This window comes from Ornithorhynchus anatinus, chromosome X2 (assembly GCF_004115215.2).
Source record: "Ornithorhynchus anatinus isolate Pmale09 chromosome X2, mOrnAna1.pri.v4, whole genome shotgun sequence".
In the NCBI taxonomy this organism is placed as follows: Eukaryota; Metazoa; Chordata; class Mammalia; order Monotremata; family Ornithorhynchidae; genus Ornithorhynchus; species Ornithorhynchus anatinus.
This window is the reverse complement of record NC_041750.1, coordinates 4,005,538-4,145,365: the sequence shown is the minus strand read 5'-3', so window position 1 is coordinate 4,145,365 and position 139,828 is coordinate 4,005,538. Positions and strand designations below refer to the sequence as shown.

Here is a 139,828-nt window from a genome sequence, read left to right as displayed (position 1 = left end):
AACAGCTGGTAGACTCTAAGCACCCTTTGAATTCTAAGCTCACCGGGGGCAGGGAATGTGTCTGTTAAAGTGTTACGTCATACTCTCTCGGGCGCTTAGTACAATGCTGTGCACCCAGTAAGCCCTCAATACATACAATTAACGGAAGGACCGGCTGTGAGAGAATCCTTCTCCTTCACATCATCATCGGATCGCTCCCAGGTCTCCGCCTCCCGGGACCGAAGGATCTTCCATCGCAGGTATTATTTCCCGGTCTCTTAATCGACCTTGTGGCTCCTCCCGGTTATCCCCCCCGGTTGTTTGAACTGGCCTTGGGATAAACCCCTCTTTTCCTGGACATTTTATTTCTTTTCCGAGTGGCCAAGCTGGGAGCCTTCAACTCCTTAACCCGCGCGCCCTCTGCTGGCCCCGTCGGGCCAAGGCACCCCACACCATTAGGACCTTCCCCCAAAAAACCCAATTTTATTTAATAATAATAATAACGTTGGTATTTGTTAAGCGCTTATTATGTGCAGAGCACTGTTTAAGCGCTGGGGTAGATACAGAGTCATCAGGTTGTCCCCCGTGAGGCTCACAGTCTTCATCCCCATTTTCCAGAGGAGGTCACTGAGGCCCAGAGAAGTGAAGTGACTCGCCCGCGGTCACACAGCTGACAAGTGGCAGTGCCGGGATGATAATAATAATGTTGGTATTTGTTAAGCGCTTACTATGTGCAGAGCACTGTTCTAAGCGCTGGGGGAGATACAGAGTCATCAGGTTGTCCCCCGTGAGGCTCACAGTCTTCATCCCCATTTTACAGATGAGGTCACTGAGGCAAAGAGAAGTGAAGTGACTCGCCCAAAGTCACACAGCTGACAAGTGGTAGAGCTGGGATGAGAACCCTTGGGCTCTGACTTCCAAGCCCGGGCTCTTTCCACTGAGCCACGCTGCTACTCTGTGGTGGGAAGGCATTTCTGGTTTATTGCTCCTGTGGAGCAGTTGAGTTTCACCTCAGAATTGTGCTTGGCCGAATTACCAGATCTGAGCCTCGCATGTAGCGATAGAAGAATTAAGGATGATGAGCACACAGTCTTATGATATTTAAGCGCCTACTATGGGGGGAGGTGGTGGTTGTGTTTGTTAAGCCCTTTACCATGGGCCAGGCACTCCACTGAACGCTGGGAGCAGCGTGGCTTAGTAGCATGAGTCCTTAGTGGCTTGGGAGTCCAAGGTCGTGGGTTCTAATCCCCACTCCGCCACTTGTCTGCTGTGTGACCGTGGGCAGGCCACTTCACTTCTCTGGGCTTGCCTCATCTGTCAAATGGGGACTGATACTGTGAGCCCTACGTGGGACAACCTGATTACCTTGTATCCCCTCCCAGTGCTTAGAACAGTGCTTGGCACATAGTAAGCGCTTAACAAATACCATTATTATTATTAGTACTGGTAGTAATCGCTTAACAGATACCATCATTAATATTTTCTCTGCCTCAGTGACCTCATCTGTAAAATGGGGATGAAGACTGTGAGCCCCATGTGAGACAACCTGATGACCCTGTATCCACCCCAGCGCTTAGAACAGTGCTTGGCACATAGTAAGCGCTCAACAAATACCATCATTATTATTATACAAGATAATCAGGTTGGACACAGTCCCTTTATCAGTCTCAATTCCCCAGTTACAGATGAGGAAACTCAGGCACAGAGAAGTAACTTGCCCAAGGCCACGCAGCAGACACGTGGCAGAGTCGGGATTAGAACCCAGGTCCTTTGGACGCCCAGGCCCATACTCTATCCACTAGGCTACACTGCAATCACTGTACTGAGCCCTGGGGTAGGTACAAGGTAATTAGGCTGGACATAGTCACTGTCTCACAGGAGAGGCTCCCAGGCTAAGCGGGAGGGCAAACAGGCACTGAATCCCCATTTTACAGATGAGGCCCAGAGAAATGAAGTGACTTGTCCAAGGTCACACGGCAGGGAAGTGGAGGAGCCGGGATCAGAACCCAGGTCCTCTGACTTCTGGGCCCGGGTTCTTTCCACCAGCCCACGTGGCGGCTTTTCAGAAATGGCGGGCTGGGGTTTTTTTGATCCCGGTATCCAGTTGTCTCGTGTTTTCAGAGACGATGGTTAATAAATCGGTCCATCTGTGTGCAGAGCACCTGAGCGAGTACAATACCATGCAGTTGGTGCTGGAATCCCAGGGTTGGTGGCAAAAATCTTGTCCATCGTCGTGTAGATCAGTAGCTCACCAACTGAGCCTCTGAAACAGGAAAGAAAATCTGGCCTCTAGAAAAAAAGATATGACTTCCAGTGCACTTCTCCGTGTTTGCTCGTATTTGAGAAAGAGCGGCTTGTTGTCATTTTTCTAATACTGTTTATAAATCCCTTACTATGCGCTAAGCACTGGGGTGGATCCAAGATAGTACATGTTTTCAAATCACCCATTATAAATTACTTATTGAAATTAATGTCTGCCTCCCCCTCTAGGCCGTAAGGTCGCTCTAGGCAGGGAAGGTGTCTGTTGACTGTTGGGTTGTCCCTTCCAAAGCGCTTAGTACAGTGCTCTACGCATAGTAAGCATTCGATAAATTCCATCTATCGATCGATTGATAATCCAATCATAGCTTGTGGCTCTGATTCGCTCTTCTCCCTGGAATTCCTTCCCTCTTCACATAGTGAATTGTGGTCTTTGTTTAGCCTCGTAAAGCGCTTGCTAGGTACCAAACGCTTTGCTAAGCACTAGAGCGGGTGCAATCCAATCCGATCAGAGGTGGTCCCTGTCCTACATGGAGCTCTCAGTCAAACGGGGAAGGAAGAACAGAAATCTCCATTTTGCAGATGAGAAAAACTGGGGGTCCAGAGAAGTTGAGTGATTTGACTTGCCCAAGGTCACACAGCAGATAAGTGGTGAGATCGGGATGAGAACTCAGGTCCCCTGACTCCCAGCCCTAAGCTCTTTCCACTAGCCCGTATTGCTTCTCCCCCAGGAAACCACTGTTCTCCCCATCTTCAAACCCCTTCTGAAATCCCATCTCCTCCAGGGGTACCTTACCTAATTCACCTCTCACCTCCTTTTATTTTATGGTATTTGTTCAGCATTTATGATGTGACAGGCATTGTAATAATAATAATAACAGTAGCATTTGTTAAGTGCTTACTATGCGCCAGGCACAGTTCTAAGGGGGCCCTGTCCCACATTGGACTCCCAATCTTAATCCCTAGTTTACAGTTGAGGGAACTGAGGCCCAGAGAAGTGAAGTGACTTGTCCAAAGTCACACAGCAGACAAGCGGCAGAGCCGGGATTAGAACCCATGCCCTTCCGTCTCCCAGGCCCATGCTCTTATCCACTTGGCCATGTTGCTTCTCTGTTCTAAGCACTGGCTTAGACACAAGCTAATGGGGTTGGACACCATCCCTGTCCTACAAGGGGCTCACGGTCTTAATCCTCATTTTACCAACGAGGTCACTGAGGGCCAGAGAATTGAGGCGACTTGCCCAAAGTCGCACGGCAGAGAAGCGGTGGAGTCAGAATTAGAACCCAGGTCCTTCTGACTCCACCCAATATCACTGCCCCTAACAGCCTCGGTACCGGAAACTCATTTTGGGCCCAGAATGTGTCTATTTATTGTTGCATTGTACTCTCCTAAGTGCTTAGTACAGTGCTGAGCCCACAGCAAGTGCTCAGTAAATACGACCGACAATGACCGCAATGAACACAATTATTATTGGAAGTTCTGTACCAGCTGCCAGTGACGGATCCATCTGTCAACCTGTTCTCTTGGCTCTAGCCTCCCACCCCTCCCCTCTCCCGCCCCACCCCATTATAGCAGCACTTCGCCATGGCGACTAGATCAGCCATCTTCCACCCACTCCCCGGTCCCTTCTTTACCCTCCTCCATTCCTTGGGTATCCTCGCCACCTCTTCGACCACCTCCGCCGCCTGCCCTCCCAGACTCCTCCTCCCGATTCCACTCGCTGTTGAGCCCCTGGGGACACCTTTTCTTCTCCAGGACAATCTATCGATCCATCGATCGATTGTATTTTTTTTTTATGGTGTTTGTTAAGCACTTACTATGTACCAGGCACTGGTCTAAACGTGGGGTGGATACAGGGTAACCAGTCCCTGTCCCAAGTGGGGCTCACAGTCTTAATCCCCAATTTACAGATGAGGTTACTGGATCCCAAAGAAGAGAAATGACTTGCCCAAGGTCACCCAGCAGACAAGTGGCAGAGCCAGGATTAGAACCCAGGTCCTTCTGACTCCCAGGCCCTCTCCACTAATGTTTCTTTTTATTGTTGTACTGCACTCTTCCAAGCGCTTAGTACAGTGCTCTGCACACAGTAAGTGCTCAATAAATATGACTGACTGGCTGCTTCTCTATTTATTGCATGCTTACTGTGTGCAGAGCACTGTACTAGCACTTGGGAGAGTCCACTATTCATTCAGTCGTATTTATTGAGTGCTTACTGTGTACAGAGTACTGTATTAAGCGCTTGAAAAGTACAATTCAGCAACAGAGACAATCCCTGCCCACAACGGACTCACAGTCTAGAAGGGGGGAGACAGGCATCAAAACAAATAAACAAGCATCAATATAAATAGAATTATAAATATATACACATCATTAATATAAATCAATAGAATTATGAATATGTACACATATATACACACAAGTGCTGTGGGTAGTGGGGGTAGAGGAAAGGGAGCGAGTCGGGGTGATTGGGAGGGAAGGGGGGAGCAGAGGAAAAGGGGGGCTTAGTTTGGGAATAACAGAGTGGGTAGACCCGTTCCCTTTAGTTCTGCTATAATTATACATTCCAGGTGCTTAGTACAGTGCTCTGCACATAGTAAGTGCTCAATAAATATGATTGAATGAATGCTGTAACATGCGATTTCATTACACCATTTGGCCATAACAAGATGGAGGAACCAGGGAACCTTCTTCCTAAATGAGCGTGTTCTGGGTAGAGCACCAGCCATAATTTCTGCTAATTAATTAATTATGCTATTTGCTAAGCTCTTACTATGCACCAAGCTCTGTTCAGAGCCCTGGGGTAGGTAGGATTTAATCGGGCCAGACACAGTCGCAGGGGCTCACTATGTAGGAAACTTCTAGTCGATTTCTTAGTCATAATAATAACTGCGGTACTTGTAAAACGCTTACTCTGTGCTAAACATTGGGGTAGAAGAAAGAGAATCAGATCAGGCACAGTCTAAGGAGGAAACTGAGGCCCAGAGAGGGTGGGTGACTTGCCTGAGGTCACACAGCAGGGAGGTGGCGGAGCTGGGATCAGAATGCAGGTCTCCCGACGCCCAGGCCTGGGCTGATGGAGGAAGGGATGGCTAAGCTCAAGCACGTGGGTTCGGCCAAAGTTTGAGTCCCCACCTCCAACCCACCTTTTTGGCAGGTTGGAGTACATACTGCAATAACATCACCGGGACCACTTACTGAATGCCTTCAGTGTGTGGAGCACTGTCCTAAACACTTGAGAGAGTAGAGTCAGTAGACACAATCCCTGCCCTCAAGGAGCTTCCAGTGTATTGTGTGCACAGCACCAACCTTAATGCTTGAGAGACTTAGTAGACATGTTCCCTTCTTTGCAGTCAGGGTACTGTACTAAGCACTTAATGATGATGATGATGATAATGGTAATTTAATCAGTGCTGACTATAGGTCAGCGTACTAAGCACTATGATAGATACACAATCATCAAGTTCCACATGGGGCTCACAGTCTACATAGAAGGGAGAACAGATATTGAATCCCCATTTTGCAGATGAGGGCCTGGGAATCAGCAGACCTGGGTTCTAATCCCGGATCCTCCGCTTTCCTACTGTGTGTCCTTGGCTAAGTCACTTCACTTCCCTGGGCCTCAATTAACCCATCTGTAAAATGGGGATTTAATCCTACTCCCTCCTACTTAGACTATGAGCCCCATGTGAGACAGGGACTGTGTCCAACCTAACTTCTATCTACGGCGGTGCTTAGAACAGTGCTTGGCTCACAGAAAGTGCTTATCAACTACCAGAATTATAATAATCATTATTGTTGTATATTTTTGTCCTCTGTAACCCGTGCCCATTGAATCAGAGGTTGCTATGACATAATTTTGCCAAAGCAGAAAATTCTGCAAGAATACAACTACTACATTCCACCAGAAAGACGCATTAATAATAACTATGGCATGTGTTAAGTTCTTACTCTGTGCCGAGCACTCCGGTAGATACAAGATAATCAGACGAGACACACTCCCTGCCTCACATGGGGACTAAGGGAGACCGAATATTGAATCCCCATTTTACAGATGAAATGAATGAGGCTCAGAGAGGTTAAGTGATCTGCCCAAGGCCACGGGGCCAGGAAATGGGGGGCCTGAATTGGAATCCAGGGCACGGGTCACCCCACCCTGTGCTCCTTCTAATAGGCCACAATGCTCCTTTGCAGCATTGGGCTTCGCTGCATCAGGGGAGCCAGTCAATCGGATTTATTGAGCGTTTACTGTGTGCAGAACACTGTACTAAGTGCTTGGGAAAGGACAATATAATAAAAGACACATTCCCTGCCCACACTGGCTTACAGTCTATTCCTCCTTCCCATCTTCCCCCACTCCCTCCTTCTGCTCTACTCCCTTCCCCACAGCACTTGTGTATATTTGTACATATTATTCTATATATTTTATTAATGATGTGTATATATCTAGAATTCTTTTTATCTATTTTGATGCTATTGTTGCCTGTCTCCCCCTTCTGGACTGTGAGCCCGGTACTGGGTAAGGATCGTCTCTATCTATAGTTGCCGAATTGTACTTTCCAAGCACTTAATACAGTGCTCTGCACACAGTTAGAGCTCAATAATTATGACTGAATGAATGGAGGGGGAGACAGACATTAATATAAATAAGCAAAATGATGGATAGGAACATAAGTGGTGGGGGGCTGGGGGGGTGGTGAAAAAAGGGAGCTAATCAGGACTATGCAGACTGGAGTGGGAGAAGAGAAAAGGAGGGCTTAGGAAGGCCTCTTCAATAAGACTTTGAAGGTGGGGGCGGAGTAATTGTCTGTCGGCTATCAGAAAGAGGGTATTCCAGGCCAGAGGTGAGAGGTGTTGTTGCCCGCGAAGGCTGAGGCTGCCATACTCACCCAGAACTGGAAGTCCAGTTGAGAAGCAGCACGGCCTAGTGGAAAGAGGACATGGGTTCTAGTCCTGGCTCTGCCACTCGCCTCCTGCGTGCCTGTGGGCAGGTCACTTCACCTCTCTGGGCCTCAGTTCCCTCATCTGTAAAATAAGGATGAAGACTGTGAACCCCTTGTGGGACTGTCTCCAGCCTGATTAGCTTGTATCCATCCCGGCGCTTAGAAAAGAGCCTGGCACATAGTAAGCGCTGAATAGATACCGTAAAAAAGGAAAAAGTCCAGTCCGAGACACCGGAACATTCAATCGCGGATCGGGGGAATGAGAGATGGGGAGACGGAGAGGGGGGAGACACAGAGGGTCAGTGGGGCTGAGGCAGGGTGAGAGAGAGGGCAAGAAGGGGCACAGAGGGTGAGGGGGCACAGGAGGCAAAAGGGGCTGCTGAGGCACGGTGAGAGAGAGAAAGGGCAAGTAGGGACAAAGAGGGTGAGAGGGTCACAGAAGGCAAGAGAGCAACAAAGCTTAGTGGCAAGAGCCCGGGCTTGGGAGTCACAGGACGTGGGTTCTAATCCCGGCTCCGCCACTCGTCTGCTGGTGACCTTGGGCAAGCCACTTCACTTCTCTGTGCCTCAGTTCCCTCAAATGTAAAATGGGGGTGAAGCCTGGGAGCCCCACGTGGGACAACCTGAGTACCTTGTAATAATAATAATGTTGGTATTTGTTAAGCGCTTACTATGGGCAGAGCACTGTTCTAAGTGCTGGGGTAGATAATAATAATAATGTTGGTATTTGTTAAGCGCTTACTATGGGCAGAGCACTGTTCTAAGCTGCTGGGGTAAATAGAGGGTAATCAGGTTGTCCCACGTGAGGCTCCCGGTCTTAATCCCCATTTTGCAGATGAGGTAACTGAGGCCCAGAGAAGTGAAGTGACTCGCCCACAGTCACCCAGCTGCCATGATCCAACCCATGATCTCTGCCAAGCCTGGGCTCTTTTCATCGAGCCACGCTGCTTCCCAGCGCTTAGAACAGTGCTCGGCACATAGTAAGCGTTTATCAGATACTATAATTATGATTACTGGGGGGAGGGGGCTGAGGCGGGGGGAGAGAAAGGTTGGGCAGAGAGGGTCCATGAGGGGCTTGGGCTGGTCCGGCCTGCCCCTTCCCAGACGCCCTCGCGCGCGGCCCGAGGCCACGTGCCCTGCCCGGCCGGGGGCCCCTGGGGGGGGGCGCGGGCCGGCGGGAGGCTCCCGCCCGGGACCCCCGGGACCCCCGGGACCCCCGGGACCCCCGGGCCGGGCAGGGCAGGGCAGGGCAGGGCCACCAGCGGGGCTACTCACGTGGCGACGGGCGGCGCCCCCGGGGAGCCCCACGGCTCCTCCTCGCAGGACCGGCCGCGGGGGCGCCGGGAAGCCACGGCGCCTGCGCGGGGCAGGGGCACGCTTGGCTTGCCCGTCGCCCTGGCAACCGCCGCCGCTGACGTCACGCGCCCTGGAGGGAGGGCGGGAGCCGGCCCCGCCCCCCCTGCGGCCCGCAAAATGGCCGCCCGCCCTGCTCCCTTCGCGGTGGGACTAGTCATCATTATCGTGATGATGGCATTTGTTAAGCGCTTATTATGTGCCAAGCACTGCGCTAAGCGCCGGGGAAGTACAAAGTCATCCGTATGTTCCACAGGGGGCTCCCAGTCTTCATCCCCATTTCCCAGAGGAGGGAACTGAGGCCCAGACAAGTGACTCGCCCACAGTCACCCAGCTGATAATAAGAATGATGGCATTTGTTAAGCACTATGTGCCAAGCACTGCTCTAAGCACTGGAGAGGGTAGTCTCACATGGGGCTCCCAGTCTTCATCCCCATTTCCCAGAGGAGGGAACTGAGGCCCAGACAAGTGACTCGCCCACAGTCGCCCAGCTGATAATAAGAATGATGGCATTTGTTAAGCACTATGTGTCAAGCACTGCTCTAAGCACTGGAGAGGGTAGACCCACATGGGGCTCCCAGTCTTCATCACCATTTCCCAGAGGAGGGAACAGAGGCCCAGAGAAGTAACTCGCCCACAGTCGCACAGCTGATAATAAAGATGGCATTTGTTAAGTGCTTACTATGTGCCAAGCACTGTTCTAAGCACTGGAGCATACGAGGTGATCAGGTGGTCCCACGTGGGGCTCAGAGTCTTCATCCACATTTTACAGGTGAGGGACCTGAGGCCCCTCATCACTTCTCTGTGCCTCATCTGTAAAATGGAGATTAACACTGTGAGGCCCAGGTAGGACATGCATTATGTCCAACCTGATTAGCTTGTATCTATCCCAGAGCTTAGTACAGAGCCTGGTACATAGTAAGCACTTGACAAATAGCATTAAAAAAAAAAAGGACATCAAATAATCAAAATTCCTCCAACTACAAATCATTACTTCCTAACACACAGGGGACCCTATTGGAAAGTACATGAGACTCTGATCTCCCTTCCTCCTGTCTCTCCTTAATCCAGTCTATTCTTCATTCCGCTGCCCGGATCATCTTCCTGCAGAAACGCTCTGGGCATGTCACTTCCCTCCTCAAAAACCTCCAGTGGTTACCTATCGACCTCCGCACAAAACAAAAACTCCTCACTTCAAAGTTCTTCATCACCTTGCTCCCTCCTACCTCACCTCCCTTCTCTCTTTCTACTGCCCACCCCGTACACTCCACTCCTCTGCCGTTCACCTCCTCACGGTCCGCCATTTGTGCCTGTCCCGCCGTCGACCCCTGGCCCATGTCCTACCGCTGTCCTGAAATGCTTTCCCTCCTCACACCCGCCACACTAACTCTCTTCCCCTCCTCAAAGCCCTACTGACAGCTCACCACCTCCAGGAGGCCTTCCCAGTCTTGAGCCCCCCTTTCCCTCTGCTTCTTCTCCCCACCCCTTCCCCCTGCTCCTGCCCTCTGCTCTTCCCCCTTCCCCTCAGCACTGTGCTCGTTTGTATATATTAATTACCCTATTTATTTTGTTAATGAGGTGTATATCTCCATGATTCTATTTATCTTGATGATATTGTTTTGTTCTGTTTTGCTTTGCTGTCTCCCCCGTTTAGACTGTGAGCCCGTCATAGGGCAGGGATTGTCTCTGTTGCCTAATTGTACATTCCAAGCGCTTAGTACAGTGCTCTGCATATAGTATGCGCTCAATAAATACGAATGAATGAATGAATGAATGAATATAAGCTAGTCAGGTTGGACACGGTCCATGTCCCACATGGGGCTCACAGTCCATTTTACAGATGAGGTAAGTGGGGCACAGAAAAGTGAAGTGACTTGCCCAAGATCACACATTAGGTAAATGGCAGAGCATTAGAACACAGGTCCTTCTGCCTCCCAGGCCTGGGCTTTATCCACTAGGCCGTACTACTTCTCTAATGCCCATTCCAAGCAAGGAGAGGTGGGAACCCCGCCCCTTGGTCAGGGCATCAGAGGGCTGAGAGAACGACGGCCTGGGCAGCGGAGAGGGGCGAACCTCACCGGTCACTGACCCCTGGCCGGATGCCCCCGTCGGCCCTACCAGGCCACAGAGAGTTACCGCTGGCCGCCCCTGGCCCCTGACCCGGCTCCGGGCCCGGTCTCCGGCCTGGTCTGCCCTCTGCTTCCGCTTGGGTTGTTCGGGGTTTTGACTTTTGACCTTTTAAGTCAACAGCCGGCAAAGCCATCGATCACTGATTTCCCCATCCTAGGGGAGGGCGGGGACTTGGGTTCCAATCGAAGGGAGGGGAAGGGGGAAGGGGGAGAGAGAACAGGGGTGCCCCTTTCCCACACCCCTCCTTCCCCACATGGACCATTGCTTTCTCCCTTGGGATATAGGGGGTGCAGGGGAGGGAAGTAGCAACGGTTGGGTTGGACTCCAGTATTCTAGACCCTAAGCTCATCGTGGGCAAGGAATGTCTGTTAATTGCTGCGTCATTCTCCCCAAAGCCCCAGACTGAGCTTCCCTTTTTCCCTCTGCTCCCTCTGCTCCCTCTCTGCCCCCCCTTCACCTCCCCTCAGCTAAGCCCCCTTTCCCTCTGCTCCTCCCCCTCTCCCTTCCCCTCCCCTCAATACTGTGCTCATTTGTATATATTTTGATTACCCTATTTATTTTGTTAATGAGGTGTACATCCCCTCGATTCTATTTATCGTGATGATGTTGTCTTGTTTTTGTCCGTCTCCCCCAATTAGACTGTGAGCCCGTCATTGGGCAGGGATTGTCTCTATCTGTTGCCAAATTGTACATTCCAAGCGCTTACTACAGTGCTCTGCACAGAGTAAGTGCTCAATAAATACTATTTAATAGTACAGTGCTCTGCACAGGAAGCGCTCAATAAATATGACGGAAAGAATGAATGAGTAGCAACGGAGTGCACATAGGCTGCTGCTGGCCCCGGAGAGGTTCCGCCCCCTGGGCCGGCCTCAGACTTCTTGCAGCCGGGTGGGCGAGGGGACCCCCTCACAGAGAAGCAGCATGGCTCTGTGGAAGGAGCCCGGGTTTGGGAGTCAGAGGTCATGGGTTCGAATCCCAGCTCTGCAACTTGTCAGCTGTGTGACTGTGGGCAAGTCACTTCACTTCTCTGGGCCTCAGTTACCTCATCTGTAAAATGGGGATCAACTGTGAGCCTCACGTGGGACAACCTGATTACCCTGTATCTACCCCAGCGCTTAGAACAGTGGTGGTATTTGTTAAGCACTCACTATGTGCAAAGCACTGTTCTAAGCACTGGGGGGGATACAAGGTGGTCAGGTTGTCTCACGTGGGGCTCACAGTCTTAATCCCCATTTTACAGATGAGGTAACTGAAGCACTGAGAAGTTAAGTGACATGATGATGATGATGATCATGATGATGATGATGATGTTGGTATTTGTTAAGCGCTTACTATGTGCCGAGCACTGTTCTAAATGCTGGGGTAGATACAGGGTAATCAGGTTGTCCCACATGAGGCTCACAGTTAATCCCCATTTTACAGATGAGGTAACTGAGGCACAGAGAAGTGAAGTGACATGCCCACAGTCACACAGCTGACAAGTGGCAGAGCAGGGATTCGAACTCATGACCTCTGACTCCCAAGCCCGGGCTCTTTCCACTGAGCCACGCTGCATCATCATCATCATCATCATCATCATCATCATTATTATTATTGTTATTATTGTTATTATTATTATTATTATTATTATTACCCCGGTGCCCCCAAAACCTGCAGTGGTCCGCAACCGGACTCTGCACCTTGCCGTTCCGCGAGACATCAGCAGGTGGCGCCACCGCACCGCGGCCCTTCTCCTGGACGCATCAGCTGCGGCTTGGAGAAGCCGGGAGCAAAGAATAATGACGATATTTGTTATTCGTTAAGCGCTTACTATGTGCCCACCGCTCTTCTCCGCGCTGGGATCGATACAGGCTTATCAGGTTGCCTTATATTAACAGTAATTCATAATTATGGTACTTGTTAAGTGCTTATTATGCGCCAAGTACTGTTCTAAGCGCGGAGGTAGATCCAAATTAATCCCTGTTCCACTCGGGGCTCACAGTCTTTGTCCCCATTTTACAGATGACGTAACTGAGGCTCAGAGAAGTGAAGCGAGTGGCTCAAGGTCAAACCCAGCAGACATGCGGTGGGGCCGGGATTAGAACCCAGGTCCTTCTGATTCCCAGGCTTATGCTCTGTCCATTAAACCACACCACGCTGCTTTGCTAATAATTTATCTAGTCTGGAACTACCTCCCTCCTCAAATCTGACAGACAGTTCATCTCCCCCTCTTCAAAGCCTTATGGAAGGCCCATCTCCTCCAAGAGGCCTTCCCAGACCAAGCCTCACTTTTCCTCATCTCTCACTCCCTTCTGCGTCGCCCTGACTTGCTCCATTTGCCTTTCCCCCTCACAGCCCCACAGCACCTATGTCCATATCTGTCATTTTATTTATTTGTATTGATGTCTGTCCCCCCCCACCATGCCTCCCACTCTAAACTGTAAACTCACTGTGGGCAGGGAATGTCACTGGTTTTTGTTGTATGCTTTCAGTATCGTGCTCTGCACACAGTAAGCACTAAATAAATACAAGCGAATGAATGAATAATCTAATAATTATCTAATAGCTTGTTCCCTCCCCAGGAATAAGAGGGGGCTGGGATCTAGGGGACGAGGGGGAGGGGGGTCCGTTGGGCCTGGACCCAGGGATTAGGCCACAGCTCCTGCTCCCAGGCAGGGCAATTTCAGGCGGTTGCTCCAGCTGCATCCCGAGTTTGAATTTCGGCATGGAGAAATTAAAGATAGATCTCTTCGAATGAGCTCCTCCCCCACACCTGCGAAAGTTCACAACTGCTGACCTCTCCCCCTACACACACATACACAAACATAAACACACACACCCCTACACCTGCACTGCACACCCAAACCCAAATGCACGTATGCATTACACCCGCACACACCCGCACACACCCGCACACACTCCAAATAAAGCAGCATGGTCTAGTGGCTAGAAGGACCCGGTTCTCATCCCGGCTCCGCAGCTTGTCAACTGTGTGACAGTTTGCTTGTGTTCGTTCATTCATTGAATCATATTTATTGAGCACTTACTGTGTGCAGAGCACTGTACTAAGCACTTGGAAAATGCAATTCGGCAACAGAGACAATCCCTTCCCAACAACGGGCTCACAGACCTAGACTCCACGTCAGTACAATGCCTGGCAAATAGTTAAGAACTTAACAAATACTATAATTATTATTATTATCTGGGCCTCAATTCCCTCATCTTTAAAATGGGGATGAAGACTGTGAGCCCCAAGAGGGCCAGGGACTGCATCCAACCTGGTTAGCTTATAACTACCCCAGCACTTAAAACAGTGCCTGGCACATACTAAGCACTTAACAAATACCATTTACAAAAAAATAGAAATACCTAAGGTACACCAGCTGCAAGCAGATGCCAGCTGTTAGCTTCTGCCACCCTGGGCAGCCCCTTCCTCCGACTCGCCCTGGGGAAGAAGATGAACAAGGGAACCAGAGGCTGGAGCTGCTGTGTCCAGGAGAAGATTGGGTTAGGGACGGGACACCTTAAACAGACACACAAACATGCACACACACATGTACACACTCACACACATCCCTCAGCAAATTCTTGAGGATTAATTTTAATTCCAGTCCAGTGGATGGATCGTACCCTGCCTCCTTTCTCCAGGTGAAGGATCTGGGGGGAGCTCTTAAGGGAGGGCGGGGCTGGGTGTGCCCAAGTGCAGAGTTCATATTTGATCGGGTATGTGTATCTGTGAGAGATTTCCATGTGTAGTCAATCAGTCATATTCATTGAGCACTTACTTTGTGCGGAGCACTGAGTAAGTGCTCTGGAGAGGACAATAGAACAATAGGACAGATATATTCATTCAATCGTATTTATTGAGCACTGTACTAAGTGCTTGGGAAAATACAAGACAACAATAAACAGTGACATTCCCTGTCCACAATGAGCTTAGTCTAGAGGGGGAGACAGACAGTAATAGAAAGAAATAAATGAGAGATATGTTCATAAGCGCTGTGGGGCTGGGAGTGGGAATGAATAAAGGGAGCAAGTCAGGGTGATGCAGAAGGGAGCGGGAGAAGAGAGGGGGGCTTAGTCAGGGAAGGCCTCTTGGAGGAGATGGGCCTTCGATAAGGCTTTGAAGCCAGTTGGGGGAAAGTCAATGTCTGTCGGATATGAGGAGAGAGGGTGTTCCAGGCCGGAGGCAGGATTTGAGCATGAGATCAGCTTCTGTGTGTCTGTACGGGCCAGAGCCTGTATATGTAAGTGGCTTTCTTCTTGGGCATATCTGAAATCAGGGTGGGACTCATAGGAGCCTGTGGGTGTGTATGTTTGTGTATCTGGGCAAGAGTGTAAGTGCGTCTGAGTGTCTGAATATGCGTGTGTGTATATGTGCTGTGAGAATGCTGCAGAGAGAGACAAAGAAACACCGAGAAAAAGAGAGACAGACACCGAAAAAGGCAGAGAGAGCAGCAGGGAAGGGAGATAGAGAGAGAGAGAGAGAGCAGGCCAGGGAGCGAGACAGGGAGACAAAGAGAGACAGAGAGTACCAGTCCAATCCCAACCCAGCTCGCACCCTATTCAGTAGTATTTATTGAGCGCTTACTATGTGCAGAGCACTGTACTAAGGGTTTGGAATGTACAATTCGGCAACAGATAGAGACAATTCCTGCCCAACGACGGGCTCACAGTGTAATTGGGGGATCTCTACTCTCGGGGATCCCAGGTCCCTGCCCAAACCCTGCTCAGCTTGCACCCCAAGCCACGACCCTTACCCCCCAGAGCCCAAGGACCCTTCCCAACTGCCAGTGGCCAGAAAATCCCTCCCAGGTGCCCTGGCCCTTCTGCCCTCTCTCCCCTCTGCTCTGATTGCTATCTAAATCTACTCTCTGGCCTCCCGCCCATGTAGCCAGCCCATTTTTTGTCTGCTTCCTCCCTGCCTAAACTCCCTCACTAGACCAGAGATGACTAGAGCCGGGCCTAGGAGTCAAAAGGACCTGGGTTCCAGTCCCGGTTCCACCACTCATCTGCTGTGTGACCTTGGGGAAGTCACTTCACGTCTCTGGGACTCAGTTCCCTCTCCTGTCAAGTGGGGATGAAGGCCGGGAGCCCCACGTGGGACAGGGACTGGATCCACCCTGATTAGCTTGTATAATAATAATGATGATGGTATTTGTTAAGCGCTTACTATGTGCCAAGCACTGTTCTAAGCACTGGGGTAGATACAGGGGTATCAGGTTGTCCCACGTGGGGCTCATAGTCTTAATCCCCATTTTACAGTTGAGGTAACTGAGGCACAGAAAAGTTAAGTGACTTGTCTGTAGTCATACAGCTGACAAGTAGCAGAGTTGGGTTTAGAACCCGCGACCTCTGACTCTGTATCTACCCCAGCGCTTTGTACAGAGCCTAGCACAGAGTAAGTCCTTAACAAATATCATTAAAAAAAAAAAGGAGGCAGATTGGGTTCAGCCAGGACAGCCTGGGGGATTAAGTCCGATCGGTTCAGGGTTGACTGCCGACGTCGGGAATGTGGAACTGTGGAATTAAGAGTGTGAGCCTCATGTGGGACAGGGACTGTGTCCAACCCGATTTACTTGAATCCACCCCAGCACCTACTACAGAGCCTGGCACATAGTAAGCCAGTCAGTCAAGCATATTTTTTGAACGCTTACTACGTGCAGAACACTGGACTGAGTGCTTGGGACAGTACAATAGAACAATAAACAGAACACTGCCCACAACGAGATTACAGTCTAGAGAGGGAGTCAGATGTGAATAGAAATAAATAAATGACAGATATGGACGTGAGTGCTGTGGGGCTGGGAGGGGGGATGAAGAAAGGGAGCAAGTCAGAAGGGAGAGGAAGAAGAGGAAAGGAGGGCTTAGTCAGGGAAGGCCTCTTGGAGGAGATGGGCCTTCAATAAGGCTTTGAAGTGGGGGAGAATAATTGTCTGTCAGATACGAGGAGGGAGGGTGTTCCAGGACAGAGGCAGGAGTTGGGATCACCCACCCAGGTTAAGTAAGTGCTTAACAAATACAATTATTATTATTATTAATTCTCCAGCCACATCTCCCTGGCTTCTGTAAGGAAGCTGGAGGGAGGGGGGGTGCAGAAGGCTTTGTGGGGGAGTGGGCGTGGGAGGGACTGAGAGAAGCCCCACCACCACCCTGAGGGTAGGGCAAATTCCCTGGGCACCTCATTATCATTATAATTATCATTGCAGATTGCAAGCCCCCTGAAGGCAGGGCGTCAGTCCTTTTCTGACTCTGTAAATTCTCTCCGCCCCTTCTTCAGCCCTAGTAAAGACTAAGTAAACACTGTTTGAGGACATCAACGCTTTGAATGCCTATAGCCCCTTTATTGCCCACTCCGCTTTCCCATCAGGGATCTTGTTTGCCCTTCCCGTACTGCCGGGGAAATAAGAAGGGCCCGAGATTATCACCCCCAATTTCCAGATGAGGAAAATGAGGCATGGTCAGAGCGAGGAATTTTGTCACCCCTCAAAGCTGGTCAAGGGTCGCCCGGGTCACGGGGTCTAGGACTCATGGGCTTACCAGCCCTGGGCTCTCTCCCCTCGGCCATTCTGACTTCCTTGGGGCAGTGGTAATAGTAATAATACTAATAATAATAACCATTAAGTACTTACTTTGTGCCAGGCACTGTACTAAGCGCTGGGATAGATACAAGCAAATCAGGTTGGACACAGTCCCTGTCCCACATGGGGCTCACGGTCTTACAGATGAGGTGACCGAGACACAGAGGTGTAAAGTGACTTGCCCAAGGTCCCACAGCAGACAAGTGGCAGAGCCAGGACGAGAACCCAGGTCCTTCTGATTACCAGGCCCAGGCTCTATCCACTAGGCCATGCTGCTTCTCAGTGAGGAAGAACACAACAACTGTCTGAATATTTCTGGAGATTTAACGTTTTCTAGCCACAGGGGCCAGTGCGTCACCCCGGATGGGGTTAAGAGGAATTGGCCGGACCCTAAGGACATTCTTACAGGGTGGGCGGGTCAGAGGATCTGGTTCTAATCCTGGCTTCACCACTTGCCTGCCGTGTGACCTTGGGCAAGTCGTTTCAAGTCTCTGGGACTTGGTTTACTCAATTGTAAAATGGGGATTCCATACATATTCTCCATCCTACTTAGACTGAGCTCCTCTTTAGACTTGAAATCAATCCCGGCACTCAGTATAGTATTAATTAATTAATTAATGTTGGTATTTGTTAAGCGCTTACTATGGGCGGAGCACTGTTCACGTGGCTCAGTGGAAAGAGCACGGGCTTTGGAGTCAGAGGTCATGAGTTCGGATCCCAGCTCTGCCACTTGTCAGCTGTGTGACTGTGGGCAAGTCACTTCACTTCTCTGTGCCTCAGTTACCTCATCTGTAAAATGGGGATTAAGACTGTGAGCCCCACGTGAGACACCCTGATTCCACTGTGTCTACCCCAGCGCTTAGAACAGTGCTCGGCACATAGTAAGCGCTTAACAAATACCAACACTGTTCTAAGTTCTGGGTAGGCACAAGGGAATCAGGTTGTCCCACGTGGGGCTCACAGTCTTAATCCCCATTTTACAGATGAGGTAACTGAGGCACAGAGAAGTGAAGTGACTTGCCCATAGCCACACAGCTGACAAGTGGCGGAGCCGGGATTCAAATCCATGACCTCTGGCTCCAAAGCCCGGGCTCTTTCCACTGAGCCACGCTGTAGTATTAGGCACATAGTAAGCGCTTAACCAATTCCCCATCTGCGAAATGGAGATTAAATCCTACTCCCTCCTACCTGCCCACAGTCCACGTCCCACACGGGGGTCACAGTCTTAATACCTGTTTTACAGATGAGGGAACTGAGGCACAGAGAAGTGACTTCCCCAAGGTCACAACAGAATGATTGATTAATCAATTGATTGACACCCCCCCACCCCACAGCCTGACCCCTTTAGCTGCCTCTAGACTGTAAACTCGTTGTGGGCAGGGAATGCCCCTGTTTATTGTTATATTGTACTCTCCCGAACGCTTAGTACAGTGCTCTGCTGGCACTAATCGCTCAAAAAATACGACTGCCTCTTTGGACCTCCCTGTGCTGGGCAGGAGGAGAAAGTTGGCTTCTGAGCCACCCTGCAGCTCACAGGCTGGGCTTCCACAAACCACATCCTTCCTCTCCCCGTCCCCCACCCCCTGGAGCCAGCGGGGCCCAGAGAGGTGCGGGCACAGGGGAAGCCTGGGTTTGGGGTTGTTGGCTGGGAAGATGGAGGCCTGGAGCCGGAGAGGCTGGAGTCGTGTAGGGGGAAAGTGGGACAAGACAAGAAGAAAAATTAAGAAAGTGCCCTCTCTCTGTCACTGTCCACCCCGTATTGTTGAATGAATGAGTATGGAGTCAACTGCAATCATAATAATATTGTGGTATCTGATGTAAGCACTGGCACTGTGCTAAGCACTGGGGTTAATATGCAATACTTTTGGACGGGACCCAGTCCTTGTCATTCATTCATTCATTGTCAGTCATATGTATTAAGCGCTTACTGTGTTCAGAGCCCTGTACTAAGCGCTTCGGAGAGTACAATACAGCAATAAAGAGAGACAATCCCTAACCAAAAGGAGCTCACAGTCTAGAGGGGAGGAGAGAGACATCAAAACAAATAAACAGACATCAATATAAATCAATAAAATGACAGATATATACATAAATTCTGTGGGGCAGGGAGAGAGGGAAAGAGCAAAGGGAGCAAGACAGGGTGAGGCAGAAAGGAGTAGTGGAGAAGCAGCATGGAGTAGTGGATAGAACCCGGGCCTGGGAGTCAAAAAGTCATGAGTTTTAATCCCGGCTCTGCCACTTGTCAGCTGTGTGACTTTGGGCAAGTCACCTTACTTCTCGGTGCCTCACTTCCCTCATCTGTAAATTGGGGATTGAAACTGTGAGCCCCAAGTGGGACAGGGACTGTGTCCAACCCGATTTGGTTGTATCCACCCCAGCGCTTAGTTCAGTGCCTGGCACCCAAATACCACAATTATTATTAAGGGAGAGGGAGATGAGGAAAATAGGGCTTAGAATGGGAAGGCCTCTTTGAGGAGATGGGCCTTCTGTAAGGCTTTGAAGGCTTTGAGGGCGGGCCTGAGTGGGGGAGGTGGGGAGGGGGCTAAGGAGGGAATGAAGCCGGCCTCGAGGGGGGCACTGGATGGGCCCCTGTTGGCTGGCTGACTGACCGGCTGACAGGGCTGCAGAATCCTCTGGGCTTTGCTCTCAATGCATTCATTCAGGGCCGTGCTGAATGCATTGGTTCTGATGCGTTAGAGACAGCTGGTCCCCCTCCTCACCCGCCCCTCACCCCAGCCCCTGCCCAGCCCCTGCCCCTGGGAGCGGGAGGGCCGGGAGGGGAGGCCTTCCTCTTGGGAGGAAGAATTGGGTGGGGGAAGGGCCGCAGGGCTAGGGAGGGAAGGGAGACAATAGCTCGGATCCCCCTCCTCTATCCCGCCAAGATGGGCTGCCTTCCCCTCCCCCCCTCCTGTCCCCACTCAGGCTCAGGCTCCACGACCCGAATAATAATAATTATGAGAAGCAGCAAGGCCTAGAGGAAAGAGCATGGGCTTGGGAGTCAGATGGTCTGGGTTCGAATTCCGCCTCTGCCACTTGTCTGCTGTGTGACCTTGGGCAAGTCGCTTCATAATAATAATTATGGTGTTTGTTAAGCACTTACTATATGCCAGGCACTGTATTAAGTGCCGTAGTGGCTACAAGGAAATCGGATCGAACACAGTCCCTGTGCCGCATGAGGCTCACAGTCTTATTCCCCATTTTACAGATGAGGGAACTGAGGCACGGAGAAGTAAAGTGACTTGCCTAAGGTCACAAAGCAGACACGTGGTGGAGCTGGGACTAGAACCCATGACCTTCTGATTCCCAGGCCCGTGCTCTAGCCATAATCCTAACCCCCCATTTTAGAGATGAAGGAACTGAGGCCCAAAGTGAAGTAATTTGCCTGAGGTCACACAGCAGACAAATGGCAAAACTGGGACTAGAACCCAGGTTCTTCTGACTCCCAGGCCTGTGCTCCATCCACTAGGCCACACTGATTCCCCAAGCACTCAGTACAGAGCTCTGCACATAGTAGACTGAAAGCTCCTTGAGGGTAGGGATGATGTCTACTAACCCTACAGTGTTCTCCCATGCGCTTAGTTCAGTGCTGGGCACACAGCAGACTGTCAGCTGGTCACCTCTCCGCACTTCTCCTCTATACTCCCAGGAGAGGCTTGAAGAAAACACTCCTGTCTTCAGGGTCTGGGTAGCCCCTCGACCTCTTCTCCCCCTCCCCTCTCAACCTTCCCACCCACCTGGATTGACCGCACAACCGGTCAAACTTTGAAAAAATGCGACCGTGTGCTGCTTTTCGCTGAGCTCGGATCCGGCCACCACACTATGCACTCCCGGGTGGTCAAACCCCAACACTCCATCGCCTGCCAGTTTCAGGCATAGCCGTTCTGGGCAGCCTCCCCATCCTCGCCACCCCTCACCCCCACCCCCAGCAGGACACTTGGAGGAACTGGGTGCCGTTGCTCTTCTGGACACCCGCCTTCATGGTTAGGGATGGACCAGACCACATCCCCAGTCCATCCCTCACTCTCCCCCAGTGGCCCAGCACAGACCATCCATACCCCCCCCCTCCCCTCTTCACTGCCATTCCCTCAGTGACCTAAGATGGACCATCCCACACCCCTGACTCTCCCCTCTCCACCCCTGACTTTTCCTCAGTGACCCAGCACTGACCATCCCACACTCCTGACTCTCCCCTCTCCACCCGACTCTCCCTCCAGTGACCCAGCAGGGACCACCCAACACCACTAACCCTCTCCTTTCCATTCCTGACTCTCCAACTGGTGACCCAGCAGGGACTGGCCACCTCTTGATTGCCCAGTGCCCCAGGGAACCTGCCTTTAAGACTTCCCACAGGGCAGTACCCAGCTCAGCAATGAACCAAGCTCCTGCGCAGTCCAGCAAGCCTCAGCCCACTCTGGGGGCAGAGTGGTTCATTATCCTTCCCGCCAGCAGTGTGGCTTAGTGGCTAGATTAATAATGTTGGTATTTGTTGAGCGCTTACTATGTGCAGAGCACTGTTCTAAGCACTGGGGTAGATACAGGGTAATCAGGTTGTCCCACATGAGGCTCCCAGTTAATCCCCATTTTACAGATGAGGTAACTGAGGCACAGAGAAGTGAAGTGACTTGCCCACAGTCACACAGCTGAGAAGTGGCAGAGCAGGGATTTGAACCCATTACCTCTGACTCCCAAACCCGGGCTCTCTCCACTGAGCCACGCTGCTTCTGATTGTGTTCCAATCCCAGCTCCGCCACTTGTCTGCTGTGACCTTGGGCAAAGTCACTTAACTTCTCTGTGCCTCAGTTCCCTCATCTGTAAAATGGAGATTGTCCTAAGTGGGACAACCTGATTACCTTGTATCTACCCCAGCACTTAGAACAGTGCTTGGCACATAGTAAGCGTTTAACAAATAGCATAAAAAAAAAGATCCCAGGCTCTCAGGGGCTCCTCCTTGGGGCTCGGCCCCCCAAGTCTGTCTGTGGTTTGCTCCTCTTTCCCTCTGTGACAACGCAGCAGCCCTCCCCAACTCCTGCCAGGGCAGCTGCGGGTGAATCCGGTGGCTGAGTCTTATGCCAGGGAGGAAAGCGTGCTCCCCCCAGCACCAGCCGGATCCCGCCTTTCCCCAGTTTGGCATCGCTCAGGGCCGGAAGCCGGGGGGAGCAGGGGGCTCCGGCTGGACGCTTCCCCCACCGCCCCCCGACCACCCCCGCCAGCTGTGGGGGAGGCCGAGGCAGCAGCTGGAAGGGGCTGGGAATGGAGCGGATCCTTAGGGATCAGAGTTGGGCGAAACCCAATCCCGCTTCTGAGCAGGGAGACGTGACGCCCCAGCCCCTCCAGAGGCTCTCGTGAAACCGAAGCCCACGGTTCCGGGACGGGGCAGAAACAGCTGCAGGCCCTTCCCTCACTCCCCACCCACCCTGGGGCCGGGGGGCAGAGGGGGCACCCGCCCAGAGGACTCGGCTCCGAAGAGCAGCATCCAGAAAAGCCCGCCTCCGACCCTCCCGTCCAAGAACGGCAGTGCCACGCTCTCGGTGGGGCCTCGGGAGAGGGCGGCCTGGTGGGCAGGGCGAGGGCCAGCAGCCTAGACCGGATCAGCTTCGAATCGGGGCTGGGAGGGGGAGAGGCAGCAGATGGGGTGCAGGCTGGGTGACCCCTGAGGCTCCCGGGGGACCACTAAACTGTGAGCTCCTTGTGGGCAGGGAATGTGCCTGTTTATTGTTCTCTCCCAAGTGCTTAGTACAGTGCTTGGCACATCATGAGAGCTTCCACAACTCAGCTCTCTCTCCTATTTACTGAATGCTTACTGTGTGCAAAGCAATAAATACTAAGCCGGGGAGCCTCTCCCAGGCTGGGATAAGGACAGGATAAGTGGAAGCAGCATGGCCTAGTGGATAGAGCGTAGGCCTAGGAGTCAGAACACTGCCACTTCCCTGCTGGGTGTCCTTGGGCAAGTCACTGAATTTCCCTGTGCCTCAGTTCCTTCATCTGTAAAATGGGGATGATGACTGTGAGCCCCATGTGGAACATGGACAGTGTCCAATCTAATTAGCTTGTATCTACCCCAGCACTTAGTACAGAGCTTGGCACATAATTAGAGCTTATACTAAACTATACTTAAAAAGAAGTATAATAGAAAGGTCAAGGCTAATGGGCCCAAAGTCTTCCCTAAATTCCCTGTCCTGGGCCCCCCAAGACCAGGCCTGCCCTTTCCTCCCCAGCTCCTGCTGATCCAGGAAAAACTTAGCCATGCAATGGTATATTCCAAAAAATAATTTATAAAAGGCCATTTTTATATGCATTAGAAACACTATGTACATAAATATTTATATCTCTAGCTATGTACAGGCAGGTGGGCCTTGGGGCCGGCAGTCTGGAGGGGTCGGGATGGAAGTCAGTCTCTCCGTGGGGCAGGAGACCCCAGAATTGGGTTGTCCCCCTGGCCCTTAGGGAGGGTCCCCATCTCCCTCTTGGGCTGAGGTGTGACTGGACAATAGGAATCGAAGGAAATCAAAGCTGGGGCCCCTGTGGCTTCCAGAGGGTGGAGGGGGGGTGGGGGATGGGGGCGGGCGGGGACAAGGGAGGCCAGGCCAGGCCAACGCCCCCCGCTACCCCCCCACCCCCAGGCTGACCTGTGGGGCGGGGGGGGCCCAACCGTCTCTCCTCCTACCCCTCCCCCCAAGTCAAGTCCGCACGTTGTGATAAGCAAAGGGGCAGGGGGCCGAGGTCTCATGAGTGAAGACGGAGTCGTTGGAGGAACAGGTGCTGCTGGTATCTTCGCCAGACGGGGAGTACTGCTCAAAGGGCGTCGAGAGGTCCAGGTACTGTGGGGGCGAGGCACCGGTCAGCCATCCAGGAACCAGAGGCGCCTCGGCTCCCAGCCCCGCCCAGCCCAGGGGCTCTTTGGGTCACCTGGATCCGCCTTGGTCCGTCCCACGTCTGCCCCGATCCACCCCGGATCCTGCCCGTGATCTGCCCTGGTCCGCCCCAGATCTGCCTTCTATCCCACCTGGGATCCACCCCAATAGTGGGGGCTTGGGGAGAGTGGAATGCGGACAGAGAGAGGGAGGGAGGGAGAAGAAAGATGGCCAGGGGAGGGTGTTGGGGGGTCAGGGGACAGGAATGCGCACCTCCTCGGCGACGGCCATCAGGATCTTGTCCAGGGCTTCCACCAGCTGCTTGAAGGTGGGTCTCTGGGACGGGGCGGCATGCCAGCATTCTCGCATCAGCAGGTACCTGGGTGGGCGGGCGGGGAACAGAGGTGACCACGGAGGGAGTGTGTGGGGGGGAATGGATGTCATAGGAACAGATGCTGGGCAAGGGGGAGGTGGGGACGGCGTTGGCTTACAGCTCATGGGTGCAGTTGGATGGCCGGTCCATGCGGTGCCCTTCCTTCAGCAGCTTGAAGAGCTCCTCCACCGGGATGCCGGGGTACGGGGACCCCCCCAGGGTGAAGATCTCCCACATCAGGATCCCAAAGGACCACCTGGGAAGGGCGGGACCCGGGGGGTCAGCTCCGAGGGGCCGTCCCCCCAGAAGGCCACCACATCGACCTGGGGCCTCAGAGGGGTGCTCACCTGGGGTTCCCTTGCCCAGCCCCCAGTCTCAACTCTGTCCCTTTCTGAGAGACAGAGGGGTCCCCGGAGCAGGAGGGCTTAGCTGACGGGGCCCCACCCTGAGTAGAGGAACGTACCCCCCACTCTCCTGCCCTGACTTACACATCACTCTGGTGGGTGTAGACGCGGTCAAACAGAGCCTCTGGGGCCATCCACTTCACTGGTAGGCGGCCCTGAGGTTAAAGGTTGGGGGTCACGGAGGAGAGGGGACCCTCCAGGACCAGGATACCTGAGCCCCCGATCCCTTTATCAGCAGAGACCCGAATCCCTGTCCCCAGATCTTCCGTGACCAAGCTCTGCTGTGAATGGCGTTGGTGGAAGCATGGACCCCGGCCCACCTCCAGCCTCCAAAAGCCCCTGCTCTGGGTTCCGGTCCACCTTCTCCAACACCCTCCTCAGCACCCCTGCCTCCCGGGGACTGGTCTATATCCCTCCCACCCCCCCACTCAGCTCCCACCAGCCTCATCCCCAGTGCCCTCACGTTGCTGGTTTTCTTGTAGTAGTCAATGTCGTGGACGCCCCTGGCCAGGCCAAAGTCTGCAATCTTCATCACGTTGTCCTCGGTGACCAGCACGTTGCGAGCGGCCAGGTCACGGTGGATACACTGGATCCGGGGCGGGAGTGGGCTCAGGCCGACGGAGGGGGTGCCGCCCTCTCCCCTCTGGCTCCCGCCCCCGCCAGGGCCCCCGCCCTGCCAGCTGCGGCAATCGGACACCGCAGGACGGGGCTTGTGACTTCCTTACTCTCTTCTCCAAGGTCGCCACTTTCCCACGCCCTGATCGACCAGTCTCCCACGACCCGGTCTCCCCTGATTTCACCCTCCTCGATCCAGTCTCCCCTGATTTGGGCTTCCCCGATCCGGTTTCCTCTGATCCAGTCTCCCTTGATTTGGTGCCTCCGGATCTGGTCTCCCCTGATTTGGCCTTCCCCCATCCAGTGATCTCCTCTGATCTGGTCTCCTCTGATTTTAGCCTTCCATATTCCAGTCTCCCCTGATCTGGTCACCCCAATCTGACCACCCATGAGGTACATCTCCTCCTGCAAGAGGCCTTCCCAACTAAGCCCTCCTTTCCCCTTCTCCCACTCCCTTCTGCATCACCCTGACTTCCTCTCTTTATTCATCTCCCCTCCCAGGCCCACAGCACTCATATCCATATCTATCATTTATTTACTTCTATTCATGTCTGCCTCCCCTTCTAGACTGTAAGGTCGCTGTGGGGGGAGTTATCTGCTAATTCTGTTGTACTCTCCCAGGTGCTTATTACAATGCTCTGCACACAGTAAATACGGTTGATTGAAAGACTGACCGACTGACTTGGTGTCCCTCCCCAGGGTCTCATCCTCTCCCCGCCGGCCCCTGTGGACATGCCCGGCTAGGAGTTCCCAGCCCCCCGCCCTCACCTTCTTGGACTCGAGGTACTCCATGCCGCGGGCCACCTGGTAGGCACAGGAGACCAGGTCCTGGAAGGACAGCTGCTCCTCGGGTACCCTGGCAGCGACGGCAGCGAAGGGGGAGTCTGGGCCAGGGGGCCGGCGGGCCCGCAGGTATTCCCGCAGGCTGCCCTTGGCGGCACACTCCACGATCACGTACAATGGTCCTGGGGGCGGGACGGGCGGGGTGAGGGCCGGCCCAGATCGGGGGAGGGGGCGGGAGTGGGACCAGTGAAGGAAGGGTGGGATGTGGAGAAGTGTGACCTAGAGGGTAGAGCCCGGGCCTGGGAGTCAAAAGGACCTAGATTCTAATTCCGGCTCTGCCACTTGTCTGCTTCGTGACTCTGGGCAAATCATTTCACTTCTCTGGGCCTCAGTTACCTCATCTGTACAATGGGGATTAAGACTGTGAGCCCCATATGTGACAGGGACTATGTCCAACCCAATTATGTTGTATCCAACCCAATTCTTAAAACAGCGCCTGGCACATAGTAAGCACTTAACTAATAACACAAGTTGGGGGGGGTGTGAGTATGGGGGCAAGGAGGGGCTGGACGCCTCTCCAGATGTTGCAGTGCAGCGGCTCTCTGCCATATTGCCTGTCCACTGCCCATTCCCCGGGCATCTCCCAGTGCCCGGCATGTCCCCCGACCCACCTCTCCGGGTGCAGCCCCCCGACCCCGCTCACCTTCCTGGGTGCAGACCCCCAGCAAGTTGATGATGTTTTTGTGCTGATCCATCAGCTTCATCATCTCCATCTCAGAGATGAGGTCGGCCAGGTCCTTGTCCGAGGCATTGTCTGTAGGGGCGGGGGCAGGGGCAGGCTGGGTCAGCGCGGGGGCCGAGCTCGGGGGGAGGGTCTGTCTGGGCTCCCCTCCACTACCCCCAGATCTCCCACCCCACACCAGGGCGCTCCTCCCTCTCACCTTTCAGCATCTTCACGGCCACAGTTTCCACCTTGTCCGGCCGATCCCGGTCGATGCCGTAGGCCTCGGCCCGCACCACCTGCCCGAAGCAGCCCTCGCCCAGGGGCTTCCCCAGAGCCAGCCTGTGGTGGGGGAGGGAGGGGAGAAGGGTTGGCCGGTAACCGGACGCTTGGATGCCCCTCCCCGGTTCTGGCCTGGAGCAGTAGGGGGCCCTTTGTGGCTGCTCGGAAGAGGACCCCAGAGAGCCGTTTCAACTTCCGGCTCTCTTCCTCACCATCCCTGGGGCCCGAGGAGGATGCTCGGTAGGCAGGGAGTGATGGGTGCGACACTGACCTGTCCCTGGGGAACTCCCATTTGGCATCCAGGGGCAGGTCCAGCTCCACGAGGCCGGCCAGCATGGGGGTGCAGCTGGAGGACAGGCGGGGGACCCGCATCAAGGAGGTGCTGGACATCCCCGAGGAGCTGGACTCCAGAGAGAACTGCCGGGGGGGAGCGAGCCGGGGGTCAAGGGTTGGAGGGCGAGGCCGGCCAGGGCCCCGGGCTGGGGGATAACTGGGGTCAGAGGGTCACCGACGTCTTCGGCCCCAGCTGGGCTCAGGGCTGCGGACCGTGGGTGGGGGGCCGAGGGCAGCGGCGGGGGTTGGGGGGAATTTGGGGAAGTGGGCCCGGGGCCGCGTACCTGTCTGATGAGAGGGAACCGGGAGAGCTTGTGTACAGCCAGAGGCTCACGGGACGGCTTGCCGGCCTGTGACTGCATGCGGCACAGGGCCACGATGACCACCACCATGGCCACGGCCAGCGAGCCAGACGTGTAGATGATGATGTCCGTGTACTTGACCTCTGGGCCCGCCGCATCCCTCAGCAGCTCCTCCTCTGCCCCGGCACGGACAGCCAGGTTAGACACTGTCAGACCCCCGTGGGCCCCGGTCCCTTTCCCCGCTCCCCGGCCCTCCCCGACCCTTACCTGGGATCACAGTTAGCCAAGCGGACTGATACGAAAGGCCGATGGAGTTGCCCGCCAGACAGGTGTATTCGCCAGCGTCCTCAGCCGAGACATTGCGCAGGTACAAAACCTCTACCTCTGAGCTGTTGATGTCGGCCGTCTGTGAGTGTGGGGGGGAGGAAGCTGGGTGAGAGGGTCCCGGGGAGGCGGGGGGAGGCAGCTGGGTGAGAGGGTCCCGGGGAGGCAGGGGGAGGCCACCCCCTTCACCACCCGTAGACCCAAGCCGCATGGGAGCAAGCTGCCGAACCCCCAGATGCCAGCAGCCGTCCTGACTCTCACTTCTCCAATCATGGACCATGGAGATCGCATCGCTACCCCGGGAACAGGGAGATTTGGCCAATCAGCGCTCAAGACCAGGAAGAAACTCAGATGCCGGCCGCGTTAAGGTAAGGAGTCAGTTATTTTGAAGGAAAATTCTATCTTACAGGATGGCTTTGTGTCCAAAGGCAGGCAGGTCTGTTCTTACAGTAACAGTCACGAGGCCAGAACAGTGACCATTTTGAGTAAGAAAAAGGTCCACCAAATTGTAGTCCACAGCCCCCAGCAGGATTAATCCAATCCCAGGTGGGTGGGAAGCCCCAGGAATCGCATCATCACGGTGTTCATTTGTGGAATTTTTTTAAATGGTACTTATTAAGTGCTTACTATGGGCCAGGCACTGAGGTAGATCCAAGCTGATCAGGTTGGACACAGTCCTTGTCCCACATGGGGCTCACAGTCTTAATCCCCATTTTCTCTGAGGTCTGGAGAAGTGAAGGGGATTGCCCAAGGTCACACGGCAGACAAGTGGCAGAGCCGGGATTAGAACCCTTGACCTCCCGACTCCCAGGCCCGGGTTCGATCCACTAGGCCGCGCAACTTCTCGTACCTTGAGGACCTGCACGTAGGGGACCCCGTCTGCCGCGAAGCTGCTGCCGTTCACCTCTATGTGCTTCAGCCACTGTATGTGGGGCTGGGCATCGCTGTACACCTTGCAGAAGAACTCGACGTCGCTGCCCACCACCGCCGTGGTGTTTGCGGGGAGACCGGCCTGCAGGATGGGCCGGTGCGGGGACCTCTCTGCGGGCACGGGCGGCTCAGGTCAGAGAGGCCCGGGGGCCCGGACCAGCCCGGGGGGGCGGAGGGGGATCTGCCCACTGAACACTCTAGGGAGCGTACGATCAACCGATCATCGCCAGTATGGGTGGAGTGCTTACTGGGTGCTGAGCAGTTAATAATAATAATGCACCAAGAGCAATTAATAATAGTAATTATGGTATTTGTTAAGCTCTTACTATGTGCCGGGCACTGTACTGAGCGCTGGGGTGGATATGAGCAAATCGGGTTGGACACAGTCCCCATCCCAGGTGGGGCTCACAGACTTAATCCTTATTTTACAGATGAGGGAACTGAGGCACGGAGAAGTGAAGTGACTTGCCCAAGGTCCCAAAGGGGACATGTGGCTCTCTGGGCCTCAGTTCTCTCATCTGTAAAATGGGGATTAAGATTGTGAGCCCCATGTGGGACAGGGACTTCTGTCCAACCCAATTAGGTTGAATCTACTCCAGAACATTGCTTAACACATGGTAAGCACTTAACAAATACCATCATTATGTGGCGGGGCCGGAATTAGAATCCAGGTCCTTCTGACTCCCAGGCCAGTGCTCTATCCACTACCTGAACCCCTCCCTTGGTGGGATCTTTGGTGGCAACTTGGGGGGCAGGGGCCTCCTGGGGTTTAGCCTGCAATGGGCCCCAGGACTGAGCTCCTCTTCTCCCTCTACTCCCTCTGCCACCCCCCCTTTACCTCTCCGCAGCTAAACCCTCTTTTTCCCCTTTTCCCTCTGCTCCTCCACCTCTCCCTTCCCATCCCCTCAGCACTGTACTCGTCCGCTCAACTGTATATATTTTCGTTACCCTATTTATTTTGTTAATGAATTGTACATCGCCTTGATTCTATTTAGTTGCCATTGTTTTCACGAGATGTTCTTCCCCTTGACTCTATTTATTGCCATTGTTCTTGTCTGTCCATCTCCCCCGATTAGACCGTAAGCCCGTCAAATGGCAGGGACTGTCTCTATCTGTTGCCGACTTGTTCATCCCAAGCGCTTAGTACAGTGCTCTGCACATAGTAAGCGCTCAATAAATACTATTGAATGAATGAAAGGACCCTCGGGGTGCGGGGTCCGAGATTCAGGGCACGGGGGAGTCGAGGGGCGGGGGGGCTCACCCAATACGTCCAGCAGGTAGCTGTAGTGGATCCTGCCAAAGGTGTTCTCCACCAGGCAGGTGTAGTTGCCTCGGTCGGAGGGCACAACGCTCTCCATGACCAGGCTCCAGTGCTGGTGGCGGAGCTGGGGAGACGGGATGGGGTCAGGGGGAGGGGCCCTGGAATGGGGGGGTGCTCCCCACAGGTTCCCACCTCCCCCCAGCAGACCTCCTGCAGATACCTGCAGGGCTGGGGTCCACACCCAGTGGCGTAGGGGTAGGAGGTGTTAGACTGAGCGTCCAGCTGGACTCCGGGACGGACCAGACTCCACCTCGGCCTCCCCTGCCTCCCCATCTCCTTTCCCCACTGCTCTCCCCCGGGACCCTCGTGCTCAGCACGGCGGAGCGGCCCAGGGGCTTCCGGGGGCCTGCGGAGGTGCTTGGGACTCACCCGGATGCCCCCGATGCGATGTTCGCCCCTGAAATCCCGCCCGTTCTTCAGCCAGCGGATGGTGGGCAGGGGCTTCCCGGAGGCTGGACAGCGGAACTTGACGGTGTTGCCGGCGGGGACGGCATAGAGCCTCTTGTCCATGCGCTGGGGGTGCGTCCAGTAAGGGCCTGTGGGAACCGGCAGCGAGGGGCCGTCTGAGCGGCAGGGGAGGGGGACCCGCTTATCCCCTCTAGACTGAGCTCGTTGTGGACACGGAATGTGTCTGCTTGTTATTGTACTAACTCTCCCAAGCTCTTAGTACAGTGCTCTGCACACAGTAAGTGCTCAATAAATACGATTGAATGAATGAATGAATCCAGTCTCCCGCGATCTAGTCTCCCCTGATTTGGGTTTCCGTGATCCAGTCTCCCCTATCTGGTCTCCCCAATTCTCACCTCCCATGATCTGGTCTCCCTCCCTGGGGTCTCGTGCTCTCCCTGTCGGCCCCTGTGACCACCCCCCATTCTCCCACCCGTCTCCCCTCCTCCTACACTGCTGCCCCACCCCGCTTCCATCCCACCCCTCTAAGCCCCAAGGGGTGGTTCCCCTGCACGCCTGACCCCGCTCCACCACCTAGGGGAAGGTAGGGAGCTCCAGGGGAGGAAACTGAAGCCCGGGCAGGTGAAGGGAGCTGTCGGGGACCTACCGGGGTCAGAGTGGGTGTTGGTTGGGGAAATTTTTTTCTTTGGTATTTAAGCACTTACTATGTGCCAGGCTCTGAGCTAAGCAAAGGGACAGGTACAAGTAAATGAGGTTGGACATCGTCCCTGTCCCACATGGGGTTCACAGTCTTCATCCCCATTTTACAGATGAGGTCACTGAGGCAGAGAGAAGTGAAGTCTCTTGCCCAAGGTCACACAGCAGACAAGTGGCAGAGCCAGGATTAGAAGGCAAGTCCTCCTGACTCTGAGACCCATCTCTAACCATTAGGCCTCGCTGCTTTGTTTCTCCAGGAAAGAGGAGGAGAGGACACTGACCTTGATGAAGTCTGGCCCGGCCTCTTGGGAGCGCCCCTTGGGGGCCGTCGCTGTCCTCGTCGTCATCCCCCGAGCCCAGGGAATCTGCCAATTACACAGAGGCCACGTGATTAGGGGAAAGCAGGCGGGACTGCCGGACCCCAACCCCCGAGCCCAGGCAGGCCAAGCAGGGCCCCCAGCTCCCGTCGACCCGCTCTTACCAACCACGGAGATGGTGATGTTGTAGAGCACCAGCCTGGTGCCCCGCGCCAGGCACAGGTAGGACCCCGCGTCCTCGTCGCTCAGGGCCGCGATCTCCAGCCAGCCGCGCCAGGCCCGCACCCGGCCTCTGGCGGCAAGGCGGCTGCCCGCCCTGTACCAGTGCCCGCTGCGGTTGCCCTGGGCACAGCAGAGCCGCAGAGCCCGGCCCGGGTCTAGCTGGAGGTGCTGATCCTTGTCCTGCTCCCCCTGACCCTGGCAGGGCTCTGTGGGCACGGACGGGGAGAGGGTCAGTGGGGCCGGGAGGGGCAAGGTAACAACGCTCTGCCAGCTGCTCGAGCCCAATCCGCTCTTCAGGATGGGACTGCTCTTGGCTGGTCCTGGCCGTCAACTGATCCATCAGTTGTCTGTTTGTTGTTGTAGTTTACTCTCCCAAGAGCTTAGTACAGTATTTGGCACACAGTAGGTGCCCAATAAATACGCCTGAGTGAATCAGTCAATCAGTAATATTGACTAAGCATCTACTGGGTACACGGCACTGAACTGAGCACTAGGGGAGGCCATTCAATTGTACTTATTGAGCACTTATTGTGTGCAGAGCACTGTACTAAGTGCTTGGAAAGTACAATTGGGCAACAGATAGAGACAATCCCTACCCAACAATGGGCTCACAGTCTAGAAGGAGGAGACAGGCAACAAAACAAGTAGACAGGCATCGAGGGCATCAAAATAGATAGAATTATAGATATATACACATCCAGTCTAACAGAGTTGGCAGACACAATGCCTGACCTCAAGGATCTGACTGTATGCACAGCATTCATTCGATCATTTGACCATATTTATTGAGCACTTACTGTGTGCAAAGTACTATACTAAGTACTTGGGAGAGTATGCTATAACAATAGACACATGCCCTGCCCACAATGAGCTCACAGTCTAGAACACTGTACTGAGCACTTGGGAGAGTCCAGTAGAGTTAGTAGACAGCGTCCCTGCCCTTGAGGAGGCTTTCAGTCCACTACATGGACAGCACTGGACTAAATGCTTGGGAGGAGACAAAAGAGCAAATAGAATCTAACTCTGCCCTTGAGGAACTGACAATCTACTATGTGCAAAGCACTGTACTGAGTGCTCGAGTGGATCCTATGGAGTTAGTAGTCAGTCAGTTGAGCGTTTACTGTGTGCGGAGCACTGTGCTAAGCTCTTGAGAGAGTACAACAATAAACTGACATATTCCCCGGCCACCAAGAGCTTAAGGTCTAGAGTCCCTGCCTGTGTTTAATTCCCATTGTGTATTCTTTCTCAGCGCACAGTAAGGGGTTCAAAAATACTACTCCTCCAACTACACTACGGGGGGAGGGGGAGCTTAGGATGGCAAAAATGGGGACCCCTGGGAAATGGCATACTCTCTGCCCTCCCTCCTCAAGTAATGCCTGTTTTCCCGCCTGTCCCAATAGACCCTTCCTCACATCCTTCCTCTGTTCCCTCCACCCCCCACGATTCTCTGAGCTTTTCCAACTGGGGAGCGGAGGAAAAGGGCGGAGCTGGGGGTAGGCGGGGGTGGCTTCCCCCTGGGTGACTGACAGCTTGACAGGCGGCAAAATGAACATGTCAGAGAGCCGGTGACCCCTGTCCCCTCTCCCTCCCCGCCCTGCCGCTCCCTCCCCAGACCCGGGTCAGGACCCCTTCCATGCCGGTCTCCCCATGGCCCCCCAGGCTCCGCCCCTCCGCTCCGCACACCAGCTTTTCCTTTTCAGCCCCTCCTGGCCCCCGGCCCGCCGCCGGGATCTCCCTGACCCAGAGATAAAGTCCAGGGATGGGCAGGAGTCTCGGTGGACAAGTGGGGGGTGGGGGGACCTTCTCCGCTCCCCCTCCCCCAACCCTGACTCCTCATTCTCCCCTCCCCTCAGCCCAACCTGGGCCTCTCCCGCTTGACCCTCAGAAGGCCGATGGCCAAAGCTTCGGGCTGCCCAGCCTAAAGAGGGAGGTCTAGAGGAGGGGGATTAGTGAGTTTGTGCACCAGTGGCTCCCTACGCTGTCCGACACATCCACACCTGGGCTTATGCTCCCACCCATCCCCAGTCATCGAGTCACAACTCCCACCGGGCTTGGCTTGCCTCTAGGCACCCAGACTTCCAGGCCCATGTGCCTCGCCCCCGTAGACTCCCACTGCCCACCCAGCCCTGGATGCCACCTGGGCCTGCTCACAGTCAAGCAGTAGTTTTGGGCGAGTCCCTGCCTGAGGCTCTGCACTGGACTGAGTGCCCAGGAGACTCCAGCAGACTCAGTAGGTAGCGTCCCTGCCTTCAAAACGTTTCCAATCTGGGCCATAAGCTCCTGCAGCCCACTTCTCCCTTGCACCATGTGCAGGACAGGGTGGGGGCTCTTGACATTAAGGGGAGGGTCTCCACTTCACAAAGAGAAAAAAGATGCCAAAACAGTGTAGACTGTGAGCTCCTTGTTGACAGGATCATCTCTACCAACCTTATTTGATTGTTCTCTCCTAAATGCTTAGTACAGTGCTCAGCATAAATGATGGCATTGGTATGTGTATGCAATCAACTAAGCTCCTTGAGGGCAGGGATGATGACTACCAACTCCATCGTACTGTCCTCTCCCAAGTGCTTAGTACAATGATCTGCACCCAATAGGCTGTAAGCTCTTTGAGGGCAGGGAGCCATGACCACCAACTCTATTATATCATCCTCTCCCAGGCGCACAGAGTAAGCGCTCTGGAAATACCATCCATTGGAAGCAAGTTGAGAGCCTGTAAGAGATGTCTCCCTCCTGCTGGCTGTGGGGGCACCCCGTGCATCCACCGCCCCCCGCCAGCATGGGCATCCACGTTTGACCTCCCCCCACCCTCCAGGAGCCATGGTTGACCTGCCTGGCCATCCGCTCCCCGCCTTCCCCACCAGTCCCTCGCCGGGTAGCTTACCCTGGTCCATGTCCTGGGAGGCTACTGGCTGAGGAGCCAGTAACCCCGCAGCCACCAGGAGGGCCGCCAGCAGGGCCAGCCGCAACCCCATGTTTCTACCAAAGGCTCCCAGATGCAGGGGATCGCTCCCGTGCGCCTCGGGGCACAGGTGTGGAAGGGCTTCCTTGGATCCTGCACGAGGGGAGAGAGAAGAGGAAAGTGGGTGAGGTTGGTCGAGGCCCCTGAGTTTTGGGGGTGTTTTACGGTATTTGTTAAGCGCTTACTATGTGCCAAGCATTGTACTAAGCGCTGGAGTAGATACGAGCAAATCGGGTTGGGCACGGTCCCTGTCCTGCATGGAGCTCAGTCTTATTCCTAATTTTACAGATGAGGTAACTGAGGCCTAGAGGAGTTAACTGACTTGCCCGAGGTCACACGGCAGACAAGTGGTGGAGCCAGAAGCCTTCTGACTTTGAGGCCCTTCCTCTATCCTCTACAGGTGAGCTTGGCAGCTTCTCGACCAATTGACTGGTGACATGTATTGAATGCTTACTGTGTGCCCAACATTGTACTAAGCTCCCGGGTGCCAACCGGAGCCAAGGAAAAACCCAGGACATGGCACAGCTGGGCACCTTCCCCTAGTGTCCCAGGGATTATTACTATTACACACTTCTTCTGAAACCAGCACTGTGCTAAGATGGTTGCAAGACAACAAAATCGGACAGTCCCTGTGCTACCTGGTGCTCACAATCTAAAGGGGGAGGGGGAGGGGGAATCTTATCCCCATTTTACAGGTGAGGAAACTAAGGCCCAGACTTGCCCAGGGTCACACAGCAGGCTGGGGCAGAGCTGGGACTTGAATTTAGGTCTCCGACCCCAAGCCCAGGCTTTTCTCATTTAGACATACTGTTTCTTCTCCCCATTTTAAAGACGGGGAAACTGACCCTAAGGCCCAGATCATTGCCCTGGAAAGTTGAACTCCTTTTCTAGGCTAAAGCTCCTTGTGAGCAGGGAGCCTGTCTACCCACTCTACTGTACTGGACTCTCCTAGGAACTTAGTACAGCGTTCCAGACCCGCTTGCTCAATAAATACCAAAGAGCTTACAGTCCTCTAGGCTGCTCATTGTAGTCAGGGAACATGTCTACCAATTCCGTAGAGAGAAGCAGCGTGGCCTAGCGGATAGAGCCGAGCCAGGGAGTCAGAAGGACCTGGGTTCTAATTCCGACTTCTCCACCTGTCTGCTGTGCAAGTCACGTCACTTCTCTGGGCCTCAGTTCCCTCATTTGTAAACTGGGGATGAGACTGTGAGCTCCACATGGGACAAGGACTTTGACCAACCCGATTTGCTTGTAACCACCCCAGTGCTTAGTATAGTGCCTGCCACATAGTAAGCACTTAACAAATACTATTATTATTATTATTATTATTATTCTTATCTGTAAACTGGGGATTGATACTGGGACACACGGACTGTAACCAACCTGATTACTTTGTATCTATCTCAGCACTTAGAACAGTACCTGGTACATAGTAAGTGTCAAACAAATACCATTAAAAAAAAAAAGAGACCCTCCACTGATCCCCACCTCCTCCATATCCTCCCTAGGAGGCAGGGCGAATTCTCCAAATTGCTGGGTCTCCGGGAGGCCAGCCAGGGCTAGGGGATTGGGAGTGGGGGGGAAGGCAGGGACACCCTATTGTGGGAGATTCCAGAAGCTTGGCTTGGAATGTGCCGAATTGTACATTCCAAGCGCTTAATACAGTGCTCTGCACATAGTAAGCGCTCAATAAATACTATTGAATGAATGAATGAAGGTGGAAGGGAGGAGGAGGAGGGTCTCTTCTCTTCTCAGCTAAGTTCCTCTCTTTCCTGGGGTCAGCCTGAGTAACCCTCCTCCTCACAAGGAGGGTCTGGAGGGGTTGGGGGGAGGGGGATGTGCGGACACTCCCTTTGAGCCTCTCCCTCCTCCCATGACCCTTTCAAGACCTCCAAGGGTCCCTCTCAGACCACCAGAGTCCGGCCATCAGTCCCCGAAGGGTCTCGGGAACATGGGACGGGGAGGTAGTTTTCTTTCATTCAATTAATCGTATTTATTGAGTGCTTACTGTGTGCAGAGCACTGTACTAAGCGCTTGGAAAATACAATTGGGGAACAGATAGAGACAATCCCTGCCCAACAACGGACTCAGTCTAGAAGGGGGCAGACAGACAACAAAACAAAACAAGTAGACAGGCATCGATAGCATCAAAATAAATAAGTAGCGTTCCAGATATATACACATCATCATTTCGACCCCCCCCTCCCCCTGGAAGTTAGGAGAGGCAGCTGGAGGGGAGAGGCACCTGTTTTCACCTCCTGCGGGGGGCTAGGAGAGGGGGTGCTTATTTTCATCCTTATTGGGGGTGGGCGGCTTTCTCCTCCTTTGAGGGTGGGGGCGGCCGGGAAGAGAGGGGCGACGGGGCAGCCTCTCAATCAGAAACCCGCAGCAGAGCAGGCTCCGGGCCAGGTTAACCTTTGGACGGAGGGTGAGACAAAGGGCTTTGTGTGATCCCGGAGTCCCCGGTTACTGATTCACAACCGGGCCCCCGCCCCCGCAGACCCCCGACTCTCCCACGGCCGGCGGCCGTCCCGGGGCCAAGGCCGCCCCTGCCTCCCTCCAGGACTGTGACCTGGGACAGACCAATCCCCACTGCCCCCCGGGAGCCACCCCTACCTACCCACCCACCCCGCACCGCCCCATCCTCATCTGTGCATCACTTCCCCCGCCCTGGCATCGGGCCCCTGCCCGTCTCACCTCCATCCACTCCCCCCGCACCGCGGCCTCCGGCCCTGGACGACATCTCCCCGCTGCCCCGGCGCCCCTCGGTCCCCCCGATCCCCGACTACTAATAATAACTATGGTATCTGTCGACCGCTGACCGTGTGCCAGGCACTGTACTAAGCGCTGGGGTGGGAACCAAAGCAAATCGGGTTGGACAGTCCCCGACCCACGTGGGCCTCAGTCTCAATCCCCAGTTTATAGATGAGGCTCAGAGAAGTGAAGTGACTTGCCCCAGTTCACGCAGCAGACAAGTGGAGGAGTCGGGATCAGAACCCATAGCCCTGTGACCCCCGACTCCCAACCCCGCAGCCCCCCGCCCCTCCGGGACTAGCCGCTCGCCCCCCCCCCAAGACCCCGGCCCGCTGAACGCCCCCACTCCAGTGAGTCCAGCGCCCCCGGACCTCCGGACCCCCCGAGACCCCCGGACCGTTACCCCCGGACTCCCAGCCCGAGACCCCCGGATCCCCAGACTCCCAGACCCCCAACCCGAGACCCCCAGACCCGATACCCCCGGATCCCCAGCCCCAGACTCCCAGACCCCCAACCCGAGACCCCCAGACTCCCAGAACGAGACCCCCGGGCCCCCGAAACCCCAGTCCCAGGCCCCCAGACCCCCGGAGTAGCCCCTCTCCAGATTCCCAGGCCTCGCTCTCCTCGCTCCCAACCTCAATCCTAACCCCACGTTGCACCCAGCGGCCCGGCCGCTCCCCGGCCCCGCAGCCCCCCGGAGCAGGCTGACCCCCCGGCCCCTCACCTGTCCCAGCTAGGAGAGGGGCTCCAGGCCGAGGCTCCGGGCCCCGGGGGCGGCTTCCATCGGCCGAGCCGGGACGGACTCTCCCGCCTCGGCCCCTCCTCCGCCCCGCTCTACTGTCCGGCCTCTCCTGTCCGGACCCGCCCCCCGGCCCCGGCCCCGGACCCAACAATAGGCCGCCCAGGGACCCGGCCAGCCGGGGGCCGCCGAGCAGGAGCAGGAGCAGGAGCAGGAGCAGGAGGAGGAGGAAGAGGAGGAGGAGGGGGCTTCCCCCGGCCCCGCCCCCAGGCCCCTCCCCAGCAGCCCTCGCAGCCCCCAGCCCAGCTCCCCACCCACCCCTGCCCCCTCCTTCAGCCCCCCGACTCCAGCCCCGGCCCCCAGCCTCTCCTTTCTCCCTTCGCCCTTGGCCACCTCCGTCCATCTCTCAGCCCCAGCTCAGGGGCTCGGCCAGGGAGTCCTGGATACAGTGCCCCCCACCCGAAGGGACCTGATTAGGGAAGGGGACACCCAGAAGACTGCAAGGGAGGGGGGACGCACCATGATGGGTTTCTTCCCCCCTGCACGGACTCCAGTCTCCAGTCTCATCTGGATTGAGAACCTGCACTAGGCGCTCAGTCCTCGTTCCAGCCACCCCTGGGGGCGCGGAGCGTTTTGGAGGGAGGCGAGGAGGGGTCCGGTGGGTGTCTCTGTTAACCAGACCCCAGCCTTCCTCGGCAAGAGGGTAAACGTGAGGGGGGAAAGAGTTTCTGCTCTATCACACTTAGGTCCATATCTGTCATTTGTTTCTATCTCTGTCCGTCTCCCCCTCTAGATTGTGAGCTCCCTGTGGGCAGGGAATGTGTCCACTTATTGTTATAGTCTACTCTCCCAAGCGCTTAGTACAGTGCTCTGCACACAGTAAGTGCTCGATACATACGATTGAATGAATGAATGAATGATTGACTGTGGCCAGCCTGGTCTCTGCTTCCCCAACCCCTCCTCTCCTTTGCCCCCAGTACCTCAATACCTCCTTAGCCCCCACCCCACTTCAAAGGCCGGACCATTGGTAGCCAGAGGCCAGTGGGCCTGATACCCACTCCAGCCCAGATTGCAGCCATGTAACTTGAGGGGACAAGAAAGATGAGCCCCAGAAAATAATAATAATAATCATGGTATTTGTCAAGCACTTACTATGTGCCAGGCACTGTTCTAAGAGCTGGGGTAGATACAAGCTAATCAGGTTGGGCACAGTCTCTGTCCCACATGAGGCTCACAGTGTTTTAATCCCCATTTTACAGATGAAGGAACTGAGGCACAGAGAGATGAAGTGACTTCCCCATTGTTACACAACAGACAAGTGGCAGAGCCGGGATTAGAACTGGGTCCTTCTGCTGCCCAAGTCCATTCTCTATCCACTGGACCACACTGCTTCTCTCAAGAAAAATGTGGGGGGGGTATGTTTATGTGGGACTGTAGGTGTCTGAGGATGTCTATTTGTGTATGCATGGGTGTGCATGTCTGAGTAGTTGTGTGACTGCTTGTGTGAGTATGAGTGTGTGCGTATGTGTATGTGTAAGCAATGGTAGGATGAACTCCTATGTCCAATTTCTCTCCCCCTCCACACTAGAGGCATCCAGTGATGGGGAAGGTTTGAAATCAGTCATTCCTTAGGATACCCTGAGCGCTTATTGTGTGCTGAGCACTGGACGAGATGCTCCTGAGGAAGGCAGCTTGGACACCTGGAAGCCTCACAGACCTTTCCTGGCTGATTCTAGGGCCCAGGGAGTCAGCCACGGCCCACCTGGGTGCTCGCCTGTTCAGAGGCAGGGGCTTGGACTGGATGACCTTTTAGGGTCCCTTCCAGCTGGAGGCCTCTGGGGTTCCGTACACTCCTTGTGGACAGGGAATGTGTCTGCTGTTGTACCCTCCCAAGAGCTTAGTACAGTGCTCTGCACACAATAAGCACTCAAAAGAAGACTGACCGATTCATTTTCTCCTTCACTCGCTGCTTCTCCCCCTGCCGACCTCACCCCTTTACAAACCTCTCTCTCCCTGCCCTCTTCGACCAGGACCGGTCCCAGTAAAGGGTGCTATTCCTTTCTCCTCAGACTATCCCGTCCCCTCACCACCCCCAGAAGCTTTCAGTCCCTGGGGACCCCAGCGGCCCACCACCACCATCCTCAAGACCGCAACTCCGGAAAACACAAACACGGGTAAAAGACCTGCCAGGGGTGCCCACTTGCTGAGCCAGGTCGGAACTTTTGAGCCCAGTAGCCCCCATCCCCCCCGGGCTGGCCAGTTGCTTCAAGCCTTTTCAATCTCTTTCCCAGGCTCTCCCAGGCCCCCCTCCTCCCAGGGACAGCTTAACCCTCCACCTCCCACTCCCCCCCTTCCCCTCCCTCCCAACTCTGCAAATGACTCCTTTCTTACCATGGGCCTCACGGACACATAAACAATCACACATGGGGATTGATTTATGGGCAAAGATTAAAAAGAGTAAATATGTAAAGCTGAGCTAAATTCGGAGGGGAGGGAGGGGGCTTTTAAGGTGGCCCTGGGGAGATTGGGGAGGGAATGATGGGGCTTGCCGGATCGAATCACTCAATCAACCCATGGTATTTATTGAACGCCTCTTCTGGCCAGGGCATTATGATAGAATTATTAGGCCTGATCCCTACCCACAAGAATTTTCCAATCTGCTGAGGGAGGGTCCCTAAAGATTAAATGCATTAATTTAATCTCAATAGTTAACATTTAAATGCCAACATTTAATTCATCTGAAATTAAGTAATATTAAATTTAATATTAATTTAATCATTGTCACTTCACTTCTCTGTGCCTCAGTTACCTCATCTGTAAAATGGGGATTAATACTATGAACCTCCTGTGAGATCAAATCTCACAAGGCTATGTCCAACTTGATTAGCTTGTGTCTAGCCCAGGGCTTAACAAATACCATAAAAAATATATTTTAATGGCAGTCTCCCCCTCTAGACTGCATGTCATGTAAGCATGACTGTACTCTCCCAAGCGTCTAGTACGATGCTCTGTGAGCTCACTGGGAGAAGGGAATGTGTCTGTTGTTGTATTGTACTCTCCTAAAACGCTGTACTCTCTTAGTACAGTGCTTTGCATGCAATAGGTGCTCAGTAAATTCGATTGAACGAATGAATGGCCATGGAGCGCTCAATAAATACCATTGCTTGACATGTACCTAAGTGCTCCAGGGAACTGTGAGTGTTTATCCTAAATGCAGTGACAGTTGGGGATATAAAATGGGAAGATTAGATATAAATGGGGGAAGGCCCCCCGGAGGAGATGAGATTTCAGGAGGGCTTTGAAGAATAGGAGAGAAGTGGTCTGTCAGATGTGAAGGGGAGGGAGTTCCAGGCAGGAGGGAGAGGGTGTGAGCTAGAGGTCAGTGATGAGGTTAGCTTGAGAAGAATGAAGAGTTTGAGCTGGAGGTGTAGAGAAGCAGCGTGGCTTAGGGGATAGGGCACAGGCCTGGGAGTTAGAAGGACCTGGGTTCTAACCCTGACTTCGCCACATGTCTGCTATGTGGCAAGTCATTTCATTCTCTGAGCCTCAGTTACCTCATCTGTAAAATGGGGATTAAGACTTTGAGCCCCATGTGGGACAAGGACTGTGTCCAACCTGATTAACTTGTTTCTACCCCTGAGCTTGGCACTTAGTAAGTGCTTAACAAATACCATTACTATTATTATCATTACTGGGAGAAGATAGTGGATAAGTAGGAGGAAATTGGACCCTGACTTTGAGTTCCCTGTCTGCCCCCTACTGCCTCCAGATTAGGTCCTGGAATCTAAGTGCTGAGAGGGGCTCTTAAACACTTAGTAGACTGCTCTTCATACAACATTTATTGAATTTCTCAATAAATACTATGGCTGGATTGAGGTCACTGGAGCCAGTCCCCTGCCTCCAGGCATGAGGACTGAAGAACTCTGGCCAATGGGTTGTGGTGGAGGTGCTGGGTGTACTATCTCGGGCTCCCTGGAGGACTTCAGTTCCCTATTCTTCTTGCTCTGACCTGTTCAGAGGAGCCTTCCACCCCAAAAAGAGGCATAGTCAGCTAGTTAATTGTATTTATTGAACACTTACTGCGTGCAGAGCACTCTCCTAAGCACCTGGGAGACTATAACAGATACATTCCTTGTCCACAACGAGCTAACAGTCGAGGGGGGAGATATTAAGAGAAATACAATAAATTACACATACATACATAAGTGCTATGGGGCTGGGAAGGGGGATGAATAAAGCGAAAGAATCAGGGCAATGTAGAAGGGAATGAGAAGAGGAGAGGAAGGCTAAGTCGGGGAAGGCTTCTTGGAGATGGGCCTTCAATAACGCTTTGAAGGGGGGAGAGTCATTGCTTATCAGATATGAGGAGGGAGGGCATTCCAGGCCAGAGACGGGATGTGGGGAAGAAGGAGGTGGGAGATAGATTTCGATACAGTGAGAAGCTTAGCAGTGAGGAGACACGAGTGGGTGTATACACACTCTCTGTCTCCTTTGCTGCAATAGGTCAGGACCATGGTGACCCTAGGAATGTGAGGATTCAATTGTGGGGGCCAGGAAAGAGTCCCCTGTGGACTGAAAAGCTCTCAGGCCCCAGACGCGGACAGGGTCCCCTTAGATCAGCTTAGCGTTGCCCAGATTCTGGGTAAAACTAGTTCCCCCTCGGGCTACTCCTTTCTACCCTCAGACCTCCTTAAATCTTCTTTCCCCCAGTATTTTTACCCACAAATATTTACAGTCCCACTTATGCATGCATTCATGCACAGAGCTGGGATGCCTCAAAAGGTCATTTTATCCAGTCCCCTGCCCTGCTCGGGGTAGCCTGGTTCAAGACTTTAAGTTTTGATTTTCTGCCCCCACATAGCTAAGATGGAGGATGGGGGTGGAAACCGTTCAGCTAGTGACCTCTATCCATCTCTCTTCTGGGTTGCTTCCTCTCTTCTGGGTTGCTTCCTCCCTGCTTCCTTTCTTCTCCCACTCCTTTCTTCGTAGCCCGGATTTGCCCCCTTTATTCATCCCCCCTTCCAGCCCTACAGCACTTAGGTACCTATCTATAATGTATTTATTTCTACTATTGTCTGTTTCCCCCCTAGATTGTAAGCTTGTGTGGGCAGGGACTGTGTCCATTTATTGATATATTCTACTCTCCCAAACGCTTAATACAGTGCTCTGCACAGAGTAAGCTCTCAATAAATATGATTGAATACAATGCTCTGCACACAGTAAGCACTCAGTAAATATGATTGACTGGTTGACTGACTGCCTACTTCTCCTCTCCCGGAATCCCAGGAAGTGACACCTCTGCAGGCTCCAGGCTGCCCGATCCAAGATTCATCTCCCCCTCACTCACCGGAAAGTTCCCGCTGCCTCAGAGGTGGAAGATTCTGCCCCTGACAGGTTCCTCTCCCCTTGCGACTCCACTCCCTAATCTGGTCTTTGGCCCTTTCTGCTCGAGTCCTGCAGACGATTTCTTGGCCACATGACAATGCAGACATCTTGGCTGAAACTGATAACTTATCAAGAGACTAAGTCCAGATGGGGATCCTTTAAGGTTGGCCACACTTTCGGGAGATTCCCAGGCCCAGTCAGTCAATCGTATTCATTGAGTGCTTACTGTGTGCTGAGCACTGTACTAACTGCTTGGGAGAGTACAATACAACAATATAACAGACACATGCCTTGTCCACAACGAGTTTATAGTCTAGAGGACACACACCACACTCTCTTCCTCTGGCTCTTTGTCCACCCTGCTGGGCTTTGAGATGCTGGGTGGAAGCTCAGTGAGGAAGATGGGGAGTGGGGAGGAGGCATTTTGGAGGGAAAGAGGAAAACAGAAAGAGACAGAATTTGCTACTGCAGGGAGTTGGAAAGGCAGAAAGTAGTAGCTTCAAGGGGTGCTTGGATAATTAATGGTCTATTTGTTCATGTGAGGATCACTGGGGAAGAATCAAAGATGGAGAGGGAAGAGTCAGAGGTGTTGAATGGTCTGGTATGGGTCGCTGCAGGAGAGTCAGGGATGGAGAGGAGAGAGTGAGAGCTGTTTGATGGTCTGGGCTGGATCACTAGGGGAGAGTCAGGGGTGTAGGATGGTCTGTGCTGCGTAACTAGAGAGAGTCAGGAATGGAGAGGGGAGAGTCAGGGGTGTGGGATGGTCTGTGATGCGTAACTAGAGAGAGTCAGGGATGGAGAGAGGAGAGTCAGGGGTGTTGGGTGATCTTCCCACAGTCCCCTGTCTCTGCTGGAGACAGAGGCCTGGGCTGGGTCGACCAAGGACATACCCTGGAGACGGTAGCCATGGGCCGTGTTCTGTACACACACCGTTCCCCCGGCCTCCCACTGCGGCTCCTCCAGCACTCAGGCAGCAGAGGACAGTGGGGAGGGGTACCCGGGTCCTTCCATATGGGGGGGTGGGGGAGGGCATTGGGAGGCGGGGCCACGACCTCGCCCCTCCCTCCCACTCCTCTTTCTCCTCCCCTCCCCGGCGGGGACTCTCGGTGGCTGCAGGCCCCTCTCGCTAATTGCCGGTGTAATTAGCAGAGACGTTATCACGCCTGGCTCCATAAAGCGGCTGTGACCCTCATTAAGCGCCCCGTGTGGAGCCTCGTAAACCCCGGGAGGGCGTGTGAGCCGGCGGTTCGCAGGCCCTAATCCCCCCAATAAACAGGGCGGGGGCCGCTTCCTGCCCTGCAGCCTCCCCATCTCATTCCCCTACACCCGATCCTCAACTCCCTCAGTGTCTCACCGTACTCCCTTGCCCCTCACAGGCCCCTATCCCTCAGTGCTCCTCTCAGAGCCCCCATCTTACTCCCCTGCTCTTCCTGCGCCTCGCAGTGCTCACATTTTACTACTCCCCTGCCCCTCTCAGCTCCTCAGAGCCCCATCTTAGTCCCCTGTTACCTTCTGCCCCTCTCAGCTCCCCCATTTTACTCCCCTCCTCCTTCTGCCCCTTTCAGCTCCTCAGAGAAGCAGCGTCGTTCAGTGGAAAGAGCCCGGGCTTGGGAGTCAGGGGTCAAGGGTTCGAATCCCGCTCTGCCGCGTGTCAGCTGTGTGACTGTGGGCAAGTCACTTAACTTCTCGGTGCCTCAGTTACCTCATCTGTAAAATGGGGATTAACTGTGAGCCTCACGTGTGACAACCTAATTACCCTGTACCTACCCCAGTGCTTAGAACAGTGCTCTGCACATAGTAAGTGTTTAACAAATACCAACATTATTATTATTATCATTCCCCTGCCCCTCTCAGCTCCTCAGAGCCCCCATTTTATACCCCTGCTCCCCCTACCTCTCAGTGTCCCCATTTTACTCCCCTGCTTGCCTCCCCCTTTGTCCCCAGCAATCCCCCATTTCTCCCTGTTGTCCCCTGCTCCTCCACCCAACCCTGCTCCCGGAGGTCGGTTTCCCTTTGGTGAGGCGTGGAGGGCTTCCCAGGGCTAGCCGGACCCTGCCCTGTCCACAGCCAACCTCCCCCCCGCTTCCCATCCTGATCCTTGGGCTCCAGTGCTCAGTGGCCTTCCTGGCAGGCGGTCAATAATGAGGACAATGACACCTGGGGGGCCGGGGTCCCCACGTCCTCCTGGACAAAGGGAAAGAGAGAATCCGTTTGAGATGAGGTGGGGAGAAAAGCAGGGTCCCAGATCCAGGCAAGACCTTTCCCTCCTGCCAAAGATCGGGAGAGATTGAAGGCCAGTTGACTCAGGAGCTGGAGCACTAAGACTCCTGGGTTCTCCTGTCCAGAGGACCCCTGCAGATCATGGCCTAGTGGCTAGAGCACGGACCTGGGAGTAAGAAGGATCTGGGTTCTAGTCCCGGCTCTGCCACTGCTCTGCTGTGTGACCTTGGACAAATCACTTCAGTTCTCTGGGCCTCAGTTACCTCATCTGTGAAGCAGGGATTAAGACTGTGAGTCTCATGTAATTACCTTATCTCTACCCCAGCACTTAAAACAGTGCCTAGCACATAGTGAGCGCTTAACAAGTACCATAAAAAAGGGATGGGGACTGACCAGGAGAAGGAGGCTGATCAGAACTGGGTGGGGGGGCGCGGCGGCAGAGGGGAGAGAATCTCTTACATTTGCCTAAGCTGAAGGAATTTGCTCAGCTGGGGAGCTCAGAGCCGCTTTGGGGAGAGAAGCCACAGGAACAAAGGACTTTTAATTAAGGCAGAGATTAATGAAGGGGATTCCGAACCCCCCTTCCCCACACCTGCCCCCTCGAACCTCTGTTTATCTAGTCTTCATTGGCATGGAAATGGAGAAGGGAGGATGTGAGGGAATGCAGGGCCCGAGGATAAACTGGAGGGGAAGGGGTGGGGAGGGCGGGGTGGGGCCAAAGGACCCCTGCCTCAACCCCCTTCCTCCAGGCCTACAGATCTGACCGCCGGCCCGCGAGGGGGTTGTGGGGGTCCAGGAGGGCTCTGTAGCCCCTAAGACTCACCAGCCACTCCAAGCCACCTAGGGGGGGTGGGAGGGGAGGAAAGATCAAAGTTCACCCCCTCCCCAACTCCAGGTCTGGTTCTGGTCCTCTGTCCTCCCTGACGCTAGGAGTTATTTTCAGACAGGTGCTGGGAGGTGGGAGACCTGGGTCTTTGTACCGATTCTACCTGCTGGAGTCATTGGGTCAGCAGAGATGACCTCTGATCCAAGGACCCCTTGGACGCTCCACGAGGTGGGGGCGGTGGAGGAGGGAGAGGGGAGAAGGGAAGAACCAGAGGAAATTGTGGAAAATGGGCCATTTCATGGGCATCAAAGACCACAAAAGGACCAGGATGGAGAGAGCCCCTTCCTGGGTGTCTGGAGATCTAGGTGCTAATCCCGGCTCCGCCACTTGTGACCTTGGTCAAGTCACTTCATGTCACTCGGCCTCAGTTTCCCATCTGTAAAATGGGATCTGTTGTCCCTCCTAATTAGACTGTGAGGGTCATGAGGGGGAGGGACTACGTCCAACCTGATTATCTTGTATTGACCCCACCACTTATGACTGTGCTTGGCATACACTAACCATAGTAATAATAATGACAATATTTGTCGAGTGATTTCTCTGTGCCAAGCACAGTACTAAGCGTTGTAATGTAATGGGATACAACATTCATGCCCTGGAGGGAACAGTGTGGGAGAAGCAACGTGGAAAGAAGTCAGTCGGGCTTGGGAGTCAGAAGGACTGGTTCTAATCCCAGCTCTGCCACTTGTCTGCTGCGTGACCACCAGCAAAATCACTTCATTTCTCTGTGCCTCAATTTCCTCACCTCTAATGACCCAGGTATGTAGGCATCTGTAATTTTATTTACTTGTATTGATGTCTGCCTCCCCTACTGTAGACTGTGAGCTCATTGTGGGCAGGGAATGTCACTGTTTATTGTACTTTCCCAAGCACTTAGTACAGTGCTCTGCCCACAGTAAATACAATTAAATGAGTGAATGAATGATCCCCAAGGTGCTGTGAAGACCCAGTTTAGGCCTAGTTTAGAGGATTTACAGGGCCTGAGCGGAGGAGGAGGAGGAGGAGGGGCTTGTGGGTGGGGTTGCCCCGGGCTTGGAGAATAGTCCCTGGGTTTTCTCTTGGCTTCATAATACAGATATAACAGATGTGAGGCTAGTCCCTCTCCCCATTCTCCTCCACCCACCTGGCACTCTGACCTCAAGAGAGCAAAGGTCAAGTAGCTGCCGTGTCAAGTTGAAGTGATGGGCAGGAGGGAGGGGCAGCTGCAGAGAGTGCTTCAAAACAGCGTGCTGTGGGGTCTCTGGTCCAATTTGGGGGGGGGGAAACTGGGAGTGGGGACCCTGGGCAGGGGGGTCTGCAGCGGAGGTGAGTGGTGTGGGGTTTTGCTGGACTTTGATACCTGCACCCTTGAAGAGTGGGGTCACAGAGAATGGTCTCCCTCCCCACTGTTGTCCCCTGCCTCAATGCCCCCCAACTCCATTCCCCACAGTTGGATGTCCCTACAGCAAGGAGCGAGAGGAGAGATTGATCAGGGAACACCAGTTGGGCCCCCTACCTCAAGGGTCGGATGAGGATCCAGCAGGGCTTTCCTTGGGGTGGGGTGGGGGTCACTGGGAGCAGGGCACAAGCCTTAATCTATGTTAACAAGGCTGTGCCAGAAAGGTTCATGTAATTGCACCTTTAAAACAGGTAGTGACTTTCAATTCCAGGCAGACTGTACGACTACCATTATTATTAATGGCAGTAAAGTGGGCCGGGCTGAGCAGTGGGAAGCCCGGTGACACTGGGGCTATAGGGAGGCCAATTCCAGTGGTGCCACGGCTACAGGGAAGCCAATTCAGTGGTGCCAAGGCTACAGAGTGGCCATGCCAGTGGTGCCAGAGCTAGATGGCGGCCAAGCCAGTGGTGCCGGGTCTAGAGGTTGGCCATGCAAGTGGTGCTGGAGCTATATGGTGGTCGACTCCGGCAGTGCCAAGTCTACCGGGCATCTGTGTTAGTGATGCTGGGACCACAGAGGCTGATTCCAGGGATACCAGGGCTACAAGACAGTCTATTCCAGGGGTTCAGGGGGCTCACCGCAGCACAATTCTGTCTTGAGGCCAAATCTTGAGTTGCTTTGTGGCCTAGAGGTTAGGATCAGCTTGGTCTGCTGGGCCTGTGGTTTCCTGGCCCTTGGGTGTGAACTAAGCCCTCATTTCCACTTCTCCCACTCCCTTCTGCATCACCCTTGTGCTTGGATTTGCTCCCTTTATTCGCCCCTTCCTCAGCACCCCACAGCACTTACATACCTATCCGTATTTTATTTATTTATATTCATGTCAGTATCCCCGTCTAGACTATAAGCTTGTTACGGGCAAGGAACGTGTCTACCAACTCTGTTAGATTCTCCTAGGCGCTTAGTTCTGTGTTCTGCACACTCTGAACACTAAATAAAGCATCGACTGATTGATTGGTGGATTGATTGAGCTACAAGGACCAGCTCCTTTCTGTGGGATCACGTCTCCACGCCAACCAGACACCAGTCCTCCTCTCTCCCTGGGCAATGGCCCCTCTCTGCACCATGGACCACCCTGGGCAAAGGGATCCCTCCTTGTCTGGAACTCCTACCCCTTCACATCTGACAGACCAAAGGTCTCACCAGAGAAGCAGCACTGCGTAGTGAATAGAGCCTGGGAGTCAGAAGGTCGCAGGTTCTAATCCCAGCTCTGCCACCTATCTCCTGGGTGATCTTGGGTAAATCACTTCACTTCTCTGTGCCTTCGTTACCTCATCTGTAAAATGGGGAATGAGAGTGTGAGTCCCATTAGGACAGGGACTGTGTCCAACCCAATTTGCTTGTACCCTCACCAGCGCTTAGTACACTGCCTGGCACATAATAAGCATTAAATTAATCCAATTATTATTATTATTCCAAGCCCTACTAAAAATTACATCTTCTCCAGGAAGCCCTCCCTGATTAAGCTCTCATCTTCCCACTTTATTTCCCTCCCTATTGCTTCAGGCCCCTAGACACTTTGGTCCCAACCCCACGCACACCCGACAAGTAGAAACAGTGCCTGCAACGTAGGAGAAGCGGCATGGCCTAGTGGATAGAGCACGGGCCTAGGAGTCAGAAGGTTCTGATCCCGACTCTGCCACTTGTCTGCTGGGGGACCTTGGATGAGTCACTTCACTTTTCCGTGCCTCAGTTCCCTCATCTGTAAAATGGGGATTAAAAGTGTGAGCTCCACATAGGATGGGGACTGTGTCCAACCCGACTTGCCCGCATCCACCCAGGGGCTTAGTACAGTGTTTGGCCCATAGTAAGCGCTTAACAAATACCATCATTATTATTGTTAACAAATACCACCGTTGTCATTATTGTTCTTCGGGGGCCCAAGGACCCCATCCCATCCCACTCGGAGCCCCTCTCTCCAGTCTCCCCCTTAGCCGGCTCGGGTTTCGGCGGGCCGGGGCCGCCCGCCCAGGCAGTGTTTATGGAGCTGTCAGCGGCTCCCCCCACCCCCCTCCGCCCCCCCAAGACCCCCACCCGCCCCCCGGGGCCGCTCCCCATTGGCTGGCCGCCCCCGGCCACGCCCCCCTCCCCCAATTCCAAGCCGCTTTTTAGCTTTTTAATCATTTGTTTTGGAGCTGCGGGTCCGGCGCCTGTGGCCGGGAGCTGGGGCCCGGGAGGGGAGATGAAGGAAGCCCCCCAGACCCCGGGGTGGGGAGGGGAGGGGGACCCCCGAGGGCTGCGGCCGGATGCCGGGAGGCGGGGGGGGGGGGGGAGGGAGAGGGAGGGAAGGAGGGAGAGAGGGAGGAAGATACGAGGGAGATGGAGGATGGAGGAAGAGAGGGAGGGTGGCAAGGGGGCAGAAGGAGGAAGATTGGAGGAAAGGGAAGAGGAGGAGGGAGGATGAGAGGGAGGATGGAGGGTAACAGAGGAAGGAAGATTGGAGGAAAGGGAAAGGAGGATAGAGAGGGGATAGAGGGAGGAAGATAGGAGGAAAGGGGAGAAGAGAGGGAAAGGGACCAGCAGGAAGCTGGGAGGGAGGGAATCCAGAACTCACCACTGCGTGTCAGATCCCCTGTAAGGCAAAACCCTAGAGAGGGAGACACTCTCTCCTCATCCACCCTGCAGGCTGTCAGCAGAGACTGCTGAAGCTGGGGTACCCCATGTTGTCACTGCAGGCCTCCAGGGAGGCATGGGGGACTGTGGGAGGGCATGGGGGGCGAAGGGCACGGATTTGCCCCCACCTCATCCCTGGTTCAGAGCGGTGAAAAAATCCTCCCAGCCCAGAAAATGGGTCCACAGAAACCATCTCACCCTGGGAGGGGTCTTGCAGTGTGGACAGAGGTAAACTGGGTTCTAATCCAGGCTCCACCACTTGTCTGCTTGGTGCAAGTCACTTCACTTCTCTGGGCCTCAGTTACCTCGTCTGTAAAATGGGGATTGAGATGGTGAGCCCCACATGGGACAGGGACTGTGACCAATCTAACTCGCTTTTATCCACCCCAGAGCTTAGTACAGGGCCTGGCACATAGTAAGCATTTAACAAATACCACAATTATTATTATTGTTATTATTAAGCCAGCTGTAGGAGGGAGGGAGGGGCAGGTGATCCTAGGATAATAACAGCTGGGCTAATTTGTTAAACACTTAGTATGCGCCAAGTGCCATATTAAGCATTGGAGTAATCAGAATGGACAGTTTGTTTTTAATGGTATTTGTTAAGCATTTACTGTGTGCCAGGTTCTGTACTAAGCACTGGTGTCCTTACAGCCTAATCAGATAGGATTCAGTCCATGTCCTACATGGGGCTCACAGTCTTAATCCCCATTTTACAGATGAGGTAACTGATCAGAGAGGTTCAGCGACTTGACCAAGGTCACACAGCTGACAAGTGGAGAAACGGGGATCAGAACCCAGGCCCTCCTAACTCCCAGGCCCGTGCCCTGTCCACTAGGCCAAGCTGCTTCCCAGGTTCCTGCCCCTCACACATGGGATTCACAATCTAAGAGGAAGGGAGAGTAGGTACTTTATGCCCATTTTACAGATGAGGAAGCTGGTCAGTGCCGGAGGAACCAGAGGGAATCGGCTGCTCCCAGACCAAGGAAAGAAGCGGGTTTTAGCAAAGAGGATTCTGGGAGGCCAGCCAACATTGTCCAGTCACTGGGACCTTCGCCGTGGCCATTGCCCCCTTCCCCACTCCCCGCCCACTATGAGGGCACAGTTCACCCATGAGCTCTGGTCAGGGGGAGGGCGGATGGAGAGCTGGGAGGGGCTGGGCCAGTCCAGAGGTAGAGGAGGACTGCCGGGAGGAGGGGCCTGGGGAGAATTGTGCTGATTTACAACCTGAACCAAAGTCAAACAAAAAGCCCTTCACGGCTGCCGGGCCTGGGCTAGCCGACGCCTCCCTGTCGCCTGGGAAGTATCATAAAATCACCCAGGTTGGCAGAACCTGCTTCCATGCCCCTCCCCTCTGTTCAGCACCGGCCTCTGTCATAAAAGGGAGATTGTGCATAATTCAGGCTTCGCTGCCTTCCCCCCCAAACCCCACAACCCTTTTCCAGACCCTCCCCTCGGGGCCCTGGCCCTACCAGAAATCCACGCTCCTTTTCCTTTCTCCCCATCCCACAAAGGCACCCTTCTCCCCTCTCCCCGAACACCCCCCTACCCCCACTCACCTCCTTCAACTCTTCCCCCATCTCACACCATGAAATCTCCTGGGCTGGATGGGAGCCCAGACCCCTGGCTCCTTGTCTCCCCAACCCCGCTCAGCCCTGGGCTCACTGGGAGGACTCCGGCAGCATGCTGATGATAATAATAATAATAACTGTGGTATTTGTGTAAGCACTTACTATGTGCCAGGCACTGTACCAAGTTCTGGGGTGGATATAAGCAAATCGGGTTGGACACAGTCCCTGTCTTGCATGAGGTTCGCAGCCTTAATCCCCATTTTACAGATGAGGGAATTGAGGCACAGAGACGTGAAGAGATTTGCCCAAGGCCATACAGCAGACAAGTGGCAGAGCCGGGATTAGAAACCATGAATTTCTGACTCCCAGGCCCGGGCTCTATCCTCTATGCCATGTTGCTTCCCATGTCTTTTCTGGGTCTTAGTTTCTCTACCTTTAAAGTGGGAAGAATGGTTTCAACCTCCTCTCATCAGATTAGCATGGTATTAATTCAGCGCTTCATCAGATCCCACTCAGGGCCTGACCTATGCGGAATTCATCCGCCAAGAAGGAGGGATTGATGTTCCCATTTCTCAGAGCAGAAAACCGAGGCCCAGAGAAGTAAACGGACTCTCCCAGACCCCATAGCAGGCCGGTGACAAAGACAGGATTAGAACCTTGGTCTTCTAACTCTAAGGCCAATGTGCTAAGAGGCTGCTCTGCCTCCCTTGCCTGTTAGTCCACAGATGGGGCGGGCAGTCAGTCAATCGTGTTTATTGAGCTCTTACTGTATGCAGAGCACTGTGCTAAGCGCTTGCGACAAGACGATATAACAGTATAACAGACACATTCCCTGCCCACGATGAGGTTACAGTCTACAGGCAAGCCCCGTGAGTTCTCAAGAAGGCATTGGCCATGTGCAGCTTGGCTTAGCGGATAGAGCACGGGCCTGGGAGTCAGAAGGACCTGGGTTCTACTTCCGGCCACGTGTCTGCTGTGTGAGACCTTAAGCAAGTCACTTTGCTTCTCCCGGCCTCAGTTTTCTCATTTGTAAAATGGGGATTGAGACCGTGAGCCCACGCGGGACATGGACCATGACCAACCTGATTAGCTTGGATTTACCCCGGCGCTCAGTACAATGCCTGGCACATAGTAAGCGCTTAACAAAGGTTGGGCTTTTCAGTTTTGTTTTTTAAACCATTGCACAGGGATTCCTGGGGTGGGGTGGTGGGGCTGGGACGAGGAGGAAGCCCCATCAATTTCCCAACCCACCCGGGTGTGAGGGTGGGGGGCAGGGAGTTGGGTAGGTCCAGGGTGGGGGTGCTGGTGGCCTGGGTGCTGGTCCGCAGGTTGGGGTCCCAGGGAAAGGGCGCCTGAGAGCCCGCTGAGCCAGGAGAGTCGCAGCCCCCTCCCCAGAACCTCCCATGTGTGAAAAAACGTCGACCCCGTAAAGCGGCTGTTCCCGAGTTTATGAAAGACGCCGTGTGTGGGGAGGCGGGGGGCGGGGGTCTGCCTGGTGCCGACAATATTGTTCTTGGCTGCCGGCCGGCGCGGGACACAGAACGTCCTTGTGCTTCCCGAGGCGGACGGCGGCCACGGCCCCGACCCACCCCACAGCCCCAGCCCCTGGCCCAGACCCCAGTCCTGGTCCCTGCCCCTGCCAGCCAACTCCCCACCCACCCCCTGCTCTGTGCCCCCCGCCCCGGCTGCTGTGTCCCATCCTCTGTCCCTCTGGGCTCGGTCCCATCACAGTTTGAAATTCCCCCCCCGGAAGCTGAGAGGGGCCATGAGGAATGGAAGAGGGTCGACCTTTCTGTGAGGGGCGGGGGGAAGGGGAGAGAAGCCCAAGTAGCCGATGGGAACCCTGGGGTGACCCCTGGCTCTAAGACGGGGGAGGGCAGGGGTCCCCAGGGGAAGCTGAATGTGCTCAAGGGAGAAGGAGGGAAGCAGAGGGGCTGACTCCTGCTCACCTCAAGTCCACACCCAGGTCCTGGGGCACCCTGTGACCTTGGATGAGTCATTTCACTTCTGTGGGCCTCAGTTTCCTCAAACAATCAATCGATGGTATTTATTGAACACTTTGTAGCAGAGCATTGTACTAAGGGCTTAGCAGACACCTTCCCTGCCCATAACGATCTTAAAGTCTAGATCTGTTTAATAATGTTGGTATTTGTTAAGCGCTTACTATGTGCCGAGCACTGTTCTAAACGCTAGGGTAGACATAGGGGAATCAAGTTGCCCCACGTGGGGCTCACAGTCTTAATCCCCATTTTACAGATGAGGGAACTGAGGCACAGAGAAGTGAAGTGACTTGCCCACAGTCACACAGCCGACAACTGGCAGAGCTGGGATTCGAACTCATGAGCCCTGACTCCAAAGCCCGTGCTCTTTCCACTGAGCCACAAATGCTACGATTGTTATTCGTTGAACTTTTCATTCAATAGTATTTATTGAGCGCTTACTATGTGCAGAGCACTGTACTAAGCGCTTGGAATGAACAAGTTGGCAACAGATAGAGACGGTCCCTGCCGTTTGACGGGCTTACGGTCTAATCGGGGGAGACGGACAGATGAGAACGATGGCAATAAATAGAGTCGAGGGGAAGAAAATCTCGTAAAAACAATGGCAACTAAATAGAATCGAGGCGATGTACATTTCATTAACAAAATAAATAGGGTAATGAAAATATATACAGTTGAGCGGACGAGTACAGTGCCGAGGGGATGGGAAGGGAGAGGGGGAGGAGCAGAAGGAAAGGGGGAAAAGAGGGTTTAGCTGCTGAGAGGTGAAGGGGGGGTGGTAGAGGGAGTAGAGGGAGAAGGGGAGCTCAGTCTGGGAAGGCCTCTTGGAGGGAGGTGAGTTTTAAGTAGGGTTTTGAAGAGGGGAAGAGAATCAGTTTGGCGGAGGTGAGGAGGGAGGGCGTTCCAGGACCGCGGGAGGACGTGGCCCAGGGGTCGACAGCGGGATAGGCGAGATCGAGGGACGGTGAGGAGGTGGGCGGCAGAGGAGCGGAGCGTGCGGGAACTTGTTAAGCCCTTACATGTGCCAAGCACTGTGCTAAGTGCTGGGCTCCCAGTCTAAGTAGGAGGGTGTAGGAAAGGTGTAGGGTTTAATCCCCATTTTACGGTTGAGGAAACTAAGGCCCAGAGAAGCCAAGTGACTTTCCCAAAGTCACACAGCATGCAATTAATTGGTAGAGCAGGGATGAGAACCCAGCCCTCTGACTTCCAGGCCCGTGCTTTCCACTAGGCCACGCTGCCTTCTTTATTTGGCTTAGTGGCTAAAGCCCGGGCCTGGGAGTCAGAAGGACCTGGGTTCTAATCCATGCTTTGCCACATGTCTGCTGGGTGGCCTTGGTCAAGTCACTTCACTTCTCTGTACCTCGGTTACCTCATCGGTAAAAATGGGCATTAAGAGTGGGACTGTATCTACCCCAGAGCTTAGAACAGAGCTTGGCGCATAGTAAACGCTTAACAAGTTCCATAATTATTATTACTATTAATAATATTAATGAAGTTGAAGCTATCCTTGGCAGGATCGGCCTTACTGTAAAACCAGAGGGGGAAGGAGGGAGGAAGGGGAGAAAGGGGGGAAGGGGGAGGAGGGAGTAGGGGGTAGGCTCAGCTGTCTGCGGCTTCTTGCTCCGCCCCGCTGCAGCTGGCAGGTGCCGCCCCTCCCTCCCTGCCCCCAATATCTGGGCACATCTGCACCCAATTTCTGCACTGGAGACAGCAGAGCCCCAAGGGATGGGATAATGTCTCTGGAGCCCGGCCCAGACCCCCGCGCTCGGGAACCGCCGTGGCTGGGGTGGAGACAGCCAGGCTGAGACCACCCCCCTGTGAGGGCGCTGCGGGGGGCTGGGGGGACTGGGGGCAGGGAGAGGCCTGGACTGGGGTGTGTGTGGGCGTGCACAAATCTGAATTCTGAAGGCGAGGGGAGACTCCAACCCCACTGTCCCGGCTGCCCCTCTTCCTCGACTGCCCTTCGTGTCCACTCTGCTCCCCGGAGGCACACAGCCCATCACCGCCGGCACAGACACCCCTTCCCTCCCTCCGGCTCCCTTCGCGTGACCTGGGAATTCCCGACCCCAGCCAGCCGGGCTGAGGGTGGGAGACTGGGCCTGAAAGCCAGGGCTGGGGGCTGCGGGGAGGGAGTTGCTAATCCGTGAGGAATGGTGGGCCCCAGAGCGGGGCCGGAGGTGAGGGCCCCATGCAGCGGGCCGGGGCCGCAGGTCGCAGAGGGAAATCTGGTCCGCCTGGGGTGAGCGGCCTAGGCCTCTCCCTTATTGAGATGTCCATCCCACCGCCCCCATTGTCACCCTGTCTGCTCCGGAGACAGGCGGGCGACGTGTCCGGCAGCTTAATTTGGCATGAGGCGTGGGGACCAGGAGGGAAGGAGGGAGGAGGGGACAGATCTAGAGCGGGGAGCCGAGTGGTCATCACAGGGAGGATGGAGAGATCTGGGGGGAGCGGAGTGGTCAGCACAGGAAAAATGGGGAAATCTGGGGGGACCAGAGAGGGGAGCACATGGAAGATGGGGAGATCTGGGGGTGGAGGGGGAGTAATAAGAATGGTATTTAAGCGCTTACTATGTGCCAAACACTATTTAAGCACTGAGGTAGATACAAGGTTATCAGGTTGTCCCGCGTGGGGCTCACAGTCTTAGTCCTCATTTTACTGATGAGGTTACTGAGGCCCAGAACAGCTGACGAGCGGTGGAGCAGGAATTCAAACTCATGATCTCTGACTCCCAAGCCCGGGCTCTTTCCACTAAGCCACACTATAGAGTGGTCAGCCCAGGGTGGATGCAGAGACTTAGAGGGGGAAGCAGAGAGAGTATGGGGAGATTTAGGGGGGAGCAGTGGGAGCATGGGGAGATCTGGAGAAGTAACATGGTGTAGTGGATTGAGTTTGGGCCTAAGAGTCAGAAGGTTGTGGGTTCTAATCCTGGTTCTGCTACTTATCTGCTGTGTGACCCTGGGCAAGTTACTTCACTTCTCTGGGCCTCAATTACCTCATCCGTAAAATGGGGAGTGAAATTGTGAGGTCTGTGTCCAACACATTTGCTAAGCCCTTACTATAGGGCTCTGCACAACACCAAGCGCTCAATAAATACAATTAAATGGATGGGGGTGGGGGGGGATCTAGAGGGGAATGAGGTGAGGGGGCACCAATGAGGGAAAAGATTAGACTGTGAGCCCATCATTGGGCAGGGATTGTCTCTATCTGATGTCGAATTGTATATTTCAAGCGCTTAGTTCAGTGCTCTGCACATAGCAAGCGCTCAGTAAATACGATTGAATGAATGAATAAAGATGCAAAGCCAAGCAGGGTGAGGGTAGGACCCGGAGATGGCTTTAAGGACTTTGGGGTCCGAAAGGAAAGGTGCAGTCCAAGGACCCTGCCCAAGGCCTTTCTAGACTGTGAGCCCGTTGTTGGGTAGGGGTTGTCTCAATCTGTTGCCGAATTGTACTTTCCAAGAGCTGAGTACAGTGCTCTGCACATAGTAAGCGCTCAATAAATACGATTGAAGGAATGAATGTCCCCCAAGAAGCGAGGCCGAGCCGGGCTGACAGCGCCCCCATCCGGCCGAGCGAGGCGCTGCTGCTGCAGCTTGGAGACTCGCCCGCCCCCTAGTGGACGGACACGCATGTATTAATAATAATAATAATAATAATAATAATAATAATAATAATAATAATAATAATAATAATAATATAATGTTGGTATTTGTTAAGCGCTTACTATGTGCAGAGCACTGTTCTAAGCGCTGGGGGAGATACAGGGTAAGCAGGTTGTCCCATGTGAGGCTCACAGTCTTAATCCCCCTTTTACAGATGAGGGAACTGAGGTCCAGAAAAGTGAAGTGACTTGCCCACAGTCACACAGCTGACGAGTGGCAGATCTGGGATTCGAACCCATGACCTCTGACTCCCAAGCCCGGGCTCTTTCCACTGAGCCATGCTGCTTCTAGCAGATGGGTTTAGCAGATGGGTGCGGGTCTGGGGAGGGGTCCCGGCCCCAAACCCGCACTGCCCTGCAACCCTTTATTAATAATAATAATAATAATGCTATTTAAGCGCTTACTATGTGCAAAGCACTGTTCTAAGTGCTGGGGGGGATACAAAGTGAGCAGGTTGTCCCAGTGGGGCTCACAGTCTTAGTCTCCATTTTACAGATGAGGTAAATGAGGCACAGAGAAGTAAAGTGACTCGCCCACAGTCACATAGCTGGCAAGCGGCGGATCCGGGATTTGAACCCATGACCTCTGACTCCCAAGCCCCACTCTTTCCACTGAGCCACGCTGCTTCTCTGGTTGTGCTACTTTACTCACCTGCTCGACTCTAACCAGACCTCCCAGGCCCTGCACAGTTTCACTCCCTTCTGCACCCCTCTCCCCACTGCTTTATTTGTTTTTAATTGTATTTGTTAAGCACCTACTCTGTGCCACACACTGTAACAAGCACTGGGAGGTATACAAGATTATCAAATTGGACACCGTCCCTGCCCCACATGGGGCTCACAGTTTTAAACCCCATTTCACAGGTGAAGGAACTGAGGCATGGAGAAATGCATAGTATTTGTTAAGCGCTTACTATATGCCAAACGCTGTTCTAAGTGAACTGACTTACCCAAGGTCACCCAGCAGACCAAATGGCAGAGCCAGGAAGCAGTGTAGCCTAGTAGATAAAGCAAGGACCTGGGAGTCAGAAGGATCTGGATTTTAATCCCAGCTCTGCCATTTGTCTGCTGTATGACCTTGGACAGTCACTTAAATTCTCTGTGCCTCAACTCCCTCAACTAATAAATGGGGATTAGGACCGTGAACCCCATGCAGGACAGGGGCTGTGTCCAACCTGAGGACCTTCTATCCACCCCAGCACTTAGTACAGTGCCCGGCACATACCCCCACCTCCCCCAAAAAGCAAAACAAAACACAAACCAAACCAAAAAACCTGTCCAGATCCTTCTGACTCCCAGGCCGGTACTCTTATTCACTAGGCCACGCTGCTCAGAAACCTCCAACGACCGCCTGCCTACCCAACGAATCAATCGATGGTCTTTATTGAGCGCTCGCTGTGGGCAAAGCACTGTACCGTGGAAGCACAATGGTCAAGACATTTTGTCCCCCTTCTCTCCGAGCCGTTTCAGCTCTAGGCCTGCTCGATCGCCTCTGGTTGTGCTTGATTACCAAGGCACGCACTTCACAACACATCTTCCCTTTGTTCTCCGGCCTCCTGAAAAGGAATAGCTGAAAACAAGATGAAGCTACTCCCTTGATCTAATCAGGACCCCTGGCCCTGCTGTGAAGTGGGATTTAATCACCTAGAGAACAAAGGAGGGACTAGATGGGAAAACCCCATCCCATTGCTGCCTATCCTGATGTATTTATGCTATATTATACTCTTTGATTAAATTAGATGCCGTACCAACGATATACAGAGAAGCAGAATAGCGTAGTGGCTAGAGCACGGGTCAGAAGGACATCGGTTCCAATCCCGGCCCTGCCGCTTGTCTGCTGTGTGAATTTGGGCATGTCACTTTACTCCTCTGTGCCTCATTTGAAAAATGGGGATTGAGACTGCAAACCCCACAGGGCCCAGGGAGTGTGTCCAACGCGATTTGCTAGTATCTACCCCTGCTCTTAGTAAGTGCTTAACAAATGGCTTATTATTATTATTATATAAAGAAGCTCTGGATTGCAGGGAGACCTCTGCCAGTCAGCCACCACGCCCTACTAGTGCTAGAATAAATTTGTCTCTGACATATCCACTCGAATACAGAGTCCAGGAAGTAAGTGCTTGGAAAAGTACAGGATTTGGTAGGTAAGATCCCTGCCCATGAGGAGTTTAATAATGTTGGAATTTGTTAAGTGCTTACTATGTGCAGAGCACTGTTCTAAGCGCTGGGGGAGACACGGGGGAATCAAGTTGTCCCACGTGGGGCTCACAGTCTTAATCCCCATTTTACAGATGAGGTAACTGAGGCCCAGAGAAGTTAAGTGACTTGCCCACAGTCACACAGCTGACAAGTGGCAGAGCTGGGATTCGAACTACTATTTTAGGGTTGGGGGAGGAAGGACCAAAAAGACAAAAAACCCTCTCCCCTCTGTCCCACTACACCCCAGCTCCAACACTTCACTCCTCTAATGCCTCTCCCTCAGATGGCACTGCCAACCCCTTGCACAGCCAACAGACGGCCAAACTCCGGTCTTCAAAGCCTTTCTGAAATCACATCTACAGGAAGCCATCCCTGATTAACCTCTCAAGTCCCCCAACTATCTGCCCTCTTTTGCACCACCCATGCCCTTGAGTCTGTAGAGAAGTGAAATGACTTGCCTAAGGTCACACAGCAGGCAAGGGGCAGAGTCGGGATTACACTCATCTGTGAAGTGGGATTTCAATAGCTGCTCTCCCTCCCCCTCAGTCTGGGAGCCCCACGGGGGAGAGTGGGACTGATCTGACAACCTCGCATCTGCCTCAGCGTTTTAGCACAGAGTAAACACTTAAAAATTGTTCGTGAAGCCCACTCATTTAGGTCAGTGAGTGCAGGGCAGAAGACCTGCTGGCTAAGTGGAACGGAATTGATTTAAAATGCATGTGTTTCCCGTTATCCAATGCTATTCCCAGATAAGACTGAAGCAAATCTGAGTCTTAACTTTGCCTGCTTTCCTTGGTATAATGGAACAGGCGGACTACCAAGCTTTGGAATGCCTAGACTTGGGGCCCTGCCATCTTTGATTCTCTTTGTCTCATATAATAATAATGGGGGTATTTGTTAAGCGCTTAGTATGTGCAAAGCACTGTTCTAAGCGCTGGGGGGATACAAGGTGATCAGGTTGTCCCACGTGGGGCTCACAGTTTTAATCCCCATTTTACAGATGAGGGAACTGAGGCACAGAGAAGTTAAGTGGCTTGCCCAAAGTCACACAGCTGGCGAGTGGCAGAGCCGGGATTTGAATCCATGTCCTCTGACTCCCAAACCCAGGCTCTTTCCACTGAGCCACGCTGCCTCTCATATGAGGCCTCTGACTTGCCCTGAGGTGGCTAGCACATCTCTCTTTCCTGTCACCGCTTTCTGGACGTGGGGCAAATATAAGCTTATCGACTACTGGCCCTCTAAGAATGGGTCCCCATCTGTCTTGGTTAAGTGCTATGAGCTAAGTGCTGGGGCCAATCAAGCTGGGGACTCCCAGTCTAAGGAGTACAGAGAACAACTCTTTGTAACATCTCATTATAGATGAGCACAGAGAAGTGAAGTGACTTGCCTGAGGCCATACAAAAGACAAGGGAAGAGACGGGATTTGAACCGAGGTCCCAAGCCCGTTTCACCAGGCCCCTTTGCATCTCTACACCCCAGTGAAACCCGGTCTTGGGCCACAGGAGGAGTTCGGGGCTGGGCCGGTGGATCGGCAGACCGGGACGGGGGGAACTGCCGTTTGGGCTTCTGCTCTCTCGGCGCCCCGTCAGACGAGGGAGGGCCAGGCTTGGGTGGAGGGAGGGTCCGGCCTTTGCCTGTCACCTGAGGGCAGTGGTGTCTGCCGCTGTTCGTGGTCGCGATACTGGCAGGGGACAACACACTCCCAGAGCCGCCCCATCGCGAAGCGTGGATAATTCCCAGTCTGGAAGGGTGTCACACGCTTCCTCTTTAAGCCTCGGACCATCCAGGATTGGTTCCCTTGTGGAGAAACCCCTCGGGCTCCCTCAGGTGCCAGGAAGAAGGGGCGGGACAGCACAGAAAACACGCCAGCCAGCTCTAGGAAACACACTCTATTGTTGGAAAGACTTGCACCAAGCAGGACTGAGTGAACCCACCCATCTCTGCCAGGGCCTCCACCCCTCCCAGTGCGCAACTGCCCACCCTCGGGGCCTTGACCCATGTGCCCAGGGGCCCTTGTGGCCAACGGCACGCTCTTTCTCCCTCCATGCCCCAGGGAGGTGCCTCCCTGCGACGGAGGGGCTCGATGGGCAACCTCCTCTAAAGCAGGCAGCCTGGCAGATCCTCACCGAAATGGCCGCGACGCAGGCAGGGTAATGGAGGAAGTGGAGGGGGGCAAAACTCAGCGAACCCCTCAGGAGCGGAGGTATGTGGGGGTGGTGTCTCCTCCTCCCCGCACCAACAGCCGTGTGCTCCTCGTGACCACAGGACCTCAGCCTGGCCAGCGCGAGACAACGGGATCGGCGGGGCCCCCTCCTCCCTCTAAAGCCCCTCGGTCGGCCCGTGTCCGCTCTCCAGCTGGGAGACCAATCTTCCAGCAGCGGCAAACGAATCCTGGTGGGGCAGAGACCCTCCTGACGGGCGGGGGCTGGGCCGAAGAGGGGGCTGCTGGGGGGGGGCACTCTCCCACCTGTCCCGTTTGACGCCCCCCCGCTTGACGCCCCCCTGCCGGCAGCAGCTGTCGCCTGGGGAGACTACACAACCCCAAGGCGCTGGGAACGTCCCAGGGCGGGGAAGTGCAGGCTGTGGGAACGGGTTGCGGGGGAGGGGGAGTAATGATGGGGGAGGGTCTCTGCACTTCCTTCCGCCCGCCCGAGCTCCCTGGGAACAAGAATCCCAACTCCCGAGGGAGGCTACTAGAGGGCACCAGCCAGGGCTCCCAGAATCCTTCTGGTCTTCCACTCGGTCAAGAACAGAACGCTGTGCTGGACACAGAAGGCCAGGGGAGACGGCACAGGGGGACCAGATGGCGGGTGAGAAGGGTCGCCCGCCCGCCCGTGTGCCCGAGGGACTCCCGGGCCGAGGCGCCGACCCGGCAGCTCACCGTGGCTAGCGGGCCGCCTCCAGCCGATCAGTTTAGGAAGCCTGACCTCCCCGGGCTGGCCGCCCGCCGTCCGGAGAGCGGGGCGGGCGCGAGCCCGCGGGAGTCGTGTGTTCCGGGCAGGCGGCTGCGGTTCGGAGGGGAGAAGCGCCTTCGTCCCCTTGCTCTAGAAGTCCTGGCTGAAGTAGCTGTAACCTCCCGGGGTGGTCGGCTCTTCCTGCACGTACTGCTGCCTGGCGAAGCGCCCTGGGGCCGGCCCCGCTCCCGGCGTCCTGACAGAGGGGCGAGGGGGACGGGGGAGGTCGGGTCTGGCGGGCCCACCAACGACCAGGCCTCACCCTGGGTGCCCGCGGAGCCGGGTCGGTGCCCTGTGGGGGATCGGCCCGGGACCCAGCACCCCACGTCCACACATCTCACCACGGGGCCCGGGAGGCCCAGACGCCAAAGCCCGCCAGCCCAGAGAGACAGACTCGGGGGCCGATTCCGGGGGTCCGCCGCACCCCGTGACAATGGCCTTGAGGGTCCCTCGGCCCCGGGGCCCAACCTAGAACCCACAGGTTACTTACTGGTTCTTGTGCTTGAAGCCGCTGACGTGGGCGAGGTACTGCTCAATGGAGTTGAGGACTAGGTGGCACGTGTTGCAGGGGTAACCCTTCCCAGCTGAAATGGACACCAGCATTAAGAAATCCAGCTAAGCCGGTATCTTGGAGCCGGATGGGGGGAGGCGGTGGGCTATCGCCGGGAGCCCTGCCCCTCGGGAGCCAGCCCCGGCCCCTGACCGAGCCCTCCCCACTCCCAGAAGCTCCAACCACCTCAGGCCGGAATCTCTCCGGGCACTTCCCTCTAGGCTATAAACTCCTTGCGAGCAGGGATTAGGGCTGCCAACTCTGTTAATAATAATAATAATGTTGGTATTTGTTAAGCGCTTACTATGTGCCGAGCACTGTTCTAAGCACTGGGGTAAACACAGGGGAATCAGGTTGTCCCACGTGGGGCTCACATCTTCATCCCCATTTTACAGATGAGGGAACTGAGGCACAGAGAAGTTAAGTGACTTGCCCACAGTCACACAGCTGACAAGTGGCAGAGCTGGGATTCGAACTCATGAGCCCTGACTCCAAAGCCCGTGCTCTTTTCCACTGCGCCACGCTGCTTCTCTGTTGCGTTGTCCTCTCCCGAGAGAGCTTAATACAGTGCTCTGTACCGAGTAAGTGCTCAGCAAATACTACTGATGGGAGGGACGATTTCTGAGTCCTCGTCTGCTCACTGACAACTTGGATGGGGTCTTCAGGAAAGAGCTGGTCTCCCCAGTCCCTGTCAATCAAGCAACCAAAGGTATTTACTGAGCATCGTACTGAGTATTTAGGAGGGAACGGCAGTAGATGCGATCCCTGACCTCAAGAAGCTGACAGTCTCCTATGGTACAGCACTTGTTTTGGAGAAGACAATACAGTTAGGAGACATGATCCCCACCTTCGAGGAACTGACAACCTTCTCTAAGCGGTTGGAAGAGTCCTAAAATGTTAGAAGATACAAAGCCTATCCTCAAGGAGCGATGCTCGGTTGGGATCGAGAACAAAGCTGCTGCATCTTTCAAAAGAGCTGGCTCCAAAGCAGAGGAACGGTGTGGCCTAGTGGATAGAACGTGGGCCTGGGTGTCCGAAGGAGATGGGTTCTAATCCCGACTCTGTCACCTCTCTGCTGAGTGACCTTAGGCAAGTCCCGGGCAGGTGTCTCTGGGAGCTGAACTGTGACTACGGAGGCTCGATGAAATGATGTGGACTTCTGAGGGTCCATGGCCAAAATGCCCCCCGTCCCAGGGCCCGTCTCGCCTACTCTCACTTCCGGCTCCAGGTCCAAAGTTTCCCACTAGGAAGCTGCAGGTCAGTTCCCACCTTCAGGAGCTCAGAAAGGGAAGGGCTTTCCCGAGCAGGAATTCCCAGAGAAGGTATTCAGTGTACTCTGGATTGCCAATCAATCAGTCGATCAAACAATGGCACGTACTTATTAAGTGCTTACCTTGTGCCCAGCACTTCAGAAAGTGCGTGGGAGAGGACAAGCATCTGGGGTGAGTCTCAAAGTGCTTAAAGAAGAAAGACCCAAGCGCCCAGGTGACACAGAAGGGATGGAGAATAGCGTGGGGAGATGAGAGGTTAAGCAGGGAAGACTTTCTGGAGGAGATGTGATTTTAGGAGGGTTTGAAGATTCTCTTTTTTGTTTGTTTTAAAGAACAGTGTGTTGTGCCATGTAGCTAGTTCAGTGAGGGATAGAACCCAGTGTGCCTGAGGGAGGGAGGGAGGGCTGGCTGCTTATTTGTTTTGTTTTTTAAAATGGTAGATACAAGCTAATCAGGTTGGACACAGTCCCTGCCCCACATAGGGCTTCAGTCTTAATCCCAGTTTTACACATAAGGTAACTGAGTCCCAGGGAAGTGAAATGACTTGCCCAGGGTCACACAGCAGACTTGGGGCGGAGCTAGGATTAGAACCCACATCCTCTGACTCCCAGGCCGGGGCTTTTTACTGCAGGTTGCACCTTTCCCCCAGGCTCTCCAGAGCCTCCAGCTACGGACCCCCCCCCCCCGCCCCACTCCCAGCTGCCCCCTCCTCCCCTCGGGGGGGCGACCAGGGCATCGATGGGCCCCCTCTCACCGGAAGAAGCCACAGGGGAGTCTGGGCTGTGTCCGTAGTGAGCCAACAGCCTGAGCTTGGTCTCCTGCTTCTTGTGCTTCTTGCCGACGTAGTGCTGGCGGGCCACCGTGGGGTTGTTGAAGGTGGCGTGACACAGGCGGCAGAACCGGTCCGGATCGGACGACGGGTCCTGGCTCACCTCGAGAGAGGGCGTGCTGGCGGGGGCCGAGGGGGGGCTGGTGGGGAGCCTCGCCCGAGCTGGCGGGGAGGAGAGGCTGAGCGTCAGTGGTGGAAAAGTCTGGACCCCGGGGGCTGACGGTTGGCTGGGCGAGGGAAGGTTGCCAGGGACGGGGACGGGTGGGGAGGATGACTCTCCCCTACCCCACGGATCTGGGAAATGAAGAAGGTATGTTTGAAGATGGGGCGAGAGATGGCGATTACTGTTTATCTGGCATCTTTCTCTCGTTTCAGAATGCCCTGCCCGCATCCTTGTTTTCATCTTGGGAATAACAATAATTAATAGTAGATATGGTACTTGCTAAGCGCTTACTATGTGCCAAGCACTGTTCTAAATTTTGGGCAGATTCAAGTTAATCAGGTTGGACAAAGTCCTTATCCCACATGGTGCTCACACTCTTAATTCCCCACTTTACAGATGAGATAACCGAGGCCCAGAGAAATAAAGTGATTTGCCCAAGGACACAGAGCAGAGAAGTGATGGAGCTGGGATTAGAGACCAGCTCCTTTGGACTCTCAGGCCTGGGGTCTATCCACTAGACCACACTACCGGTGACAACATCTACTCCCAGGAGCGGGAGGTGATTGGGGTGGAGGGCCACATCCGTGAGGTATTTCCCATTTTGCTGTTGTACTGCATTCTCCCAAGCTCCCGGTCCGGTGCTCTGCACACTGTAAGTGCTAAATAAATGCCACTGATTGGTTGATTGATCGACTGTGGCTGTCGGAGAGCTGAAAACGGCCACGGAGTGGACATCTCTGGCCTGTCATGTTCAAGGACAGGGTGTGAGAAGGTATTTGTGTCAGGAAGGGATGGATGTGGGGTGGGGGAGAGGAGGGTCTAGAGGCAGAAGCCGGAAATTGCTCTATGAACAGGGAGCTAGGGAAATACGCCGACCTAGACCCCTGCTTACATGCTGAGCCTGGGGAAGAGCCTCTCAGAGCAGCCGGTCCCCAGCTGCGGGGCAGCCCGAACCGGCCGCCCTTGGAGAGATCGACGTCCCTGCGGCCGGCTCCCGGGCTCGGTGAGAGGAGGCAGCTGGGGAATGTAACGGGGCGAGCAGGCCAAGACCCGAGCGCTCCGGTCGCTGGGCACAGCATGCACCCTTGGGAGGGCCAAAATGTCCTCCCCTTCCCCGCAACCCTGGGTTGCAACGGGGACTCGGGAACCTGGCTCTGGGCCCCTCTGGGGGCTACAGACAAAACCTCTTCTAACCAGGCAGTGAGAGGGAGGCGGGGGGAAGAGGGAGACAGAGAGACAGAGATAGAGAGAGACGAGGGAGGCAAGGTGGGAGGTGGGTTTTGAGAGTTGCGATACCATTCTAGACTTCCCTTTGAACATGGCGGCCCCTCCCAGAGAATTCCAACTGCCCTCTGCCCCCAGGGCCAGAGCAACTGGCCAGTGTCCCATGGGGGGCCGCTGGGGCCGCCACGGGCAACCCAGGGGGAAGAGGGGAACGGGGCTGTGGCTGGCAGGGCAGGGCGGGCGGTACCTTCGGTGTGGTGTGGGGGGGGCTGCTGCTGTGGCTGCTGCTGCTTCAGCTTCAGGTTCTTGGCGTGGGTCTTCCCCAGGTAGTGCGACTGGGCCACGACGGGCGAGGAAAAGGTCATGTTACAGACAGGGCAGCATTTGTTCCTGTCCTCGGCTCGGCCGCCCTCCTGGCCGGGAGAAAGAACGGGTGGAGGTCTGCAGGTTAGTTCGGGGTCTGCGCTACGGATCAGCGCCTTCTGTCCACCCCAGTTTCCGGTATGGCTCCGGGACGCGTCAGCCCCCCATTCCCTCGTTCGCGCACTACTTCCCCTCAGGATGGCTCAGTATCCGGCTCCGAGAGGCAGTGGCCGCATGCTCCGGGTGAGGCGGGATGGTGTCGGATTATGGGAAAGGAGGCCTTCCCGCCCGGCCTTGGCCCCACGGAGCGACGGGCAAGCCCCCCAAGCATGTCCCGGGGCCTTTGCCACCGTTCCTCTGGCTGGACGCTCCCGGTGGGCGCCCGCCCCCTTCCCACAGCCTCCCAGGACCGGGAGGCTGCCAGGTCAGGCCCAGACGGAACCACTCCTGCCCCGTCAGGCCGCGCTCTTCTTGAGATGCCTGGCCGCTCCCTGGGAGAAGGTGGGCCACTGGCCTCCGCCTTCCATGCCACACGACCGGCACTTAAGAGAAAGGGAAGATGCGACAGGCAAGTCTGTGCGGGGCAAAGCAGGGGTTCCCAAACACACAGAGACCAGGAACCCAGGCCCTCTTAGCCCCCACCCCTCCGAGAGGGGGAACCAACACCCAGTGAGGCTTAGTAGAAAGAGCACAGGGTGGGTAGGCAGGACACCTGGGTTCTCATTTCGGGGCAAGCCGCTTTACTTCTCTGGAAATCAGTCTCCTCCTCTGCAAAATGGGGATCCCGTAACGGTCCTCTCTTCTCCCTAGACTGGGAGACCCCTGGGAGGTCAGGGACTGACCTGATGATGTTACATCTCCCACAGTGTTCGGCACATAGTCTGCACTTGACCCCCTCTAGACTGTAAGCTCGTTATGGGAAGGGAACGTGTCCAATAATTCTGTTACCCTGTACTCTCCCAAGCGCTTAGTACAGGGCTCTGCACATAGTAAGTGCTCAATAAATCGATGGATTGACAGATGCCTCGGATCACTTCCATCTACTGAAGAGCGTGGCTCAGTGGAAAGCTCCCGGGCTGGGGAGTTAGACATCATGGGTTCGAATCCCAGCTCTGCCGCTTGCCAGCTGTGTGACTTTGGGCAAGTCACTTCTCTGGGCCTCAGTTACCTCATCTATAAAACGGGCATTAAGACCGTGAGCCCCATGGGGGACAACCTGATCACCTTGTATCTATCCCAGTGCTTGGAATAGTGCTTTGCACATAGTAAGCGCTTAACAAATGCCATCATCATGGCAGTGAATGGCTGTTGGATTGCGCCCCCTGGTGGGGGGAACTTACACCCCTGGCCCTGCTGCCCCTGCTCTGCCTGGGAGGAGGGAAGGAGAAGGAGGGCGAGGAGGCCCGGGGTGGGAAGGGCCTGTAAGCTTGTTACTGGCAGGGAGCGTGTCTGCTTACTGTTCTATTGGACTCTCCCAACCACTCAGTACAGTGCTCTGCACGCAGTAAGTGCTCAAAAAATACGACTGACGTGGCATCCGTCGCCTGCCTTTGCCCACTGAACAGCCAGCTCCCAGGGCCCAGCCTGGATTCATTCGCTCATTCAGTAGTATTTATTGAGCACTTCCTATGAGCAGAGCACTGTACTAAGCGCTTGGGACTAAGCCCGCTCCTCCCCTCTCCTCAGCTCGGCTTTGCACCGGGAGAAAGCCCGGTCCCTGCTTCCGGCCCTGACCCCGCGGGCTGCTCTGGGTCCTTGCTCGGGTTCCTGCCCGGGGGTTTGGGGTTCTGAGGTGATCTGTCCCGGGCAGACTCGGGGACCCGAGAGAACTTCTCCTCTAGAAAACTCCTCCCTCGGAACACCCCTCGCACCGGTGAGCAGACCCCGGGCTGGGGCCGGATTCCAGAATGGGCTTGATCATTGGTTGGCGTGACTTCCTTAGGAGAAGCAGCGTGGCCTAGTAGGAAGAGCCCGGGCCTGGGAGTCAGAGGACCTGGGTTCTCTTCCCGGCTCTGCGGCTTCCCGCTCTGTGACCCTGGGCGAGTCACCTAACTTCTCTGTGCCTCAGTTGCCACACCTGCAAAATGGGGACTCAGTATCTGTTCTCCCTCCTACCTAGACTGCGAGTTCCTTGAGGGACCTGATGATCTTGTATCTCTAAGCAGTAAACACAGACCAAAGTTATTATTCCCCCTCCCCCTCTCCCACTATATCCCAGCTTGCACACTTTGTTCATCCAACGCCGACCTATTCACCAGCCCTTCATGCATTCATTCAATCGTGTTTACAGAGCGCTGTGTGCCAAGCACTGCACTAAGCGCTTGGGAGAGTACAATACAACAACAGACACAGTCCCTGCCCACAACGAGATCACGGTCTAGAGAGGGAGAGAGACATTAATACAGATAAATAAATAACCTCTACCATCCTCAGGCTCTTTGCTCACACCTCTCCCTCCTGTTTGGAACTCCCTCCCCCTCCTTATTCAACGGTCCACCGCTCTCCCCATCTTCAAAATCCTGCTGAAATCCTACCCCCTCCAGATCGTCTCATCTCCCCGCCCCATTCTCCCTCCCTACAGCCTCTCCCATGCACTTTATTTCAACCCTAAGGGGTGCCGACATTCCCATCCCACTGCACTTGTATCCACGTCCTTATACTTAGTTGCTCTCCCGTCTGAAACTTATTTTAAAGTGTGCCTTCCCCATTAGACTGGAAGCCCCCTGAGGGCGGGGATCTTGTCTACCTACTCTATTGTCTTCTCTCAAGTGCTTAGTCCAAAAAAAAAAAGATGTTTGTCAAGTGCTTCCTATGTGCCAGACACTGTACTAAGCGCGGGAGTGGATAAAAGCAAATTGAGTTGGATACAGTCCCTGTCCCACATGGGATTCCCAGTTTTAATCCTCATTTTACAGATGAGGTAACTGAGGCAGAGAGAAGTTAAGCAACCTGCACAAGGTCACACAGGTGACAAGTGGCGGAGTCGGCATTAGATCCCTTGACCTTCTGACTCCCAGGCCCGGGCTCTATCCACTAAGCCACCCTGCTTCTCTATCGCATACGTAAGGGCTCCATAAACACCTTCAACAGATTCTCCGACAGCTTTCTTGGCCTCTGGAGGTCGAGGTGTGTTGGTGTGGGGGGACGGGGCCCGGAGGTAGGGGGCGGGCGGGCCAGCGGGCATGGAAAGCTGGAGTTTCAGTGTCGAGTCCCGGAGGGGTGAGGGCAGCCCAAGTGGTCTCTCCCACTGTTCAGCTGAGAGGTCCCTGCCCTCCCGGAACCACTGGCCGCTCTGTGTGAGGGGGGGTCCCCGAGGGTCCGGTTACCCGTGAGGAATCCATCTTCATCCTCTTCCCCTGGGTAAACTCCTCCTCACCGTGGATGGACAGATACCGCCTGACTTTGTTGGCGTGTTTCTTGCTCTGGAAAGGAGCCCCACCCGCCCCGGGAAACAGTGAGAAATCACCCAGACGCCTCGCCCGACGCTCGATTCGGCCCGCTCCCATTTTGGCTGGCGCCTTGCTAGACGATCTCCCTCTAGACTGTAATCTCGTCGTGGACGGAGAATGTGTCTGTTTATTGTTCTACTGTCCTCTCCCAAGCGCTCAGTCCAGTGCTCCGCACCAAGCGCTCAGTAAATATAACCGACTGACTGACGTTCCGTTTAGGAGGACGGTTTCGACTGGCCCCTTGGCCTGGACTCGCGGGAAGCCGGACGACCCTGGATGTCACGGGGACTCATTCTTCGGGCCACAAAGGCCAAGGCGGGATGGGACGTCGTCAACGTGTGCGGTGACATTACTCATTCCCTGCCGGAGGTTTATTGGCGAGTTCGAGCCTCATTCTACCTCACTATCCCCCCCGTCCCGATCCCACCCTCAAGACGCTCCCCGAAAGCCCGGGGGAACTTCAGTGTTGGCAAGGACCCCCAACTCACAGGCCCCCAACTCTGGCCCAGGGCCACCCCCGACCCCCAAGACCCGGGAATACCTGGTAGTGGGCCAGCTTCTGGGACTCGGAAATGAGCAGGGCGCTGCACACTTTACACTGGGTGGAGGTGAACAGGTGGTTCTTGTCCTGGATCATACGGTCCACTGGAAGGGAGACAAGAAGACGTCCCTGAGGGCCTGCCCACCTACCCGCCTGCTCCCTCCCTGATGATGATGACGATCTATTCTCCCGGAGGGAAGGCTTTAGGTAAGGCTCGGTGCCCTTTTCTTTGAGAAAAGTAGGCGGTGTTTCATAGTAAACTAGAAGCCGAATTGAATCCTCACCATAACTTAACCTTGGAAAGCAAAGCAATCCACTACTTCCTCCAGCTAAAAACTCAGCTCACTGAAGTAAAGCAAAGCTGCAGTTATTGATCCTTCCGGCCTCCTCGGCTTTACTGCGATCATGGCGGGGATTACACCTACCTACAAAAGCAGTCAGTTTTATAGAACACTTTCTCTGCACAGAGCACTGTCCTAAGGGCTTGGGAGAGTACGACGGCATCTCAAGCGAGAGAGGGACGGTGTCTGCTCTGATTGCATCTACCCCGGTGCAGGGCATATAAACATCCAATCCTTCACCGGAGCCTGAAGGTCCGACCTTCACAGCATTGCCAAGATCCGCCCTTTCCTCCCCATCCAAACCGCTATCGTGTCAGTACAATCACTCATCCTGTCCCGACTGGATGACGGAATCAGCCTCCTTTCTGACCTCCCAACCTCCTGTCTCTCCCCACTTCAGTCCATCCGTCTGCCGCCCGGATCATCGTTCTACAGAAACATTGTGAGCATGTCACCCCCCTCCTCAAAAATCTCCAGTTGTTGCCTATCAACCTCCATATCACACAAAAACTTCTCACTATTGGCTTCCAATCTCTCCATCCCCTTGCCCCCTGCTACCTCCCCTCCCCTCTCTCTCCTTCTCCATCCCAGCCCGCACATTCTGCTCCTCCGTGCCTTGTTCTCACCTGTCCCGCCGTCAATCCCTGGCCTACGTCCTACGTCTGGAACGCCCTCCCTCCTCAAATCCTCCACAATTCCCCCTTCAAAGCCCTACTGAAGGCTCACCTCCTCCAAGAGGCCTTCCCAGACTAAGCCCCCGTTTCCTCAGCTCACCCTCCCCTCCGCGTCGCTACTTTTGCTCTACCCCTCTCTCCCCGCCCCACAGCACTTGTCTAGATATATACAGATCTATAATTCTATTTATTTATATTGATGCCTGTTTGCTTGCTTTGATGTGTATATATCTATAATTCTATTTATTTATACTGATGCCTGGTTTACTCGTTTTGATGCCTGTCTCCCCCCCCTTCTAGACTGTAAGCCCAGTGTGGGCAGGGATTGTCTCCCGCTATTGCTGAATTGTACTTTCCAAGCGCTTAGTACAGTGCTCAGTAAATACGACTGAATGAACGAATGAACACATACCACAATTATGATTCTTTTTATTTGAGATGGTCCTGCCCTCTAGGAGTTTACAGTCTGCTGTGTTCTCCCAGGTGCTTAGGACAGTGCTCCGCATAAACACTCAATAAATACTATTGATTATGGCCTCACAATTTGCTTCCCCCATCAGTCTGTCCCTCTGGCTACACTATAAGCACTTTGATTGCAGGGATCATGTCCACCAACCCTACTGTGGTCTAGAAGCATCCTGGCTCAGTGGAAAGAGCCCGGGCTTAGGAGTCCGAGGTCATGGATTCTAATCCCGGCTCTGCCACCTGTCAGCTGGGTGACTCTGGGCAAGTCACTTGACTTCACTGGGCCTCAGTTACCTCCTCTGTAAAATGGGGATTAAGTCTGTGAGCCTCACGTGGGACAGCCTGATCACCTTGTATCTACCCCGGCGCTTAGAACAGTGCTCGGCACATAGTAAGCACTTAACAAATACCAACGTTATTATTATTACTTTCCCAAATGCTTAGTGCAGTGCTCTGCACACAGAGGGCTCTAAGCTACGTAAGGGCAAGGATCATGTTTACCACCCCATGGACTCCAAGCACTCAGTACAGTGATCTGTGTACCCTAGTCTGTAAACTCCAGGAGGGCAGGGATGGTGTCTACTACACTGTACTCTCCCAAGTGCCTAGTTGAGTGCTCTGTACATGGTAAGCGCTCACTAAATACCACTGAGTGATGGATTGAGAGCTACTGAAGGTACCTCTTTCCCACCCCTAGTCGAATGAATGGAGAGGAGGTTTGGGGGGCCTCCAGGGGCTAGAGGGGGCGGGGTCTCCAGGGACCAAAAGAGGCGTGGCCAGAGAAGGGGCGTGTTCTTCAGGGGTCCAATGGGCGTGGTGGATGAAGGGGGCGTGGTCTTCAGGGGACCAATGGGTGCGATGGAAGAAGGGGGCAGGGGCTCCAGGGACCAAAAGGGGCGTGACCAGAGAAGGGGCGTGGTCTTCAGGGGTCCAATGGGCGTGGTGGATGAAGGGGGCGTGGTCTTCAGGGGACCAATGGGTGCGACGGAAGGAGGGGGCGGGGTCTCCAGGGACCAAAAGGGCGTGGTCAGAGAAGGGGCGTGGTCGTCGAGGGACCAATGGGTGCGATGGAAGAAGGGGGCGTGGTCTCCAGGGGACGGTGGGCGTGACCAGAGAGGGGGCGTGGCCTCCACGGGACAAAGAAAGTGACGGGCAAAGGGGGCGTGGTCTCCAGGCTCCAGAGGGGGCGGGACCACAGGGGGCGCGACCTCCAGAGGTCCAATGGGCGCGTCTGGATAAGGGGGCTTGGTCTCCATTGGCCAGAGCGGCGGAGGGGGGCGTGGCCATCGGGGCGAAAGTGGGCGTGGCCAGAGAGGGGCGGGGCCGCCGGGGGTGGGTCCAGCCTCCGCCCGAGCGTCCAGGCGGCGCCATCCAGCGTGACCCGACCCCGAGGTGGGGCTGCGGCCCCGCTCCCCTCCCAGCCCGGGGGCCGAACGCGACTTCGCCTCCCTGCGCCCCTCTTACGGTCACCCCTCTGAGGCACCAACCGGGCCCGTGCCCGCGCAGCCCCCCGACGCTCACCTGCCGCCTTCCCCACGGGCACAGCCACCACCACGGCGTCCCCGTTGCTGCCCGCGCCGTCCGCCATCTTCCCCGAAGCCCACCGCGGAGGGGGGCGGCCTCCTCCCTCCCCCCCGCCCCCCCCCCCCCCCCCCGCACCTGGGGCTCCCCGCTCTCGCGAGAGTTGGGCGGAGGCTGGCGTCGGCTTCGAGCCTGTTCTCGCGAGACTTCGTCGTCGGGGAGCTGAGGAAAAGCCACGCTCCCGGCCTGAGGAGAGCCGCCATGTTGAGTGGGGCTGACGAAGACGCCCTAAAACCGGGGAGCCACTGCTCTCCTCAACCTCCTGTGGGCTTTAGAAAGAAGACTTGAAAAATAAACTTGTCCAATGTTCAGGGCCCGGCCCTGAAAGGATCTGGGTTCTAATCCCGACTCCGCCACTTGGTGTGACTGTGGAGTGAAGTCACTTCACTAGGCCTCAGTTCCCTCATCTGGCAAATGGGGATGAAGACTGGGAGCCTCAAGTGGGGCAACCTGATGACCCTGGATCTCCCCCAGCGCTTAGAACAGTGCTCTGCACATTGCGTTTAACAAATACCGACATTATCATTACCCCGGTTCTTAGAACCGTGCTTGGCCCAGAGTAGATGCTTAGATGCTTACTTTGGAGAGCACGGTGAGCTCTGAACAAATACTATCGATCGATTGAAGCATTATAATAATAATGTTGGTATTTGTTAAGCGCTGACTATGTGCGGAGCACTGTTCTAAGCGCTGGGGAGATACAGGGTCATCAGGTTGTCCCATGTGAGGCTCCCAGTTAATCCCCATTTTACAGATGAGGTCACTGAGGCACAGAGAATAATAATAATGTTGGTATTTGTTAAGCGCTTACTATGTGCGGAGCACTGTTCTAAGCGCTGGGAGAGATATAGGGTCGTCAGGTTGTCCCACGTGAGGCTCCCAGTTAATCCCCATTTTACAGATGAGGGAACTGAGGCACAGAGAAGTGACTTGCCCCCAACCACCCAGCTGGCAGATCTGGGATTCGAACTCCTGACCTCTGACTCCCAAGCCCGGGCTCTTTCCCCTGCGCCACGCTGCTTCAATTATAATTATAAATTTATAAATGATAAATCTGTGGGGTTAATAGATGCCGTCATTTCTGGGAGCAAACCGATTTTACTGTTCAAATGAACGATGCCGGGAACTTAATCCCGCAAGGATAGGTCATTCCCCTAGAAACCCAGGAGGACAAAGGGCAATTCTGTGGAATAGATAGAATCCACCAAGGCATTCTTAATTCGGTGCCTGGGGAATTTAAGATGCTGCCCGTTCAGGCCCCTGTGTATTGTACTGGAAAATAAAACCTCCTGAGTCCAATTTAGTTGCTAAAAATAGTTCTCCATCCCACAGGAAGTAACGTGTTGCACAACTGCAGTTCCTCGTGTTGTCGTAGACAGTCTGTTCCCAGTTACCGTGCAGGATTCCCATACTGGTTTAATATTCCCAGGAGTTTAATTCTCCCAATTCCCTGGTGACCGTGTATCAGAATTTTCGGATAGTACAGAGAAAGCAGGGCTCTCTCCCTGGAAGACCATGACTACTAAAACAGATTTTCAGGTTGGTATATAGGAAGCAGCACGGCCTAATGGATAGAGCGTGGACGTGGGACTCAGGACCTGGGTTCTAATCCTTCCTCTGCCATTTGCTGTGTGGCTTTGAGCATGTCATTACACTTCTCTGTGCCTCAGTTCCCTCATCTGTAAAATGGGGGTTAATCTATAATTCTATTTATTTTTAATCTATAATTCTATTTATTTTGATGCTATTGATGCCTGTCTACTTGTTTTGTTTTGTTGTCTGTCTCTCCCCCAAACAGCAGGGATTTGGGAGGCAGAGGTTGTGGGTTCTAATCCCGGCTCCGCCACTTGTCAGCTGGGTCACTGTGGGCAAGTCACTTCACTTCTCTGTGCCTCAGTTCCCTCATCTGTAAAATGGGGGTTAATCTATAATTCTATTTATTTTTAATCTATAATTCTATTTATTTTGATGCTATTGATGCCTGTCTACTTGTTTTGTTTTGTTGTCTGTTTCCCCCACCCCCCAAACAGCATGGTCTTGGGAGTCAGAGGTCGTGGGTTCTAATCCCGGCTCCGCCACTTGTCAGCTGGGTGACTGTGGGCAAGTCACTTCACTTCTCTGTGCCTCAGTTCCCTCATCTGTAAAATGGGGATGAAGACTGTGAGCCTCACGTGGGACAACCTGATGACCCTGTATCTACCCCAGCGCTTAGAACAGTGGTGCTCTGCACATAGTAAGCGCTTAACAAATACCTACATTATTATTATTATTACTGTGAGCCCGTTGTTGGGTAGGGATCGTCTCTGTCGCCGAGTTGTACTTTCTAAGCGCTTAATACAGTGCTCTACACACAGTAAGTGCTAAATAAATATGATTGAATGAATGAATTTAAGAAGCGGCCCCTCTCTATATTGTAAGTTTGCTGTGGGCAGGGAATGTGTCTGTTTACTGTTGTATTGTACTCTCCCAAGTACTCAGCATGGTGCTCTGCACAAAGTGAGCGCTCAATAAATACGATTGAATAAATGAGTGAACTGAAGCAAGCTGCTTCGTTTTCTTGGCATGATTGTGGGAGACTAGAGGTGCCAGGGAAATAATGATAATAACTGGGGTATTGGCTAAGTGCTTTCCAGGTGCCAAATCCTGTACTAAGCGCTGGGAAAGTCTTTGCTAAAGGATAGAAAGCAGTTTCAGTCACAGAAGGACGATTAAGTCACCGACCCTGATTTATTTGGTCCCTCTGGATCTTGGCCTTTCCTTGAGAGAGCATCCAGGAATGTTGTACTCTTTTAATTTAGGGGAATCGGGCACAATAATGTCCTGGTTAAGTCAGTGAAGTGTAAAATAAATTTCCTCAGAGCTACAGTTAGCGGGGCCTTTATCATTCTCTTTGTCTTCCCGACTTTGGCTATGGGCACTGGCAAGAATCAGCTACATGAAAATTGCAATTTAATTTTATCTTGATCAGTGGTTGTCACAGCTGCTTGAAAATGCTTTGGGAGAAGTGCTCATCACCACCGATAAATATAAGCACCCGCAGAAGTCTTGGGCAGATATAGAAAATGGGGAAGCAGAATGGCGTAGTGGAAAGAGCAGGGGCCCCGAAGTCGGAGGACCTGGGTTCTAATCCCAGTTCCACTTCTCTCACTAAATCCCAATGATTGATTGGTTGATTGAGCTACTTAGACCGTGAGCCCTATGAGGGACTGTGTCTGACCTGATTATTTTGTTTAATAATAATATTTCTTAAGAACTATGTGCCAAGCACTGTTCTAAGCGCTGCGGTAGATACAAGGTAATCAGGTTGTCCCCCGTGTAACTCACAGTCTAAATCTCCATTTTGCAGATGAGCTAACCGAGGCACAGAGAAGTGAAGTGACTTGCCCAAAGACACACAGCTAAGTGGGGGAGCCAGGATTAGAACCCACGACCCCGGACTCCCAAGCCTGGGCTCTTTCCACTAAGCCAGTTTGCCCCCCATGGGGCTCATACTTTTAAACCCCATATTCCAGATGAGGTAACTGAGGCCCAGAGAAGTGACTTTCATTTATTCAATTGTATTTATTGATGATAATGGTATTTGTTAAGCGCTTACTATGCGCCAAACACTGTTCTAAGCGCTGGGGTAGATACAAGATCATCAGGTTGTCGCACGTGGGGCTCACAGACTTAATCCCCATTTTACAGATGAGGTCACTGAGGCCCAGAGAAATGACTTTCATTCATTCAATCATATTTATTGATGATGATGATATTTCTTAAGCGCTTACTATGTGCCATGAACTGTTCGAAGTGCTGGGGTAGAAACAAAGTAATCAGGCTCACAGACTTAATCCAGAGAAGCAGTGCGGCTCAGTGGAAAGAGCATGAGCTGGGGAGCCTGAGGTCATGGGTTCAAATCCCTGGTCCGCCGCTTGTCAGGCTGTGTGACTCTGGGCAAGTCACTTCACTTCTCTGTGCCTCAGTGACCTCTTCTGTAAAATGGGGATGACATTTCAGGTGCTTAGTACAGAGCTCTGCACATAGTAAGCACTCAGTATATTTTATTTTGTTAATGAGATATACATCACCTTGATTCTATTTATTTGCTATTGTTTTAATGAGATGTTCATCCCCTTGATTCTCTTTATTGCTATTGTTTTTGTCTGTCCGTCTCCCCCGATTAGACCGCTAGCCCGTCAAAGGGCAGGGACTGTCCCTATCTGTTACTGATTTGTCCATTCCAAGCGCTTAGTATAGTGCTCTGCACATAGTAAGCGCTCAATAAATACTATTGAATGAATGCCTGTGAGCCCCAAGTGGGACAACTTGATCACCCTGTATCCTCTCCAGCGTTTAGAACTGCGACTTTGGGCCCGTCACTTCACTTCTCTGTGCCTCAGTTCCCTCATCTGTAAAATGGGGATGAAGACTGCGAGCTCCACGGGGGTCAACCTGATTACCCTGTCTTCCCCAGCGCTTAGAACAGTGCTCTGCCCATAGGAAGCGCTTAACAAATACCCACACTAGTCTTCTTATTAGAACCGTTTCTTGCACAGAGTAAGCGCTTAACAAATGCCATCATCATTACTATCATTATTATTATTTCCATTTTACAGAGGAGGTCACCGAGGCGCAGAGAAGTGACTGGCCCAAAGTCACGGAGCCGGGATTAGAACCCACGACCTCCGACCTCCCGAGCCCGAGCTCCTTCCACCAGGCCTCGCCGCTTCGCAGTAAGTGCCGAAGAAATAGCATTATTACGGGGCAGCCATGAGGGGAGGACGAGGGTGGAGGGGGCGGGGCGCGTGCCCGTGGGCGGCGGACGGGGCCGCGCCTCCCGCTGGGCCTCCGGCGCGTCCGTCCGTGTCCCCCCCCCGCCCGGCGCCGACTTGGTTTGTGCCGCGGCGGGTCTGCGCTTCCCCCCCGCCCCCGGCGGCGGGGTGGTGCCGTCCCCGGACCCGCCGCGCCTGCGCAGTCCGTCCCGTGTCCACGCCGCGGCGGGGAGGCAGCGCCGACCTCCCTCCCTGCTTCCCGCCCGCCCCCCCTCCCCCGCACCCCGCAGCCCCGCGCCCCGGCCCTCCTCCCCCCGCGCTCCGCCCGCTCCCCTCCTCCACCCCGGCGACGCTCTCGGGGAGCCCGAGCCGCCCGGATCCGGGACCGGGGGCCGCCAGGCCGGTGAGTAACTCCCGCCCCGCCCCGCACCACATCACAACACACCACACCACACCACACCGCACGCCCGTGGACGATCCGCACACCCATCCCCCCTCGCACACCCCGCCCATTCCACCCGACCCCTCCCTTCGCGCACACACCGACATTCCCCCACCTCCTCTCCCGCACACCTCGACATCCCCCCACCTCCCTTCCTGCACACCTCGACATCCCCCCACCTCCCCTCCCGCACACCTCGACAACCTCCTCTCCTCGCCCGCCCGCCTCGACAACCTCCTGTCCTCTTCCGCCCGCTTCGACATCCTCACACCTAGACAGCCTCCTCTTCCCGTACAGTTCGACATCCCTCACCTCCTCTCCCTCACATCTCGACAACTCCTCTCCCGTACACCCCGACAAGCCCCCCTCCACTCCCGCATACCTCGACATCCCCCCACCTCCTCTCCCTCACATCCCGACAACCTCCTCTCCCCTCCCTCACACCTCGGCAACTCCTCTCTCCTCACACCCCGACAACCCCCCATTTCTTTTTCCCGCACACCCCGGCAACACATCCTCCTCCTCTCCCGCACACCCCGACAACTCCCTCTCCCCGCAAACCCTGGCAATCTTCTCTCCCTGCAACCCCCTTTCCCCTTCCCGCACACCCCACCCATGCCCCCCACACTCCGTCAACTCCAACTGCCCCTCCTCTTCTCCCGCACACCCCAACAACCCCACCCACCTGCCCCGCACACTCTGCCCACTCCCCATATCCCTTCTCCCGCACACCCCGGTAACTCTTAACCATCTACGCCCCATTCATTCGGCTATATTGACTGAGTGCTTACTATGTGCAGAGCACTGTACTAAGTGCTTGGAAAGTACAGTTCAGCGGCAAGTATACACAGTCCCTGCCCACACTGGGCTCACAGTCTAGAAGGGTCCCTGTCACCCCATCAGTCCCCATCCCTCTGTCACACACCCCACCTCCTCCTCCTCCCGCACAGACCCTTGAAGCCCCTCTCCACCTCCACCCACCCTGGCAAACTCCCACCTCCCCAGAGGAGATAGATTTGACGCCCCCCACCTCCCCGTCCCCCAATTCCCTTTCCATCCCTTGCTGATCTCCTACCCTGACCAACAGCATTATTTAATAATAAATATGATATTTGTTAAGCACTTACTTTGTGCTAAGAACTCTTCTAAGCACCAGGATAGGTACAAGGACATCAGATTGTCTCACGTGGGGCTCACAGGCTTCATTCCCATTTTGCAGACGAAGGAACTGAGGCACAGAAAAGTGAAGCGACTGGCCCAAAGTCACACAACTGACAAGTGGCGGAGCTAGGATTAGAACCCACAACCTCTGACTCCCAAGCCCGGGCTGTTTCGGCTGAGCCCCTCTGCTTCTCCATTTAGTGGATAGAACGCTCACTTGGTAGTCAGAAGGTCTTGTATTCTAATCCCAGATCTGCGACTTGTCCGCTGTGCCGCCTTGGACAAGTCACTTCTCGGGGTCTCAGTTACCTCAAATATAAAATGGGGATTGAGACTGCGAACCCCTCGCGGCACAGGGACTGTGTCCAACCTGATTTGCTTGTATCCACCCCGGCGTTTAGTACAGTGCCTGGCACATAGTAAGCGCTTAACGAGTACCACAGTTATTATTATTGTTACTGCCCGCTTCTCCAACACCAACCTGTTCACTGTACCTCCAACTTGAAACAGAAGGGAAGTTGTTTTTAAGTGAATTTCGTCTGATTCCCCCTCTCCCCCTCAAAAGTTAGGTTTCCAGGGATGATAATGATGGTATTTAAGTGCTTACGATGTGCCAAACACTGTTCTAAGCCCTGAATGTTAGGCCTGAGTGTGTGGAAGGCAGAGGGAAGATAGAATCCATTGCTCCTCTAGATTGTAAACTCATTACGGGCAGGGAAAGTGTCTGCAAATTCTCTTGTATTGTACTCTCCCAAGTGCTTAGAACAGTGCTCTGCACATAGTAAGCACTCATTAAACACCCCCGATTCCTTGATTCTGAGCAGTCTCTTTTTTTCCAGCCCAGAGCCTTTCAAGCACCGCCTTGTTTCGGGTGAGATTCGTTCATTCAGATTTCATTTTCCAGTTCCCTTTCCTCAGCTGTCACAGCAGCTTTGACAGGTGTAGTTCTTGGAATGTCAAGATTTTGAATTATCTTGTCAGCGGTTGTTCTACCCGTCTATCGCAATGATGGATGTGCCGAGAGGAAATGATAAATAATATCACAAATGGGCGGGTTTTTCAAGGACGCCCCTTAGAATATCACCTGTGAAATAAATAGTTGAGTTCCCTCTTCCGGGGTCACCTTTACCGTCTCTGGATTCATCCCAAGACGCTTCAATCCTGTCACCCTTAAAAATGGATCCACTGGTGCTATTTATTGAGCGCCTACCGTGCTCGAAACACCGGGGAGAGTCTGATACAACAGAGTGGGTAGATGTGTTCCCTGCCCTGAAGGAGCTTAAAATCTAGAAGATGGCCTTGTTTTGTAATAGTTCTCATTAAGCACTTGCTACGAACCAGGCACTGTACTAAGCGCTGGGATTGGTACTGGATAATCTGATTGGACACAGTTCCTATCCTTCACCGGGCTCACAATCTAAGAGGGAAGATGACTGAATCCCCATTTTGCGGATGAGGAAGCCGAGGCCCAGAGAAATGAAGCGACTTGCCCGAGGTCACACAGCAGGCAAGTGGCGGAACCGGGCTTAGGATCCATATCCTCTGCTTCCCAAGCCTGGGCTCTTTCCACCGGGCCACGCTGTGTCCCTGAAGTCCCTGAGTAGCGGCGTGGCTTAGTAGATAAGCCACAGGCCTCGGTGTCAGTAGGACCTGGGTTCTAATCACAGCTCCACCACATGTCACCTGTGTGACCCTTGGGCAAGTCAGTTCACTTCTCTGTGCCTCAGTGTCCTCATCTGTAAAACGGGGATAAGAGTGTGAGCCCCACATGGGACAGTGACTGAGTCCGACCTGATTGACTCGTATCTACCTCAGCTCTTAGAATGATGCTTGGCAAATAGAAAGCACTTAAAAAGTGTAATTATTTTTATGATTATCAGTGGTAATTCGTTCTTTAACCCCAGCTTGAATAATCGAAAAAATTGTCCTTTCAGTGACTCTAAGCCCCTCCATACGGAGGACAGTGCTTTAATAGTGCTTAATTCTTGTCGTTAGATAATAATTACGGTATGATAATTATGATAAGCACGTGCATTCCTTCCTGTCATCCCGCTCTGTGTTTTTAGAACATCACTCTGGAAGCACTGAAGCTCACTCTCTTAGCAAAGCTGAGAATTTCAATTTTATGGATTTATGTGGGCTAGGCTCCTGCCTGTTGTCTCTTATTGATCCCTTACTTGATGGGATATTCTAAAAACCTGCCGAATAGCCCAGCAGCTGATTGAAGGCTAGGGAGAAAGGTTTTTCTTTATTTACGTGCTTCAGGCAAAACATTCGGTGAATGGCAAATCATTCCCCCTGCTGTCAAATTGGTTGTGCGTTGGGTATGGGAACCTTTCACACCAAATAAAATAAAATAAGAAAGTGCATACCTTACCTCGTTGAGATGGAACATTTATCCGGGAGATGGGGAAAGCAGAGTTGAAACGGCAGTGTTAATTCACCCACTTCACATGCTGAAGGGCTCACTAATAATTCAATGTTTTCTCGGTGTGGGTTACTGGAAAGCATTGACTATTGCCTGATTCAGAAATTTTGTTAGCAAAGCTCCCCTTAAGTTTCTACTTGCAGGTTGCGGTCCTACCTTACCCACTGTTAAAATGATAATGATTGTGTTTCTGAAAGTGCTTACTACGTGATAAGTACTGTTCTAAGCACTGGAATAATACTAATAATCAGGCTGGACACAATCCCTGTCCCACGTGGGACTCACAATGTAAATGGGAGGCAGACCAGGTATTGAATCCCCATTTTACAGAGGTGGAAACTGAGGCACGGGGAAGCCAAGTGCCTTGCCCAAGGTCACACAGCAGACAAGCGGCAAAGCCAGGATTAGAACCCAGGTCGTCTCTCTCCCAGGCTCGCGCTCATTCTCCCAGGCCACATTGGTCCTCTACACTGTGCATATGTGCAGTCAGCGGGGCTTCGTCTCTTTGATCGGGAAGTTGAACATGCGTCGAGTGCTCAGAGCGGCCTCATGGACGTTTAAAATGGCTGGTTTACTTTTCAGACTTTTTTTTTTAACCTTCCCCTCTGCTCTACTTCTAAAAGTTAAAGAAGGGGATTGGCTTTTGAAGTGGTTGAAAAGGTGGTGAGGTTTGACGTTTCGAGTTACCTGAGCAAAATCCTAGAGGCTTGCTATCCTTTCATTACAGGAGAGTAGGGGGATTGTAGTTTCTTACTCTCTCTTTCTCTCCCCACCAGCCTTCTCCCTCTCCCTGCTCCTCCTCGGACCGATCCGTGTTAGAGAAGCAGCGTGGCCTAGTGGGAAGAGCATGGGCCTGGGAGTCGAGGGAACTGCGTTCTAATCCTGACTCTCTGGGAGCTGTGGGTGGCGAGAGCAAGTAGTGCTGTTGATGCTCCAGTAATGACTTTTTCAGCTGGATCCCCAATTCCCTCTCTTCTGACGTTCCCACTTCTGGTCCTGGGCAAAATCCAGATCCAGAAGTTGGAATTCGTGGGGAGAAGGAAGAGGCCGTCCAATGAACCTTTGCTTTTCTGTTGAAAATAAGCCAATAGGCTCCCGAGAACTACATGGGCTCTGAGCTGATGTGTAAACCCAAAATTGCGTGTGTCTACCAGTTATGTTGGGTTGTACTTTCCCAAGCGCTTAATACAGTGCTCCGTACACAGTGCTCAATAGATGCCTTTTTTTTTTTAAAGTATTAAACACTATGTGCCAGGCACTGTAGTGTATTGCGCTGGGCTAGATAGAAGATAGATTGGACACAGTCCATGTCCCATGTGGGGTTCACAGTTTTAATCCCCATTTTACAGATGAGGTAACTGAGGCCCAGAGAAGTGAAGTGCCTCTTCCAAGGTCACGCAGCAGAGAAGTTGTAGGCGGGGAATATCACTGTTTATTGTTGTATGGTACTTTTCCAAATGCTTAGTACAGTGCTCTGCACACAGTAAATGCTCAAAAAATACGATTAAATGAATGTGGCTGAGCTGGGATTAGAACCCAGGTCTTCTGACTCCCTGGCCCGTGCTCTTTCCACCAAGCCTCACTGCTCCTCCATTGACTCCAAACTCCGAATATCTCCCCCAGGGATTGGGTGTCGGGAGACTCTGGAAATATTTCCAACTCAGCCTCTGGCCTGCCGGATGACTTTGAGTAAATCACCGAACCTCTCTGGACTTCAGGTTCCTCGTCTGGAAAAAGGGTTTGAGATCCATCCTCTCACTAACTCTTAGGTGGTAATCTTGTCTGGGAGAGGGTTGATGTCGGTTCCTATTTTCCTCACTCTGCCCCAGGGCTTTAGCACAGTGTTCTGGCACAGAGAAAGAGTTTCATACACTCAGTCAATCATATTTATTCTTTGTTACAGTATCTGTTAAGCACTTACTATGATCCAGGCCCTGTTCTAAGTGCTGGATTAGAAATAAACTAATTGGGTTGGACGTAGTCCCTGTCCCACTTGGGGCACGCCGTCTTAATCCCCATTTTTCAGGTGCGGGAACGTAGGCCCCGAAAGTGAAGTAACTCGTCCTAGGTCACATAGCCGACAAGTGGTGGAGCCGGGATTAGAACCCAGTTCCTTCTGACTTCCAGGCCCGGGCTCTATCCATCCATCTATCTACTAGGCCACTCTGCTCCTCTCGAACGGCAGCATTTTGACACTAGCAGTTGGCTTTGCAAAGTGGGTTTTTTGTCCTCTCCGGTGTTCAGCGTTTCTCTTAATTAACCCGACGCCCGTCATCCTTTTTCTTGATCTTTGTGTGTTAGCGACAGGTTCCACAAAGAGTAAATAAAGAATGGACGAGGGGAGGATTGAGTGGTGTAGAAATGCGGTTTTTTTACCTCATGTGTATCAATCAATCAGTATGCATGAAGGCTGACAGGAAAGTTAATGGCCACTTCTCCCGCTATGGATTTTCCTTGGAGAAGACCGAAGCCACTGGGCTGGGGTTATAATTTCTCCTCTGAATTAGTTTTGTTGTACATCGTTGGTTGGGAGCAGTCATGGGTCAGGAGGAAAATGACGGGTTCAACCAGTCGATCGTATTCATTCCCAGCGCAGTGTAGTGGGGACTCAACAAGTAGACTCAACAACTACTATTTGTTGAGCGCTCACTGTGAGCAGAGCACTGTACTAAGCACTTGGGAGACCACAGTAAATAGACTTGCTGAAAGAGCTTGCATTCAAGCTAGAGAGATTTACCTGAAGTAGTGTACAGACAGGGGGAAGAAGGAGAAGGAGAATTAGGGACATGAGATCACATATCCTGCAACATGGTCTGCAGACGTGGCTTAATTCCATTTTTAGTTGAATTATATATATTGTACTTATTAAGCGTTTACTCTGTGTCAGGTACTATACTAAGTGCTAGGGTAGATGCAGGATTCCTGGGTTGGACCAGGTCCCTGTCACTGTCACCCCGAGAAGTGAAGTGACTCGCCCAAGATCACATAGCAGACAAGTGGCGGAACCGGAGTCCCTGCCACTGCGCACCTTTAGCGCTCAATCAGTACGATTGTCACTGCTGCAGTCCAGTTGGAGGGAGAAGGATTTAATCCCCATTTTGCGATGAGGTAACCGAGACCCAGAAAAGTCAAGTGACTTGCCCAGGATCACGTGGCAGGCAAGCTAGAAGGCTGAGATTAGAACTCAGGCCCTCTGACTTCCAGGCCCAGGCTCCTTCCACCAGGCCACGCTGCTTCTTAGCCATCGCTTAGTGAGCGGGAGTCAGAATCTCTATCGTTTCCCCGGAAGAACGTCAACATCTTTTCACCACTTTTGTTCAACCTGGACCTTTGGCCGTCTAGAAAATAAGCGGAATATCACAAAGACCGCTGGAGTAACCCACCTTCGGTCCCTCCTCTTGTTTCAGAGAAAAGATGCCCCGGAAAAAGAAGAAGGTCGCCGACAGCCCTGAAGTTCAGAACACGGAAGAGGACGAGAAAGAACCCGACGCCGTCGTCCACGTGAGGAAGAAGCGGAGTTTTGCAGATGCTTTCATCGTGATCTCGGACAGCGACGGAGAGGTCAGTGGCTCTGTCTGCTTAGATTGAAGCAGAAAGTTTCGACTCCAATCAGTCGGTCACTCAGCACTATTTATGGAGCGCTTACTGTGTGCAGAGCACTGTACTAGGCGCTAGGGAAAGGACAATACAACAGAACTGGTAGGCACGTTTCCTGCCCACAACGAGTATACCGTCTAGAGATGGCTCGATTGACCGATCTTAATCCACTAAGACCGATTAGTCAGTCAACAATTAGTCGATTCCTCAGTCTTTATGGACAAAAGAGAGAAAAGATGGGAGTGTATATGATGATGAGGGGTGACTCTTATCTATTCTCCCAACTTTTTCTTGGTCACCGGACCATACCCCGCTCTGAGCTCCAAAGAAAGCGTCCGCCTTTTCATTTGGCCTCGATATAGCTTCTTCTCTGGGCCCACTGGAGGGTTTTTTGTTTTTTTTTCTATTGGTATTAAGCGCTTACTATGTGCCAGGCACTCTTCTAAGCACTGGGGAAGATAAAGGCAAATCAGATTGGACACAACCCAGGTCCCATACAGAGCTCACAGTCTCAATCCTCATTTTACAGATGAGGTAACTGAGGCCCAGTGAAGTGACTTCTCCGAGGTCACAGAGCAGACAGATGGCAGAGCTGGGATTAGAACCCGGGTCCTTCCGATCCCCAGGCCCGTGCTGTATCCAGTAGGCCACGCCGCTGCTTTCGCGTCGGCGTTTCGGTGCTCAGGGAGCAAGCGGCGTCTAACGGTCTCCGCCCTCACCGCGTTGCTTCGTCTGCAGCAGGAGCCCAAGGAGGAGAACAGTTTGCCGAGGACGAAGACGAGGCAGCAGGTGGAGAGGGCGAAGTGCTCGACCAAGAGGAAAATCTCACGTAGGTTTTTGCCCGGGTGGCGGGTAATGGGTGGGGAGAGGGGTACCCGAACGGACTCTGCCATGGGATTGACGGAGGGGAAAGGCGGGCTCGGGGCTGGAGGTCGTCCCACAGAAACAGGCTGCCTCTGCTCCAGCTTGCCGACAGAGTGGTCTCCCGGCCCCTCGTTTGCAGGGTGAGACACCGATTGATTTGATGAATTGATTATTGATTGATTGGAGCTCCTCACTGCTGTGACTGTTCAGAACGTGGGGGGATGTCCAAGGTACAGGTTTTTATTTTAAAAGTATTTAAATTACTTTACTATGTGCCAGGCACTGCACTAAGCGCTGGTTCTCAGGAGCGCTGTATCGTTCCCGGCAGAGGCCGGTAACATTCATTCAATCAGTCGTATTTACTGGGCGCTTACTCTGTGCCCAGCACTGTACTGAGCGCTTGGGAGATTACAACACAATAAAACAGACACATTTCCTGCCCACAGCGAGCTCACCATCTAGAGGTGGAAACAGACAATAGTAGAAATAAATTACGGATATGGGCATAAGTGCTCTGGGGCTAAGGGAGGGGTGAATAAAGGGCGCAAATCTGGGTGACGCAGAAGGGAGCGGAACAAGAGGAAATGAGGGAAGGCCTCTTGGAGGAGATGTGCCTTCAATAAGGCTTTGAAGGTGGGGCGAGTCACTGTTGGAGATGAAGAAGGGAGGGCATTCCGGGCAGGGGACAGGATGTGGGCGAGAGTTCGGCGGTGAGATAGATGAGATTGCGGTAGAATGAGAAGGTAGGCATTAGAGGAGCCAAGCGTGCGAGCTGAGTTAGAGTAGCGAGGTGAGGTAAGAGGGAGCAAGGTGATTGAGTGCTTTAAAGCCGCTGGTGAGGAGTTTCTGTTCTACGCGGACGTGGATGGGCAGCCACTGGAAGTTCTTGAGGAGTGGGGGAAACATGGACTGAGTGTTTTGTAGACAGATGATCCATCCAGAAAGCAGAGCTAAGTATGGACGGGAGTGGGGAGAGACAGGAGGCAGGGAGGTCAGCAAGGCGGCTGATCCAGTAATCAAGACGGGAGAGGATACGTGCTTGGATTAAAAGGAGTAGCGGTTTGGATGGAGAGGAAAGGGGGGATTTTAGTGACGTCGTGAAGGCTGAACCGACAGGATTTAGTGACAGATTGAGTATGTGGGATGAATGAGAGAGAAGAGTCAAGGATAATGCCAAGGTTATGGGCTTGGGGGATGGGAAGGATGGTGGTGCTGTCTATAGTGATGGGAAAATCAGGGAGGGCAGGGTTTGGGTGGGAAGATAAGGAGTTCTCTCTTGTTCATGCTAAATTTGTCAGATGTTGGCAGCCATATCAGAAGCGGCGTGGCCTAGAGGTTAGAGCATGGGCCTGGGTGTCAGAAGGACCTGGGTTCAAATTCCGGCTCCACCACTTATCTGCTGTGTGTGACTTTGCCCAAGTCACCTGACTTCTCTGCGCTTCAGTTCCCTCATCTGTAAAATGGGGATTAAGACTGTGAGTCCCATGTGGGACAGGGACCGTGTCCAACCTGATTAGCTTGTATCTACCCTAGTGCTTTGTACAGTGTCTGGCACATAGTAAGCGCTTAACAGATACCATGGAATAAAAGAAGCACGTCGAGTTTGAGAGATGTCAGATGTGAACCTCCTGAGGGACAGGAACCATGTCTAATTCCCATAAATGTAGAGTCTCTCATGGTGGTTAGTACAGTGCCCTGCACACCATAAGCGCCTAAAAAGTAAATACTAAGTCAATTCATCAATCAGTCAGTCAACCGTATTTATTGAGCATTTACTGTGTGCAGAGCACCGTACTGAGCGCTTGGGAGAGTACAATAGAACAATAAACAGACACATTCTCTGCCCATGATGAGTTTACAATCTAGAGGGGGAGGCAGACATTAATAAAAATAAGTAAATTACAAATCTAGTAAATAAATTGCAGGGAAATAAGTGAATTACAGATATTTATTCTGTAATTCTGCTTGTGTAGATGTCAGACCCACCCAGCTGATTCCTAGCATTTCTCGCGTGCATTTTGTGTGCAAATCACCAAACTCAGCCCATGGAAGAGCTCGCTAGAATTAGTAGTAATGATCCCCTTCCTCAAGGGTCTCACAACGCCAGCAGTCACCGATGGTCTGGCTGGTTCTGAGACCCTCCTCGGTCTGAATCCTCCCAATTCCTTCTTTATTATGATCCCACTAGCTGGCTTTTAAAAAAAGAAAAAGCCACAGACCAATGCGCCCTGATGTGTGTTGCACATCCTGATGGAGAAAGGCTGATTTATTTTTCTTTTTCCCTGCTTTCTGGCACCCTGTGCATTTCAGGTTGCCAGTCCGAGTTGGGTGGGCTCATAATCAAATAATAATTGTGGTATTTAGGAAGCCAAGCTCTCTGTCGGCTCCAGCCCCTGCCCCTCACAGGCTTCAGGGCCTAAGGGGGCGGGAGAAGGGGTTTTCTCTGACAGTCAGTCAGAGCCCCCCGAGGTTTCTCCATCACTTATTCATCGCGCAGCCTCTACCTGAGATGTTTTATTCAGGCAGGATAAAATAAAGCCCCTAAGACGCGAGGTCTGCTTTTCGCATGAGTTCTGCCTTAAGTCAGGGCCCTAAAAGGAGACCATTTGTCTGAAAAATCATACAGCCCAGAAATTGCCGTCAGCACGTCTTGGCAACAAAGGCTCAGAAAGAAGGGCCTCGGTTTTCTTTGGAGATCCCTAATGCAGTCAAAACCCTTCTTCCCTGGCCTCCCACCCCGGGAGAAAGGTGGTCAAGTTTTTATCACCTTTAGATGGCGACTGATTCAGACTAGGGCAGTGTGGCGTAGTGAATAGAGCACGGGTCTTGGAGTCAGAAAGTCGTGGGTTCAAATCCTGGCTCTGCCACTTGTCTGCTCTGTAACCTTGGACAGATCACTTCACTGGGCCTCAGTTATCTCATCTGTAAAATGGAGATGAGTCTTTCTGACTTCCAGCCCCATCCATTAGGTGCTTAGCACAGTGCACTGCGGAGAGTACACACTTGAGATACCACAGTCCTCGTCGTCATTATGACCCCCTGAGGGGAACTCTGCCCATTCCCTGTTGGGTGACTTTGGGCAAGTCATTCTCTGTAAAATGGGGAAGAAATCCCTGTTCTCCCTCTGAGAGCGTGAGCCCCCTTATCGAACAGGGACTGTGTCTGAGCTGATGATCTTGTCGCAGTGCTCAGCACAGGGCGTGGCATCACAAGCATTGCGCAAACACCACAATTATTGATATAGTTACTATTCTCTTTGATACTTTTAATAAACCTTGGTTTTCTCTTTCCACCTGTCGTTCAGAGATGACGGAAGAAGAGCAGTTCGCTCTGGCTCTGCAGATGAGCGAGCAGGAAGCCAGGCAAGCAAACAATCAGGAGGAGGAAGAGGAGGAGCTCCTGAGGAAGGCCATCGCCGAGAGCCTGAACGTAATTAAGCCGCCCCAGAGAGATTGAGCAGTGGAGGGGCGGGCTCTATCTCACCCCTCCTCAAATCCCACCACCCCCCTGATACCCGGGTGTGACCGGAAATCACCCCCTTAGCATAGTGGAAAGCCTCGGGCAGATGGAGCCCAGGTGGAAGGAGGAATTGCAGATGAGACCGGTCAGAAGCAAATTTCTAGGAGAAATAGGAGTTTCCAGGCTGCCGTTCTGTCCTTGGGGGAGAATCCCCAAGCACCGGCCCCATCCTCCCGAAGGAGTGGGAAACAGCCCCTCAGAGAGCATTTTCTCCAGCCGGCCCCGGCCTATTTCCTGAGGAGAGGCGGGGGAGGGAGGGTGCGAGTGGGAGAGAGGAGTGGACGGTGTGGGGGAAGGAGGGGCACCGAGACCTAACGGTTTTCAGGGGAACCGGATGATGCTAAGTCGGAGTGCTCTTATTTATGCAGGTATATGCAAATGAAACGAAGGGGCGGGGAGTGGCTCCTTTAGAGAAGGTGCTGTCCAAGCCATTCCTTCTATCAATCAGCCCATGTTAATGAAGAAAGGATGTGGGTGTCCAGGGAACCAGGGAAAACCGAACCTGAAGCCTTCCAGCCCTTTCCCTCCCTGTTCTCTGAATTGAGCTCTGCTAATACATAAGGATAAAAATGGTAGTAATAATAATTAAGGTTTGGGGAGTTTGTTCAGTCAATCGATGGTCTTTATTGAGCACTTACTGTGTGCAGAGCACTGGACTGATCGCTAGGGAGAGTCCAATACAGCAGATTTGATAGACACCGGGGTTTCCTCGTTTCAGAGCTGCCGGCCCTCCGGTTCCTTCGACGGTCCGGGGACGCGCCAAGCCCACTCGCCGGGCGTCGGCGACAACCCGGCCGACTCCGGACCGGAGTGGGGCCGACCGACCCGACCCGAGTCTCCGCGGTCTCCGGCCGGGTCCCGGGAGTCCCCGGCGGATGGCGGCGGGTCCGGGTCCGAGGTGCCCAGGAGTCCCCTGGTGGTGCTCAAGAGGCTCAGTCAGGACATCGTCGAGTCCTCGCTGGCGGCCGGTGTCGTCGTGTCCCCGGGGCGGGACCATCCCCCGGCCGGCTGTGGCGACGACCCCCCCTCACCCACCTTCGGCGACAGCGGGCCCGGCCTCCGGACCCGGCTGGCCCCCAGCCCCACCTTCTCCCGCTCGGCGGTCAGCCCCTGGCAGCTGGCGCCCCGGAAGCTGTTCGCCGGCCGGAGGAGCGGGGGCGAGGGGACGGCAGAGCGGTCCCCGGACCCTTCCAGAAGACTGGACAGCGGGCCGGCTCCCGGAGGCCCGGAGGGCCGGGATCGACCCGGCCGGCTGGCACCCGGGGTCCGGAAGGCCGAAGCCTCCCGCCGCCGGAGCCGCCACCTGCCCGGGGACCCGGTGGATGAGAGGTCGGCGGAGGGCTGCGGGGACGTCCGTCGCTCCCCTGGGCACCCCCCGGCGGCCGGGACCGCACCCACCCCACTCCCCCGCTGCCGGCCCGGCCCGGCGGACGCTGCGGGGCCCCAGCAGGAGGACGGGGGCTCCGTGCACTACTACTGGGGCGTCCCGTTCTGCCCGGCGGGGGTGGACCCGGACCAGTACACCCGGGTCATCCTGTGCCAGCTGGAGGCCTACCAGAAGAGCCTGAAGCTGGCCCAGCGCCAGCTCCTGCGGAAGAGGGCGTTCGGCGAGCCCGTGGTGCCCGGCCCCCCGGCCCAGGCCCGGGGCGACCGGGGCCGGGAACCCCAAACGGCCCCCGAGGAAGCGGGAGACGGAGACTCGGAGAACAGCGGGGGGGCCGGGGCCGCGCCCTGGCGCCCCCAGAGTGGGGAGCCCCGAGAGAGCCCCACGCGGGATCGCGAGGAGCGGGAGGGGACCCCGTCGGAGGACGAGGCGACCACCAGCCACTGTCAGGTATGGCAGCCCACCGCCCGGTTGGTGGGGAGGGGAAAGGGAGTCAATCATACCTTTTGAGTGCTTACTGTGTGCAGAGCACTGTACATGGCACTTGAGAGAATACACTGTAATTTGTCTCTCTCCCCCTTTAGACCGTAAGCTCTCTGAAGGGCAGGGAATGTGTCTGTTGTTGTACAGGACTCTCCCCAGCGTTAGTCCAGTGCTCTGCACGCAGTAAGTGCTCAATAAATACGAATAAATGATGAGGGAGGGAGAGCAGTGCTCTTGTCCCCATTGTACAGATGAGGGAATTGAGGCATCAGGAATAGAAGTGACTTGCTCCAGGTCTCCCGGGGCCGTGCCCTCTCCACTAGGCCACCGCCCTCCACAGAAAGACCACTTCCCACTCTGGGGGGTTTCGGAAGAGCAGGGGAGGAGGTCCCGCTAGCCCAGATCCGGGGACGGAACTGACTTCGGGGTGAACAGACTTGGACCGGATATCTGGAAGCTGGTTCTTCTGGGAGACCTCGGGCTACTACTGATAATAATTAGGGTACTCATTAAGCACTTCCTAAGTTCCAAGCCCTGTCTTAAGCACTGGAGTAGATAACAAGTTAAGCATGTTGGACACAGTCCCTGTCCCACATGGGGCTCACAGTCTTAATCCCCATTTAACAGAGGTCACCGGGGCCCAGAGAAGTGAAGTGACTTACCCAAGGTCACCCCGCAGGCATGCGGTAGAGCTGGGATTAGAACGCAGTCGGGCCTCTAGGTGTCAGCATGGCTTCTTCCTTTTTTGCTCCCGCCTTGGTGGACTGGGGCTCTTTGTCACTGTCCAGTGCAAACAAATGGCTCATCAGGTGAGGTGTTTTATGGCCGTTGTATTTTAGTTTCTTCGACAGTCTCTTTCAACCCCCCTCTGCCCCACCACCGGTTTTTCATAACGGACTCGGCTCTCGGATTACCGTCGCCGTATGACTCTATCTCCCCTCCGACCGAAGGCTCGGCTCCATCCTCGCCATCTCTTCCGGCGTTTCCGACCGTCGTCCCCCCTACTCCCCGGCCCCCGTTGGTGTTGTCTGTGGGGCGCCGGGCCACACACAACCCGCCGTAGGAAGGGCCTCGCTTCAACCCCCTACCCGGGGTCGCAGAAGGCGCTCCCAGGCTGGCAGTACTCCTGTGTCTGACTCCCCCGTTTAGACTGTGAGCCCGTCATTGGCAGGGATTGTCTCTATCTTTTGCCGAATTGTACATCCCAAGCGCTTAGTACAGTGCTTCTGTGCACATTAAGCGCTCAATAAATGCTATTGAATGAATGAGGACACCCCCAAATTTGGGGGCTTGGCATTTTGAGCACTTCAGACTTCAATCCCAGAGCGTAGCTCTTCGTTTGCTTCCCTCGACCCCACCTGGATCCCTGTCGTGGAAGTGGATTCACTTCTGAGTGGAGCCAATCTGGCTCCTCCTTTTCGAGATCAGTCACCCGGTAATATCGATGGAGCACTTACCGTGGGCAGAGCACTGAACTAAGTGGTTGGGAGAGTACAAATAATAATTATAGTATTTGTTAAGCGCTTACTATATGCCAAGCACTGTTCTAAGCAAGGTAGTCAGGTGGGACACAGTCCCTGTCCCATGTGGGGCTCACAGTCTTAATCCCCATTTTACAGATGAGGTAACTGAGACACAGAGAAATGAAGTGACTTGACCAAGGTCACACAGCAGATGCATGGCGGAGCCGGGATTAGAACCCCCGCATTCTGACTCCCAAACTCAGGCTCTTGCCGCTAGGCCACGCTGCAAGAGAAGGAGATGTGATTCCTGCCTTCAAGAAGTTTATGTTCTATTGTGTGCAAAGCCCTGTACAGAGCACTTAATAATAATGTAGTAATGTTGGTATTTGTTAAGCGCTTACTATGTGCCGAGCACTGTTCTAAGCACTGGGGTAGACATAGGGGAATCAGGTTGTCCCACGTGGGGCTCACAGTCTTAATCCCCATTTTACAGATGAGGGAACTGAGGCACAGAGAAGTTAAGTGACTCGCCCGCAGTCACACAGCCAAGTGGCAGAGCTGGGATTCGAACTCATGAGCCCTGACTCCAAAGCCCATGCTCTTTCCACTGAGCCACGCTGCTTCTCCGCCACTTGAGCCACTCGAGAGAATAGAATTCATTCATGCATTCAATCGAATTTGAGCACCTACTGTTTGCAGAGCACTGGACTTAGCATTTAGGAGAGTTCGATACAACAATTAATAGACATATTCCCTGCCCACCACAAGCTTACGATATAGTTGAGGGGGGAACGACGTGAATATAAATAGAGTTAGGAGACGTGGTTCCTGTCCCTAAGAAATTTATAGTGTGCAGAGCACTGTACTGAGTACTTGGGAGAATAGAGTTAGCAGATACTATCCCTGCCTTCAAGGAGCTTACAGTCTACCTTGTGCAGAGCAAGTGGACCCCGGGTTTCTCTCTATGGTTTTGCTTTGTGAGGGGAATCTGACATGCAGCGGTGAGTTCTGGATTCCCTCCCTCCCAACTTCTTGCTGGTCCCTTCTCTCCTTCTCCCTCCTGCCACCCTCACCACCTTCCCCTCCCTTCCACAGTCGGGAAACTGCTTATCTAAAAATCACGGGCTGACTCTGACTCCCGACGACTGCGGGAAGCCCGCTCCTATCCTTCCTCGTGGCTCGGGAATCGCTGCGGAGAGTGGGAAGGTGGAGCCGGCTGATGCGGTGACATGGGTATTTTCTTTTTTTCAGCCCTCGCAGGGGCTGTTTCCCGGGGACCCGCCCAAGGAAGGGGAGACCAGGCAGATCACACACAGGTGAGGGGTTGCCCGGATGGGAGTGGGAGCCGGGGGAAACATCTATGCTAAGAGCAGCCGGGGAGACACCCTCCACCCCCCCAGCCGCCAAGATGGGGCTAATGGATAGCACACCTGAGAAAAGCAGCATGCAGCCTGATGGATAGAGCAAGGACCTGGGAGTCAGAAGGCCCTGGGTTCTAGTCCCGGCTTTGCCTCTTGTCTGCTTTGTGACTTGGAGCAAGTCACTTCACTTCTCTGGGCCTCAGTTCCCTCATCTGTAAAAAGGGAATTAAGATTGTGAGCCCCGTGTGGGACATGGACCGTGTCCAACCTGATTTACTTGTATGTTCCCCAAGACTTAAAGCAGTTCCTGGAACACAATAAGCGCTTAAAACAGCCAGTCTAATTTATCGAGTGCTTACAGTGAACCGTATTAAGTGCTTGGAAACGTCCAATAGAACAAAATACAAATACCACAGAAGCCAAACAGGGCTGATGAGGTCCCAGGCCCATCTTCAGGGCATTGCAGAATTCCGTTTCCCACATGCCGTTCTGTCTAACCCACTCTCCCTCTCCGCTAGAGGGACCGGGTGGCCGGCAGCTCGGGTCTTCTTTCACCCGGGGGTCTTCTTCTCCCCAAATCCAAAAGTCCAGGAGTCCTCTCTTGACCAGACAGATGGCCAAACTAGAGACAAAGACTGGGCATCGGTCAAGGGCCCCCTTAGGCAAATTTCTTGGGCTGGTCTGATGGTGAGCCTGGTTTCCTGCGCCCCGTTGATGGCACGAGTGTGTTTAACACTTGCTGCTGCTCGAACCGTCTTGGGAGTGGTTGTAATCGGAGCGAGGTGTCCGCTTCCCGGCTGGCGAGCTTGGGGCCGGCAGATGCGGCTTTCTAGTCGGTGGTTGCCGTGGTTCTATTCTTGGGCACTAGGAGGTTGATGGCTAGCAGGCAGAGTGGTTTGACTAGAAATTGATTAGCCCGTTTTCAGAAATATCAGCCAGCGGTTTTGCCCTGGGCCTTCTAGATGGGGCTCTGTTGTCCCTCGCAGAGTGGACGGTGCCCAACTTGGGTTTATAAGACAGGCCCTGAAATGGGAGAGAAGGAGAGGCGGGGAGAGAGAGAGAGCACATTTGTCATTTCCTGTCAGGATTTAGTTATCCCTCCTGAATTGATAGTGGCTCTCCCCTCTCCTCACTGTGGTTCCAGGTTTATTTTTGTTTTTTTTAATAGTCTTTGTTAAGCACCTATTATATGCCAGGCACCATGCCAGGTGCTGGGGTGGATGCAAGCTAATCAGGTTGGACACAGTCCCTGTCCCACAGGGGGCTTATGATCTTAATCCCCATTTACAGATGAGGGAACTGAGGCCCAGAGAAGTGAAGCGACTTGCTCGAGGACACTCAGGTGGCGGAGCCGGGATTTAAACCCAGGTCCTCCGGCTCCCAGGCCCGGGCTCTGTCTACTAGGCCCCACTGCTTTTTGACAGGGTTGACTGGGGAGCTTGTGTGTGTGAAGTTAGCTTCCTGAGAGGTCAGCCAGAGTTACCCAAAAGCTCCATGAGGTACGGAGGGGGATGATCCGGACCCCCCACCCTCTCCTCACCGTGCCCGCTTACACCAGGATGGGGAGGGAGGGCTAGCAGGGAGGAGTCTCTCCCAGTTAAGTGCCACACAAAAGGAATCATCATCTCAAAATAGGAGCTGCTGCTGCCGAAAGCGGGGATTTGAGAGAGCGGGGAAAAGGAGCAGACAGATGGGAGGAAAACTAGCGTGAGGTCAGAGGGGAGCGGTCAGGAGAATTCCGTGGCCGCGCTTCTGTTTGTTGACCGATTTCTTCTGTCTCCCGCCGGGCCCGGGGACAACCTGCCGCCGCTGCCAGCCCCACCGCCTGGACACCACTGACCAATGCGAGAAGCCCAGCTGCCGCCCCCGGAAGCCCGCCGGAGGAAATCACCGTCTGTCCCGGTAAGGGCGCACTGTCGTCTTCAGAAGGTCTTGGGTTCTAATCCCGGCCTTGCCACTTGTCTGCCGTGTGGCCGCGGGCAAGTCATTTAACCACTCTGTGCTTCAGTTACCTCATCTGTTAAATGGAGGTTAAGACGGTGAGCCTTATGCGGCACAGGGTCTCTGCCCAACCCAATTTGCTGGTATCCACCCCAATGCTTAGGACGGTGCCTGGCACATAGAAGCACTTAACAGATGCTATAGTATTATTATTATCACCTTCTGATTGAGCATCTTAGCCATCGGCAGATCGCCGAGCTTCTTCCCGTTCTGTTTCTGGCCCGTGCCCTTGGGTGGTCGGAAGTCAGCATTACCCGCTAGCTTTTCGACCGCAGAGCCTCTGGCAGGATTGGGCATCCAGCTCCCCATCCCCTCTCCGCTCAGATTTTCCCACACTGGAAACGGACATGGATCTTTCGTTGACTCGGTGCACCACTTTTGTCCGAGATTTCTTGATTAACAGTGGCTTCTGAGCAGATGGGAGCCCTTGTTTGGCTTGGGGGAGTAGGGGGTGGGGGTTCAGGCCGTTTCTCGGCGTGGTTTCGTTACCCGGTGGTGGGGGTCTGAGAAGAACGAATTTGGCTCCCAGGACCCCCCTCGTGACTTGCCGATGACCTGAAGATGAGACACTTGGGGGATACGCCCACAGGTTTATGGGGATGATCGGGAAATGGGGGAGGGAAAATATCTCCCCAGCTGTTCTGGGGCAGTGAATCAGTTCACTCTGTATCTGTTCACAATGAATTGCGTGACATGGTTCAACACTTAAGCCCCTTGGGAGAAAGGAAGTCAGAGCTGCCATCATTAAGCACCCTCCTCTCTGGCTTCTAGATTTTCCGCCTGTCTCGTCCACTGGGCCCTGTAATCTCCTTGAGATCAGGGATCGTTTTTTCCTCCCTTTATTGGATTCTCCCAATCAATCAGTTGTATTTACAGTAGACCTGAAGCTCCTTGTTAACTCTGTTGGACTCTCCAAAGAATCTGGTGCAGGATCTACTACTCAGCATATCTACTAAGCATACTAAGCGTATCAACTAATATCTACTAAGCGCTAGGGTAGATACAAGATCATCAGGTTCCACGGTGGGCTCGCAGCCTTAGTAAGAGGGCGAACAGGTATTGAGTCCCCATCTTGCAGATGAGGGAACCAAGGCCCAGGAAGGTGAGGTGACTTGCTCCAGGTCACACAGCAGACGACCGGCGGAGCTGGCATTAGAACCCAGGTCCCCTGGCTTCCACTGGACCAAACTGCTTCTGCTTCTTTAACACACGATTAATGACGGGGTCGGGGCGAGGAAGGGGATGACTGAGGTGAGACAGCTTTTTTGATCCTCAGTTGCTGCCCTTAACCCGGTAATTTAGTCCAAAGGTTTGCTGACGTATTCCACTCCGGAAGGGTCCAAGGTTTCAGTGACCCAAGGCGTCGGTTTCCCCGGCCTCCCAGGGCCAGCTGACCCCTACCATCAAGTCCGGCAGCTCATTCGGCTCAACAGAGAGAACGCCGAGGCACGGGGCCAGTTCGGGGGAGCAGGGGAGGAGGGGGTCCTCCCCCACCTCATTATCGCAAACTCCCCCGGCTGGCCCCGAGGCTCCGAAATAGAGCACCTGCTTGGTGTCGCCCTGTTGGTTGAGAAACGAGAGACGTTACGACAGGAAGTTGCCTCCTTCATGTGTTCGGGCTGCCGGCTCCTCGTGTTTCCGAGGTACCGGCCCCCTGCTTTCTGCTCCTGTCACGCTCAGACATTTCTCTCATTCATTCATTCTGTCGTATTTTTTGAGCGCCTGCTGTGTGCAGAGCACTATACTGGGTACCTGGGAGACTACAGTATAACAACAAACAGACACATTCCCTGCCCACAACGAGTCTACTGTCTAGACGGGGCTCCCCTCCCCCCATCATCCCGCCGGCAGCGCCATTGTGAAACCCGGCATTGTGGAAATCTATGTCTCTGCGCCCTGGGAGAGAGAGATCTCTTTCTTCACCCATCTCCTCCCCTCCTGTTGAATGGGGAGCAGACATTTCCACATTCAGATTGCGTCCAGGCAGCCGACCGATGTCTAAAATAGAGCCGCCCACAGCTGCTGCCCCAGAGTCAGTTTTGTCCGAAATACTGCTTTTTCTTTTAAAAATTATCAATTAATTTAGAATAAATCATTATTATTATTTATTATTATAGTATTAAGTGCTTACTATGTGCCAGGCCCTTTACTAAGCCCTGGGGTGGATACAAGCAAATCAAGTTGGACACAGTCCCTGTCCCATATGGGGCTCACACTCTTAATCCCCATTTACAGATGAGAGAACTGAGGCCCAGAGAAGTGAAGTGACTTGGCCACTGGTCTGTCCTTCCGACCAGTTGGTTGGGGCTCGTCGTACGTGCATACTCACACATAGACGTTTCTATGTCTGTAATAATAATATTGGTATTATTAAGTGCCTATTTTGTGCCAGGCCCTGTATTAAGCCCTGGGGTAGATACAAGCTAATCAGGTTGGACACAGTCCCCATCCCACGTGGGGCTCATGGTCTTAATGCCCATTTTACAAATGAGAGACCTGAGGTACAGAGAAGTGAGGTGATTTGCCCAAGGTCACAGAGCAGGCAAGTGATGGAGCTGGGATTAGAACCCATATCCTTCTGACTCCCAGGCCTTAGCTCTATCCAGTAGGCCACATTGCTTCTCGCAACGGGGTATGGCTGTGTATGTCCGTGTGTTTATGTGTCTGCCGGTGCGTGGTGGGCCCTGTGTCTGTCTCTGCGTCTCCGTATAATCAACACGATCAGGTCTGAGCTCCCCAAAGTCACCCCTCCGCCTCTCCCCCCCCCCAACAACCCCCTCCCCTACTTTCCCATCCTTCCCTGCAGTATCCTCAGAGGAGATCTCCTCCCTCCTCGCAAGTGCCACCCCCTCCACCTGCGCCTCGGACCCCATTCCCTCTCACCTTCTTAAAACCATCGCCCCTGCCCTCCTCCCTTCCTTAACTTCTATTTTTAACCACTCAATCTCCAAGGGCTCCTTCCCCTCTGCCTTCAAACATGCCCACGTCTCCCCCATCCTAAAAAAACCCGCTCTTGACCCCACTTCCCCCTCCAGTTATCGTCCTATCTCCCTACTACCCTTCCTTTCCAAAATCCTAGAACGAGTCGTCTACAATCGATGCCTAGAATTCCTTAACTCCCATTCTCTCCTAGACCCCCTCCGATCTGGCTTCCGTCCCCTCCACTCTACCGAGACTGCTCTCTCTAAGGTCACCCGTGACCTCCTTCTTGCCAAATCCAATGGCTCCTACTCCATTCTGATCCTCCTTGACCTCTCTGCTGCCTTTGACACTGTCGACCATCCCCTCCTCCTCCATACCTTATCTCACCTCGGCTTCACGGACTCTGTCCTCTCCTGGTTCTCCTCTTACCTCTCTGGCCGATCATTCTCGGTCTCCTACGCCGGAGCCTCCTCCCCCTCCCATCCTTTAACTGTTGGAGTTCCTCAAGGGTCAGTTCTTGGCCCTCTTCTGTTCTCCATTTACACTCACTCCCTCGGTGAACTCATCCGCTCTCACGGCTTTGACTACCATCTCTACGCAGATGACACGCAGATCTACATCTCCGCCCCTGTCCTCTCCCCCTCCCTTCGGGCTCGCATCTCCTCCCGCCTCCGGGACGTCTCCACCTGGATGTCGGCCCGCCACCTAAAACTCAACATGAGCAAGACTGAGCTCCTCATCTTCCCTCCCAAACCCGGTCCGCTCCCAGACTTCCCTATCACCGTGGATGGCACGACCATCCTTCCCGTCCCGCAGGCCCGCAGTCTCGGTGTCATCCTTGACTCGTCCCTCTCGTTCACCCCACGCATCCTATCCGTTACCGAGACCTGCCGGTTTCACCTCTACGATATCGCCAAGATCCGCCCTTTCCTCTCCACCCAAACGGCTACCTTACTATTACGGGCTCTCGTTATATCCCGGCTAGACTACTGTGTCAGCCTTCTCTCTGACCTCCCTTCCTCCTCTCTCGCCCCGCTCCGGTCTATTCTTCACTCCGCTGCCCGGCTCATCTTCCTGCAGAAACGATCCGGGCATGTCACTCCCCTTCTTAAACAACTCCAGTGGTTGCCTATCGACCTCCGCTCCAAACAAAAACTCCTCACTCTAGGCCTCAAGGCTCTCCATCACCTTGCCCCTTCCTACCTCTCCTCCCTTCTCTCTTTCTACCGCCCACCCCGCACGCTCCGCTCCTCTGCCGCCCACCTCGCCGTCCCTCGGTCTCGCCTATCCCGCCGTCGACCCCTGGGTCACGTCCTCCCGCGGTCCTGGAACGCCCTCCCTCCTCACCTCCGCCAAACTGATTCTCTTTCCCTCTTCAAAACCTTACTTAAAAATCACCTCCTCCAAGAGGCCTTCCCAGACTGAGCTCCTCTTCCCCCTCTACTCCCTCTGCCATCCCCCCTTTACCTCTCCGCAGCTAAAGCCTCATTTTCCCCTTTTCCCTCTGCTCCTCCACCTCTCCCTTCCCATCCCCACGGCACTGTACTCGTCCGCTCAACTGTATATATTTTCGTTACCCTATTTATTTTGTTAATGAATTGTACATCGCCTCGATTCTATTTAGTCGCCATTGTTTTTACGAGATGTTCTTCCCCTTGACGCTGTTTAGTGCCATTGTTCTTGTCTGTCCGTCTCCCCCGATTAGACCGTAAGCCCGTCAAACGGCAGGGACTGTCTCTATCTGTTGCCGACTTGTTCATCCCAAGCGCTTAGTACAGTGCTCTGCACATAGTAAGCGCTCAATAAATACTATTGAATGAATGAATGAACACGTACACTCACCCATCTGGGTGCCGTCACCCTGTTGCGGGTTATTCTCGCCTGCTGGAACTGGGGGCCGGGGGAAACACACCTGATTTCTTCCAACGACAGAATCCCTGCAGCAGGCCTCCCGGAGGGCCGGCTGAGGGGAAGAGTGCTTGGAGGACAGGTTCCCCCAGAAGACGTCGCGTTCTTGTATTGCAGAGACGCAGCTAAGCCCGCCCAAGGCTTGTGACCTGGAGGGAGAGGAGGAGGCCTACTCAGCAGACAGAGAGCCAGCTCCTCAGGTAAGGACGCCGGCCTCAGCTCCCTCTGTACCGTAAGGACGCTGACGTTGGGGGAGACGCCTGCCTCAGTTCCCTCTAGACTGTAAGGATGCTGCCATGGGGAAATGCCTACTTCAGCTCCCTTTAGACTGTAAGGACACCAACGTGGAGGGGAGACGCCTGCCTCAGCTCACTCTAGATTGTAAGGATACCATCGTGCGGGGGAGATGCCCGCCTCTAGACCGTAAGGATGCCGGTGGGCAGGAGACGACTACCTCAGCTCCCTCTAGACTAAAGGCACCGGAGGAGAGATGAGTGGGGGGAGATGCCTGCCTCAGCTCCCTCTAGACTATAACTCTAAGCTCCTTGTGGGCAGGAACGTGTCTTCCAACACTTTCATTCCTTCATTCAATTCAGTCGTATTTATTGAGCACTAACTTTGTTAGGCACGTCGTAAGTGCTTAACAGATACCAGAAAAAAACCTATATAGGCTACGCCCAGGGGAGGGCGAATAGGGTGGAGAGATGAGAGGATAGTCAGGGAAGCCTTCCTGGTTGAGATGTGATTTTGGAATCATTGCTATTTATCGAGTGCTTACTGAGTGCGGAGCACCGTGCTGAGTACTTGGGAGAGTACTCAGAGTTGGTCGGCTCGTCTACGATTGCTTTGGAAGATAGGGAGAGCGGTGGTCCGTCGGTCACAGAGGGGGAAGGTGGAGAATCTGGGGCATGGAGAGGCAGGGCGGCGGGTTCGTTCATTCATTTGATCGTATTTATTGAGCGCTTACTGCGTGCAGGGCACTGTACTAAGCCGGAGGAGCTGAGAGTCCCGAGCTCATCCCCCTCCTCAGGTTCGCGCTCCGCCCGCCGGTGAAGACTTGGAACTTCGGCGAAGTCGGGGAAGGGAGTTGGCGGGCCGGGGCGCTGGAAGAGGTGCCCAGTTTGCGCTGGAGCCATCTTGCAGGCCAGACTGATCTTCCTCTCTCCTCACCCCCAGGCTGGCAGCCCCGAGGAGGAGCGGCAGCAGCAGGAGGAGGAGGACGAGGAGGAAGCGGCCTGGAGGCTCCAGGTGACATGTCCCCTGTGTGATCGGGGCTTCCCCGCCAGCACGATCCAGCAGCACGCCATGTTCTGCGACGGTTTCCTCGGGAAGCGGGAAAGCAAGCCGCCACCAGGTCAGCCCCGTTTTATTCCCTCTCCAGCTTCTACCCTCCCCCTCCTTCCCCGCCGTCAGTCAGTCGATCGTATTGTTTGAGTGCTTACTGTGTATTGAGCACTGTACTAAGCACTTGGGAGAGAACATTCCCTGCCCACAATGAGCTTACAGTCTAGAGGGGGAGACGGACATTAATATAAGTAAATTACAGATATGTACGTAAGTGCTCGTCGAGGGAATGCTTAGGTGAAAACGTCCTGTTTCCCCTGCCACTCCCGGGCCCTCCAACAAGCTTGCGGATTTTGGTACCTGAGCTACGGTGTCATCCCCCTGCCCATCTTTTATGGAGGCGCCTCTGGCCGGAGTGATAAGGGACCCGCGTGAAAAGTAGAACGACTGACAGCGGCCACCCTGCCGTTTCAAGGACTGTGTCCCACCTGTTCAGTCCACATCTATCCCAGCGCTTAGTGCAGGTCTGGGCACGTAGTAAGCGCTTAACAAATACCACCGTTATTATTATCGTATACCTACCCCCAACATCTTGTACGGTGCGTGGCTATAAGTGCTTAACAGGTACCAATTAACCAGTAGGATTAATAATAGGAAGATGCAACTCTTGCTCTGATCCCAGAATGTAGCAGAATCTGCCTCAGTGGCAGAACGGGATCCTGACTAAATAAACGTCTGCCTTCTGAGAACACTCCCCGAGACCCCGTCTTTGATGTCAAGCCTTCTTCCCCTCCCAGTCCCCCCCCCGACCTTCGGGGTTCACGCGCGGAGGAGAATTTCAGCTCAGCAGCTGTGTCAGATGAAACCTTCTCGTTCTGCCAGCCCCCAAATCTAGCTGACGAATAGCTGTGGGCTGAGTCGCCGCAAGTATCAGAAAGAGAACCACTGTCTGATTGCCAGGAAGGAAAGACTCGGGGTTTATCTAACCCTCCTGAAGCAATACCTCCGCTTCTTAGAATAAGGAAGTGCTCTAACATCGTGAAACAGTGTGGAGCTGTGGGATGGAGGTGACTTGCAGATGCAAATCACTGAGGGGTGGGAGCTTGTGACTCAAAGCGACAGAAACCGCCCCAATCTACTCACTTGACCTCACGCTCAAACAATCAGATGGTATCTACTGAGTGCTTAGTGTGTGCCAAGCACCGTACTAAGCGCTTGGGAGAGGACACTACGACAGAATTAGTAGAAACGTTCCCTGCCTATAACGAGCTTATCTTGGACCCCTTGCTCCACCCTCCCTCTTTCCGGGAACTCCCTCCCACTTCACATGCGGCAGACCGCCTATCTCCCCATCTTCAGAGTCCTCCCGAGGTTCACGTCTCCTCCAGGAAGTCTTCCCCGACAAGTCTATTATCAATTTCTTCCCACCCTATTACCCCACCTCAACCCCCAACTGCACTTCCATGTCACCTAACCCCACCTTTTTTTTAAAAATGGTATTTATTAATCGCTTACTCTGTGTGAACTACTGGTTTAGGTACAAATTAATTAGGTTAGATATAGTCCCTGGCCCTCATGGGGTTCATAATCTAAGTAGGAGGGAGAACAGGTATCCCCATTTCACAGTTGAGGATACTGAGGCCCAGTGAAGTGATTTGCCAAAGGTACCTATCACTTATTTTACTCTCTCTCCCCGGCTAGATTGAATGCTCCTTAAGGAGGACAGGAATTATAATAATAATAATGTTGGTATTTGTTAAGTGCTTACTATGTGCAGAGCACTGTTCTAAGCGCTGGGATTGATACAGGGTAATCAGGTTGGCCCACGTGAGGCTCACATTTAATCCCCATTTTACAGATGAGGTAACTGAGGCACAGAGAAGTTAAGTGACTTGCCCACAGTCACACAGCTGACAAGTGGCAGAGCAAGGAGTCGAACTCATGACCTCTGACTCCGAAGCCCAGGCTCTTTCCACTGAGCCACGCTGCTTCCCTGAGTTGTATCTTCTAACTCTTTTGGGCACCCCCAAGCATCTAATCCAGTGTTCTGCAGGCAATAGACCGTAAACTGCTTGAGGGCAGGGATCTCGTCTTAGGAATTGTAACTCTGACAGGCTCTCCCAAGTACCTAGTCCGGTGCTTTGCACACAGTAGACGTAAGCTCCACGAGGGCAGGGGTCGTGTCTCCTCACTCTGGCGGACTCCGGCTCCACCATGTCTGCCGTATGACCTCAGTTACGTCATCTGTAAAGTGGGGATTACGGCTGTGTCCAACCTGATTAGCTTGTATCTACCTCAGTGTTTAGAACAATGCCTGGCTCATTGTGAACACCAAATACCACAATTATTATTATCTGGAGAATGGCTGGAAGGCCTCTGTCCCAGACTTTTCTCCCCGTGTGGGACATAGACTTTGTCCAACCTGATTAGCTTGTATCTACCCAGCGCTTAGGACAGTGCCTGCCACATAGTTCCAGGTACTTTCAGGTGGCTACAGAGGGGGGATAGGCCCACACAACTCCCCATCCTTTAGCCTGGGAGTTGGGCATAGTTTCGGGGGTCAAGGGGAGCAGGGTATCAAGGCATCCGCGTCCAGGACCAGTGGCTTCTTTTAGGTCCGGGACCACGGCTCGGGCCAGAGGGATTCTGGAAAGGCTACCAATTTCGCCAGCCACAGCGGCTGCAGTTTTGAGGCCAAGCAAAGGCCTTAAATCGCCCCGGCTGCTAGGCATCCCCCTCACAAACGTGAAATTAGCCCGCGATCCTCCCCCCCCCCCGCTTAGGAGAGGAAGGAACCCAGCCATCCCAGCCACCCGACCTCGAAATGGGCTTTCAGCTCCCGTGTCCATTTGCTGCCCTCCCTCCACTGGTCCAGGCCTCGTGCCACCTGAACCAGGCCTTGCCCTCTGACTTCACGGGGAGGACCCTCCCGGCAGGACCTCTCAACGAGCCGACTCGGAATCCCACGCTCCGAGCGCCTTCCTGATCCGCCCGGAGATGGCTCAGGGTCAGTAACCCAATCTAATGCTGCTTAATTGGATTCACCCTCCGGGACCCCTGGGCTGTGTAAACCATGACAAATTGCGGCATTTTCCCGTTCTAATCGGAATCTCCATGTCCCCTGGTCCTCGGCCTTTGCGTAGCTTTTGATCCAGGACTTTGAGGGCCTCGTCTGAGGAAGGCAGCTCACCTCGTGAGATGTTAACCTTTTTTTTTTTCTTTTAATGGTATTTGTTAAGAGATTACTATGTGATAGGCACTCTACTAAGTGCTGAGGTGGATACAAGGTAATCAGGTTGGACAAAATCCCTGTCCCATATGGGGCTCACAGTCGGAATCCCCATTTTACAGATGAGGGAATGGGGTGCAGAGTAGAAAAGCGACTTGCCCCAGGTCACACAGCAGAGTGTTGGGACTGGGACTAGAACCCAGGTCCTTCTGTGTCCCAGGCCCATGCTCTATCCATTAAGCTATGTTGCTTCTCTAGTTCAGTGCTCTGCACACAGTAGGTGTAAATTCCTTAAAGAAAGGCATCATGTCTCCTAACACTATGGGTCCTTTCCCAAGCGCTTAGTTGAGTGTTCCACACGCAGTAAATGCTCAGTAAGCACCATTGATTGATTGACTCCTCAGCCCTTAAACGTTCCCAGATTGCATCAGCCCTCACGAGACAGCTCCAGGCACAGCCAATTAATTCCTCTGGATCCCACCCCGTTCTCTCTTGTTCCCAACACCTCTGAGTCTGAAGTCGAGCCAACGGACCGGTCACCGGTTTGCCGACTCTCACCCCAGCCATGTCCGGTCCATCTCCTTTCCCTTCCAACTAATCAATTAGTGGCATTTATTGAGCTCTTACGGCACACTACGCCTTTGGGAGAGTACAGTACAACTGAGTTGGTAGACAGTCCCTGCCCATAGGACCTCACGGACTTACTCTTTGCAGAGCACTAAGCGTTTGAGAGAGAACAGTTGAATAGAATTGATAGGTACAATTCCCCGTCCTCTAACCTAGTCCGCTGTGTACGGATCACCGTGCCAAACCCTTGGGAGAGCGCAATGGAAGAGACGTATTCCCTGCCCACAATAAATACCACCAGTTGATTGGTCGCCCAGCTCCAGCACGGCTCGAGAACCGCGTGAGATTCACCTCCTCCACTGTGCTTTCCCAGAATCCCCTTTAGCCTTGAGAGGGCCCAAGGGCCCTTCCGAACAGTAGAACATCCCGTCTTCTCAGCCCAAGTGGCTCCATCCGGAAAGTTCCGATGGAGAGACTGACTCCAGTGCGATTCCCCAGTGGAGCCCAGCCGCCTCCGGGCCGCTCCTGTGCTTAGGTAACGAATAAAGGAACCCTCTCCCCTCGCTCCTGGCCCTCTAAATGACTCCACAGCACCGCTGACACAAGCACAGAGCTGTCATCTTCGTGAGGGAGTGCTGTTCGGGACGCTCAGGTGATCTTGCCCGTAGGGGAGCTGAATTAGTGGGCGAAGACCCAGAGGTCCCCATCGCATCAGATGGAGCTCCGATCTCACACGGCTCTCACAGTCTAAGGGAAAGGACAGTAATAATAGTAATTGTGGTATTTGTTAAGCACTTACTATGTGCCAGGCACTGTTCTAAGCACTGGGGTGGATACAAGCAAATCAGGTTGGACACAGTCCCTGTCCCACATGCGGCTCACAGTCTTAATCCCCAAGTGATAGATGAGGGAGCTGAAGCACAGGGAAGTGAAGTGGCTTTTCCAAGGTCACCAAGAGCTGGGACTAAAATCTAGGTCCCTTGACTCCCAGGCCCGTGCTCTATCCACAAGGCCACGCTGCTTTTCTGAGTCGAGTCCCCATTTTACAAGGGTGGAGACTGAGGCCCAATGAAGTGACCTGCCCAAGGTCACCGGGCCCAGGCTCATTGCACAGGACTCTCTGCTTAGAGCCCTCTTCAGAGACAGTGCTCTCTCCCTTGGGCTCATCGCCAAACTGCCTTCCCCGTGCCTTGGGTTGGCGTGCTTCCAAGCCCTCGTAGCCCGGCGCTCAGCGGGCCCCAGCCTCCTGCCGGCTGACCCGCCCTCATTCTCGTTTGCAGTGCTGACCCGGAGTCGGAGGGAGCCCAGGGGCCGAAGCGACGGCGGGAGAGATGCCCACCCGCCCCCAGACATTGACAAGTAAGTAGGTACGCTCGTCTCTGCAGCTCTCGTTCCTTCTAAACCGCGGGCTCGCCCCCTCTTCCCCCGGGCCCCGGCGGGACCCTGCCTCACCTCCACCCCTGTCAGAGGCCATGAAGGATGCCCCTCCCCACCTCAGAAAAAGGCCAGAAACAGCCATGTCGTGGCTGTGAGCTGGCACATGGATGGGGCCTCAAAGCAGCCTTTGGGCCTTCCATCCTCCCCTCCCACATCACCACCCTGCAGTTGGGGTGCCCAAAGAACGGGCTTTTGCTGACTGCAGGCCGGCACGGTCCCCTCCTTAGTCTGACCACCCCCCTCAGGAAGGGTCCTGCTGAAAGGTGTCCCCCCAGGGGCTAGCTGACTCCCCACCATTCACTCATTCATTCATTCAATCAAATTTACTGAGCACTTATTGTGTGTAGAGCACTGTACTGAGCGCTTGGGAGTGTACAATGTAGCAATAAGCAGATACATTCCCTGCCCACACAAGCTCACAGTGTAGAGAACAGCACCAAAGGAAGGAGACTATCGTAAGAGGCTGCCCTGTTGATGGCTGGCCTGTTCGTCTCTCCAGACCATTAGACCCCACCCCACACCCCCGAGCACCTAACCCAGCACTCTGCAGGCAGGAGGCGCTCAGCAAATACCATCGATTGCTGGATGGGGTCCACCTTCCCGCATAGAGTATGGGCTTGGGAGTCAGAGGCCGTGGGTTCTAATCCCGGCTCCGCCACTTGTCTACTCTGTGACTTTGGGCAAGTCACTTCACTTCTCTGGGCGTAGTTACCTCGTCTGTAAAATGGGGATGAAGACTGTGAGCCCCACGTGGGATAACCTGATCACCTTGTATCTACCCCAGGGCTTAGAACAGTGCTTGACACATAGTAAGCACTTAACAAATACTATTATTATTATTATTATTATTATAAGGGGCCATCCTCAGCCCCATCCGAGCCACAGTAAGCCTCTGGAGAAAGAGATTCTACAACCACGGGTCAGGTTGATCCCAGGGCAAGTTGTCTTCCCTTTCGATCTAACCCGCATCCTGCCCACCGTGGTTGAGCAGGTGACAAGGGGCAGCGTTTTAAGGAAGTGAGGCTTCCCATTTCTACGGCCAAGAGTCTTGGGGAGCCCAGGACGGACCCTGGAGGACTCTGGGCTTTTCACTTCTCCGGCCAACCTTCCCCCCATTCCAACTCCCAAGACTCCCTTCCCCGGTCCCACCACCCCCATCCGGGCTGTGAGCAATAGTAATTTTGGTGTTTGTTGAGCACTTACTATGTGTCAGGTGCTGTAGTAAGCGCTGGGGTGGATACAAGCTAATTGGGTTGGACACAGTCCCTGTCCCTCGTGGGGCTCGCAGTCTTCATCCCCATTTTACAGATGGGAGAACTTAGGCACAGAGAAGTGAAGGGACTTGCCCAAGGACACATAGCAGACAAGTGGCAGAACTGGGATTAGAACCCAGGTCCTTCTGACTCCCGGCCCAGGGCTCTATCCAGTAGGCCCCCCTGCTTCTCTCCTACCCCTGCAGCCCAGCAGCGTCCGGGGAAGGCAGTGGGGGCCGAACCGCCCCAAAGGCTGTCTCTGAGGGGGTGGCCAGCCTAACGAGGGGGCCACGCTGACCCGCAACCAGCCAAATCCCGCTCCCCGGGCACCCGGGTGTGCCAGCTGTCCGGCGGTGATGGGGGAGGGAAGGATGGGCAGCCCAAAAGCCTCATCTAAGGTCTCATCTGAGGTCCGGCTTGCGGCCGAGATGTGGCAGACCGTTTTCGGCCTTTTTCTGAGCTCGAGAGGCGGGGAAAAGGGGGTAGGATGGGAGGGGTTTCGGGAGGGGATGACCCAGAAGGGCTCCCAGAAGACCCCTTGCTCCAAGCCTCAGCCGCTGTTGCCGGCTGTAAAATGGAGGAAGTCAGCGAATAGGCAGGGCTGATTTACTAATCGGAAGAGTTCAGCCACCCGAGTAAAAGCTGTCGCCTTGATTTACCGCCCTTCGGGGCTCCTCCTCCCATTGAGATTTCAACTCCCCCACCTTCCCCCGCCCCCGAAAGAACCATAACACTTCATTCCGGCGCCGTCTGACAGAATGGTTTACGTGCGAAGAGCGATCAGCGTTGTTAGAGGTAGTTAGAGGAGCCGATTTCATTATCACCCCGCTGGTAGAGCAGCGGGAGGACAGGGAAGCGGCCCGGCAGAACCGCTAATCACTCAGCCCTCCTGATTGGCATCGGGTTAGGTCGACGGGCCGCCCCGCTGAGCGAATCTGGACCGGTTGGCACGGGACTCTCGGCGGTAACGGCCCGGAGACGGGAAGGCGCCGTTTGTTGGAGACTCCCCCCGGCTCCACCACCCTCCCGTGACGCCTCTTCCCTCTCTCCCGGGGCGGGGAGGAGGGAGAAGTGTTATCTCTGCAGGTCCCTGGTGCCGTTCGCCGACTACCGGCGGCACGTCGACGACTGCCTTCGGACCTTGCAGGCCGGCCCGCCCCCGGACGGTCCCGGGAAGTCGCGGAGACCGAGGAGCGGGAAGGTGAGCTCCACGCCCCGGACCCAGGGGCTCCAGGCCCGAGGGGCCGCTCCGCCCACTAGCCCCGGTCCTGACCCCCAGCTCGGCCACTGGCTGGGGAGAGGCCTCTGTGAGTCGTTGTCCCACCATTCCTTCGCTCTCCCCTTACCCCCCTGGGCTGGTCCCGTGGGTCACTGAAAGGCCCAGTGACAAGGTTGTAAAGCTGAGGTGGGTGGGGGCCGAGTAATTATAATAATAACTGTGGTATCTGTTAAGCGCTTACAATGTGCCAGGCACTGTACGAAACACTGGGGTAAATACAAGCAAATGGAGTTGGACACGGTCCCCGTTCCGCATGGAGCTCAGTCTTAATCCCCATTTTACAGATGAGGGAACTGGCCCAGAGTAGGGAAGTGACTTGCCTAAGGCCACACAGCATACAAGTGGCAGAGCAAGGATTAGAATCCAGGTCCTCTGACTCCCAGGCCCGGGCTCTTTCCACTAGGCCATGATGCTTCTCTATCCAGAGTGCTGTGGTTCTTTCCTCTCCCCCACACTCACCATCCCCTACCGAAGTTTTCCAAATGGCCAAGACCCAGAAATTTTGGGGAGCCAACCGGCTGCCCTGATTGGGTACTGTAAGAGAAGCAATGTGGCCTAGTGGAAAGGGCTGAGGCCTGGGAGTCAGACGACCTGGGTTCTACACCCGTCTCTACCACTTGCCTGCTGGGTGACCTTCGGCGAGTCCCTTCACTTCTCCGGACCCCAGTTTCCGCCTCTGGAAAATGGGGACGAAATCCCCGTTCTCCCTCTTAGACTCCGTGCCCTGTTTGGAAAAGGGACTATGTCCAACCTGCCTATCTTGAGTCTACCCCAGCATTTAGCGCGATGTTTGACCCCTAGCACTATTATTTACCCATACGACAGTGATTATAATTGTTACTGTAAGTGGAGGCTGCAGACCCACCCCCAGAAATTGGATCCTGGAGGAGCAGGGAGGAAAGCCCGGCAGCTACGTCAGCCTAAGGTTACCCCTGAGTGCCCGGGGAAGATGGGTACATTCGGCAGCAGCCGCCTAAGTGGATGGCACGCGCCAGGGGCTGGCTCCGCACTGCAGCCGGGCGGAGAGTTCCCAATACCAACCCCTCGGGGAGGACGACTGACCACTTGGCTGAGCTGCCCAACGTTTTAGTCTAGGCTCCGGGTCCGAGGCGGGGCCGTCCGTCCTCTGAGCCGACGGCAGTGGGGTGTCTCAGGGTGACAGGTCAGGGATTTTGAGGGTGGGGGGCGACCACTGCCTACCAGGGGGCCGGATTTGGATGGTCACCCGTCAGCGCTTGCTGTTTGCCTGTCTCCCCGGGACTCTGGGCACGAGGGGCAGAGAGAGAATATATGAGTGAGAGTATATGCACGAATGTGTGTGCATGAGAGTATGTGCTGCATGGTGGGTGTGTGTGTGTGTTAGAAGGCAAACCTGGTTCCCACACCCATCTCCCCATCCCAAGAGGGACATGGGCTGGGCCTGGGAGTCTGGCCGGAGGAGCAGGCCGGCTCTCAGTGCCACCCAAGGGTGACACGTGTTTCTTTCTCCCCGCTCCCCGGGACAGGAAGGAGCCCGAAAGGAGGGCCGCCTCCTGAGCCTCCTGGAGCGGTCCGAGAGCAACGCCTCAGGTGAGGGACTCCGAGCCGGAGATCCGGGTGGCTTGTGCTTAGGCCGGGTCAGAGACGGCGCGAGAGCTGGTGACGAGGAGACCTTTGGCGGGGTCCGAGGGGGTGGGGGATGGTGGAGTCTGGGGGCAGTGGGGGAGTGAGAGGAAGTGGGCAGCTGCGGGGGAGGTCGTCAAGAAGGTCCACGAGGATGTTCAAGTCCCCAGGGGTCAGCGTAAGGGAGGAGAAAGGTGGGAGGAGAAAGGTGGGGAATTTCCTCAGAGAACTGGAGGTGAAGTTGGGAGAAGTCCTGGAGCCCCAGTAACTACAACCTTGGGGAATGACCGCTCCTGTAAGTACATGGCAGTTCCTGGAATATGGGGGGGGGGGGCGTCACAGGTCCCCCGCCCCGAAGTCCCCAATTCCGCCTGGGCCTGAAGGAGGAACATTTTGTCAGACCCTTCTGCCGCCCCCAAGTTAGCAAGTGTGGTAGGGGTCACCCCTTCTCTGCCCACCGCGGGGCACCATCCACAGAGAAGCCTGTAGGAAAAACAAGTACCCCGCAACTTTCCTGTCGTCACAGATGCCGATGGGAAGCTGGGGTCCTCAGAAGGCGGAGCCTTCAGGTAAGATGGGGCCACGTTCAGGGAGGGCAACGTGCCAGGTGCAGCCCTAAGGTCAGGGGGGTGGGAAGAAAAGGGAGGACGGTTTGGGAACGTCATAGGCAGCCCCAGCTTACACGAAGGTGGGAGTGTTGGCCAGGAGGGGCCTGGAGATTTGGGAGCGAGGAGGGATGGCGTGGAGCAAAGTGGCACCGTTGGGGTCCTGGATCCCCGGTTCCCCGAGGTGTCCCGCCCGGGCAGCTTGGCCTACGGGGCACGATCCTCTCTCCGGGGCGTCTTTTGGCTTTGTAGCTCCACTCCGGGAAAGCAGCCGGGGTCATGGCCGGGACAGGGGAGCAGGCTCCATCCCAGGGGAGGTCCGGCCAGCTGGAACGTTACAGAGGCCTCAGGGAGGTGGCCGGCCCCGCCCGGGGCCAGGGTGATTGGCGGGGGGCGGAGACCCCGTTTGGGCCCGTTTGATCTTCTCTCGCTGGCCTCCTCCCCCAGGCCCCTCTCAAGGACAGAGGAGGAGGACGGAGGGGCGGCCGCCGGCCCCAGCTGGGAAGGCTGCAGTCGCCTCTCACCCCTGGACCTGAACGACGACGACTCCCCCATCAAGTCCTTCGTTTCCATCTCGGAGGCCACAGATTGCCTGGTGGACTTTAAGAAGCAGCTGTCCATCCGGCCGGGCGGCCGGGCCCAGACCAGAGCCGGCAGAGGAAGGAGGAGAAAATCCTGAGCCGGACCCCCCTCCCCTGCCCCCTCCGCCCGGCCGGGCCCCCCTCGCCAGCAGGCAGACCGGACCACCGCCGTATCTGACGTTTTCTAAGATTTGTACCGGGAGGCGATGTCCAGAGCCAGCGTTTTCTAGCTTGCCGTCGGAATTCCCTTAGTGCCGAAGAGAAAAATTTAAATATATTTATCTATGTTTTTATGAAATCCTGAAACCATAAGGTGGAAGTGTTGCGTGGCTACATTTCTTGGATCTGTTGTGGGGGGTCAGGGGTGGGGGGGGACGGGGAGTGGTCACCCCAGCTCAGCCAAAGCCTCACATGCGGTTTTCCTTCCAAGAAATGGCTCCAATCTGCTTGATCGTAGGGAAAAGGAGGAAATCCCAAATCCTGGAGAGAACCGGTGGCTTAGGGACCTCTGGATCAGCCAGACGATGGGTGAGATTTCCTGCACTTCTGCTGTGGCAGGAGGAGTAGACTTTACAGAGCCCCCTCAGGGTGGTGCACTGTACTAGGCGCTCGGGAAAGATAGGATAAAGTGACTTGTTCCCTGCCCACAAGGAATTTTCACTCTAATGGGGGTGAAAAAACAAAGCTATTTACGGTGGTCAAAAAGAAATAATAATTATGGTACTGGCTAAGCAGTTAATATGTGCCAAACGCTGTTCTAAACCCCTATCCCAATGGGCTCATCCTCTTAATGCCCATTTTAGAGATGAGGTAACAGGCCTAGAGAAGTGAAGTGACTTTACCGAGGTCACACAGCATACATACAGCGGAGCCAGGATTAGAACCTGTGTCCTTCTGACTCGCAAGCCGGTCCTCTAGCCACTAAGCCAAGAAATGAAAAGGATGTTTACATACAAGTACCAAGGTGGGTGAATGCAGTCAGTTCTATTTATTGAGTGCTGACTGTGCAGAGCACTGTACTAAATACTGGGGAGAGTACAAAAACAAACGGACACATTTCCTGCCCACAGCGAATTTATAGTGTAGGGGACGCAGTCTACGGTCTCTGCAGAGCACAGAACTCAGCCTTGGGAACATCTCCTGCCTTCAGGGAGGTTTATCCTCTACTGGGGCTTTTCTGCAGTTTTCCTCTTTGGGGAGTGATCCGGAAGGCAGGCCCCCTCCCCCCCACCCCAGAGGGCCCCAGCGGAAATATCTGCCCTCTGCATTCCCTTGTGACCCCGAAGAGCTCCGGGTGACCCCACGGGTAAAGGGTGGAGCTCGGGATTAGTGCCCAGGCTCCTCGACTACCAGGCCAGAAGTCTTCCCGCCAGGCCACGCTGCTTGAGCACCACTTCAAGGGGACTGTGGTGGAGCCGGGCCTTCCCCACCCGGGTGTCCGAGCCCAAGCCTGGGCCTCAGACCGTTATTCCCGCCATAAGTGTCCCCTGGAGGGATTGCCCGGATCCAAACTTGAGAGAGAAGCGGCGTGGCCCAATGGAGAGAAAGGGCACGGGATGGACGGGGGGAGCGGGAGATCTGAGTTCTAATTCTGGTTCTGCCCCTTCCCTGCTGTGGGACCTAGGGCGAGTCACTTTGCTTCTCGGGGCCTCAGTTTCCTCGTCTGTAAAATGGAGATTCGGTGTCCGTTCTTCCCCTTAGATGGTAAGCCCGATGCGAGACAGGGATTGGGTCCGAACCGAATGTATTGCATATTAGCCTCAGTGTCAGTGCTTACCAGATACCCTAGTATCATTACGATTGCATCAGCTCCGGATTCATTCGGTAGTATTGAGCGGTTACTGTGTGCAGAACACTGTACTAAGCACTTGGGAGAGTACCATATAACAATAAATAGACATAGCCCCCGCCCACCGTGTGCTCCAGAGAAGGAACTGCCCTCTGTCAGGGCAAATAGGAGCCCCGTCCGGCAGGAGAATGCCAGTGGTGTTTGCCGGTGCCATTCTCAGCGAGAGGAAGGTGAGGGTCTCGCCGATCCTGCCCCTTTGTCTTGCCCAGGAGGCCCAGAAACGTGTTGTAGGCCAGCTTATGTTGAAAAAAAATATTCCTCATTCACAGACCTTCGATTCCTCCCCCGGGGAAGCAGTTTCCAGCGTGACCTTGTCGGGGAAACGAGGCCCAGGGCGGGTCTTAGCGGAGGCGGCCGCTTAATCACGGCTAGCTGTCCCCCGGGCACCGTACCAGAAGGTCTCGGCTCCTTCTCCCACCCTCCCGCTCTGTCAGCCTTGGGCGAGGACCCCGCCAAGCCTCCCCGGGATCAAATAAAAATAACCGCTGTATTTAAGCGCCTACTATGTTCCCAGCACCGAGCACTTGAGCGGGATCATCAGGTCGGACACAGCCCCCTCCCACCTGGTGCTCGTGGTCTAAGCGGGAGGGAGAACGGGTATTGAATCCCCATCTGACAGTCGAGGAAACCAAAGCCCGAGAAAGGAAGTGACTTGACCGAGGTCACGCAGCAGGTAAGAGTATTCATTCATTCACTCATTCAATTGTATTTATTGAGTGCTTACTGTGTGCTAAGCATTGTACTAAGCACGTGGGATCATAATAATAATTGTGATATTTATTAAGTGCTTCTATGTGCCAAGCACTCTATTGAGTAATAATAATAATGTTGGTCTTTGTTAAGCGCTTAGCGTGTGCAGAGCACTGTTCTAATCGCTGGGGTAGATACAGGGTAATTAGGTTGTTCCGCGTGAGGCTCACAGTTAATCCCCATTTTACAGATGAGGTAAGTGAGGCACAGAGGAGTTAAGTGACTTGCCCACAGTCACACAGCTGACAAGTGGCAGAACTGGGATGTGCTAGGGTAGGTGCAAGAGGGAGCTCCCATAAGGAGCTTCCAGTCTACTGTGTGCAGAGCACTGAGCTAAGCACTTGGGAGACTCCAATAGAGTCAGTAGACAATCTACTGACAACTACAAAAGCAGCTTGGCTTCGTGGAAAGAGCCTGGGCTTGGGACTCAGAGGTTGTGGGTTCTAATCCCCGCTCTGCCACTTGTCAGCTGTGTGACTCTGTGGAAGTCACTTAACTTCTCTGTGCCTCAGTTCCCTCATCTGTAAAATGGGGATGAAGACTATGAGCCCAAATGGGACAACCTGATTACCTTGCATCTAGTCCTGCGTTTAGAACAGTGCTTGGCACATAGTAAGCGCTTAACAAATGCCATCACTATTATTATTACTATTCCAATCTACTACTGACAATCTGTAGACTGTAAGTTTGTTGTGGGCAAGGAATGTATCTGTTTACTAAGTTGTGCTCTCTCAAGCACATAGTACAGTGCTCTGCACAAGGTAAGTGCTCAGTAAATACAATTAACTGACTGACAGAATCCCAGCCCTCAAGGACCATTCATTCATTCAATAGTATTTATTGACCGCTTACTATGTGCAGAGCACTGTACTAAGTGCTTGGAATGTACAAATTGGTAACAGATAGAGACAGTCCCTGCCCTTTGACGGGCTCACGGTCTAATCGGGGGAGACGGACAGACAAGAACAATAGCAATAAATAGGCTCTCACGTAACATCCAGTCTACTATGTGCACAGCACTGAACTAAGCACTTGGGAAAGTCAGTGGACACAATCTCTGCCCTCAAGGAGCTTCCAGCCCTCCAGGACACATGGAGAGCTGCTGTCCATCTCGCCCGTCAAGGGGCAGCGACTGTATCTGTTACCGATTTGTACATTCCAATCGCTTAGCACAATGCTCTGCACATAGTAAGCGCTCAACAAATACTATTGAATGAATAAAAAGACTGAGCCACTGGCTTCCTGCTCCGTGGAAGGCAGGACACCGCTTGGCCTCGTCCTAAGAGCCCGAGCTACCCCGAGCCTCCAAGCACGGCCCTAAACTCCCGGAGCCGCAAGCCTTCGCTCTTGGAGCCAGGAGGAAAGTGTCATATTTTGATGGTCGTATTGATTCGTTCCCTGTTTTCCCCCTAATGAAAAGCAGTTTATCAGTTATGCACCATCAGCTCAACCCCCGCTGGGTTTCTCTCTCATTAAATGGCAATTTATTGGAGGTAGAGCTTCATAAACCAGGGAAGGGTGAGGAGTGTTTATCTCTTGGTCTGCAGATCAGGGCAGGGTTGAATCTGGAGGTGGATTTTTTCTTCCCATAGGGGTTGCGGTCGCGGGGAGGAGATGGAATCAAGGTAAGCAGGAACTCTTGGGCCCCGCGTGGAGGACGACTCTCCCCTCCAATGCCCCCTTTCTCCCAAGTACTTAGTACGGTGCTCCTCACCCAGTAAGCGCTTAATATTTGTGGTGGGAGATTAGACAGTAGCCACCGCTCATGCTCTGAGGTAGAACTCAAGGGCCCTAGACATAGTAGGACTAAAGCCTCCCTTCCTTATTATTATGATGGTAGTTGTACTCTCCCAAGCATTTAGTACAGTGCCCTGCACGCCGCAAGCGCTCAATAAATGTGATTGAATGAATGAAACTTAAGTGCTCCACCGTATCAAGCGCTGTTCCAAACTCTGGAAGAGGTATAAGTAACTGATGATGTACTCTCCGAAGGGTTTAGTACAGTGCTCTCCACACAGTAAGCATTCAATAAATAAGATGGATCGATTGAATCAGGTCAGTCGCAGGCTCAAAGTCTAAGTAAAAGGGACAAAGAGCACCGAATCCCCATAGTACAAATGAGGAAATTGAGGCCCAGAGATGCTAAGTGACTTACCCAAGGTCATACAGTAGATAAGATTTGAAGTCTCTGGCCTTTTTCCACTAAGCCTTCCTCCTTCCCTCCCTCCGCTTTTATGTTCTGATGAGCCCTTCCCTCCACCTGGGTCCGTTGTTCTTGGTCCCGTGAGGAACTAGTTCGATGCCGGGAAAGGGTGGGGGAGGAGAGAAGTCAAGTGAGTCATGGGAGAAGACGTGACAGACAAAGGTTGTGATTCCATCCTCAATTTATTTCAGCGTCTGTTTCCCCGAGCTCCTTGAGGCCAAAAATTGCACCTCTCGACTGCCCTTCCTTCTAGTTGGGCAGGAAGACGCAGGTGGAATGGAGACTGTGATCAACCTGATTGGCTTGCATCTATCCCAGCACTTAGTACAGTGCTTGGCACATAATGAGCACTTAACGCATACCTCAGTTAGTATTACTCTCCCAAGCGTTTAGTCCAGGGCCCCGCACACAAGAGACTGGAAGATCCTGAGGGCGGGTATTGTGACTATAACTAGCTTTAAAAAAAGGGTATTTGTTTCGATGGTATTTACTGAGAGCTTACTGTGTGCAGAGCACTATTTTAAGCGCTTGGGAGAGTACGATGCTATGAGCCAGGCACTGTTCTAAGCACTGGGGTAGATACAAAGTAATCAGTTCGGACATAGTCCAAGTTCCACATGGGCTGCCGGTCAATCGCCATTTTATAGATGAGGTAACTGAGGCCCAGAGAAGTGAATTGACTTCCCCAGGGTCACTCAGCAGATAAGTGGCAGAGTCAGGATTAGAACCCAGGTCTTTCTGACTCCCGGGCTTCATCTCATCTGGAAGTGGGGATTAAGACTGTGAGCCCTATTTGTCCGGTGTCCAACCTGATTAACGCACGGGTCTGCCGTGTGACCTTGGGCAAGTCTTTTCTCATTTCATTTCTCTGAGCCTCAGTTCCCTCATCTGTAAAGAAATGGGGGTTGAGACTGTAAGCCCCATGTGGGACAAGGACTGTATCTACCCTGGCATTTAGAACAATGCTTGGCACATAGCGCTTAATAAGTACCATTATTATTATTATTGTTATTAGTTTGCATCTCCCTCAGTTCTGAGTACAGTGCCTGGCCCATAGTAAGCGCTTAACAAATACCATAAAAAAAGAAAAAGAAAAGCACTGGCATAGACACAGGATAATCAGGTTAGGCACAGTCCCTGTCCCACACAGGGCTCACAGTCGAAGGAGGAGGGAGTGGGATTGAATCTCTATTTTACAGATAAAGAAACTGAGACCCAGAGAGGTGAAGCGGCTTGCCCACGGTCACCCAGCAGACAAGTGGCGGATCCGGGATTAGAACCCAGGTCCTTCAAGTCTGTGCTCTAGCCCCTAAAGTGCTCTGCTTCTAAGAGTAGTAAAGGGTAGAAAAAGTAGGAGCAGGAGCAGGAGGTGGGTGCGGATCACTGGACTAGAGGTGAGAAGGGAGTGGCCTGGATGCCCACCTAGGGTGAAGGGGCAGGGAGTCCTTAGAAAAAGGTGTTGTGAGAAGCTTTCTGTCCCCGGCCCCCAACCCTCCTTCCTCCCCTAGCCCACGGCCTTCCACGAAAACGGGATTTTTGAGCTGGAGCCAGAGTCCTGATAGGGAATGAGTTGTGTGGACTGAGGAATGGCGGGGGAGGAGAGAAGGGAGGGGAGAGAGTGGGGGTGGTGTGGGGGAGCGGGGGAAGAGAGAGAGGAGGACGGGGGGGAGCAAGTGAGAGTGGGAAGACTCCACGTCATTAAGCTGTGGATGAAAGTCCAAACAGTTCCTGCAGGGGATGGAGCGGGTACAACCATTGCTCTGATCTGTTATATCGTTCTCTCCCAAGTGCTTAGTCCAGTGCTCTGCATATACTATGTGGTCAATAAATATCACAGGTTTTTTTTAATGGCATTTGTTAAGTGCTTACTATGCGGCAGGCACTGTACTAAACACCGGGGTAGATCCAAGCTAATCAGGCTGGACGCAGTCCATATCCCACACGGGTCTCACTGTCTTAATCCCTACTTTACAGATCAGGTGACAGTCACAGAGAAGTGAAGCCACTTGACCAAGGTCACACCACAGACAAGTAGCCAGAAGCAGTGTGGCTTAGTGGATTAAACGCAGGCCTGAGAGTCAGAAGGACCTGAGTTCTAATTCCGGCTCTGCCACTTGGCCTGCTCTTTGACCTTGGTCCGGTTTCTTCATTTCTCCGTTTCAGTTTTCTGGTCTGTAAAATGGTGGGGTCGGGGGTTGATATCCATTCTCCTTCCCGCTTGGACTGCGAGCTAGCTCCATGTTGGGCATTGTGACCTGATGATCTTGTAGCTAACCCAAGTGCTTATTACAGGGCTTTGCGTAGAGCAGGCATTTAACAAATACCCTGAGAATCATTGCCAGGTCAATCTCACCCAGCTCCCCTCAATTAAAGCCCCACACAAAAGTGTCTGCCCCAGAATAATAATAATGATTATGATAGTACTTAAGTGCTTACTGTGTCAAGCACTGTTCTAAGTGCTGGGTTAGATAAAGATCATCAGGTTGGACACAATCCCTGTCCCACCTGGGGTTCACAGGCTTAATCCCCATTTTACAGATGAGGTAACTGAGACCCAGAGAAGTGCAGCGACTTGCCCAAGGTCACCCAGCAGACATGTGGCAGAGTCGGGATTAGAACTCAGGTCTTTCTGACACATAGGCCCGGGCTCTGTCCACTAGGCCATGTTACAGCCAAATTGACCCTGGTTGCCCCCCCTGCCCCAAGTGCTTCCCTCCACTGAAAGTGGGACTCAGTCCTTCTTTTTGGTTTTCACTTAGATATCTGAGTTCAGCCTTCCTGTTTCTTCCTGCCCCCAGAGCGCCTACTTCCCCACTCCTTCACCGCTGCTGGGCTCACGACCCTGGCCCCCACCCCGGCTCTGGGGTCGGGCCTTTTGGGGAGCGCACTGGGTTTGGACAGTGCGTAAAACCCTGGTTTCCCAGAGTATGGCAGATGGCCCTGGGTGGACTTGGGGGAGGAAGGGGGCGGGATCTGATTTAAGAGATCTCTTTCCTCTCGCTTTCACTTTACTTTGTAAAGCCCGACCGAGGACGGGGAAACTGTGTTGGCTTCAGGGAGGGAACCTAAGGTCACATAGCTTCCCGGGGAGGTCTGAAACCAGGCAGCCCGGTGCCAGCCAGCCATCCCTGTGCCGCCCGGACAACCACCCAGCCAACCCTGTGCCAACCGGACCACCGCCCAACCAGCCTTGGTGTCACCCGGCCAATCAGCCAGCCCGCCCTGTGCCACGGTAAGGTAAAGAGCCGCTGAGCCTCTTGTTGACCTGGCTCTATTTAGCAGCTGAAGATGGGGAGGACTGAGACCGCCCGCTGCATCTGCGGAGCTGGCTGCCGGCCCTGTCCTAGTGTTGAATGGTTGGAGAGCTTGGGGAGAAAAGGAGGAGGAGGAAGAGATGGGGAAGGTGGGCAGTGGAGAGGAGAGGGGATGCCGGGTAGGAGGACGGCAGAGGAGAGGTCATGAGGAGGGGGGAGCACTGCCTCTAGAGAGGTCGAGTGGGCCCATCGGGGGGCTGTCCAGGCTACCGGCCGAGCCTGGGGCCGAGAGGAAGCTCGCCATTGCTGTTTGAGGGGAGAAAGCTCTCTTGGGTCCCGGCCTCCGGCCCTTCCCAGCTCAGCCTCCCCGAGCAGGTTCAGCAGCGAGTGAGGGCCCAAACCCAGGAGCTGTGGGTGGTGGGGACCTCAGGGCAGGGACCCTCACTGCCTATGGGGCCAGGAACCCTGCCACTCCCGACCCCGGGTACCCACTTCTTGTCTGAAAATGGGGCAACTGGAGTCTGTGCGCACACGTCGAATGGGTGTGTTTTCTCGACCGGCTAGTGTGCGTGTGTGCATATGCACAGGTGCTGCAGGCAGTAAACACGGCACCGCCACAGGGGTGGTTTCATTATGTACCCACCTAGCCTTTTCAGGGCCCTCCCAACACACATACACTCCCCCACTATACACACACACCCCCATAGGTAAACTCCTCAGTGGTGCTTTGAGTTCAAAAGACAGCTGTACATTAGAGAAGCGGCGTGGCCTAGTAAATAAAGCACGGCCGGGGAGGCAGAAGGTCATGGTTTCTAATCTTGGCTCTGCCACATGTCTGCTGTGTGACCTTGGACAGGTCACTTCCCTTCTCTGGGCCTCAGTTCCCTTATCTGTAAAATGGGGATTATGACTGTGAGCCCCGTGTTGGACAGGGATGGAGTCCAACCTGATTATCTTGTATCTACCCCAGTGCTTAGAACAGTGCCTGGCCCACGGTAAGCTCTTAGCAAATACCATTATTATTATTATTATTTGTGTGTGCATATGCGTACTTTCTGAAAGCGTGTATGCAAGTGTGCGTACCCCCATCGGCTCACAGTTGTGTGTTCGGAAATGTCTGAGGAGCGGGTGTTTGAGTATGGGCAAGCTTTAATGAATATAACATCTGTGATATTAAGTGCTTACTATGTGCCCAAACTGATTTGCTTGTATCCATCCCAGAGCTTAGTACAGTGCCTGGCACATAGTAACCACTTAACAAATACCATTATTATTACACGGCAAGCACTGTACCTATTGCTGAGATAGAGGAGATAATCGCGACCCAGTCTACATAGGAGGGAAAACAGGTGTTGAAGGCCCATTTTGCAGATGAGGGAATTGAGGCTAAGAGAAGTTAAATGATTTGCCCAAGTTCACACAGCAGGTACATGGGGGAGAGGGGATGAGAACCCAGGGGTTCCTGTGTTGGTAGTGGGGTGTTTCTATGGGTGGGTGGGTGGCTAAGGGGGTTTGTGTGTGTATATGTGCACATTTACTTTGGAGGTGTGGTGTCCAGCGGGTGGGGCTGAAAAAAGACAGAGGCCTGGGAGGCAGGTGTCAGGGTCAAAGAGAGGGGGAATAGAAGGGTAGAGGGGGAGGGGAAAGATAAGGTCGGGAGGATCTGACCAAAGCTCTGCTGCATCATCCTCTTCCTGCTGCTTCTCTTCCTCTTCTCCCCCTCCACTTCCTCTTCCCCTCTTCTTCTCCTCCTTTCCCCCCCCCCCTCTTCTCCTACTCCTTCCCCCATCTTCCTGAGAACCCCCTTCCTCCACTCCTCCCACCACCCGCACGGAGAGGGGTGTGTGCCCTCTCTTCCTTTCTCTCTCTCTTTCGCTCTCACACGCGCACACGCACACACTCTCTCACTCAGTCCCTGGCCTTAAGTGCCTCCCAAATCCTCCCTCTCAGCAGACTTGGGGGAACCAGAAGCAGAAGGGTACTGAATTCTCAGTCAACCTTTCACCCCTTAGAAAATCCTTCCCAGAGACTGTGGGGGGGAGGCTGCCAGAGAGAGACTGGGAGGGTGGGGGCTTCAGTCCCCTTGCCGTCTACCCACTTCCTCTCACCCTCCTCTCCTGGCCCATTTCGGTGGCAGGCAGAACCCCCACACCGTGACCACCCCATCTGTCTCAGGATGCGTGGTCGAGTGTGTGCGTGTGATAAGCTCAGACTGGCTTCGTGTCACCTCACCTGCCATAGCGGAAGCCTCAGTGCTGGGCAGGTTGTCCAGAAACCCTAATGTCAGCCTTAGGTGCCACCCTACCCCTGCCCCTGCCCACCCGGCCCTTCTGGGTTGCGGCTGAATGTGGCCCTAGGGTGTGGTTGTCCACCTCAACCTGCACCTGATCACTTCCAGTCTGGGCTTTGGAATCAGCAGGACTCCAGGCCTGCTCGGAAGGGCAGATGCTCCAGAGTCCAGAGAAGGGGGGGTGGGGAAGGGAGCGAGGTGTGTGTGTTTATGTGTGTGTTTCCCCCGTCTAGACTGTGAGCTCACTGAGGGCAGGGATCGTCACTCTTTATTGCTGAATTGTACTCAACCAAGTGTTTAGTACAGTGCTCTGCACACAGTAAGCGCTCAATAAATACAATTGAATGAATGAATGAATGTGTACATGTGGACACATGCGCAATTCAGGATGACAGCATTTCTCTGGCAAATCCAGTCAATGGTATTTATTGAGTGCTTACTATGGACAGTCCTGTAGACTCTAAGCTCACTGTGGGCAGGGACTTTGTCTACCAACTCTGTTATATTGTACTCTCCCAAGTGATTAGTACAGTGCTCTGCACACAGTAAGCACTCAATACATACCACTGATTGATCAATGGTAGACCATTGCACTTAGATTTTGGAAGAATACAATACAGTAGAATGAGTGGATATTCTATTGCACAAGATTACAATAGACAACAACAAGCTTAGAGTCTAGAGGGGGAGATAGACATTAATACAAATAAGTAATTTATAATATAGAATTTAAAGATAGGTACATGGATGTCGTGGGGTTGAGGATGGGGTGAATATCAAATGTCCAAAGGTCACAGATCCACGTACGTAGACGAATAATGGAGAACGAACCGGGGAAAAGGGGGCTTAATTGAGGAAGATCTCAACTCCTCACCACTGGTTTAAAGCACTTAACCACCGTGACTGTGGGCAAGTCACTTTACTTCTCTGTGCCTCAGTTACCTCATCTGTAAAATGGGGATTAACTGTGAGCCTCACGTGGGACAACCTGATTACCCTGTATCTCCCCCAGCGCTTAGAACAGTGCTCTGCACATAGTAAGCGCTTAACAAATGCCAACATTATTATTATTATTACCTCACCTCTCTGCTCTCCTGCTCCAACCCAGCCCACACACTCTGTTCTGGTGCCAACCTTCTCACTGTACCTCTATCTCGTCTATCTCGCCGCCGACCTCTGGCCCACGTCCTGCCTCTGGCCTAGAAAGACCTCTGTCCTCATATCGGATGGATAATTGCTCTCTCCCACTTCAAAGCCTTATTGAAGGCATATCTCCCACAGGAAGCCTTGCTTGACTGAACTCTCCTCCTCTCTTCTCCCACTCCCTTCTGCACCATTCTTACTTGCTCCATTCGTCCTCCCTCCCTTTCCCACAGCACATACGTGTATAGCTGTAATTTATATCTTTATTTATCTATTTATTTATGTTAATGTCTATCTCCCCCTCCAGACTGTGAGCTCACCGTGGGCAGGGAATGTGTCTGACGGTATATTGTGTTCTCCCAAGCGTTTGTACAGTGCTTTGCACACAGTAAGCATTCAATAAATATGATTGAATGAACCTCTTGGAGGAGATGCGATCAATGGTATTTATTGAGCGCTTACTGTGTGCGGAGCACTGTACTAAGCCCTTGAGTGAGTTCAGTATAACAGAGTTGGTAGACATGTTTCCTGCCCACAAGGAAGTTATAGTCTAGAGTGGGAGACATTCATATAAATTTATAATTAATATAAATACATAAATTACAAATATAGCCATAAGTGCTGTGGGGCTGAGGAAGGGGTAAGTAAAGGGAGAAAACAGTCAAGTATAGGCACCTCCTCTTCTCCAATCCCCCGCAGCTTCATTCCCGAGGTCATACAGCAGACAAGTGACAGAGTCGGAATTAGAACCCAGGTCCTTCTGACTCCCAGGCTTGTGCTCTGTGTCGTGCAGTGTCTGGTGCCATTTTCTCTTTTGCCTCCCGACCCTCTCCAAATAAATTTCGTGCTCCCAGAGAACGGCTCCCTTGGTATTTGCTGTGGGCCATCCTGGTCTGTCCTCAGCAACCGATTTCCAGCGTTCAACTGGGTCACAGCATTGTCTGAGTTGTTTTACCACCACTTCCTTAAAATGTTTACTCTGCCCTTTCGGTTTCCCAATTTCAACTTTCCAAGCAGCAGCTAATGGGGCTCGTACTGTGGCCCACGGTCCCTCCCCACCCCCACCCACCCAGTCACTCCACCACATCTGCGTTGAGGGGAGCAGAACTTCATGCTACCGCGTTAATCCAAGCATTTATCCTGTCCCGCCTTGATTACTGAATCGGGCTCCTCCCTCCTCCCCTCTCTCTTCGCTCCAGTCCATACTTCACTCTATTGCCTGAATCATTTTTCTAAGGAAACGTTCAGGCCATGTTTTCCCATAATTTAGGAAACTCCAGTGGTCAACCATCCACTTCCGCCTCAAACAGAAACTCTTCACCATCAGCTTTAAAGGACTTAATCCCCTTGCCCCCTCCTACCTCACATCGCTGCTCTCCTACTACAAACCAGACTGCACACTTCGCTCCTCTCATGCCAACCCTTTCACTGTACCTCGAACTCATCTATCTCGCCTCCGACTTCTGCCCATGCCCTGCCTCTGGCCTGGAACACCCTCACTCTTCATGTCCAACAGACAATGACTCTCCCCACCTTGAAAGTCTCACTGAAGGCATATCTCCAAGAGGCCTTCCCTGACTAAGCCCTCCTTTCCCCTTCTCCCACTCCCATCTGCGTCATCCTGATTAGGTCCCTCTATTCCCCCCTCCCTCAGCCCCACAGCACTTATGTCCATATCCATAATTTATTTCTATTAATGTCTATCTCCTCCTCTAGACGGTAAACTCATTGTGGGTAGGGTCTGTGTCTATCAATTCTGTCATATTGGACTCTCCCAAGTGCTTAGTACAGTGCCTGGCACACAGTAAGTGCTCAATAAATACCACTGATTGATTGCATTAGACATAGAGGGTCAGCTGACATCCACCATCTCCTTAATTCCCAGCCAGTCCCATGCCCCAGCCCCCTCCCAGATCCACGTGGTGTTGGGGTGTCAGGGCACCTCAGATGCCCATCTGCCTCCCTCTCCCCACAGTCGGCTGCTGTCCAGTGCCCACGATCGGGATGAGCGTCCCTCAGAGTGAAGTGCTGCAGAATGGGGTCCCCGAGTTGGTGAGTCCCCCGACCTTGCCCCCTCCCGACTCCCGGCGACTTGCCCTGGCCTAGCCCGGTACCTAGCTCTGATGCACAAGCAATGCCCTCCGGCCCTCATTTGCCCTCCCACCCCCCGCCCCAGGACTCGGGCGGGCTGGGGCAGGAGGAGGGAGGGAGGAGGAGGAACCGTCAGAGGTGATGTGAGGGTCATCAGGGTTTCTTCTCCACCACCCCTTTCTGGGGTCCTTCTTCCATCTTCCGCTTAGGCTTGGGATGCCTATGGTGCTCTCAGCTCTGCCCCCATACACACCTCTCTCTTTCTCTCTTTCTCTCTCCAGGTGCAGGAGTGCCTGCAAGTCTATGACCTGTCTGAGGAGCAGCTCCGGGTAATCCAGGCCCGCATCCTGAAGGACATGGAGCATGGGCTGAGCCAGGGCCAGACCAAGAGCACCTCCTCCATCCAGATGCTACCCACCTACGTGCGCTCCACCCCGCATGGCACCGGTGAGTGGGTGGCCACGGCCAGCTCCCAGCTGGGCCCCTGTCCTGCCTGCTCTGGGGCCCAAGGAAGAGGGTCCTCTTCCCCTCGCCCCCGCCAGCCCTTTCCAGCGGGGCCCCCTATCTCCCCCAGCTTCAGGTGGTCCCGAGGGCATGAGAGGCAGTTCCCATCAATCCCCCAGCCCACGGCAAATCCTACAAGTGGGGAGTGGGAGGAGGGGCCTGCAGGAAGGGGCCGAGGAAGTTGGGGATCTCAACCTGACCTCTTCCTACCACCCTGCCCCATCCTCAGAGAAAGGTGACTTCCTCGTGCTGGAGCTGGGGGGCACCGATGCCACTCTGCGCGTGCTGTGGGTGACGCTCACCGGTGATGCCCACCGTAAGGTGGAACCAAAGAGCCAGGTGTTCTCCATCCCCTCGGACGTCATGTTGGGCTCGGGCCTGCAGGTGAGCACCCCGGAAGCGGGGCCTGATCCAAGCGTGGCCCCCGCCCGAGCCCAGGGGACGGTCTGAACCTGGACCGAGTCTGAGCCAGGCCCCGGCTGAGAGTGGGCGGCCGAGGCCGGCCAAGGGCCGGCCGCGGGAGTTCCAGGGACAGTGGGGAGAGGAAGACGGGAGGGGAGGGAGTGCCAGATCAGAGCTCAGGGAAGAGGTGGGCCCAGGGCACCCTAGCCCGGAGAACCAGCCCCCACGACTCGCTCCCCCTGCCCACAGCTCTTCGACTTTGTGGCCAAATGCCTCACCAACTTCCTGGATCAGCAGCAGGTCAGGGGAGACAAACAGCCCATCAAACTGGGCTTCAGCTTCTCCTTCCCCTGTCACCAGACCGGCCTGGATCGGGTGAGGCGGGCCAGGTGGGGTGGCACTGGGACAGGGATGGGGGGAGGACATTGTTAATTAGCTGGGGGCAGGATGGAGAGGTGGGAAACTTGGAGGTGGGAGTGAGGGGCAGAGGGGGCCTCGAGGGAGTGGGGACCCCCAGCTGAGAAACCCAATCAGACAGTCTGACCAGCCGCCCCCTCCTCATCTTTCATCTCAGAGCACCCTCATCTCCTGGACGAAAGGCTTTAAGTGCAGTGACGTGGAAGGGAAGGATGTGGTACAGCTGCTAAGAGATGCTATCAAGCGGCAAGAGGTTAGGCAGGGTCAGGGGATTGGGAGAGGCCCGGGGTCAGGTGGGGGGAAGAGGGCAGGGTCTGGCATCGGTGGTGGGGGAGTGGGCAGGCCCAAGTGGGTGAGTGGGCTGGGGAGAGGAAGACGGAGATCTGGGCTTGAGGTGTGTATGCTTGCTTTTAGCCCCTGGGCCCACCAGAAAGCACACCCTGGGCAGCACTGGAGGGGCGGCAGATCCTGCTTCCCCCCCTCTGCCAATAACCCCTGAGGCCCCACTCCTGCCCTCCCTCTCAGCAGAAGTACAGGATCGATGTGGTGGCCGTGGTGAATGACACGGTGGGCACCATGATGAGCTGTGGCTCTGAGGAGCTGCCCTGTGAGATCGGGCTCATTGTCGGTGAGAGCTCCCTCCACTTCCCCGGCCTCTCATCTCCCCCTCGGCTTTCCTCTGGACACCCCATGCCGCCCATGGCATCCCCCACTCTTCCCCAGTCTCTCACCTCCGTGTCTCCCCAGGCTTCCTCTCTGTTTTCTCCCCATCTTTCACCTCTTCAACCTTCCTCAGCCTCCCATCTCCCCCAGTCTCCCCTCCACTTCTCCCCTCCCCCCGGGAGCACCCCCATGCCTCCCTCGACCTCCCCTAGCCTCCCCGGGCTCTCCTCGGCCTCCTCCCTCCCGCGGCCTCCCAAGTGGGAAGTTTACTGGTCCCACGCTCCCCCTCTCTACGCCCCCTAAGAGCGATCCGGTCCGTGACCCCCTGCCCTTCCCCGGGTCCGGGGCCCGGCCCGACCCGGCCTCACAGACACGGGTACCAACTCCTGCTACATGGAGGAGGCGCGGCACGTGGCCGGATTGGAGGAGGAGCAGGAAGGAGGAAAGGTCTGCGTCAACACACAGTGGGGCTCCTTTGGAGACGATGGATCGCTGAAGCAGACCTCTTTCGACGTCCAGCTGGACCGGTTCTCCCTGAACCCCGGGAAGCAACGGTGAGGTTGGGGTCAGGGGAGGTGGGGGTTGTCCAGCCCGGCATCAAGGGATGGGTGAGGTGGCGGGGCCTAGGAAGGGGATGGGCGTAGTAGGGGGTGTGGTGAGTCTAATAATAATAATAGTATTTGTTAAACGCTTACTACGAGCCAGGCTCTGTTCTAAGCCCTGGGGTAGATATAAAATGATCAGATTGAACATAGTCTCTGTCCCACATTAATCCCCATTTTACAGGTGAGGGAACTGAGGCATAGAGAAGCGAAGCGACTTGCCTAAGGTCACACAACAGACAAGTGGCGGAGCTTCTGAACTTCTGACACCCAGGCCCGGCTCTATCCACTAGGCCATGCTGCTTGACTGAATCTAGGGCTGGAGCATCCAGTAGGGCTCCAGGGAGGGGGCGGGGTTGGGGATGGGCGGGTCTTATAAAGTGACAGGGTGCGGCATGGCGGGGCCGGCCTAGGACAGGAGCGTCCAACTGGATTCCAGGGGGTTGGAGGGGGCGGGTGACTGTCCGATAGGTAGCATGTAATGGGGTGCCCCAGCCCCAGTCAGCCCGGACCTGCGGGGGCAGAAAGGTTGGGCGGATCTGTGACCCCCGGGATCCGCCCCCGCCCGGCAGGTTTGAGAAGATGGTCAGCGGCATGTACCTGGGCGAGCTGGTCCGTCTGACGCTGGTCCATCTGGCCGAGAAGGGAGCGCTCTTCGGCGGAAACATCTCCGAGGCTCTCGAGCAGCGCGACGCCATCCTCATCCAGCACGTGGTGAAGATGGAAGAGTGAGTGGACTGGGTCGGGGGCAGGGAACGTGTCTACCAACTCTGTTCTGTGGTAATCATAATAATAACTGTACTCTCCCAAAGGCTCAGTACAGTGCTCCGCACGTAGTAGGTGCTCAGTAAATACGGTTGATTGATGGGGGGGAGGATGAGGTGGCAGAGGGCTTTTCGACCTCGATCCTGGAGGTGGGGTCTGGGCACCTGGGTCCATTCTGAGAGCCGCTTTTTTAGGGGGGAGGGTCCTGCTGGTATAGAAGGAGGAGGAAGGGAGGGTTTAGAGGGCATCCTCCCCACCTCCCAGCTCGCAGCCGAGGATGCCCACCCCGTGAGGCGAAATGCCATCGATGGATTGACTGATTGATTGGCATTTTGTCTCCCCCTCTAGACTTTAAACTTGTTGCAGGCAGGGAAAAGGTCTGCTAATCCTATTGGGTTGTATTCTGCCAAGTGCTTAGTACAGTGCTCTGCACAAAGTAAGTGCTCAACAGATACGATGGATTGAGGCCGAGCAACTCAGTGCCCCGGTGCCCGCCTTCCTGCTTGCCCCCCGAAGCTTAGAACCCCATCGGAACCAGAGGTCCCAGGCCTGGCTCAACTCCGTGCCCCCTCCCTCTCCGCCCCGCAGCCCGTCGGCCGGGCCGGCCCAGACGCTGGTCCTCCTGAAGAAGCTGGGGCTGGCGGCCAGCGAGCAGGACTGCAAGCTGGCCCAGCAGGTGTGCAAGGCCGTGTCCACGCGGGCCGCCCGACTCTGCGCCGCGGCCCTGGCAGCCACCCTCAACCGTCTGCAGACCAACCGCGAGCTGCCTCAGCTGCACGTGGCCGTGGCCACTGGTGGGGCCGTGTACCAGCAGCATCCCAGGTGTGGTGGGGAGGGTGGGGGCCACCTACCAGCAGCATCCCACCGGCGGAGAAGCGGCGCGGCTAAGTGAAAAGAGCCCGGGCTTGGGAGTCGGAGGACGTGGGTTCCAAACCCGGCTCCACCGCTGGTCTGCTGTGTGGCCTTGGGCAAGCCACTTAACTTCTCTGTGCCTCATTTACCTCTTCTGTAAAATGGGGCTTAAGACTGTGAGCCCCAAATGGGACAACCTGATTCCCTTGTATCTATTCCAGTGCTTAGAACAGTGCTCGGCACATAAGAAGGGCTAAACGAGTACCATGTTTACGGAGCCGGGCGGGGCCGTGTACCAACACCATCCCAGGGGCGGGTCCACTTATTAGCAGCATCATCCCAGGGTCGAAGCCGTGTACCAGCAGCATCCCAGGGGTGGAGCGAGGGCACAGGGGGAGGGCAGGGAGAGTCCCGGTGCCCAGCCGACTTAGCGTCCTCCCCGCCCTCTGGCCCCGCAGCTTCAGCCGGATCCTTCAGGAGACGGTCAAGGCCCTGGTCCCGGCCTGCGACGTGTCCTTTGTGCCCTCGGAGGATGGCGGTGGGCGCGGGGTGGCGGTGGTGACGGCGGTGGCCTCCCGCCAGGCCAAGCACCGGCGGCTGCTGGCAGAGACCTTGGCCCCGCTGCGGCTGGAGGGGCATCACCTGCAGGAGCTGCAGGCCCAGATGCAGAAGGCGATGGAGCGGGGGCTCCGCGGGGAGCCGTCCTCTCTCCGCATGCTGCCCACCTTTGTCCGCGCCACGCCCGACGGTTCCGGTGAGCCCTGCGGGGTGGGTGGCACGGGCATCTCCTTCATTCATTCAGTCGTACTTATTGAGCGCTTACTGTGTGCAGAGCACTGTACTAAGCACTTGGGAGAGGTCAATAGAACAATAAAGCAGCAGCACGGCGCAGTGGATAGAGCTGGCCTGGGAGTCAGAAGGTCACGGGTCCTAATCCCGGCTCCGCTTCGTGTCTGCTGGGTGACCTAGGGCGAGTCACTTCACTCCTCTGGGCCTCAGTTCCCTCATCTGGAAAATGGGGATTAAGATCATGAGGCCCCTATGGGACAGGGACTGTGTCCGACCTGTTCACTCGTATCTACTCCAGCACTCAGTACAGTGCCTGGCACAGAGTAAGTGCGTAACAAATACCATAAATAATAATAATAATCAGGGGTGGCAGGGGTTTCCCTGGTCTCCCACCGACACTGGCTACGGGACCCCTTGGCCCATTTCTGGCTGAGCACGCCGCAGACCACCCCGGGTGGCCCGGACCCGGTTCCCTGTGGGTACGGGGCAGGGCTGAGGAAGCTGGGGGTGGAGGGATGGCCCCTTCTGGGAGGCCCCAGGCTCTAGCCACGATCGCTCCCTCCCTACAGAGCGAGGGGACTTCCTGGCCCTGGATCTCGGCGGCACCAACTTCCGGGTGCTCCTGGTACAGTTGCGCGCCAGGACGGAGAGCGGCATCAGTATCACTAATGAGGTCTACTCCCTCCCTGAGAACGTGATCCAGGGCACCGGAGAGCAGGTAGGGCCCCTGGCCGGGCCTGGGCCAGGCCTTGCCCCCTCCCTGCTCAATCAGCGGTATTTTTCAAACGCTTACAGTGTGCAGAGCACTGTACGAAATACTCGGGAGAGTATGATACAACAGAGTTGGTAGGCACGTCCCCTGCCCACGATGAGCTAGCTCCTCGCGCCTGGGACCCGGGAAGCAGGGCCAGCTCGGTTGGCTGGGTCTGGGGGGTTCCCCTCTGTGCCTCAGGGCCCCCCTCACTCGGGCCCCATCCCCACCTCCCCCGTCTCTTCCAGCTCTTTGACCACATTGTGAACTGCATCGTGGATTTCCAGAAGAAGAATGGGCTGGCAGGGAGAGTCTTGCCTCTTGGCTTCACCTTCTCCTTCCCCTGCCAGCAGCTGGGCCTGGACCAGGTAGGGAGAGGACGGTGGGGCTCGGTCACCAAATACGGAGAAGCAGCGTGGCTTAGTGGAAAGAGCCTGGGCTTGGGAGTCAGAGGTCGTGGGTTCTAATCCCAGCTCCGCCATTTGTCAGCTGTGTGACTTTGGGCAAGTCACTTCACTTCTCTGTGCCTCAGTTACCTCATCTGTAAAATGGGGATTAAGACTGTGAGCCCCATGTGGGGCAACCTGATTACCTTGTATCTACTCCCGTGCTTAGAACAGTGCTTGCCACATAGTAAGCGCTTAACAAATGCCATCATTATTATACGGAGCCCCAAGGCCAGTGGGACAGAAAAGAATCAGGCCCAGCTCTGGCCCCTTCTGGGCTCCCAAGCCAAGAGGTGAGACCACCTACCCAGCTCCCATAGGCCATGCAACCTTCCTCCAAAAGGACGAGAAAGAGTGGGGCTGCTGGAGAACCTGTCTGAAGCATCATGGCGTAGTAGACAGAGTTCAAGGTTCTAATCTGGTCTCTGCCAATTGTCTGCTGTGTGATCTTGGGCAGATCACTTCACTTTTCTGAGCCTCAGTTACCTCATCTGGAAAATGGGGATTAAGACTGTGAGCCCTATGCAGGACAGGAACTGCGTCCAACACGATTTGCTTATATCATCTCCAGTGCTTATTACAATGCCTGGCACATAGTAAGCGCTTAACAGATACCATTATTATTATTATTATGGTGGTGGTAGGTTAGTAGTGGCGGTGGTGTAGATCAGTGTACTAACCCCTGGGAAAGAATAGAGAGGTGGGGATTGTTCATGGAGGGCTTCCTGGAGGAGGTGGGCTTTGAGCTGTGTTTTGGAGGAGAGAGGTAGCTTGGTGGAGAGGAGGAAGAGGGGGAGGCAGTTCCAGGGGCATGGCCCAGGTTGCGGGATGGTCCCCCTCTCCTCCGGGTGGGAGTGGTCAGGTCAGAAACCACCCCTTTAAGGGGCCCAGATGGGAGCCTCACCTGACCTCCCCTCCCTCTTCTCACCCGCAGGGCATCCTCCTGAGCTGGACCAAGGGGTTCAACGCATCCGACTGTGAGGGCAAGGATGTGGTCACCCTCCTCCGCCAGGCCATCGCCCGCAGAAAGGTGGGCCTCGGGACCAACTGGGGCTGGGCATGGAAAGTCCTCGCTGTAGCCATGGTATTATTCAGTGCCAGCTGGAGATAAAGCCCCGTACCAACAGGTGGGTAGGGTCCACTGGGGGAGAACGAAACAAGGTCTCGTGCTGGCAAGAACAGTAGACCGGAGCAGGGTGGTTTAGTGGTTGGACCACAGGCCTGGGTGTCAGAAGGAGCTTAGTTCTAATCCTGGCTCTGACACATATCTGCTGTGTGACCTTAGGCAAGTCGCTTAGCTTTTTTGGGCCTCAGTTCCCTTATTTGGAAAAATGGGGATTAAAGGTGTGAGCTCCATGTGGAACAGGGACTGGGTCCAACCTGATTAGCTTGTATCTACCCCAGTGTTTAGTACAGTGCTTGACACCTAGTAAGCACTTAAGCACCATAATAATAATTATTATTACTGGATTGGCACAAGTGTGGAAGGCTTGGTGTCAGCCTACTGGAAACAGAACCCGCTGGCCAGACCCCTAACCTCCGGGGCTGGGGGAGAGCATCTGTCCCCTCCACCCTCCCTGGGGGAGGTTGCCCCTCTTCCCTAAAGGCCCCTGGGTTTTGCACCAGTTACCATGGCGATGGTGTCGCCTGGTAACTGTAGTCCCCTTGTCTACCCCAGGATGTGCAGCTGAACGTGGTCGCCATCGTGAACGACACGGTGGGGACCATGATGTCCTGTGCCTACGATGACCTCCGCTGCGAGGTCGGCCTCATTGTTGGTGAGTCGCGGGCAAACACTGGCGGGCAAACACTGGCCCAATTCCCCTCCTCGTGATGCCGGGAACCGAGAACCAGTCTCTGTCCACCCACCACAGCTTGGTGCTGGGGGACTGGGCCGTGTCCCCCGATCCCCTTAAGGGGATCCAGCTTCCCCTTCCCTTAACCCTTTGGTTGACCAAATAAGTCCTAACTCTGCCCCTTCATCATGCAAATACAGTTCCAGCTGCCATGTACTAGCAATGATAAGAACACCTGTTAAGCACCGACTGTTTGCAGGGAAGGAATACTCAGGTGAAACTTGGGCACAGCCCCTGTCTCTTATGGGAGAAGATGATCTGCTGGATCAGTGGGGGAGAGTTCAGGGATGGAGAGGGGAGAATTAGGGTTGTTGGATGGTCCGTACTGGGTCACTAGGGGAGAGTTAGGGGGAGAAAGGAGAGAAAGGAGAAAGGAGAAAGGAGGGCATCCAGCACACTGTTTTTCCCCACGTCCTGCTGCTTCTGTCGAAGGCAGAGACCTGGGCAGGGTGGGGTGTGGGGCTGTGCCAGAACCTCAGGTCCCCGGGGGGTGATGCCCCTTGATGTCCTGGGCAGGCGGAGCCACTACTGGGGTCCATCCTGATGTGGGGGAAGGGGCTGGAGAGCTGCAGGGGAGCGGTGAGGACCCCTAGCCAGCGGGTGCTCTGCAGGGACCGGCACCAATGCCTGCTACATGGAGGAGATGAAGCACGTCGTGACAGTGCCTGGAGAGGAGGGGCGCATGTGCATCAACATGGAATGGGGGGCATTTGGGGACGACGGGGGGCTGGAACACCTCATCACAGATTTTGACCGGATGGTGGACAAGAACTCCATCAACCCGGGAAAGCAGAAGTAAGTGCCACGGGGGCTGGGGGGCCAGACAGGGGAGTTGGGGGCCTGGAGGTCAGAGGGGGCAGGAGGACAGAAGTGGGGTGAGGGAGGTCCTGATCTGGGGGGACTAGAGGGGGACAGTGAGTCACCCTCAGCCAGTGGGCAGTCTGCAGGGGTGAGCACCAACTACTTGGAGGAGCTCCGGAGGGGAGGGGGGAAAGGCTGCGGTGATTGACCCCCTTCCGCTCGGGGTACCCCGGGCACCCCCGCAGGTTTGAGAAGCTCATTAGTGGCATGTTCTTGGGTGAGATCGTCCGCTCCATCCTGCTGCATCTCACCGAGCGCGAGGTCCTGTTTCGGGGCCGCCAGATCGACCGCCTCCAGACCAAGGATATCTTCAAGACCAAGTTCCTGTCGGACATCGAGAGGTGCCGGACCCTGGGGGGAGGGGCAGGGGCAGGACTGACCCTCCATTTGAGGGAGGGGGGCAGGTGCAGCCCTCCACTTGGACCTTGGTGGGTGGCTGACTCAGGGCCCACTCTGCCCATCAGTGTGGCCTAGTGGAGAGAGCCCGGGCCTGGACGTTGGAAGGGCCAGGGTCCCGATCCCGGCTTCGCCACTTGTCTGCTGTGTGACCTTGGGGAAGTTACTTAAGTTCTCTGTGCCTCAGTTCCCTCATCTGTCAAATAGAGGTTAAGACTGTGAACTCCATGTGGGACAGGGACTGTGTTCAAACCGATTTGCTTGTATCTACCCCAGCTCTCAGTACAGTGCCTGGCACTGAGTAAGCACAATTATTATTTTTGCAGACTGCGGGCAGGAGGGCCAGAGGGAGGGGGACTTGAGGGGCCTGAGGATGAGGGCGACCATCCAAATATCCATCCTGAGGCTCCTCTCCCCCCCTCCCACCCCCTGTTCCCAGGGACAGCCTGGCCCTGCGGCAGGTGCGGGCCATCCTGCTGGATCTGGGCCTGCAGCTGACCTGCGACGACGCCCTGGTGGTGCGGGAGGTTTGCCAGACCGTGTCCCGGCGGGCCGCCCAGCTTTGCGGGGCCGGCGTGGCAGCTGTTGTGGAGAAAATCCGCCAGAACCGGGAGCTGGACCAGCTGAATATCACCGTGGGTGTGGACGGGACCCTCTACAAGCTCCATCCTCAGTGAGTGCGAGGGCGGTGGGCTGGGAGCTGGGGCCCAGCGGTCCCCTCCCCCCGCGGCTGGCGGTGACCCCCGGCTCCGTGTCCCCCGCAGCTTCTCCAGGCACGTGCAGGAGGTGGTGCGGGAGCTGACACCGCGATGCACCGTCACCTTCCTTCAGTCGGAAGACGGATCGGGCAAGGGAGCGGCGCTCATCACGGCTGTGGCCTGCCGCATCGCCAACCAGGCTCGACCCTGACCAGCCGGCGCAGGGCCCCTGCGACCCCCCACCCTGGGCCGGGCCGAGGCTGCAGGCCCTGCCTTCTCCGGCCTGACACCCCTGGGAGTCTGCCTGGAGAGAACAGCTGCTATTTATTACCCGATTGGAGCCGCTAGAGTTTATACTGATGAAGAAAGCAACAGGAATCACGTTCACTGGAAGCTTCTGGTCCGTCTCCCCCTCCCCACTCCTCTCCCACCACTCTCCCACCGTTCCCCTGGAGTGCCATCACTTTAAAGGTGCCCGGCCCTGAGGGTGATCCCGAGCCCAGAGAAATATTTCTTGTGAGATAATAATGTTGGTATTTGTTAAGCGCTTACTATGTGCAGAGCACTGTTCTAAGCCCTGGGGTAGATACAGGGTAATCAGGTTGTCCCACGTGAGACTCCCAGTTGATCCCCATTTTACAGATGAGGGAACTGAGGCACAGAGAAGTTAAGTGACTCGCCCACAGTCACACAGCTGACAAGTGGCAGAGCCGGGATTCGAACCCATGAACTCTGACTCCCAAGCCCGGGCTCTTTCCACTGAGCCACGCTGCTTCTCTGTGAGATGCAGAGAGGATAGAGCCTGGGGCCTGGGAGTCCGAAGGACTTGCCACTTTTCTGCTCTGTGGCCTTGGGCACGTCGCCTCACTTCCTCTGTGACTCAGTTCCCTCATCTGTAAAATAGGGAGTAAGACTCTGCGTCCTCTGTGGGACAGGGACCGTGTCCAACCTAAAAACTTCTATCCACCCTAGTGCTTAGTTCACTGGCTGGCACACAGAAAGTGCTTAACAAATATCATAAATAAAATAAATGAATAAGTAAATGAGTCCCTCGTGGTCGCCGTGGGCACCACCCGGGCTCAGGGCCAAGCCACGTGTTCACTGCGGGCACGGCCCCCCCCACCATGTCACAGAAACCGAACCCACTGAGTTTTCTGAGGGGAATCTATGGGTGAGGGGTCCTGGCCGGAGGT

At 54.5% G+C, this 139,828-nt stretch overlaps 4 protein-coding genes across 10 annotated transcripts; 2 read left to right on the top strand and 2 right to left on the bottom strand.

Moving 5' to 3' along the window:
• Positions 1–23,823: 23,823 nt before the first annotated feature.
• FGFR4 (fibroblast growth factor receptor 4) lies at positions 23,824–38,649 on the bottom strand. The gene is made up of 19 exons (XM_029052816.2): positions 38,541–38,649; positions 37,308–37,477; positions 34,985–35,155; positions 32,046–32,309; positions 31,846–31,929; positions 30,830–30,996; positions 30,401–30,524; positions 29,060–29,250; positions 28,153–28,291; positions 27,868–28,061; positions 27,522–27,667; positions 27,189–27,310; positions 26,951–27,061; positions 26,233–26,429; positions 25,313–25,435; positions 24,934–25,004; positions 24,564–24,701; positions 24,346–24,451; positions 23,824–24,039 (listed from the first exon to the last, which is right to left on the bottom strand). Exons 2-19 carry the CDS (start codon positions 37,354–37,356, stop codon positions 23,899–23,901), a joined length of 2,538 nt encoding a protein of 845 aa, XP_028908649.1. The 5' UTR covers positions 37,357–37,477; positions 38,541–38,649; the 3' UTR covers positions 23,824–23,898.
• Positions 38,650–62,398: 23,749 nt separating this feature from the next.
• ZNF346 (zinc finger protein 346) lies at positions 62,399–74,986 on the bottom strand. The gene is made up of 7 exons (XM_007659194.2): positions 74,870–74,986; positions 71,869–71,972; positions 71,205–71,300; positions 67,763–67,928; positions 66,054–66,290; positions 63,969–64,062; positions 62,399–63,674 (listed from the first exon to the last, which is right to left on the bottom strand). Exons 1-7 carry the CDS (start codon positions 74,934–74,936, stop codon positions 63,569–63,571), a joined length of 870 nt encoding a protein of 289 aa, XP_007657384.1. The 5' UTR covers positions 74,937–74,986; the 3' UTR covers positions 62,399–63,568.
• A 4,630-nt stretch (positions 74,987–79,616) lies between these two features.
• UIMC1 (ubiquitin interaction motif containing 1) lies at positions 79,617–115,351 on the top strand. Of its 6 annotated transcripts, XM_029052354.2 has the most exons (15): positions 80,047–80,086; positions 82,126–82,157; positions 87,122–87,275; positions 88,050–88,140; positions 91,480–91,604; positions 92,413–93,528; positions 96,276–96,340; positions 98,202–98,287; positions 103,334–103,416; positions 104,393–104,570; positions 109,577–109,655; positions 112,049–112,187; positions 113,771–113,834; positions 114,394–114,436; positions 114,920–115,351. In XM_029052354.2, exons 3-15 carry the CDS (start codon positions 87,129–87,131, stop codon positions 115,149–115,151), a joined length of 2,448 nt encoding a protein of 815 aa, XP_028908187.1. In that variant the 5' UTR covers positions 80,047–80,086; positions 82,126–82,157; positions 87,122–87,128; the 3' UTR covers positions 115,152–115,351. The 6 variants fall into 6 exon arrangements, with proteins under 6 accessions (XP_028908188.1, XP_028908186.1, XP_028908187.1 ...); XM_029052355.1 differs by lacking the exons at positions 80,047–80,086; positions 82,126–82,157 and adding an exon at positions 79,617–79,644; XM_029052353.1 differs by lacking the exon at positions 82,126–82,157 and having other exon boundaries at positions 80,005–80,086.
• Positions 115,352–117,535: 2,184 nt separating this feature from the next.
• On the top strand, positions 117,536–139,028 carry HK3 (hexokinase 3). Of its 2 annotated transcripts, none has more exons than XM_029052448.2 (21): positions 117,536–117,575; positions 119,245–119,277; positions 122,877–123,087; positions 128,518–128,594; positions 128,915–129,080; positions 129,367–129,521; positions 129,789–129,914; positions 130,114–130,209; positions 130,485–130,584; positions 130,990–131,173; positions 131,794–131,949; positions 132,575–132,808; positions 133,297–133,592; positions 134,197–134,345; positions 134,627–134,746; positions 135,759–135,854; positions 136,503–136,602; positions 137,292–137,475; positions 137,727–137,882; positions 138,377–138,610; positions 138,702–139,028. In XM_029052448.2, the coding sequence occupies exons 4-21, from the start codon at positions 128,547–128,549 to the stop codon at positions 138,844–138,846; spliced, it is 2,745 nt and encodes a 914-aa protein (XP_028908281.1). In that variant the 5' UTR covers positions 117,536–117,575; positions 119,245–119,277; positions 122,877–123,087; positions 128,518–128,546; the 3' UTR covers positions 138,847–139,028. The 2 variants fall into 2 exon arrangements, with proteins under 2 accessions (XP_028908281.1, XP_028908278.1); XM_029052445.2 differs by having other exon boundaries at positions 130,482–130,584.
• Positions 139,029–139,828: the final 800 nt, after the last annotated feature.

Excerpts from the sequence above, each read along its gene's own strand:
- FGFR4 (XM_029052816.2), bottom strand. The coding sequence starts at position 37,356 with ATGAAAATAAGCACCCCCTCTCCTAGCCCCCCGCAGGAGGTGAAAACA. Across the intron at positions 35,156-37,307 it reads CCCGCAGGAGGTGAAAACAG|GATCCAAGGAAGCCCTTCCA; the intron begins GTGCCTCTCCCC and ends CCCCTCGTGCAG. Across the intron at positions 25,005-25,312 it reads ACTACAAGAAAACCAGCAAC|GGCCGCCTACCAGTGAAGTG; the intron begins GTGAGGGCACTG and ends CTTTAACCTCAG.
- HK3 (XM_029052445.2), top strand. The coding sequence starts at position 128,547 with ATGAGCGTCCCTCAGAGTGAAGTGCTGCAGAATGGGGTCCCCGAGTTG. Across the intron at positions 134,346-134,626 it reads TCCAGGGCACCGGAGAGCAG|CTCTTTGACCACATTGTGAA; the intron begins GTAGGGCCCCTG and ends CGTCTCTTCCAG. Across the intron at positions 137,883-138,376 it reads TTCCTGTCGGACATCGAGAG|GGACAGCCTGGCCCTGCGGC; the intron begins GTGCCGGACCCT and ends CCCTGTTCCCAG.
- ZNF346 (XM_007659194.2), bottom strand. The coding sequence starts at position 74,936 with ATGGCGGACGGCGCGGGCAGCAACGGGGACGCCGTGGTGGTGGCTGTG. Across the intron at positions 71,301-71,868 it reads AGAAGCTGGCCCACTACCAG|AGCAAGAAACACGCCAACAA; the intron begins GTATTCCCGGGT and ends GCTCCTTTCCAG. Across the intron at positions 66,291-67,762 it reads CCCCCCACACCACACCGAAG|CTCGGGCGAGGCTCCCCACC; the intron begins GTACCGCCCGCC and ends CCTCCCCGCCAG.
- UIMC1 (XM_029052357.2), top strand. The coding sequence starts at position 85,394 with ATGACTTTGAGTAAATCACCGAACCTCTCTGGACTTCAGGTTCCTCGT. Across the intron at positions 85,453-87,121 it reads GTTCCTCGTCTGGAAAAAGG|AGAAAAGATGCCCCGGAAAA; the intron begins GTTTGAGATCCA and ends CTCTTGTTTCAG. Across the intron at positions 112,188-113,770 it reads GGAGACCGAGGAGCGGGAAG|GAAGGAGCCCGAAAGGAGGG; the intron begins GTGAGCTCCACG and ends TCCCCGGGACAG.